Source organism: Hyla sarda, chromosome 5 (assembly GCF_029499605.1).
Source record: "Hyla sarda isolate aHylSar1 chromosome 5, aHylSar1.hap1, whole genome shotgun sequence".
Classification (NCBI taxonomy): domain Eukaryota; kingdom Metazoa; phylum Chordata; class Amphibia; order Anura; family Hylidae; genus Hyla; species Hyla sarda.
The window spans coordinates 27,336,735-27,480,913 of record NC_079193.1 but is presented as its reverse complement, the minus strand read 5'-3'; the positions used below and the strand labels follow the sequence as shown (position 1 = coordinate 27,480,913).

At 43.9% G+C, this 144,179-nt stretch overlaps 2 protein-coding genes and 1 long non-coding RNA gene across 16 annotated transcripts; all 3 read left to right on the top strand.

Moving 5' to 3' along the window:
- Positions 1–49,939: 49,939 nt before the first annotated feature.
- LOC130272985 (metalloreductase STEAP4-like) lies at positions 49,940–64,832 on the top strand. 11 transcript variants are annotated; one of them, XM_056519070.1, is made up of 6 exons: positions 50,047–50,154; positions 51,222–51,330; positions 54,399–54,851; positions 60,632–61,159; positions 62,722–62,886; positions 63,896–64,832. In XM_056519070.1, exons 2-6 carry the CDS (start codon positions 51,289–51,291, stop codon positions 64,139–64,141), a joined length of 1,434 nt encoding a protein of 477 aa, XP_056375045.1. In that variant the 5' UTR covers positions 50,047–50,154; positions 51,222–51,288; the 3' UTR covers positions 64,142–64,832. The 11 variants fall into 11 exon arrangements, with proteins under 11 accessions (XP_056375046.1, XP_056375050.1, XP_056375045.1 ...); XM_056519068.1 differs by lacking the exon at positions 50,047–50,154 and adding an exon at positions 50,178–50,418; XM_056519071.1 differs by lacking the exons at positions 50,047–50,154; positions 51,222–51,330 and adding an exon at positions 49,940–49,980.
- A 12,270-nt stretch (positions 64,833–77,102) lies between these two features.
- Positions 77,103–110,287, top strand: LOC130272986 (metalloreductase STEAP4-like). 4 transcript variants are annotated; one of them, XM_056519082.1, is made up of 5 exons: positions 77,103–77,185; positions 99,590–100,042; positions 101,536–102,060; positions 104,849–105,013; positions 109,769–110,287. In XM_056519082.1, exons 2-5 carry the CDS (start codon positions 99,593–99,595, stop codon positions 110,030–110,032), a joined length of 1,404 nt encoding a protein of 467 aa, XP_056375057.1. In that variant the 5' UTR covers positions 77,103–77,185; positions 99,590–99,592; the 3' UTR covers positions 110,033–110,287. The 4 variants fall into 4 exon arrangements, with proteins under 4 accessions (XP_056375057.1, XP_056375053.1, XP_056375054.1 ...); XM_056519078.1 differs by lacking the exon at positions 77,103–77,185 and adding an exon at positions 85,420–85,543; XM_056519079.1 differs by lacking the exon at positions 77,103–77,185 and adding an exon at positions 85,425–85,543 and having other exon boundaries at positions 99,576–100,042.
- Positions 110,288–122,805: 12,518 nt separating this feature from the next.
- On the top strand, positions 122,806–128,876 carry LOC130272988 (uncharacterized). The gene is made up of 3 exons (XR_008843815.1): positions 122,806–122,996; positions 124,455–124,608; positions 128,392–128,876. It is a non-coding gene; the product is annotated as an uncharacterized LOC130272988 (long non-coding RNA).
- The last annotated feature ends 15,303 nt before the right edge of the window (positions 128,877–144,179 follow it).

Genomic DNA, 144,179 nt, shown 5'->3' with positions numbered 1-144,179 from the left:
ATGAAAAATAAAATGGGGAGAAAAATGGGATAAAAGTTTTAAATACACATTATGTTTCCCCCGACCCCCCCCCCCCCCCCTCCCATAGAAGTCCATGGGAGGAAAAACATTAAAAAAAACTATCTTTTTGTGAACTGGGTATTTCCTACTGGAAAACTACACATCCCATAGTTCCTTGTTTGTAAGTGTGATGTCACTTTCTCCCACCCACACATCAGCCACCCCACCCATTGAAACACAAATGAGCTGCATTCCATTAAAAAAAACAGCGTTTTCTAACCAGGGTGCCTCCAGCTTTTGCTAAATGATCTCTCTCCTACCCAGCAGTTGCTCCACCCATTGAAGCACAGTCAAGCTCCCTTTACACACCTGACTAGTGATGTCATGTCTCGGCCACACTGCAACCTGGGAAAACCTGGACCTGAGTAATTCTGTATGCTGTTAAAAATAAAAATTTGGGAGAAAATCACAGAAAGATTGTGAGACCACCAACAAACACAGGTTCAGACACTATATCATGAACTACAAGTAGAAAACAAAACAGACACGGTCGCACATCCAAAACATGCACCTTGATCTAATGCTTCTCAGCAAAATGTATTAAACTAACAGGTCGTTATTGTACTTTATGATCATGAAGTGCAAGCCCGCTAGCCACGTCATGGCCACCTGTAAGTAGCGGGTCCCTAACATCCCTAGTATAAAATGGCGTAGCACTGAGCGGCGACCACCACGGCTGCAACACCAGTGCTCACAGGGGGAACGACCCACAAGCAGATCAGCCCCAATGCTGCCTGACCAGACCATGGGCCTTGCCTCCCCACAGACACGGTGCCGCAGCAGCAATGGACGCTGCACAGCACCGCACCAGAGTGAACAGGTGTAAAAGCTGACTTACCATGTGCTCCCAGTCAAAGACTGGGAGTCTGCCAGAAAGAATAAGGCACTATGCAGCTTCCTGCCAAATTTATATAGGCCTGGGCTAAGGGGGGAGGGGCAGAGTGCTGACTAAGTAAAAATAATAAAAGAGGAGGATAGAGAACACAATGTGAATTCAAGTAGAGAAAAAAAACAGACATGGTCGCACATCCAAAACATGCACCTTGATCTAAGGCTTCTCAGCAAAATTTGTGGGCACTGGTGTTGCGGCAGTGGTGGTTGCCGCTCATTGTGGCACCATTTTATACTAGGGATGTTAGGGACCCACTATAGAATTTTATACTAACATCCCTAGTATAAAATGGCGCCGCAATGAGCGGCGACCACCACTGCCGCAACACCAGTGCCCACAAATTTTGCTGAGAAGCCTTAGATCAAGGTGCATGTTTTGGATGTGCGACCATGTCTGTTTTTTTCTCTACTTGAATTCACATTGTGTTCTCTATCCCCCTCTTTTATTGTTTTTACTTAGTCAGCACTCTGCCCCTCCCCAGGTGGCCGTGACGTGGCTAGTGGGCTTGCACTTCATGATCATCAAGTATACTAACGACCTGTTAGATTGATAAATTTAGCTGAGAAGCCTTAGATCAAGGTGCATGCTTTGGATGTACAACCATGTCTGTTTTACTCTCTACGTGAATTCATATTATGAACTACATTAACTTTACAGCCCCTGTAGCACAGTCAAATAAAACAAAAATCCTGGAATACCCCTTTATGTATCCCACAGAGACAAAAAGGGTGAAAACGGTTAAAGGGAAAAATGGCATGTGGCTGTGGCATTTCATATTCCCCCATTTGGCTCCTTGCAAAAACAACAAACAAAAAAATCCACGTAGTCAGCATGGTGATTTTTGGAGCGTTTTGTAAGGAGTTTTTTGCTGTTTTTTTTTTTTTTTTTTTTTATTCTTCTTAAAAAATGCCAAATTGAATCTCAGCCTACATAAAGTTAAAAGGGTTACCCATATTAGAAAACAAGAACTGATTTATTTATGGAAAAAAATAAAAATTAAAAAAAACAGCGCCACCCTTGTCCTCAGGTTGTGTGTGATATTGCAGCTCTCTTTCATTAGAGTACTGTAAACAGAGCAAAGTTGTAATACCACACACGACCTGAAGACAGGTGTCGCACTGTTTTGGGGGGGAAAAATTGCTGTTTTTCTATCCCTGGATAAACCTCTCTAACTAATATATACAGTATATTAATTTTTTACTTTCCATTATGTACATATGAGGGTGTAACCCCAAGAGGTACCCCAACTTTATACCCACAAAGCCTTATTGTGATGTTCTGCAGCCCATTTCCTGTGTTCCCTGTACACAATGTGCTGGATTCTGTTACAATTACATCTCATGCTAATATTTAATCTGATGGAAAATAAATTCATTAGTAATGGAAGGGAGAGTGAGGGATCGATGCCTGCTCTATAGCTAGTGCTGACTCACACTAAACTGCAGCTTTCATTAGACGAATACTTACAGCTTCATTGTGGGATGAGTAATAATATCCATCTATGGAGCTAAACTAATTCTGCTCAGATGGATAATGCGAACATCGATCTATTCAATTATTGCAAGAGGAATAAATGGCGGAATTTATTATTATGGAAGGGAGACATCTAGTGGTGGCAAGGAGTATGTGACATTAGCAATGGTATAGCCCAGTGGTCTCAACCTGTGGCCCTCCTGATGTTGCAAAACTACAATTCCCAGCATGTCCGGACAGCCGCTGGCTGTCCGGACATGCTGGGAGTTGTAGTTTTTGCAACCGCAGTAGGTACTCAGGTTAAGAAACTCTTGTCCTAAAGAAGGGATCTCCAAACTGCAGCCCTCCAAATGTTACAAAACTACAATACCGAGCATGCTGAAAGTTGTAGTTTTGCAACAGCTGGAGGCACTCTGGTTGGAAAACTGCTTTATCATGTTCTAGAGAAGTGGTCTCCAAACAAAAACTACAATACCCAGCATTCCCGGATACCCTTTGGCTGTCTGGGCATGCTGGGAGTTGTAGTTTTGCAACAGCTGGTGGCACTATGGTTGGGAAACTCTGCTGTAACATGTCCTAGAGAAGTGCTGCCCTACAGACATTGCAATACTACAGTTTGCAGCATGCCCCTACAGTCTTCGTCTGTGTGGGCATGCTGAAAGATGTAGTTTTGGAACAGCTGGAGGCACTCTGGTTGGAAAACTGCTTTATCATGTTCTAAAGAAGTGGTCTCCAAACAAAAACTACAATACCCAGAATTCCCGGATAGCCTTTGTCTGTCCGGGCATGCTGGGAGTTGTAGTTTTGCAACAGCTGGAGGTACTCAGGTTGAGAAACTCTGCTGTAACATGTCCTAGAGATGTGGTCTCCAAACTGTTGCCCTCCAGATGTTAAAAAAACTACAATTCAGAGCATGCTGGGAGTTGTAGTTTTGCAACAGCTGGAGGCACTCTGGTTGGGAAACTCTGCTTTAACATGTCTTAGAGAAGTGGTTTCCAAACAAAAACTACAATTCCCAGCATTCCCGGATACCCTTTGGCTGTCTGGGCATGCTGGGAGTTGTAGTTTTGCAACAGCTGGTGGCACTATGGTTGGGAAACTCTGCTGTAACATGTCCTAGAGAAGTGCGGCCCTACAGACATTGCAATACTACAATTTCCAGCATGCCCCTACAGTCTTCGTCTGTGTGGGCATGCTGGGAGTTGTAGTTTTGCAACAGCTGGAGAAACTCTGGTTGGGAAACTCTGTTTTAACTTGTCCTAGTGAAGTAGTCTCCAAACAAAAACTACAATTCCCAGCATGCTCGGATAGCCTTTGGCTGTCCGGGCATGCTGGGAGTTGTAGTTTTGCAACAGCTGGAGGCACTACGGTTGGGAAACTCTACTGCAATATGTCCATACTGCGGCCCTCCAGATGTTACAAGACTACAATACCCAGCATGCCCCGACAGCCTTCGGCTATCTGGGCATGCTGGGAGTTGTAGTTTTGCAACAGCTGGAGGCACTCTGGTTAGGAAACTCTGCTTTAACATGTCCTAGAGAAGTGGTCTCCAAACCAAACCTACGATTCCCAGCATGCCCTGACAGCCTTGAGCTGTGTGGGCATGCTGGGAGTTGTAGTTTTGCAACAGCTGGAGGCACTATGGTTGGGAAACTCTGCTTTAATATGTCCTAGAGAAGTGGTTTCCAAACTGCGGCCCTTCAGATGTTGCACAACTACAACTTTCTGCATGCTGGGAGTTTAAGGTTTGAAACAGCTGGGGGCACATATGAGATGCATATACACTAGACCACGCTATGGTATAGCCCAGTGGTCTCCAAACTGCAGCCCTCCAGATCTTGCAAAACTAAAACCTCCAGCATGCCTGGACAGCCAATGGCTGGGAGTTGTAGTTTTGCAAAAGCTAGAGGCACCCTGGCTGGGAAACACTGCTTTAACATGCATTTTTAAGCTCCGTGACAGTTTACACCATGTCACCCCCCCCCCCCCCCCCCCCCACCAAAAAAAAACAAAAAACCACAATGTGTATTTTTGTGTTTTAAATTAGTGTGTTTTATGGCTCCCCCCCCCCCCCCCCCCCCATTTCAGAGGTCGTGGTGGGATTCAATTCTCCTAATGAAACCAACCTAATCACTTGGCTTCACTCCAGCAACCAGAAGACTCATAAGTAACTTGGTGTCAGTTCACACTACAGTATATGAAGTTTTTACGCATTTTCTTTTTCAGTTTAGCTGTGATTTTCCAATGATTCTAAAAAGTGTTGTTTTTAGAGTGATTTTGCACAATTGCTGTAAAATGTCACAATTTTTGCCACAATGTTGGAAAATCATGGCAAAAACAAACTGAAAACTGCATAACTACTAGATATCTTGATCCCATAGAGATAGGAGTAGTATACAGATAGAGCTGGAGGGAAGATGTAGAACTACAATATATAGCCTGATACCATAGAGATAGCAGCAGTATACAGTATAGATAGAGCTGGAGGGGAGGTGTATAACTACTACATATCCTGATCTCATAGATATAGCACCAATATACAGATAGAGCTGAATTGGGGGGGGGGGGGGGGGGTGTAACTACTATATATCCTGATCCCAGAGAGTTAGCAGCAGCAGTATACAGATAGAGCATGGGGTGGGGGGTGAAACTACTATATATCCTGATCCCATAGAGTCATCACCAGCAGTATACAGATAGAGCTAGATGGGAGGTGTATAACTATTACATATCCTGATCCCATAGAAATAGCAGCAGTATATAGATAGAGCTGGAGGGGAGGTGTATAACTGCTAAATATCCTGATCCCATAGAGATTGCTGCAGTATACAGATAGAGCATGAGGAGAGGTGTTTAACTACTATATATCCCGATCTCATAGATATAGCACCAATATACAGATAGAACTGAAGGGGGGTGTATACCTACTATATATCCTGATCCCATAGAGTCAGCAGCAGCAGTATACAGATAGAGCTGGAGAGGAGGTGTATAACTACTATGTAGCCTGATCCCATAGAGGTAGCAGCAGCAGTATACAGATAGAACTGGAGGGAAAGTGTATAACTACTGTATATTCTGATCCCATAGAGATAGCAGCAGTGTACAGATAGAGCTGGGGGGTGATAACTACTGTATATCCCGATCCCATAGAGACTGCAGCAGCAGTATACAGATAGAGCTGGAGGGAAGGTGTATAACTTCATTATATCCTAATCTCATAGAGATAGCACCAGTATTTTTTATTTTTTTTAAACTGTTTATTTATAAGATTTTTTAAGAACAATATTCCAGAAAGGAATCAAAAATACAAGTAATACATTTCCAGGAAATGCATGTATACAAAGATGTACCAACAATATGAAAAAGAAAAAAGAAATAAAATGAAAAAAAGGTTAAAAAAGATAGAGCTGGTGGTAAGGTATATAAATACTTAATACCCTGATTCCATAGAGATAGCAGCAGTATACAGACAGAGCTGGAGGGAGATGTATAACTAATGTACACTGCTCCAAAAAATAAAGGGAACACTTAAAGCACAACTGTCATGAAATCTGGGTGCAATAACCTGTACACAGCCTTTGTACTGTGTGCAGGTGGTGAGTATAGCAAAGTTTTTACCTAATATTTGCAGGCTTTCATGACCCCAAAAAATGCTTTTGATCAAAGTCACTGACGGTCGGATAGGCATGGCGAAAGTTACGCGATGCCACCCCGCCACCACACCCACCTCCTGTATGTCAGCGCTGGAACCGCTGTGTGAATGACACACAGGTCCCAGCGCATGCGCCCTTCAGCTAATCTAACGTGCGCGCCGCTGGGGGAGCGAGCGCTTGCTGGATGGCACACAGCGGCGCACACGTTAGATTAGCTGAAGGGCGCATACGCTTGGACAGTAATGGTTTGGCGGTGGGTCGGTAATGGTGTGGGGTGGCATTTCTTTGGGGGGCCGCACAGCCCTCCGTGTGCTTGCCAGAGGTAGCCTGACTGCCATAAGGTACCGAGATGAGATCCTTTGGCCCTGGATTCTTCATGCAACAATGCTAGACCTCATGTTGCTGGAGTGTGTCAGCAGTTCCTACAAGAGGAAGGCATTGATGCTATGGACTGGCCGCCCGTTCCCCAGACCTGAATCCGATTGAGCACATCTGGGACATCATGTCTCGCTCCATCCACCAACTGCACCACAGACTGTCCAGGAGTTGGCGGATGCTTTAGTGCAGGTCTGGGAGGACATCCCTCAGGAGACCATCCTCCACCTCATCAGGATCATGCCCAGGCATTGTAGGGAGGTCATACGGGCACGTGGAGGCCACACACACTACTGAGCCTCATTGTGACTTGTTTTAAGGACATTACATAAAGTTGGATCAGCCTGTAGTGGGGTTTTCCACTGTGATTTTGAGTGTGACTCCATATCCAGACCTCCATGGGTTGATAAATTTGATCTCCATTGATAATTTTTGTGTGATTTTGTTGTCCGCACATTCAACCATGTAAAGACGAAAGTATTTCCTACGATTAGTTCATTCATTCAGATCTAGGATTTGTTATCTTAGTGTTCCCTTTATTTTTTTTGAGCAGTGTATATCCTGATCTCATAGAGATAGCAGCAGCAGTATACAGATAGAGCTGGAGGGGTGGTGTATGTATAATATATAAATAAATAAATATATATATATATATATATATATATCAGCCATTTTCAATAGTCTCATTAAGTCCCTGTGGGAACAAAGTAAAAGGTTTAAAAACCCAAAACGATTTACGGCCAATTCATTTTTGATATCTACTTGGATATTAATGGTTTCCAAAATATCCAAGTGTGAATGAATAAAAATGAATATTTATTTGGTGTACCATTGTAAAATGTCGGGAAACACTATGTAATATATAGTGTTGAGCGGCATAGGCCATATTCGAATTCGCGAATATTCGCGAATATATGGACGAATATTCGTCATATTCGCGAATATTCGCATATTCGTAATAGTCGTGTTTTATTTTCGCATTTGCGAATATTCGCACATGCGAAGATTTACATATGCGAAAATTTGTATATACAAAAATTAACATATACGAAAATTCGCATATGCGAATATTCACACACCAGTCTCACACAGTAGTATTAGAGCCTTCTTACACCACATAAGCTGGAAGCAGAGAGGGATGATCACTGTGATGTGTACTGTGAAAAAAAAAAATATATAAAAAAAAAAAAAAAAAACGAATATTCGTAATTACGAATGTATAGCGCTATATTCGCGAATATTCGCAAATTCGCGAATATGCGATATTCGCGAATAAAATTCGAATTGCGAATATTCGCGAGCAACACTAGTAATATATAGTCACCCTTAATGTTAGACCGATGTTTATTCGTAGGTGATGACCGCACCGTCTGAACAGTATTGTAATTGGCAGTCACAAGAAGGTAAGTACATTGCATAGTGACGTTCACAATTATTACTTTATTTTATGGGAAATGTTTATGGGTTTCATATGATGAAAAAAGGTGTCTTTGTTATTTAATGAGAAGTAAGGGACGTACTACTATTTTTCATCATATCAAACCCATAAAACATTTCCAATAAAAGAAAGCAATAATTGTGAATGTCACTATGCAATGTACTTTCATAACATTGGTCTAACATTAAGGAAAGTATCCAGCCAAAAATGGTGAAAATAAAAACTTTAACCTCTTAAGGACGCAGGGCGTATGGATACGCCCTGCATCCCGAGTCCTTAAGGACGCAGGGCGTATCCATACGCCCGTGGGAATTCCGGTCCCCACCGCTAGCCGGTTGGGGACCGGAGCCGGATGCCTGCTGAAATCGTTCAGCAGGCATCCCGGCATATCGCCCAGGGGGGTCATTATGCCCCCCCATGTCGGCATTCGCCGCAGATCGCTGGACAATTCAGTCCAGCGATCTGCGGCGATTCCGGGTCAATCGGGTCTCCAGTGACCCGGTGACCCGGAATAACTGGCTGTTCGGGGCCGTCTCTGACGGCCCCGAACAGCCAGAGCCTGCAGGGGTGAGGTGGCACTGGTGCCACCTCACGATCGCCCTGATTCGTCGGCCGGATTACCGGCCGACCAATCAGGGCGCCTGCTGCGGGTGTCACTCCCGCACCCGCTCCGCCCCTCTTCCGGAGGGCGTGAGCGGGTGCGGGAAGACGACCCCGGGTGCTGGGGACCCCGATCCCCGGCGTCCATGTTGGGATCGGGGCCCCAGGAGCGACGGCGGCGGCGAGGGACAGCCTGCGATGGAGCAGCAGCAGGAGGTGAGTGACAGCCTCCTGCTGTTGCTTAGCAACAGCTCCCAGCATGCAAAAAGGGCATGCTGGGAGCTGTAGTTATGCAACAGGAGGAGGCAGACCACCACAACTCCCAGCATTCCCTTATGGGCATGCTGGGACTTATGGTTTTGCAACAGCTGGAGGCACATTTTTTCTATGGAAAAGTGTACCTTCAGCTGTTGTATAACTACAACTCCCAGCTTGCACAAACAGCTAAAGTGCATGCTGGGAGTTGTAGTGGTGCATCTGCTGGTTGCGTAACTACAACTCCCAGCATGCCCGTTGGCTGTCGGTGACTGCTGAGAGTTGTAGTTTTGCAACAACTGAAGGCACACTGGTTGTGAAACTTAGAGTTTTTTTTTTACCTAACTCAGTGTTTCACGACCGGTGTGCCTCCAGCTGTTGCAAACTACAACTCCCAGCAGTCACCTTACACCATGCACCGTACATGCTGGGAGTTGTAGTTTTGCAACAGCTGGAGGCACACTGGTTTTGAAACACTGAGTAAGGTCACAAACTCCGTGATACATAACCAGTGTGCCTACAGCTGTTGCAAAACTAAAACTCTCAGCATGTACAGTCTGTCAGCGCATGCTGGGAGTTGTAGTTTTGCAACAGCTGGATGTCCCCCCCAATGTGAATGTACAGGGTACACTCACATGGGCGGAGGATTACAGTAAGTATCCGGCTGCAAGTTTGAGCTGCAGCAAATTTTCTGCAACAGCTCAAACTGCCAGCGAGAAACTACTGTGAACCCCCGCCCGTGCGACTGTACCCTAAAAACACTACACTACACTAACAAAAAATAAAATAAAAAGTAAAAAACACTACGTATACACATACCCCTACACAGCCCCCCTCCCCAATAAAAATGAAAAACGTCTGCTACGCCACGGTTTCCAAAACGGAGCCTCCAGCTGTTCCAAAACAACAACTCCCAGTATTGTCGGACAGCCGTTGACTGTCCAGGCATGCTGGGAGTTTTGCAACAGCTGGAGGCACCCTGTTTGGGAATCACTGGCGTAGAATACCCCTATGTCCACCCCTATGCAATCCCTAATTTAGGCCTCAAATGCGCATGGCGCTCTCATTTTGGAGCCCTGTCGTATTTCAAGGCAACAGTTAAGGGACACATATGGGGTATCGCCGTACTCGGGAGAAATTGGGCTTCAAATTTTGGGGGGTATTTTCTGCTTTTACCCTTTTTAAAAATGTAAAGTTTTTGGGAAAAGAAGCATTTTAGGTAAATTTTTTTTTATTTTTTTTACATATGCAATAGTTGTGAAACGCCTGTGGGGTATTAAGGTTCACTTAACCCCTTGTTACATTCCCCGAGGGCTCTAGTTTCCAAAATGGTATGCCATGTGGGTTTTTTTTTTTGCGGTCCTGGCACCATAGGGGCTTCCTAAATGCGGCATGCCCCCAGAGCAAAATTTGCTTTCAAAAAGCCAAATGTGACTCCTTATCTTCTGAGACCTGTAGTGCGCCAACAGAGCACTTTTCACCCCCATATGGGGTGTTTTCTGAATCGGGAGAAATTGGGCTTCAAGTTTTGGGGGGTATTTTCTGCTTTAACCCTTTGTATAAATGTACATTTTTTGGGAAACCAAGCATTTTAGGTAAATTTTTTTATTTTCTTTTACATATGCAAAAGTCGTGAAACACCTGTAGGGTATTAAGGTTCACATTACCCCTTGTTACGTTCCCCGAGGGGTCTAGTTTCCAAAATGGTATGCCATGTGTTTTTTTTTGCTGTTCTGGCACCATAGGGGCTTCCTAAAGGTGACATGCCCCCCAAAAACCATTTGACGCTCCTTCCCTTCTGAGCCCTCTACTGCGCCCGCCGAACAATTAACATAGACATATGAGGTATGTGCTTACTCGAGAGAAATTGGGTTTCAAATACAAGTAAAAATTTTCTCCTTTTTACCCCTTGCAAAAATTCAAAAATTGGGTCTACAAGAACATGCGAGTGTAAAAAATGAAGATTGTGAATTTTCTCCTTCACTTTGCTGCTATTCCTGTGAAACCCGTAAAGGGTTAAAACGCTTACTGAATGTCATTTTGAATACTTTCGGGGGTGCAGTTTTTATAATGGGGTCATTTATGGGGTATTTCTAATATGAAGGCCCTTCAAATCCACTTCAAACCTGAACTGGTCCCTGAAAAAAAGCGAGTTTCAAAATTTTGTGAAAAATTGGAAAATTGCTGCAGAACTTTGAAGCCCTCTGGTGTCTTCCAAAAGTAAAAACTCATCAATTTTATGATGCAAATATAAAGTAGACATATTGTATATGTGAATAAAAAAAATAATATTTAGAATATCCATTTTCCTTACAAGCAGAGAGCTTCAAAGTTAGAAAAATGCAAAATTTTCAAATTTTTCATCAAATTTTGGGATTTTTCACCAAGAAGGGATGCAAGTTACCAAAAATTTTTACCACTACGTTAAAGTAGAATATGTCACGAAAAAACAATCTCGGAATCAGAATGATAACTAAAAGCATTCCAGAGTTATTAATGTTTAAAGTGACAGTGGTCAGATTTGCAAAAAATGGCCGAGTCCTTAAGGTGAAAAAGGGCTCAGTCCTTAAGGGGTTAAAAAGTAATATATCTCCTCACCATGACTCCACAAGGCATCCTGGCGGATGTGTTACAAAATCGGACCATGATAGCCCACATAAACAGCTGTAAAAGGCTACACAAACCATGAGCCTGTGCACTTGTTTCCTGTGTGAGCTGCAGGGAGGGGCTGCCTCAATAGAGCTGGGCAGGTCATGGTTAGAGAAGCAGTGAATATAGATGAGAGAGGAGTGTCTGGGTTAGCCAATCAGGGACAATCACACACGGAAGTGGAGGAGAAGGAAGTATGACGTTGAAAAGAGCCCACATTGGCTGCAGAACCCAGCAGAGTGGTGCCTGCCAGTCATCATGTGTGCTTAGTACTACTGGACTTCCTGGAGGAAAAGTAAGAGAGAAAGTCTGCCTAGGATTTACACTATCCTGTGGAAAAAAGGACAAAGCCAAACTCAGTAAGCCCTACATCAATATCTTAAAGGGGGTACTCCGCCCGTAGTCATGTTACAAGCGCCGGAATACCCCTATAAGCCAGAAAATATGAATGTGTGTATATATATATATATATATAGATAGATAGATAAATAGGCCTTGGGGTGACTTTTTTAGGGCTCATCCACAGCATTGGATTAACTGGGACACCATTGTGAGGTGTCCAAGTACGGGATGTGGCCTCTTACTCTCCTTCTGCACTGTCAGGCAGAGTCCCTGCATGTTCCCAGGGTCCCCCTGCAGAGGTATCCCCTCATGTATATAGGTTGAGTATTACGTGTGTAATATGCCTTTAATGTTTGTACCGCATGATTGTTACCCAGAGGGCTTCAGTGACCAGGTAACCCCCTCGCCCAAGTGACCTTTGGGCTCCTTGCACAGCCCTCCTATATAAAAAGGGGAGGGGCTGCAATCTCTCTCTTCTGCTGTATGCTGAGGTCCAGTGCAGTCGTCTCAGTGTCTGTGTCCAGAGCATTGGAGGCCTCAAGCCTAAAGTCTGCAACCACAAGTCGTCATCAGTAAGTCAAGTCATCTTATTGTCAGTCACCATCTCTGTCAAGTCAAGTCCATCTGTAGTCACTGTGGCCTGCACTAAAGTCAGTCTAACTACTGCAAATCTCAGCAAACCTGCGAGGTCCCCCTGTGTCACTGGTCACTTCCCTGGGATATTTGGCTGTACTGCAAAGACTATATCACTTGTCTAACCTCAGTAAAGCTGCCATTATCCTTAATCTGGTCTTGGTGTCTTCATTGCCCCTGCCTAACCCAGGATCAGTGGTATTACCTTTGGGTGGTTAAGGCTAAACCACACCCTGGCATCACAACAAGAAGGGGTTAATACCATCTGCCCCTTGGGCCATAACATCTGCCCTGTATCTACCCTGCACCTCACACCCCGACACCACAATTGCTCATGACATACACTATTACATAAGGTCTTCTGCCTGACTTACAAGATGTCTTCTGCAAAGGTGTAAAGCCTCATTTCACTAGACCGCAGTTCACCGGCATGACCTGATCTTTTCAGAACAAAACAAAACAAAAAAATGCAATAATTCTTACTGGAACCTAAGGCCGAAAATCTGATCCATTATGCGGGACAATTATTTCTACAAGATAAAATGTGGAGTAAATGAAAGCATTTGCACATAATTACTTAACCTAGCGAAATTATCTTAAAGGGCATTCACTCAATCCGCTCAACAATAAATCCATTAGAAATGAAGCACAAATACATAATTGACCTATAATTCATTACAAACATAATTACTCCAATGTTATTCATTCCTCACCAGAAGAAAGAGAATGAATCCCCGAGTCTGAGGACAATTCACTGAACAATGCAAATGAATTTGTTCCCATAGATTCACAGGATTTGGTTATATACATTATTATTGCTAAGCATCATTGTCACAAAGATTGTTATATATATATATATTATTTTATTACAAGCTAAGTACCTGCCATTGCCTGGTCTTCCTACCTAAAACTTGCAGGAGAGAATAAGCAACAATAATAATCAGATAATAATAATATTTATATAGCTCCAACAGATTCCGCAGCACTCAGGTACTCAGCTAGTAACATATATATATATATATATATATATATATATAGTACGAGAGAAATACGTTTAACGTAAAGGGGTATTGTTCCAGCTTTTAAACTTCTTCTATAACCTATGAGACCCCAGTGATCTCCAGAACAAATCCATCTCGAATGGTAGGGGCCAGAGTTGGGCCCCATTCTAGAGACCACAGGGTAGGGGGATATGTTTTTCAAAGCTGAAGCAGCCTTTTAACTGTGTTCTACAGATTACGGTGTTTAAAGGGATACTCCACCCCTAGATAAATTATCCCCTATCCAAAGGATAGGGGATAAGATGTGTGATCGCAGGGGTCCCGTCGCTGGTGACCCCCGCGATCTCCCTGCTGCACCCGGCATTCCTGTAGAGTATAGGGTGCAGTGCCGAAGGCTCGTGACGTCACGGCCGCACTCCGCTCGTGACATCACGGCCATGCCCCCTAAATGCAAGTCACTCCCATTGACTTGCATTGAGGGGGCATGGCCGTGACATCTCGATCGGGCGTGACTCTGATGTCACGAGCCTCCGCCCCGCATCGCCAGTCATCCATGTACCAGATGCCTGGGGGGCCGCAGCCAATATTGCGGGGGTCCTCGCAATCAGACATCTTATTCCCTATTCCTTTGGATAGGGAATAAGATGTCTAGGGGTGGAGTACCCATTTAACTATGCTCGACAGTTCACGGTGCAAACAATGATCCCCCATACAGCCCTGTATATGAAAAAGTACAAGGTCAGAAAAGGACAATTTTAAGCATACACATTTTCGTACAAAAAGTTAAAAAAAAATTAAAGTAGGTAAAAAAAATATATATATTTTTTAATATTACACCATAGAATTTGTGGAAAAATAGGAAAAATCACAGGGTACAGTGTGAGGTAGTATTATATTCAGAGGGTGCAGTGTGTGGTAGTATTATATTCAAAGGACACACTGTGGTAGTATTATATTCAGAGGACACAGTGTGTGGTAGTATTATATTCAGAGGACACTGTGGTAGTATTATATTCAGAGGTCACAGTGTGTGGTAGTTTTATATTCAGAGGACAATGTGGTAGTATTATATTCAGAGGACACAGTGTGTGGTAGTTTTATATTCAGAGGGCACAGTGTGTGGTAGTATTGTATTCAGAGGACACAGTGTGTAGTAGTAATTTATTCAGAGGGCATAGTGTGTGGTAGTAATTTATTCAGAGGGCACAGTGTGTGGTAGTATTATATTCAGAGGGCATAGTGTGGTAGTAATTTATTCAGAGGGCACAAAGTGTGGTAAAATTATATTCAGAGGGCATAGTGTGTGGCAGAATTACATATTTTGAGGGTACAGTTTCTGAACAGTTGTTTTCATGCTTCCAGGGCAGGATTAAATGTAGAGGAGTATAGTGCCAATAATTCTTCTCCCCTCTCAAAGACAGCGCCTTTATATAAAGCTGCTTTGCAGGGGCCTACCTATAGAGGTAGCAGTCGCACCGGGGCCCTGGTGAATAAGGGGACCCCAATGCACATCTTCGCCAAAAGAAACCAATATTATAATTGGCATATGGGGCCCTGTTGCAGATTTTGCATCGGGGCCCAGAAGCTACAAGCTACGCCTCTGGCTGCTTGCAACGTTCACATGGTGTAAGGTAGTGTTGTACTTAAAGGGGTACTCCATCCCCAGACATCTTATCCCCTATCCAAAGGATAGGGGATAAGATGACTGATAACAGGGGTCCCGCCACTGATGACCCCTGCAATCTTCCTGCTGCATTTGTTTTCAGAGTAGGGGGCAGTGCCAGAGGCTCTTGACGTCACGGCCGCACACCACTTGTGACATCATGGCCACGCCCCCTCAATGCAAGTCTATGGGAGGGGGCATCATGCCCCCTCCCATAGACTTGCATTGAGGGAGCATGGCCATGATGTCTCGATCGGGCCGTGACTGTGACGTCACGAGCCTCGACCACGATCGCCAGTTTTCCATGCATCGGATGTCTGAGGTGCCGCAGCTGAGATTGTGGGGGTGCCCAGCGGAGGGACCCCCGCGATCAGATATCTTATCCCCTAAACTATGGATAGGGGATAAGATGTCTAGTGGTGGAGTACCCCTTTAATCCCGCAGCCGTCAGTCATCCGGACCTCCGGCCGGATCTCCCCTCATTCATTTGTATAGAAGTCTTTAAGGCACCGATACAAATGAATAGCTGCGGCCGGGAGCAAGGGAGCACTGTGTTCCCTGCCTGGCCACCCAGCGCTTCTCCTATGATGCAGGCAGCGCGATTAGCACTGCCTGCATCATCTGCTGTGGCCAGGCCTGACTAGAAGAGGCCAGAGCAGCAGAGTAGCGCAGGACCTGGGACAGGAGCCAAGCTCTCAGGTACAAATTTGTGTTCCCCCACCTGTGACTCTCTAGTTGTAGAACTACAGCTCCCATCATGACCTTCTGTCTGTGCATAATGGGAGTTGTAGTTTGCAACAGCTGGAGAGTCACAGTGGCAATGTAGGGGCACAGTGGCATCCTTCATTCTTGGAGCACAGTGGCATAAATAACTCTGGGGCACAGTGGCATCATTAATTCTGGGGACGGCATCATTAATTCTGGGGGCACAGCAGCATCATTAATTCTGGGGGCACAGTGGCATCATTAATTTTGGGGGCACAGCGAAATCATTCATTATGGGGGCACAGTGGCATCATTCATTCTGGGGTCACAGTGGCATCATTCATTTTGGGGGCACAGCGGCATCATTAATTCTGGGGGGCACAGTGGCATCAATAATTCTGGGGGCACAGCGGCATCATTAATTCTGGGGGCACAGTGGCATCACTCATTCTGGGGGCACAGTGGCAACATTAATTCTGAGGGCACAGTGGCATAATTATTTCTGGGGGCACAATGGCATAAATAGCTATGGGGCACAGCCAACGGCTGTCCAGGCATGCTGGGAGTTGTAGTTTTGTAACAGCTGGAGGCACCTTGGTTGGGAAACACTGCCTTAGATTCGCACACTTGCCCCTACTTTCTACTTCCAACACTTCATGACCTGACAAATGTTCATTCCCAGTATAAGACATCTAAATAATATGATTAATACATTACATTCACATCTCATTCGCTTTTCTCTTTAATTTCCCGTTATTATGCCTTCAATCGGTTACTTCTTTTGCCGATCCCATTTTTCAGACGCATTATTTTGTAAATATTTCTCCTCAATCCGACCGCCATTGTATTATTCACCCTCCAGTCTCGTCTGTCGCATCAGTGATTCATATACTTCAGGGATAATGACACAGGACAAAGCAGAACCCATTTGGATCATGACAGTAAAAAAAAAATTTATACATAAAAAAAAAAGAATTTTTTATTTTTTATTTTATTTCATATCCTAATAAAGGATTTAGTTATCTCCAATTTGTTCTAAGACAACCGGCAGAATGAAGTGTTCAGCTCCAATATCCAATTTAGATAATTCCGCGGACGTGCATTGAAAAGTAAACATATTAAAATGTTAACTTTGAAGTGCAACATTAATATTCAGCAGTATGATTTGGAAATTCTTATTTGCACAATGCTCCTTTTATTTCTTTCTGTTAGCCGAGCTGGAAATTAAGAATGCATGACATTATTTTGCAGAATATCAGAGTTATTTGCCTAGCTTCTCTTTTTATTGCGAATAGATGGATGGTGAATCTTAATAGCTACATTACCTCTGATACATCGGCCGCCATGTGAATAATCAGAGTTGTTCGCATCTAACACAGTAATTATTCATTTACAGAATGTTTGCCTCAAGTTCAAGGAAGAATGTGGTGTCATTTTCGACAAATCTAGAGAACATAGGACACATGCATGGGAAATATTGATTTTGCTGCTATCGTGTATGGCTCAGTGAGGTGGAGGAGACCCGGCGCTGGACTACTTTTCTAGCTACTACCTGCCTCTGCTTATAGACTGATACTGCTTCTATTGAGTTTGATGCCGGCTCCTACAGCCAACTGCAGTTAGCTCCCCCTAGTGATAGATTTATATCATATAGTCTACCAGAAGTCTGAAAACAGAAATTCCTTGTATAGATTTTTCCAAGCTTGTAAACATATAGAAAAGTACCTGTCTGAAAGCACCTGCCTTTTTGGACATGCTCTAACCCAATCCTCTAAACCAGTGGTGTTGAAACTGTAGTCTTCAAGATGTTGCAAAGCTACAACTCCCAGCATGCTTGGATAGCCATTGGCTGTCTGTCATTTATAAAGTCAGTAGTTATCTACTATACACAGTGCATTGTCCTCTATTGTGTTATCTACTAACTACAGAGCACTGCCCTCAATTGTGTTAGCTACTATATACAGAGCTCTGCCCTCTATTGTGTTATCTACTATATACAATGCACTGTCCTCTATTGTGTTATCTACTATGTATGGAGTACTGTTCCCTATTGTGTTATCTACTATACACAGTGCACTGTTCTCTATTGTACTATATACTATGCAAAGTGCACTAACCCCTATTGTGTTATCTACTAGATACAATGCACTGCCCTCCATTGTGTTATCTACTATATATGGAGGACTGTCCTCTATTGTGTTATCTACTAGATACAATGCACTGCCCTCCATTGTGTTATCTACTATATACAGTCCACTGTCCTCTATTGTGTTATCTACTATACACAATGTACTGTCCCCTATTGTGTTATCTACTACATACAGTGCCATGTCCTCTATGGTGTTATCTACTATACACAGTGCACTGTCCGTTATTGCCATCTACTATACACAGTGCACTGTCCTCTATTGTGTTATCTGGAAGAGATTTTAATCTGCTCGGCGGCAGAAAATGTAGGTGTACTCAGGCGCTCTCCTTGTGGATGTTAGTAGGGTCCCGGTTCGGGTTAAGATCCAATCCAAGCGGGGATAGTAAAACCAGATGGATTTTATTGTATAAAAGAGATAAAACAAAACAAAATAAAACAAAACAGGCCGTAATGCAGGGGGTGGGACAACGTGTTTCAAAGGGTGTGATCCCCTCTTCGTCAGGTCCAATGGTTGTCCAAGCCGGGGATACTGTCATATATACCGGCAAAAACACCGCGAAAATTACAATCACTCATTTAAAAACATTGTACCTGTTATGATATTCTATCTGCAGGTATGAGAAATTTACAGTAAAATGATGGTATGAAAAAATATACAGAAATAGTGAAATAATTTAAAATAATCGATCAAATACCCATGTGTGTTTTATCAGCATGTATGTAGGTGGGAGGAGGTTACTAGTGTTAGTAACCCTTTCGATGCAAGGCTCCGTTGTTCCTGTCTGCTGGAGCTCGTGTTTTCAAACCAGGAAAACTTCTACTAAGGGGTACCACTATCTTGGAAAGCGAAATAAACATGGAAATGAATTCAAACACATTAATAAAAATATTAAATTTATTGGACCACCCTTTAAACCAAGGAGAATCTTCTTTGCTCCCAAAGGGACTGTCTTACTGCCCGAGACATAATTCTGACAAATTCGACCTATTTTTGGATCTACATAATTTTACAAGATGTCTCACTCTCCAATGCCACTTCGCTAATGCATCAGCAATGGCAGTAAATACAAAGAATACGAAAGGCCCAGACATTCCACCTCAGATGGGAGTACATCCTAATGTCAAACCAAAATCCAGGTTTCATCCTGTGGAGAGCCAGGGTCACCTTCTAAAATCTTTCCACGATCTAGTGGCGAAGGATCTCAAGAGCCTCCCCGACAAATTCAAACTCAGAACAAAAGAAGGTTATTTAACCTCTGCTGAACAAAAAGCACTAAAATCGTTGAAAAATAACGAAGATATAGTTATACAAGGGGGGCGGTATCGTCGTCCAAAACTACAAGGATTATAACGCAGAAGCGTGGAAAATCCTAGGAGATGTTGATTATTACAAACAGATCAAAGGAGATCCGTTCCCCACGTTGCAACGGGAGATTATAGATCTCCTTGATAAAAACTTACTAAGGAACGTTATCAATATAAAAGAGAAATATTTCCTATGGATCTGGAATCCCTCACATCCTTTTTACTATCACTTGCCGAAAGTGCATAAGGACCAGAAATGCCCTCCGGCTAGGCTGATTATTTCCGGCGTAAATAGTGCAACAAGCAACATCTCGCAATACCTAGATCGGATATTGCAGGATTACGTCCAGAATCTACAGAATAATTAACCAAACCCCAAGGCCGCAGCCTGGGGTGCAAACACCTCAAATTTCTCCCCCTTAAAACATAACTTTTAATAGTATATATCTAAAAAGTAACAAATCCAGAAGGTGATGATTAAAAATACAATGTCACATGGGAAAACAATATAGTTATTGGGGCAACATGGCTCCAGTGTACACGGCTCTGCAGAAGCCCAAACTTCCCTATTGTGACACTAATTAAAACACAAAATTGCCGCCTCTACATGTTTCGCCGTCACCACGGTGTTCTCAAGAGGCAATATGTGGCAACATCACTCCAAAATGGCGGCAGGGGGTATTTATAGACCATCCCCCCATCATCATCAGTCAGCGACATCTCTATCTAGCCTATCACAAATGTTCTAATATTGCTCCAATCATGATCCAATACATATGATTCACTTCCCAAATACTCCCATTTGGGAACCAATGGGTGAGCCTATAAAGCTCCTTACCTCATCTTCCCTCATCGTTCCGGTGTATCATGTGATGGTACTGAGTCAGCGGGATCTTCCGCATCATAACAGTGCGCTGCGCACGCGCAATCTGTTTTTCAATGTTACCTTGTCCTCTGACGGCCGCGAATGAGTCGGCGCCGACTCATTCGCGGCCGTCAAAGGACAAGGTAACATTGAAAAACAGATTGCGCGTGCGCAGCGCACTGTTATGATGTTATGACTGTTATGATGCTGACGCAGAACTAGGTCTAAGAAGTACTCTGTCCTTCCTAGAGGCTGACCCCAGAATACCCCCGGAACAAGTGACCTTTCTAATGGATTGCCTAAAATTAATTTTAGAAAATAATTTGGAGCCTCCTGACTAACGATCCCTACTTGAAGGATATCATACCTCTCCAACCGAGACTTACCTTCAGGAGAGCGCTGTCTCTAAAAAATCTCATTGCTCCAAGCAAACTGAAAAGACAAATGAATACCAAACAGACTTCACTGGAATTATCACAAACTAAGGGTTTTAAATGCAAAACGAAAAGATGCCTCTGCTGTCTGAGAATTGAAGATGGAAGTACTGAATTTTTCAGCACACACACCCAAGAAAAATTTTCTATCAAATTTCATATGACTTGCCAGACCAAATTTGTCATCTATCTCATCACTTGCACTTGTGGAAAACAGTACGTAGGCCGAACGTCACAATTACACATAAGATTAAACCAGCACAGATATAATATAAAAAAAAACAACTTTATGTGTCATAGTCTGTCTAGACACCTGTCGCTAAAACATGGAAGAGCAGAAGAAAATATAACCATCTTACCTATCAATTATATTCCTGAAAATTGCAGAAATCGCTTAGAAGCACTGGCTAAGAAAGAGATGTACTGGATATACCATCTCCAAACGTTACAACCCTATGATCTTAATGAAGCGATCAAATTGATCCGCTAAAATTCATTCATCCAGTTAAGTTCCTTTCTTATAGACATCCGACTGCCCCCGGATGTTTTACATTTAAAGAATATTAGAACCTACAAACACAAGGATCCATTTTTTGATAATACCTACTTCCAATACCTTGAAGTCTCCCATACCTCAAATGGACCTAATACATTCTGCTGCACTAAATGAAGTCTGCACGAGCTCCAGCAGACAGTAACAACGGAACCTAACATCGAAAGGGTTACTAACACTAGTAACCTCCTCCCACCTACATACATGCTGATAAAACACACATGGGTATTTGATCGATTATTTTAACCCCTTAAGGACCAAGGACGTATGAGTACGTCCTTGGTCCCGCTCCCGTGATATAACGCGGGGTCCCACGGTGACCCCGCATCATATCACAGCGGGCCCGGCGACCCGCCTCTAATAGCGCCCGGCACTGATCGCGGTGCCGCGCGCTACTAACCCTTTAGCCGCGTGCTCAAAGCTGAGCCACGCGGCTAAAAGTGAAAGTAAAAGTGCCCGGCTAGCTCAGGGAGCTGTTCGGGATCGCCGCGGTATAATCGCGGCATCCCGAACAGCTGTACTACAGGAGGAAGGTCTCTTACCTTCCTTCCTGCAGTCCGATCGCCGATTGAATGCTTCAAGCCTGAGATCCAGCTATAATATTGCAAACGAAAAGTGTAAAAAAATCATTAACCCTTTGAATTATCCCTTCCCCTAATAAAAGTTTGAATCACCCGGCATTTCCAATAATGAAAAAAAACTGTGCAAATAAAAAAGAAAATAAACATATGTGGTATCGCCGCGTGCGGAAATGTCCGAATTAAAAAAATATACTGCTAATTAAACCGCACGGTCAATGGTGTACGCGCAAAAAAATTCCAAAGTCCAAAATAGCGTATTTTTGGTCACTTTTTATATCATGAAAAGAAGAATAAAAAGCGATCAAAAAGTCAGATCAATGCAAAAATGGTACCGACAAAAACTTAAGATCACGGCGCAAAAAATGAACCCTCATACAACCCTGAACACGGAAAAATAAATAAGTTATAGGGGTCAGAAGATGACAATTTGAAACCTATAAATTTTCCTGCATGTAGTTATGATTTTTTTCTGAAGTAATACAAAATCAAACCTATATAAGTAGGGTATCATTTTAACCGTATGGACCTAGAGAATAAAGATAAGGTGTTATTTTACCGAAAAATGTACTACGTAGAAACAGAAGCCCCCAAAAGTTACAAAATGGCTGTATTTTTTCAATTTTGTCACACAATTATTTTTTTTCCCGTTTCGCCGTCGATTTTTGGGTAAAATGACTGATATCATTACAAAGAAGAATTGGTGGTGCAAACAATAAGCCATAATACAGATTTTTAGGTGCAAAATTTAAAGAGTTATGATTTTGTAAAGGTAAGGAGGAAAAAAACGAAAGAGCAAAAACGGAAAAATGCCCGGTCCTTAAGGGGTTAAATAATTTAACTACCTCTGTATATTTTTTCATACCATCATTTTACTATAAATTTCTCATAACTGCAGATAGAATATCATAACAGATACAATGTTTTTAAATGATTGATTGTAATTTTCGCTGTCTTTTTGCCGGTATATATGACAGTATCCTCGGCTTGGACAACCATTGGACCTGACGAAGAGGGGATCACATCCTTCGAAATGCGTTGTCCCACCCCCTGCATTACGGACTGTTTTGTTTTATTTTGTTTTATCTCTTTTATACAATAAAATCCATCTGGTTTTACTATCCCCGCTTGGATTGGATCTTTACCCTAACCGGGACCCTACTAACATCCACAAGGAGAGCGCCCGAGTGCACCTACATTTTCTGCCGCCGAGCAGATTACAATCTCTTCCATTTACTACAACCGCCAAGGATTATTCCAAGACGGGGAAGGTGACGTGGCAGCACCCCTGGACTTTGCATACTACGATATATGGTGTTGTACCCGCAGTACAACACCTAAAGGTGAGCACAACCGCGTTTCTTTTACCCACCCCTAGTTGCTAGGAGTAACGGTACATTGCTGCGCTTGTCTCTGTTTCCCATCTTTTTACAGTCTAACTATTGTGTTATCTACTATACATAGTGCACTGTTCTCTATTGTGTTATCTACTATATAAAGTGTTCTGTCCTCTGTTGTATTTACTACCAGAATTAGAAAACCAGAGCTAAAATTTTCCAAAAATAGTGCCATCACTGTTCTCAGGTTGTATGTGGTATTGCAGCTCAGTTCCATTAAAGTGAATAGAGACAAGTTGTAATACCACACACTTGAGAACAGGTGTGGCACTGTTTTTGGAAGAAATCAGCTCTGGTTTTCTATTCCTGGACAACCCTTTAATATCTATAATTTCAGAAGGTCTATGAGATGAAGGGGTTAATAGGGATATCCACTATCCTTGGTGGTCTAGGATGATTCAATGTCACAGCCCAATCCTGCCATACTGAAAAAAAGAATCTTATCTATGAAAACTGTCTAAGGCTATATTTCACACAGCAGAATTCTACATTCCCGTTCAAATTTAGTTCTGCAAATCTTGCATCTAAATTTTTGCGAAATTGCGGAATTCCTGCAGAATTTGGACAGAATTCCAGCTGAATTAATTCTCAAAACACAGAATTCTGCCGAAATTTAAAGCCCCATTGAGTTTGATGGGATTCCACCTGCAATTCCAGAAAATTTTAAGACAGGTCTTGAGGTCCATGAGGGAAATTCCACTGTGTGAATGGGACAGCGAAATCCCATTGAACATAATTGGCTTGAAATTTTGGCGCAATTTCCAGTGGAATTACTCTATGGAATTCTGTGCGGAAATTCCATCGGGAGAACAGCCTAACAGAGAAAGCCGCCATATTGCTAATAGTATCACCTAACAAAGCCGCTTTCATTCCAGAGCAATTTTGGACATGAGAGCTGATCTCTGATTGGTTACAACAGAGCATCAAGGTTTTCATAAAAACAGCCAATTACATAACACAAATGATGCAATAATAAGCAGAAAGATGAGGATTTTTCTTCTTTCCATATCTTATTTAAAAGATCTAGCTCCGCAGAGCCCTCCCTGGGGCCCCATAAGGCTCCGAGCTGTGAGCCACATTGGCTTGTTGAGCATATTTACTGTAGTGCACTGCATACACAGCTGCTGCTCACATAAATCCTTGTCACAACACCCGTCTCTGGGGCTGAGCCCTATATAACATCCTTAACACTTGCAGTCATGCTCAACAAACAACCCCGACTCCCCGCTGCATAACAAAAAGGAGAATCAGAGACTAAACCCAACAATGTAACAATGTAAATAATCTACCTGATCAAAAGACGTACAATTGGGGACCAATGATCTTAGTATAGCAAATACAAAATGTTACAGTGATAATAAAAAAATATTCTGAATTAATAGAGGGGGAATGATTATGTTACTGTATACAAATATGTTATTATTATTATTACTATTATTATTATTAGATTATTATTATTAGATTATAAATTAGATTATTTTTATTGAAATATTATCACTATTTTTATGTATGTAATATTTTTATTATTTTAAGATGATCAATATATTATTAATAACAATAATAATATTTATAATACATTTTAACTATATTACTATTATGATTGTAATATCATCATTTACTTAGTAATGTTACATAATTGTCATAATATTACTAATTCTTTCTTATGGATTTTGTTCTATTATTGTGATTATTATATTTAGTGTTACATTTTTGAGAAAGCTGAAAGACAAAATATTGTCATTATGTATAAGGTCATTCACCTTTTCTTCTCAATGATGCTTCTTGCTGGGAAAAATATGTTAAATATCTTTCTAAGGTTAATGAAGCCACTGGAAGATAGAAATAAAATCTGCTGCAAAGAGCTGGATGTCAGTAAACAACTGAGTCATAAGTTGGCTACATACATTATATAGCTATGTCAGCTAACAACTACCTCTCCGAGTCCGTACAATCATGCGCATGCTGAGTGCAAGGCTGAATGTACATGCGAAATCAACAGTGGTGATGAATCAGTCACCTCTGGCAGTTGCTTATCTCTCTTTTTTTTACATAAATGTTCAGGGAGTGGGTAACAACACACGCTAACCTTCCATCTCTAGTATCACAGAGCTCTGGTCCCCGCGGTGTGGTGCTTTCGACTTCTGGGACAGGACGTCATTGGCCCACGCAGCCTTATTGGTGACCTGCCTCAGCCTTCTCTAAGCGGGCCTTCAGTGCCACATCCCCCAACCTGGAAGCACCACACTGCTTTGACCAGAGCTCTGTGATACCAATGGTGGCATGGGAGCAAGGAAAATACATGTGTTGTCTTTTTGTTTAATTTCCCGGACCCTGAGCATAGTTATACTTATATACTTATATTAAAAAGTTTGCTGCCTAGAGACAGGGGCCTGCCTAACATATTTAGGACCCAGGACAGGTCCAGTAACCCCCCCCCCCCCTCCCCAACATGTAGGTAGTAATCCCCCCAACAAGTAGGTAGTAATTCCACCACACACACATGCGGTGATCCCACACACACACAAACACACACAAGTAGGCAGTAATTCCCAGTAGTAAATATAATAAAAAATATACATACTTACCTCCTCTCCTCTCCTTCCCTTCTGCTCTTCAGCTCTGGTGCAGGTGGCGATGACGCGTGTCGTCATCCCCTGTGCCAAGGCCGAGGTCACACTCTGCTCCAGTGTCCTGCATTCCCCCTGTAAGCGAGCAGATCATAATGTGGGTGATTTGGACAGGGAGGGGTGCACAAATAGCTTCCTTCCTGCTCTCACTTGCAGACCCCCCCCCCCCCCCCCTTCACAGACAGATCAAGGAAGTAAAACTTTTCATCCTGACTCTCAATTTCAGGCATCTATGATTTTAGATACCTTATATTGCATCTTAGGGGTTAAAATGTACAGCAAAGCCCATATTTGCTACACATTTATAGTTACGGCGCCATTTGCAGTGAAAGAAATAAAATAATTTTACCGTAATACATTGACACATTGAACATTAGACCAATTTAGATGGTGTTTAATACTTCAATTCATACCAGTAGACCTTTATACATGTTCAGTTCACAAAGATGACACTTCTGAACAATAAATTACATACCCTACCCCCCAAAAATATGACAAAATTATATAAGAATTGCGCAAATTCATAAGGATTGCAAATAACTGTAATTTCCTTACTTTGCCATCACTGCAGGTGGTTGTGAAAGAAAGGACAAATAGCTGAGAGACACAAAAGGATAATAATATAGAATATTAATGCACAAAATGTCATCCTCCTAATATAGTTCCCTTCCACAATACCTGGCGAGCACGGAGCGACATTTTGTCATCTAGTTAATTAGACTAAATGCTCGGGATAACTAATGCTCTCCTTAAAGTTGCTGCCACCACCAGCGCCGCCGCCGTCTTGTGATTGTAATTGGGGTTTTTTTTTTTCTGGTTTAAATATATGTGTCAATATATTCTCCGAAAAATATTCTTGATGCTTGACAGGGAGTTTTAATTTAATGCAAAATCTGGATCTTTAGAGAAGGTATTTTTGTTCGATGAGTCTAATTCTTCATGACAGCAATCAGCAAGAACATTCAGACTTAAAGCAAATGCTCCCGAAGGGCCCCGGCAATCCTCCCGCTCTTGATTTAGTGATGTAGCCAGCGTTTAATACACAGCAAGGCGGGCGAGATGTGGCCTATTTCCTGCCGCTCACATAGCCTAATCCATGTAGGTCTAATGTTGTCAACTTTCTTACAGATTAAGACCCGGTGCCGCACATCTTTACGGAAGACGTTTGTTGAATCCTCTTAACATGGAAACAATTTAATACTCCATGTTCTCCGATCTGAAGAAAAAATAAATATTAAAAGATTTAACGTGATTACAAGTGAGGCTTTTGTTTTATAACATCGACTGTGCTGTTAAATTGTGATGGCTATAAATATTCCCTATGCGTTTCAGTACAATTCGTTTTAGCAATACTTGTGACACGAGGCCTACATGGCAGATGTGATTCCCTTGGGTTGCAACAGACTTGACATGGGGCTAAATTGAGGATCAGAGTCTAATGGATCACATGTTTTTATCCCTTAACCTCTATACAGGGATCTAGACCTCACTGCAGGGAACCTCAAAGTTTCTTCCTTTTAGAAGAGTCTTCATTTACAACAGTTAATGAAACCAAACAGTATACCAAAGGAGAAGACAAGTAGTTAAGTCAGACAGATCAAGGTCAGGGCAGGTGCAGTTCTGTCAATATTGTAGACAACACAAGGTCAGGACTGGTTGAGATATGTTGGTAAAACAGACAAGCAAAGGTCAAGGAGAGTTCTGACAGTACAATAAACAAGTGGAGGTCACTCAGGGCTGGTAGAGTTCAGTCAGTACAGTAGACAAGTGGAGGTCAGGACTGGTAGAGTTCTGTCAGTACAGTAGACAAGTGGAGGTCAGGACTGGTAGAGTTCAGTCAGTACAGTAGACAAGTGGAGGTCAGGACTGGTAGAGTTCTGTCAGTACAGTAAACAAGTGGAGGTAGGGTCTGGTAGAGTCTTGTCAGTACAGTAGGCAAGTGGAGGTCAGGACTGGTAGAGTTCTGTCAGTACAGTAGACAAGTGGAGGTCAGGATGGGTAGAGTTCAGTCAGTACAGTAGACAAGTGGAGGTCAGGACTGGTAGAGTTCTATCAGTACAGTAGACAAGTGGAGGTCAGGACTGGTAGAGTTCTGTCAGTACATTAGACAAGTGGCGGTCAGGACTGGTAGAGTTCTGTCAGTAAAGTAGACAAGTGGAGGTCAGGATGGGTAGAGTTCTATCAGTACAGTAGACAAGTGGAGGTCAGGACTGGTAGAGTTCTGTCAGTACATTAGACAAGTGGCGGTCAGGACTGGTAGAGTTCTGTCAGTAAAGTAGACAAGTGGAGGTCAGGACGGGTAGAGTTCTGTCAGTACAGTAGACAAGCCAAGGTTAGGCCTAAGTGTTCTTCGCATCTTGAGGAGGCCTGTTATCTGAAGTATGTATTAGGAAGAGGTGTGGTTAAACTCCAAGTGAATAAAGTAGAAGCCATCCGGAATTGACCCCGGCCTAAAATCATCCTTTTTTGGGAATTGTGGGTTACTATGCAGGTTCATACCAAATTTAACCACCATAGCAGCTGACCGACCTTACTAAGGGAGACAGGTCTGTTATGGTCAAGTGGGCTGCAGAGGCCGGTATTGTTACCCCTGATTTCCCAAAGACGTTTGTACTGTAGTTCTGACTGAAGCATCTGATGTGGTTTAGGTGCAGGGCTTTCACATGAGGTCGGAAGGGAAAAAAACTCTGTCACCTACCTAAGCAGAAAGCTTATGCCCCCTGAGAAACACTATAGCATTGTGGAACAGGAATGCCTAACAATACTATACAATGAGATAATATTTATTGGGCCAACATTTCAGGTTGATCAATCCTCTCTTACTAGGATAAGCAAGGCCAATGAGGCACAATGTGAGATTCATAAGACGCTTGCAGCTTCCAAATTCGTGACATCACGCCACGCCCCCTCCACTCTTGTCTATGGGAAGGGGCATCACGCCTCCTCCCATAGATGTGAATGTCGGGCATGGAGTTCGCTCCGTGCACCGGATGACTAAGGGGCCACAGTGGAGATTGTGGAGGTGGGACCCTCGGGATTAGACATCTTATCCCCTGTCATTTGGATAGGGGATAAGATGTTTTCAGTGGAGTACCCCTTTAAGCAGGTAAAGTGCAAAGGAATGGAGATGCTTGTTCTTGTTTTATGGCTAAAAATGTTCGACCTCACAAATTGGTATTTAAGACAGTGACAGAAATGGTGTTTGGGGACTGCTATATTTCCGCAAGGTACCTGTTGTATTCCAGGTTTCAGGAAGCATATACAGTGGGGAAAAAATAAGTATTTAGTCAGCCACCAATTATTGTGAAAGTTCTCCCACTTAAAAAGATGAGAGAGGCACTTTGTTGGCAATGACAGAGGTCAAAAATTTTCTGTAAGTCTTCACAAGTTTTTCACACACTGTGGCTGGTATTTTGGCCCATTCCTCATGCAGAACTCCTCTAGAGCAGTGATGTTTTGGAGCTGTCGCTTGGCAATACGGACTTTCAACTCCCTCCAAAGGTTTTCTAGGGGGTTGAGATCTGGAGACTGGCTAGGCCACTCCAGGACCTTGAAATGCTTCTTACGAAGCCACTCCTTTGTTGCCAGGGCGGTGTGTTTGGGATCATTTTCATGCTGAAAGACCCAGCCACGTTTTGTCCCTTGCTGATGGAAGGAGGTTTTCACCCAAAACCTTGCAATACATGGCCCCATTCATTCTTTCCTTTACACAGATCAGTCGTCCTGGTCCCTTGGCAGAAAAACAGTCCCAAAGCATGATGTTTCCACCCCCTGCTTCACAGTAGGTATGGTGTTCTTTGCATGCAACTCAACATTTTATTCTCCGTCAAACACAACGAGTTGAGTTTTTACCAAAAAGTTCTACTTTGGTTTCATCTGACCATATGACATTCTCCCAGTCCTCTTCTGGATCATCCAAATGCTCTCTAGCAAACTTCAGACGGGCCCAGACATGTACTGGCTTAAGCAGGGGGACATGTCTGGCACTGCATGATCTGTGTCCCTGGGGGCATAGTGTGTTACTGTTGGCAGCCTTTGTTACTTTGGTCCCAGCTCTCTGCAGGTCATTCCCCTGTGTGGTTCTGGGATTTTTGCTCAGCGTTCTTGTAAACATTTTGACACCGCGGGGTGAGATCTTACATGAAGCCCCAGATCGAGGGAGATTATCAGTGGTCTTGTATGTCTCCCATTTTCTAATAATTGCTCCCACAGTTGATTTCTTCACATCAAGCTGCTTGCCTATTGCAGATTCAGTCTTCCCAGCCTGGTGCAGGTCTACAATTTTGGTTCTGGTGTCCTTCGACAGCTCTTTGGTCTTGGCCATAGTGGAGTTTGGATTGTGACTGTTTGAGGTTGTGGACAGGTGTCTTTTATACTGATAACAAGATCATACAGGAGCCATTAATACAGGTAACGAGTGGAGGACAGAGGAGACTCTTAAAGAAGAAATTACAGGTCTGTGAGAGCCAGAAATCTTGCTTGTTTGTAGGTGACCAAATACTTATTTTCCACCATAATTTGCAAATAAATTCTTAAAAAATCAGACAATGTGATTTTATGGATTTTTTTTCTCATTATGTCTCTCATAGTTGAGGTTATAACCTATGATGAAAATGACAGGCCTCTCTCATCTTTTTAAGTGGGAGAACTTACACAATTATATATAATAAGCCCGAAAGGACACTTTAAGGCACCACCAATAAACTCAAAGGTAAATGCAATGTATGCCGTGGCAGTACGGCTCCCTTAGAAGCTAGTTGTCATCTACTCGGGTGCTGACACCGTGTGAATCCAGTGTAAGACAATGAACAAGCATAAGAAACAAAAAAACGGAGCACTCACTGAGAGTGCCATACTGCCGCACTGCCATACTCCCGATTGTTTGTTTGAACGAATAAAGAAGCCACAGCAAGAACATCTCAGTGAGTGCTCCGTTTTTTTGTTTCTTATGCTTGAACTTACACAATTGGTGGCTGACTAAATATTTTTTTCCCGCTTTCCCCTTTTTTTTCATCCCCTTTCTGGCCTACTTGAGATTATTAGTTTAGCCCCCAGTCAGCACAGGTGCTGAGGCAGATTTAAGGGGTTCTCCAGCACTGAGACATCTTATCCCCTATCCAAAGGACAGGGGATAAGATGTCTGATGGCTGGGGTCCTGCCGCTGGGGACCCCCGCTGTCTCGCATGCAGCACCCACCTCTAGGAGCTGCACGCAGCGCTGCAGCCTCGGTGTCTGCGGGGTCACAACTGCAGGCCCGGAGTATCGTGACATCACAACTCCGCCCCTGTGTGACGTCATGCCCGCCCCCGCAATGCAAGTCTATGGGAGGGGACATGATGTAACACGGGGGCGGAGTCGTGACTTCACGATACTCCGGCCCTGCAGTTGTGACCCGGCAGACACCGAGGCTGCACCACCTAGAGGTGGGTGCCGCATGCAAGATAGCGGGGGTCTCCAGCAGCGGGACACCACGACCAGACATCTTATCTCCTATACTTTGGATAGGGGGTAACATGTCTTAGGGCCGGAGTACCCCTTTAATACTAGGCTTACAAATGGTGTAACCAAGCCTGCACTGAGAGGTGGTGAGGAACTTCTGATGAGAGTTGGAGTCCTGAGGTGGGCAGCTTCAAAAAGGGGACATTTAACTTATGTCAGTAACACATTTTTATTGACTGTTTTGTTCGGTGACTGATAGTGAGCAGAGTTTGTGTAGTTAGCACTGGACAAGATAAAGGCTGGATTTGCTTTATTACTGAGAAATATAGACAGGAGAAGCCATGTTTAAAGGCGACCACTGTGTACCAGTCTGTGACTGCTTTTTCACCACTATTTGGCTAGTTGAATTATCAACCCTAAGATATAATTTCTTCAAAACTTTTGGTTAAGTAATTGTCACAATAAAACTGCAGGGTAATTCCAATCAATCCCTATAGGAGAAAAAGTCCTAGCAACACATTACCCTCCCCATGTAGATATACTGAGGCCACAGTACAGACGCAGGAAAACATCAGGGCAGATTTACTTTCACTATTTTGGCACAATTTGTGCTAGTAAACTGACTTATTTTGTGATGTCTCAGTACGGGATATCATCCTACAGTCCTATCTGCTTGAGTCCCTGTACGTCCTCAGGGCTCACCTGCAGTGTCCCCCATAAATTGTATAGATTGTACATAAAGTCTAAAGGACCTTTGATATGGTCACATGGTTATTAGTCACATGATAATGGTTGTTGTGGTGACCCACGGTGTATGGCAGGACCACGGGGTGTAGCGGTGTAGGTGGTAGGGCCAGATAGTATTAACCCCAGGGGCAAGATGTTGTTAACCTCTAGTGTTCTTGACGCCAGAGTGGTTTTTGGGTACAGGAACCACACGAACGGTATCTCCGCTATTCCAATGGCTAGTTAGTGAAAGGAGAGTCCACAACCAGTTATGGTTTAACGGAAGCTTTACTGAGTTTAGATAGATGGAATTATCTTCACAGCTAGGCCAGAATCCCAGAGAGGTGGCCAGGAACCCAGAAGGACTTCGCAGCTTGCTTGGACCAATTAGACTTGTAATAGACTTTAGAGATTTATCTTGAGGCTTGACTATAGACTAGGCTTGACTAGGTAGTGACAGCAGACAGACTTTTGACTTACTGGAATGACTGTAGCTTTGTAGCCTTCCAGGTGCTGGTCACTAACACTGAGGTATCTGGTGATTGCTGGTCTCAGTAAAGACTGATGGTAGAAGACCTAAGAGAGAGAATTGAGATGGCCGCCTCCTTATATAGAGGAGGGCTGAGTCAAAGCCCATTGGTCAAGCTGGTGCTCTCTGGGTAACATCATGTGACAACATAACATAACATGTAATATCCCACAGGTCCTTCAGACATCTCGCAAGTCCTTTAGACTAGCTATACATTAGGACACTGACTACAATCCTAGGACAATAAATTACACTTATAATAACAGCAGGGGAGACACTGCAGGAGAGCCCCCAGGTCACTGAGGCACTCAATCTGACAGGGCCTAAGTGTAGTGCAGGAACATGTCCTGTACTGAGACATTACATTGTTATATGTTAAAGTCAAATGTTTTGTTACCCAGAGAGCACCAGGTGACCAGATGACCCACAACTAGCCTATGGGCTCCTTGCACAGACCCCCTTTATAAGGAAGTGATCTGCCTCTTTGATCATTCATTGCTCTTAGGTCCTGAGGCCAAATCCAGTCCAGACATCTCAGAGCCAGTGTCCAGCACATCTGGAGGCCTAAGGCCTAAATTACAGCCACAACTCAGTAAGTCAAGTCATGTCTGCTGTCCCGATCTTCTGTCAAGTCAAGCCTATTATAGTCAGCTTGGCTGTGTTAAAGTCTGTCAAGTCACTGCAAGTCCCAACGAGCTGCGAGGTCCCCTGTCTTACTGGTCACCTCTCTTGGATCCTGGCCTAGCTGTAAAGACTATTTCCATCTGTCTACCTCAGTAAAAGCTACCGTTAATCTAACCTGGTCTTGGACTATTATTTGCCCTGCCTAAGTCTTTCCAGTCTGACCACAGGCTCTCTGCTGACACCTCTGCCCGTGTAAGAAACTGTCCAAGCAGAAGAGGTTTGCTACAGATATTTGCTCCTACTCTGGACAGTTCCTGACACAGACAGAGGTGTCAGCAGAGAGCACTGTGGTCAGACATAAAATAACAACTCAGCTTCCTCTGTAGCATACAGCAGCTGATAAGTACTGGAAGTTTTTACAAATCTGTTTAACTTTCTGGAGCCAGTAAATATAAAAATAAAATTGTTTTCCAGTACCCCTTTAACCCTTTAAGGACCCAGCCATTTTACATCTTAGGACCCAGCCATTTTTTGCACATCTGACCACTGTCACTTTAAACATTAATTAATGGAATGCTTTTAGTTATCATTCTGATTCCGAGATTGTTTTTTCGTGACATATTCTAATTTAACATAGTGTTAAAATTTTTGGGTAACTTGCATCCTTTCTTGGTGAAAAATCCCAAAATTTGATGAAAAATTAGAAAACTTTGCATTTTTCTAACTTTGAAGCTCTCTGCTTGTAAGGAAAATGGATATTCAAAATATATTTTTTTATTATCATATACAATATGTCTACTTTATGTTTGCATCAAAAAATTGACAAGTTTTTACTTTTGGAAGACACCAGAGGGCTTCAAAGTTCAGCAGTAATTTTCAAATTTTTCACAAAATTTCCAAACTCACAATTTTTCAGGGACCAGTTCAGGTTTGAAGTGGATTTGAAGGGTCTTCATATTAGAAATACCCCACAAATGACCCCATTATAAAAACTGCACCCCTAAAGTATTCAAAATGACATTCAGTCAGCGTTTTAACCCTTTAGGTGTTTCACAGGAATAGCAGCAAAGTGAAGGAGAAAATTCACAATCTCCATTTTTTACACTCGCTTGAATTTTTACAAGGGGTAAAAGGAGAAAATTTATACTTATTTTTGTAGCCCAATTTCTCTCGAGTAAGCACATACCTCATATGTCTATGTAAAGTGTTCGGCGGGCGCAGTAGAGGGCTCAGAAGCGAAGAAACGACAAAGGGATTTTGGAGAGCACGTTTTTTTTAAATGGTTTTTGGGGGGCATGTTGCAGTTAGGAAGCCCCTATGGTGCCAGAACAGCAAAAAAAAAAAAACACATGGCATACCATTTTGGAAACTAGACCCCTTGAGGTACGTAACAAGGAATAAAGTGAGCCTTAATACCCCACAGGGGTTTCACAACTTTTGCATATGTAAAAAAAAATATTTCACATTTTTGCAAGGGTTAATAGCAGAAAATACCCCCAAAAAATTGTAACCCCATCTCTTCTGAGTATGAAGGTACCCCATAAGTTGACCTGAAGTGTACTAGGGGTGAACTACAATACTCAGAAGAGGAGGAGTCATATTTGGCTTTTTGAGAGCAAATTTTGCTCGGGGGCATGTTGCATTTAGGAAGCCACTATGGTGCCAGGACAGCAAAAAAAAAAAAAACACATAGCATACCATTTTGGAAACTAGACCCCTTGAGGAACGTAACAAGGGGTACAGTGAGCATTTACCCCCCACTGGTGTCTGTCAGATCTTTGGAACAGTGGGCTGTACAAAATTTTTTATTTGCCCATCCCACTGTTCAGACACCAGTGGGGTGTAAATTCTCACTGCACCCCTCATTACATTTCGTGAGGGGTGTAGTTTCCGAAATGGGGTCACATGTGTTTTTTTTTTTTTTTTGCGTTTGTCAAAACCGCTGTAACAATCAGCCACCCCTGTGCAAATCACCTCAAATGTACATAGTGCACTCTCCCTTCTGGGCCTTGTTGTGCACCCCAGAGCACTTTGCGCCCACATATGTGGTATCTCCGTAGTCGGGAGAAATTGCATTACAAATTTTGGGGGGCTTTTTTCCCCTTTACCTCTTGTCAAAATGAAAAGTATAGGGCAACACCAGCATGTTAGTGTAAAAAATTTATTTTTTTACACTAACATGCTGGTGTAGACCCCAACTTCACCTTTTCATAAGGGGTGAAAGGAGAAAAAGACCCCCAAAATTTGTTAGGCAATTTCTCCTGAGTACGATGATACCCCATATGTGACCCTATACTGTTGCCTTGAAATACAACAGGGCTCCGAAGTGAGAGCGCCATGCGCATTTGAGGCCTGAATTAGGGATTTGCATAGGGGTGGACATAGGGGTATTCTACGCCAGTGATTCCCAAACAAGGTGCCTCCAGCTGTTGCAAAACTCCCAGCATGCTTGGACAGTCAACGGCTGTCCGGCAATACTGGGAGTCGTTGTTTTGCAACAGCTGGAGGCTCCATTTTGGAAAGAGTGGCGTACCAGACGTTTTTCATTTTTATTGGGGAGGGGAGGGGAGGGGGGCTATGTAGCGGTATGTGTATATGTAATGTTTTTTACTTATATTATTTTGTGTTAGTGTAGTGTAGTGTAGTGTTTTTAGGGTACAGTCACACGGGCGGGGGATTACAGCGAGTTTCCCGCTGCGAGTTTGAGCTGCCCCGCAAAATTTGTTGCAACGCAAACTTGCAGCCTGATACTCACTGTAAGCCCCCTGCCCATGTGAATGTACCCTGTACATTCACTGGGGGGGGGACCTCCAGCTGTTGCAAAACTACAACTCCCAGCATGCACAGTCTATCAGTGCATGCTGGTAGTTATAGTTTGGCAACAGCTGGAGGCCCACGGGTTGGGAAACACTGAGTTAGGAAACAGACAATGATTCCCAACCAGTGTGCCTCCAGCTGTTGCAAAACCACAACTCCCAAACATTCTCAGGCATGCTGGGAGTAGTAGTTCGGCAACATCTTTAGAGCCAGATGTTGCCGAACTACAACTCCCAGCATGCTTGGAGTTGTAGGTTAGCAACATCTGGAGGACTACAGTTTGCAGACCACTAATACAGTGGTTCCCAATCTGTGCCCTTCCAGATGTTGTAAAACTACAACTCCCAGTATGCCAAAACTGTCCAGGCATGCTGGGAGTTGTAGTTCTGCAACATCTGAAGGGCCAGATGTTACAGAACTACAACTCCCACCATGCCTGGACAGTAAGGGCATGCTGAGGATGTGTAGTTTTGCAACATCTGGAAGGGCACAGTGGTCCCAAAACTGTGGACCTCCAGAAGTTGCAAAACTGCAACTCCCAGCATGTCCAGACGCCAAGGGCTGGCTGGGCATGCTGGGAGTTGTAGTATACAGGGTCCCAATACAGCAATGCATGTCTCTTTACGGCGACGTGCATTGCTGTAAAGGGCCCGACCGCGGCTGAAGATGAACTCACCTGTCGCCGCCGCCGCCGTCTTCATCGCCGGGATTCGGGTCTTCAGGGACGAGGTAAGTACCGGGGCTGGTCCCCAGCACTCCCCTGTCCCCTGCCGCGTCCTCCGGTCTTCCTCCCGTCCTCTCCGGACTTCCAGGGGCCGGGCAGGGCAGGAGGAAGTAACCGCCCCCCCCCCTGCGATTGGTCCGTTAACTAACCGACGGATCGCAGGGGATAGTAGGAGGTGGCAGGCTTGCCGCCTCGCTCCTATACTTTAGCATGGTCCTGGCTGTCTGTGACAGCCGGTATCATGCTAAATTACCGGGCGGCCGGGTCCCAGAGACCCGATCAGCCCGGTATCGCCGCAGATCGCAAGGGCGATTTCCCTCGCGATTTGTGACGATCGCCGACATGGGGGGCCTACATGTCCCCCTCAGCGTTTGCCCTGGATGCCTGCTGAAGCATTTCAGCAGGCATCCGGTTCCGATCTCTGCCGGCACGGGGACGTCCTGGGTCCTTAAAGCCCAGGGTGCGGGGACGTCCCCGTACGTCCTGGGTCCTTAAGAGGTTAAGCAGTAGGATAAATCTGGAAAATTCTTAGACTGTCTTGTCTAAGTTTACACTGTCTAGAAATAAGACAATGGGGGAGATTTATGTGTAGATGAAATGTGGGCCAGTCGCCCATAGTAACCAATCAGATTGCTTCTTTCATTTTTGAAAGGCCTTTTTAAAAATGAAATGATTGGTTGCTATGGGTAACTGCACCACTCTTCCTCTACCAAGGTTTTGATAAATCTCCCCCAATATTAGTAAATCTAGCCCAGTGGGGTCACAGGTAAACAGAGACAGACACTGGAGACGTGGTGGTCTTACAAGAGTTATGGTAACCCACAATATATCAACATCAAAAGTCTTGGTGGATCCGTAGGATAAGGGATCATCGGTGCGGTTGAGCATGTACGACATTGCTTGGAAGACACTTTGGACAGGCTCCATCAGGTGCTGTATGTACAGTTACATGCACATGGAAAATCAGAGACAGAGGTACAATATGGACTCCGTACACTCGTATGGTTGCCATTGCCACACACTAGCCATATTGCTTCTTCATTTACTGACTTCGAGGTGTGAAGCTGTTTTATCATCCACACATCATTTGGAACTCACCATGTCAGAAAATATATTGTAAATAGATGCATCATTGGATTATCAATCATTAGGACACGCCTGTTTCTTGGATGAAAAGCAGTAATATCTGTGAGGTGTGTGAACACGTCTCTTAAAGCGCCAGAGATGAAAGTATTTACTCCCAGAAACTCTTATGGAATGTGTTCTACTTGGGAAATCAAATATAAATTTAGTTAGAACAACCTTGAACATTTGCCTACAATTGCATTGTTCGAAGTTAAAAATAGAACTAAATACCCTAAGTACAGAGGGTGAACACGTTTATTTAAAGTGGATTAACTGTGTCAATTTAATCTCCATAGTATTAGTTCAATTAATTTAGTCTTTCTCAATTAAAAGTGATTAAACAAAACAGACAAACAAGGATGAGAAAATAGCAAAGGCAAAAGGGAAAGATGTTCATCATTCACTCGTCATTCATCTTCATCATTAAAGGGGTTATCCAGGAATAATCTTTTTTTTATATATATATATCAACTGGCTCCAGAAAGTTAAACAGATTTGTAAATTACTTCTATTAAAAAATCTTAATCCTTCCAGTACTTATGAGCTGCTGAAAATGAGTTGTTCTCTTCTGTCTAACTGCTCTCTGATGACACCTGTCTGGGGAACCGCCCAGTTTAGAAGCAAATCCCCATAGCAAACCTCTTCTACTCTGTGCAGTTCCCGAGACAAGCAGAGATGTCAGCAGAGAGCACTGTTGCCAGACAGAAAACAACAACTCAACTTCAGCAGCTGATAATTATTGAAAGGATCAAGATTTTTTAATAGAAGTAATTTACAAATCTGTTTAACTTTCTGGATCCAGTTGACATAAAAAAAAAAGTTTGTTCCTGGAATACCCCTTTAAAGGAGAAGTATCATGGAAGAAAAGTTATCCCCTATCCGAAGGATTAGGGATCAGTTTTAGATCGTGCATGGGTCCAAACACTGGGACCCCGTGATCTCCTGTTTGGAGCCCCGGGTCTCCATCACAACGGCAAGTCACGAACCCCTGCCCAAAGCGCAGGCTGCCGCGCCTCCTCCATATAGCTATATGGGAGAGCCATTCGGCAATCTTCAGCTCTCCTATACAGCTATATAAAGGGGACGTGGCAGCCCCCCCCCCCCCCTTTCAGGCGGAGGTTGTGACACACCACTGTCAAGGAGATCCGGGGCTCCAAACAGGAGATCGAAGGGGGCCCCTGCGCTCTGACCCCCCACGATTTAAAACATCTCTTTTTTTTAGCTCTTTTCATGCCGTCAACCATACCAAAACTTTCTAGATTAGCGGCATTCCGCATTCAATATTTGAGGGACTTAGCGCAAACTCCCCCTCTCTTCCTCCTCTCATGGGAGAAGGAGTTGGGACTTTCGCTCACTACGGAAGAAAGAGAAAAGGTCCTAGCGAACTCACACGGATTTTCCAAGTGTGTTAGTCTACAAGAAGGTCATTATAAACTGCTCGCCCGCTGGTATCGTACGCCCGAACTGCTGCATTCATGGGGACTGACCCCAGATGCATTTTGCTGGAGATGCCGGGAGGGAAAAGGCTCTATTTCTCACATCTGGTGGGACTGCAAAGTCATAACCTCCTTTTGGAAAGAGATTAATAAAACAATAGATGAGATAGTGGGGTCCCATGTACTTCTGACCCCATCTCAGGTCTTTCTTGGCCTGTCCAACCCGACATACCAGTTCTCTAAAAAAATGCTGGTAACGCACCTTGTCACAGCGGCGAAAGCCCTGATTCCACTACATTGGATGCAGACCACACCCCCCTCAAAACAAGAGTGGATGAATAAAGTTTCCCACATATGTAGAATGGAGGAACTATCCAGCTGGAGTACACACACACATGCCCAATACCCAGTGGCGCAGGGGGTGGCCCGCCCCGGGTGCTGCTCATAAGGGGGGTGCCAGGGGCGGACTGACCCGCTGCCACCACTACTGAGGATCCGGGACACTTGTCCCAGATCCCCAGCAGACAACGCTACCTTCTCCTGTATGCGCGATACACGCACGTACTGGAGAAGGCGTCCCCTCTGTGTGAGCCGCATCTGCAGCTACACAGAGGAGACGTGACCTCCGCCCCCACGCAGCACGCAGCACAGGCGCCGGTGACGTCACTCATCGGCGCCTGTACTGTTGAGGGGAGAAGACAAGGGCCCTGCAGCTGAGGAGATCGCTGCGTGGGATATCAGGTGAGCATCCTTTTTTTATTTTTTATCTCAACTCTACATATACCTATGGGGGAGGGGAAGGGGGGGCTTACTCTACATATACCTATGGGGAAGGGGAGGGGGGGTTACTCTACATATACCTATGGGAAAGGGGGGGTGTAACTGCATATACCTATGGGAAAGAGGGGGGGATGTAACTGCATATACCTATGGGAAAGGGGGGGGGTGTAACTGCATATACCTATGGGAAAGAGGGGGGGATGTAACTGCATATACCTATGGGAAAGAGGGGGGTGTAACTGCATGTACCTATGGAAAAGGGGGGGTGTAACTGCATATACCTATGGGAAAGGGGGGGATGTAACTGCATATACCTATGGGAAAGAGGGGGGGGGTGTAACTGCATATACCTATGGGAAAGAGGGGGTGTGTAACTGCATATACCTATGGGAAAGAGAGGGGGGTGTAACTGCATATACCTATGGGAATGAGGGGGGTGTAACTGCATATACCTAAGGGAAAGAGGGGGGTGTAGCTCTGCTTATACCTATGGGAAAGAGGGGAGGGGAAGGTAACTCTGCCTATACCAATGGGGAAGAGGGGGGGGGGGGAATCTGCCTATACCTATGGGAAAAAAGGGGTTTAACTCTGCCTATACCTATGGGAAACGGGGGGAGTTTTTTTTTTAACTCTACCTATACCTACGGGGAAAGCACTAGATGCTGCTCACGGGGCTCTCGTACTATGGACACCTACCGGTGTCTGCTAGACAGGTCCCCTATCATCCCCCCCTCCTGTCCTTCCCTATCTCCGGATTTTATTCAGTCCAGACTCATAGGTTGTTTGTTTTAATAGCTTATGCTATCACGAATGTTATTTAACCTTGAGATACATGCATTGTGATAGTACTGTTATCTCTCATTTTCTTGTTATACGTTTTTACTGAAAAACTAAATAAAGAATTGATAAAAAAAAAAAAAACATACCAAAACTTTGACCTTTCTAATATATTTTATTAAAGAAAGTGTTATCTCCTTTTAATAGAAATCATGGCTTATAAAAAAAAAAAAAAAAAAAAGACCACTAGGTGTCCCCATACCATCCAGAACATAATCCTGTCCGGCTGCAGCATCATCTTTGTCCCAGCTAAAGCATAGGCTGAGACAAAGTCCAGGAAGTGAGGGCGGGACTAGCACTCCTCTGTGCTCACACCTGTCCTGTCAGACTCCTGTCTGAAAACAGAGAAGCCTGCAGTGATTGCATGAAGAAACCCAGCACATCAGACTCAGGGAGGAAGTGAAAGCATGTGATTGAGGGCGGGCTCAGTGCTTGCCTCGGGAACACCCCTTCCTGAACTGTGGATATCAGAGCAGCAAAACAGAGGGATTTGTTAGCCAAATACAGAATCTAGACACATAATAAAGGACATCTAAAGCATCTGCATGACCTAGTGAGTAACATATATAAGCATTAAGAGTGGGGTAAAGCTGAGGCCCTTATGGTGCAGCAGCTGCCCGGTCTATGTTGGTTTTTCCCAACTAAGGTGCCTCCAACTAAGGTGCAAAACCACCACTCCCAGCATGCCCGGACAGCCAAAAGCTGGAGGCATCCTGGTTGGGAAACACTGCTCTAATATAGGGTGTAAACACCCGCACATGTGATGGCACCAGCTATGCTATTGCAGATTATCTTGTCAGATTCTTCATAAGCATTTCCTTGTTTTATTATATCACCTGGCACCAACTCAGTTTTGTGTTTCCGTCTATTACAGAATGCCAATGCCAATTTTTGCACCTGCCAGGACTTGTGTTAATCCAACAAGTAATACATGTCAAATAACTAGTCCAGAGACATTGAATGTTACTATTGTATCAAACAGGTTTTCCAGGACTAGAAGAAAGGGTCTAATTATTTTTATAAACAGCACCACTCTTACCCATGGGTTGTGTTTGGTATTGCAGGTCTGTTGCATGAATGTAAAAAAATAAAAATTAATAAAAGTAAATTGGTACATAGTTAAGTGGTTGAAAACTAAACCCATAATCCAAAGTTCTGTGCATCAAATCTTTACGGTTGGTTATCAAGACTTCTGCTTGCTGTCAGGGAATTACTGCTCAGACTGAGCTTGTATACACTTAGAATTCTGTGTTATCAGATAGCAGAGATATTGAAAACTGATTCTGAAAAAAATTCATTTTACACATATATGTATAAATACATATATATATACATATATATATATATATATATATATACACACACACACACACACACACATATATATATACATGCTGACAAAGAGACATAAAAAAAAGCAAGATTACATTTTGCCAAAATGAACTTGAGCAAGCCAAAATCCTTCTGGGAAAATGTCTTGTGGACAGATGAGACCAAGATAGAGCTTTTTGGGAAAGCACATCATTCTACTGTTTACCGAAAACAGAATGAGGCCTACAAAGAAAAGAACACAGTACCTACAGTGAAATATGGGGGAGGGTCAATGATGTTTTGGGGTTGTTTTGCTGCCTCTGGCACTGGGGGCCTTGAATGTGTACAAGACATCATGAAATTACCAACGGATTTTGGGTCGCACTGTACAGCCTAGTGTCAGAAAGCTGGGTTTGTGTCCGAAATCTTGGGTCTTCCTGCAGGACAATGACCCCAAACACATGTCAAAAAGCCCCAGAAATGGATGGCAACAAAGCGCTGGAGAGTTCTGAAGTGGCAGCAATGAGTCCAGATCTAAATCCCATTAATCCCCTGTGGAGAGATCTTAAAATTACTGTTGGGAAAAGGCGCCTTCCAATAAGAGACCTGGAGCAGTTTGTAAAGGAAGAGTGGTCCAACATTCCGGCTGAGAGGTGTAAGAAGCTTATTGATGGTTATAGGAAGCGACTGATTTCAGTTATTTTTTCCAAAGGGTGTGCAACCAAATATTAAGTTAAGGGTGCCAATAATTTTGTCCAGCCCATTTTTGGAGTTTGGTGACATTGTGTCCAATTTGCTTTTTTTCCTCCTTTTTTGGTTTAGTTCCAATACACACAAAGGGAATAAACATGTGTATAGCAAAACTTGTGTTACTGCAATCCTTTTCTGTGAGAAATACTTCATTTTCTTGAAAAATTTCAGGGGTGCCAACATTTACGGCCATGACTGTAAATATATAGACTGCTCAAAAAAATAAAGGAAACACTAAGATAACACATCCTAGATCTGAATGAATGAACTAATCGTATGAAATACTTTCGTCTTTACATAGTTGAATGTGCTGACAACAAAATCACACAAAAATTATCAATGGAAATCAAATTTATCCACCCATGGAGGTCTGGATATGGAGTCACACTCAAAATCACAGTGGAAAACCGCACTACAGGCTGATCCAACTTTATGTAATGTCCTTAAAACAAGTCACAATGAGGCTCAGTAGTGTGTGTGGCCTCGACCTCCCTACAACGCCTGTGCATGCTCCTGATGAGGTTTCCTGAGGGATGTCCTCCCAGACCTGGACTAAAGCATCCGCCAACTCCTGGACAGTCTGTGGTGCAACGTGGCATTGGTGGATGGAGTGAGACATGATGTCCCAGATGTGCTCAATTGGATTCAAGTCTGGTAAACGGGCGGGCCAGTCCATAGCATCAATGCCTTCCTCTTGTAGGAATTGCTGACACATTCCAGCCACATGAGGTCTAGCATTGTCTTGCATTAGGTGGAACCCAGGGCCAACCGCACCAGCATATGGTCTCACAAGGGGTCTGAGGATCTTATCTCGGTACCTAATGGCAGACAGGCTACCTCTGGCAAGCACATGGAGAGCTTTGTGGCCTTCCAAAGAAATGTCACCCCACACCATTACTGACCCACTGCCAAACCAGTCATGCTGGAGGATGTTGCCGGCAGCAGAACGCTCTTCATGGCATCTCCAGACTCTGTCACGTCTGTCACATGTGCTCAGTGTGAACCTGCTTTCATCTGTGAAGAGCACAGGGTGCCAGTGGCGAATTTGCCAATTTTATTTGTTATTATATTTTATGTACTATTTTTAATAAATTAGCCAATTTATAGTACAGTATATAGTATATATTATTCTCTGTCCATTTACCCTGGAGCCCCACTTATTTGGTATCAGCTAGTGCATGATGTATATTATTGCATACTGCATACATTCATCTTAATCGTAAGTGGGCCTGGAGCCTCAGACCCTTACATCCCCCCCAATGCCCTGCCCATTTTGCAGTAGCTGAGCTGCAATGTACTTTACGGGGTCCTGGTCTGTAGTTAAATCTGTGACATGAGAGCGACAAAATCACTAGGCCCAGCCTGAAGCCATTGAAGGTCCAAGATGTGCTAAGAGGCTCTTGCACAACTTTCCTATCCCCACTCTGATAATACCTGAGGTTGGACAGGGTGTGAAACTCCAAAATATTTAGTCCTATCTTCTCAGGTGAGATAACTACATTAGCAGCACAAATCTCTCTTTTGTCTTAAAGGGAATGTGTCACCAAATGTGGTAATTTTTTTTAGAAATTAAATCATTGTTCAAATTTTTTAAATATTTTTGAAAATATAAAGAAAAAAATTACTTGTCACAAACTGCTAAAAATAAATTAATAACAAGCTTTGACCACTGTAAAGTTGTATTTAAAGGGAATATGTGAGCTCTATACAGTGGGGCAAAAAAGTATTTAGTCAGCCACTAATTGTGCAAGTTCTCCCACTTAAAAAGATGAGAGAGGCCTGTAATTTTCATCATACATAAAATCACATTGTCTGATTTTTAAAGAATTTATTTGCAAATTGTGGTGGAAAATAAGTATTTGGTCACCTACAAACAAGCAAGATTTATGGCTCTCACAGACCTGTAACCAGATCTGTCCTCCACTCGTTACCTGTATTAATGGCACCTGTTTGAACTTGTTATCAGTATAAAAGACACCTGACCACAACCTCAAACAGTCACACTCCAAACTCAACTACGGCCAAGACCAAAGAGCTGTCGAAGGACACCAGAAACAAATTTGTAGACCTGCACCAGGCTGGGAAGACTGAATCTGCAATAGGCAAGCAGCTTGGTGTGAATAAATCAACTGTGGGAACAATTATTAGAAAATGGAAGACATACAAGGCCACTGATAATCTCCCTCGATCTGTTTGGAAGAGAAAGAACACTGAGTTGCATCCAAAGAACACCATACCTACTATGAAGCATGGGGGTGGAAACTTCATGCTTTGAGGCTGTAAGACGACTGATCCGTGTAAAGGAAAGAATGAATTGGGCCATGTATCGTGAGATTTTGAGTGAAAACCTCCTTCCATCAGCAAGGGCATTGAAGATGAATCGTGGTTGGTTCTTTCCGCATGACAATGATCCTTAAACACACCACCCAGCAATGAAGGAGTGGCTTCGTAAGAAGCATTTCAAGGTCCTGGAGTGGCCTAACCAGTCTCCAGATCTCAACCCCATAAAAAACCTTTTGAGGGAATTGAAAGTCCGTGTTGCCCAGTGACAGCCCCAAAACATCACTGCTCTAGAGGAGATCTGCATGGAGGAATGGGCCAAAATACCAGCAACAGTGTGTGAAAACCTTGTGGAGACTTACAGAAACATTTGACCTCTGTCATTACCAACAAAGGGTATATAACAAAGTATTCAGATGAACATTTGTTATTGACCAATAGTTATTTTCCACCATAATTTGCAAATAAATTCTTAAAAAATCAGACAATGTGATTTTATGGATTTTTTTTCTCATTATTTCTCTCATAGTTGAGGTATACCTATGATGAAAATTACAGGCCTCTCTTATCTTTTTAAGTGGGAGAACCTGCACAATTGGTGGCTGACTAAATACTTTTTTGCCCCACTGTATCATGCTCAGAGGTCAAGTGTCAAGGTGGTCTGGAATATACCACAGCAAGCATGCCTCCTCCCTACTCCACACTTCCTTGCATGATTAATGTACAGGGCTTGGCTTCAAGCACTGAGACCTGTGGGACAATCAGTCAAGGCAGGAAGAGTTGACTGATTGACCCATTGAACTCTGACCATGATCTAGAACTGTCAGATTCTCTTACCAAAAAATAGATAAATAAAACAAAGTGTAAACGGAAGTTTCTGACTATAACTTTTATGTTCCTTTTACAGGAACTGTTCAATCTACAAAAATAATCAGGAATAATGTAGCTTTCCAAGCAATGACTCTTTAAAGACACTACCCTAAAAATGTCAACAACGATCAGGACCTTGTGTTCTCCGTCCCGGAAAATCATAGCAAAAAAACTGTAAATTCCATAATGATGCAATATGTTGGAAACACATGTTTTTCCTCAGGCCTCTAACAGAACAGCTACTGTGAGCGCCCCTGCTAAAAATCCAGACTGGCACAGCGAGCAGAGGTTTAGTGCTGGCATAAGTTTACATAAATGTTAAACCAATAAGAGAGGCCAAGCCGGGTCCACGTTACACAATCCGTCCTCATTGAAAAGGAAAATGTAAGTGAAATGAAGATTGCAAAATCTTATGCAAGAGCCGTGCTCGGGGTGACCCATCCACTGTTGTCATTTATACTTTATCACACAATGTGAACCTCGGAGCGTCACCAGGCGATACAGCGCAACCTGATTGCGGTTGATATATTCATGTATTATGCTGAACTATTGAACTTCAGTTTTTCCAATCAAGCTCCCCGGGCCGCCGAGACTGCAGGGGCAAAAGGACCGATAAAGCTCCTGATGGCATTCATAAATTCAAGATGGCTTTATCACACACACCGCACAATTCTACTTATTTTTATTTTTTTTACTTTACATTTCACCTTTTATCATGTTGTGAAATTTTTACCGAGGACGAATTTCTCCAAACGTTCAACCGCAGTGTTCTCAAAATGTGCTTGAAATCGCCAAGGAGGACAGATCATTTTTGCAAGACAGAAAATTGTCCCAAAGTATGAAAGTGATTGCAAGGATAAATGCAGGCAATACCACCAATGACCACCAGGTGTTGCTATAGAGCGATCCTTCTCCTTCACTTACTGCTGCAGTAAAAATTCTGATAGTTTCTGGTTTTATGGGGCCAGAAAAGTGTAGAATTAATTTTTTATTTTAATATTAGACTTATTTTACATTACGTTAGATTTTGTTTACTTTACCTACGTATGTTAAAGAATAAATCCACAACCTTCTGGGACTTCCTGTTCTCTACAGATCGTTCCAAATCTTTATGAATTTTATTTAAAAAAAATCTTTGGTGATGTTTCTTCTAATTTTCCATTTTACTATCTATATTTTAAAATAATCCTGAAATCTTGCAGTTTATATTCTGACCACTAGAACTAAAACTAAGCTGAGCCTTCCTGTACTGTACAGCACTGACTTCCCAGCAGTGTGCTCCTTATCATCACACACAGGAGTAGGTGACACAAGTCTATAGGTTACAGAGGTACACACAATAGCTGTTGCTTACAGATCAGCCTCCAACTCCCTGTAGAATGACCTCCAAAAAAGTCACAGAGAATGCCCAGTAATGTCTCCAATTCATGTGAATGGGACAGCTCCTGTCTATTGTTACCTACAGTAGCTCTTCTGGGACCAGACCAGACAGGCGCCCATGACTATTTCGCTGGCTCACCAGTTGTCCTTCCTAGCACCACTTTTGGTAGGTACTAACCACTTCATATTGGAAACACCCCACAAGACCAGCCATTTTGGAAGATGTTCACCCAGCCGTCCCTGGTTAAAGTCCCTCAGATCCTTATTTTTCCTGATTCCAAAACATCCATTGTAAGAACCCAATCAGCAGTGTTTCACAACCAGTGTGCCCCAGCTGTTGCACAACTACAACTCCCAGCATGTGATGGTGGGAGTAGCACTCCTCTGTGGTCAGAGACTGCGGCATGAAAACAGAGAAGAGGAGGTTACAGAGCAGCCTGCAGTGATTGGATGAAGCAAAGCACAGCAGACTCCGGGAGGAAGTGAATGCATGGTGAGTGAGGGCTGGCTCACTGCTTGCCTTGGACACGCCCATTCCTGAGTGGATGTCAGAATGAGTGAGCAGCAGAATGGAGGGATTTGTGAGCCAAATACAGAAACTAGACACATAAAAAAAAGACATGTAAAGCATCAGCATGACTTAGCGAGTAATATATAGAAGAATTATCCTTTTTGTGATATGACATGTACACTTTAAGAGTGGGGTAAAGCTAAGGTCCTAATGGTGGTGCAGTCGCATGGTCTGCCTCTATGGCGGTTTTTCCCAACCAAGGTGCCTCCAGCTGTTGCAAAACTTCAACTCTCAGCATGCCCGGACAGCCTTCGGCTGTCCGGGCATGCTGAGAGTTGAAGTTTTGCAACAGCTGGAGGCACCTTGGTTGGAAAACATCGCTTTATAGCATGTAAAACAGAGCAGGTAACCTGTTTTTCATTCTTTTAGGAGACGTTCAGATAAGAACTGCTTTTGCTGATAAGGAGAAATGTCTTTCCTCCGGGTACAGTAAATTCTGCTTTATCAAGGACAAAATAACAAATTTGACAACATCTTGGTTGTTTTGCAAACTTTTTACAAACTTGTAATGACAACAATCCATCAAGTCGTGGATGAGATTTCCTCCAAAGAACTTTGGCTTCCAACGTGAACCAGACTTGTGCCCGTCAGAAAATTATCGTTTCTTTTCGTTACGTTTTGTTAACTGCATCTTTTTGGTTCAGCAGTTCTTTCAGGTTTGATACTTCGTACGATTCGTTATTTGGTAATATAACGACTTTTCGGATAGATTCGGTATTTGGACTATTGTTTTTTTTTTGTGTGTATTATTTACACAAAATGTTTTGTTGTTTTTTGTTTTCGGGCCAAATCTGCTATTTGGATTGATTCGCTATTATGAAGTGGAAATTTTTCGGCTGATTTCGACCTCAGACGTCGTCGCGTGAATGAGGCATTGGTTTTTGTTCGCAAAAGATGCAGCTAGGCCCTGCTTCTCAATTGTTTCTCTGCCGGTAATTTTGTAGAAAAAATATGCTAAAAAGCTGGTATTTTTTAGGAAAGAGCCCCCGGCCACTGTGGACAGAATCAAATGATGCGCCCTTAGTCCCGCTGCCCTGGTCTGCAAATGAGTATGGCACATAGAGGGGAATCAATTGAAATGGTTAAATGGTTATGGCACAGGGGGATCGGTGGGAGGGGGGGATAAATCAATTGGAATGGTTTTGATACTGGGTTCAGAGGGGGGATCAGAGTATGGCATGGGGGAAATCAACTGGAATGATTATGGCATAATGGGAACAGAGGGGGGATTAATGTGATGTCAAGTATATATAATTAATTATGCAAATGAGCATGGCAGGTATTTTTCGGCAAGAAAGGTGGCAACCCTAGCAGCCCCCCATGATCCCCTCTTACCCGGGGTCCCCATCAGTTGTTAATCCACCCCTGCCCCCTGCTGTGGACCTCACTACCAGACTCTGGAGGCTGAGGGGTTAATTTGCCGACACTGGGCTGTTACTTGACACAATATGGGACATTTATCAAAATATGTGCAAAGGAAAAGTTGCCCAGTTGCCCATAGCAACCAATCAGATTGCTTCTTTCATTTTGCAGAGGCCTTGTTAGAAATGAAAGAAGCGATCTGATTGGTTGCTATGGGCAACTGGGCAACTTTTCCTCTAGAAGGTTTTTTATAAATCTCCCCCAATTATTGTGTCTTGACATGGGCGGAACTTCCTGTGATGTCACGCATATAAAATTAATTATGCAAATTAGCATGGCCTGTATTTTTTTCCACGAAAGGTGGCATCCCTACCCTCAACTTACTTTATTGACACAACAAAAAGTTTCAATTTCATTCTGGGATCTTCCCCCTTGTGTGTAGGACACTGGTGTTTTTTGGTGTTTGCAGTGATTTTTGTGGTTTTTGATTGCAGAAAATGTCTGGTATAAGAGAGACTCTCAGGGAGAGATTGATCAAAACCTGTGCAGAGAAAATTTGCCCAGTTGCCCATAGCAACCAATCAGATCGCTTCTTTCATTTTTGAAGAGACCTCTGAAAAATGAAAGAAGCAATCCGATTGGTTGCTATGGGCAACTGGGCAATTTTTCCGCTACACAGGTTTTGATAAATCTCCCTCTGTGTCTGTGGTGGTAGGGAGAGAGGATGGTGAGCGTGCGCATGAACGCTTGCGTGTCGGGGACAATGTTGGTGAGTGCGTTAGTGAGAAAAGAGGAGGGGAGAGCGGTAGAGAGGTGGAGGCAACAACTAATTAAACAGCCTCCCTGTCTGGAATACAGTAAGGATCGAAAGGAATAAGTTGAATGGCTAAGAAGTAACATGTGGAAACTAACTCTGCCCATCCGAAGGACCAATCAGATAAATGTGAATTCATTTGTTGGTTTCTGGAAGTTCGTATAAATTTTACGAAAAAAATACGTTAATATTTTATTCGGGCTATCGTTGTTTTCGGAATAGATTGACACAAATCTTCTGAGGCTTACCCCACCTCTAAAGCCTCCCTCCGGGTCTTGTCCACTCACCAACATGCAGCAGTATACAGCTAGAGCTGGAGGGGAGATATATCTTCAATATATCCTGATCCCATAGAGATAGCAGCAGCAGTATACAGATAGAGCTGAAGCGGAGGTGTGTAACTACTATATACCCTGATCCCATAGAGACAGTAGCAGCAGTAAACAGATGGAGCTAGAAGGGAGGTGTATAATTACTATGTATCCTGATCCCATAGAGATAACAGCAGTATACAGATAGAGCAAGAGGGGAGGTGTATAACTACTATATATCCTGAACCCATAGCTAAAGCAGCAGCAGTATACAGATAGAGCTGGAAGGGATGTGTATAACTACTATGTATCCTGATCCCATAGAGATAACAGCAGTGTGCAGATAGAGCAAGAGGGGAGGTGTATAACTACTATATACCCTGATCACATAGAGATAGCAGCAGCAGTATACAGATAGAGCTGGAGGGGAGGTGTATAATTAGTATGTATCCTGATCCCATAGAGATAACAGCAGTATACAGATAGAGCAAGAGGGGAGGTGTATAACTACTATATATCCTGAACCCATAGCTAAAGCAGCAGCAGTATACAGATAGAACTGGAAGGGATGTGTATAACTACTATGTGTCCTGATCCCATAGAGATAACAGCAGTATACAGATAGAGCAAGAGGGGAGGTGTATAACTACTATATACCCTGATCACATAGAGATAGCAGCAGCAGTAAACAGATGGAGCTGGAAGGGATGTGTATAACTACTATGTATCCTGATCCCATAGAGATAACAGCAGTATACAGATAGAGCAAGAGGGGAGGTGTATAACTACTATATATCCTGAACCCATAGCTAAAGCAGCAGCAGTATACAGATAGAGCTGGAGGGGTCGAAGAGTGATGTAATAAGTGATGATGTCATCCTGTAGTTTACAGGTAGACCCAGGACTGACCACTTCATCTGACACATAAAGCTCTGTGGTTTACTGCAACACTATGGAATATGTGCCTGATATTCGTCCTATTGCAGTTATTCTTGTAAGTGTGCCAATATCATAATGTTTTTGAAGGAATTGGTGTATTAAGAAATCTCGGGACTTTCCCTCAGTAGTCTTGCTCAAACCTTTTCTTGATATGGGAGGGAATTAAATCTGGCTAAGCTCAATAATAAACAGGACACTTCAAGTCCCTGGTGAAGGCTGCAGACAACGTCTTGGACGCTATAGCACGGCTGCTGCTGCTGGAAGAATATCAGCCACTACTCCGAGCATGAAAAGAGACGCTGAGGTGAGTGCTGGCTCACTTTATGGCAGAGGGGATCCCTGGTATGTAAGACCAAATCTCATAGAGACCACGGTATTAACTGTGTACAGTACAGTGGTCCCTCAACATACGATGGAAATCCGTTCCAAGCGGACCATCGTTTGTTGGAACCATCGCATGTTGAGGGATCCGTGCAATGTAAAATATAGGACAGTGGTCTACAACCTGCGGACCTCCAGATGTTGCAAAACTACAACACCAAGCATGCCCGGACAGCCGTTGGCTGTCCGGGCATGCTGGGAGTTGTAGTTTTGCAACATCTGGAGGTCCGCAGGTTGTAGACCACCGTTAGAGGAAGTTGTACTCACCTGTCCCCGCCGCTCCAGACCGTCACCACTCGTCACCACTGCCCGGGATGTCGCCGTCCATCGCTGTCGCCACGTCCCCGAGGTGTCCCCGACGCTCCAGCAAGGCCTCTGCTTCCCCGGCATCCGCGCTCTCCGTCGCCGCCATCACGTCGCTACGCACGCCGCTCCTATTGGATGACGGGACGGCGTGCGCAGCGACGTGATGACGTCGATGGAGAGCGCCGACGATGCAGAGGATGCCGAAGAGGATGCGCCGGAGCCCCGAGGACAGGTAAGTGATCGTCAGCACAGGGCACGGGGCACCGGAAACGGCTATCCGGTGGTAGCTGAAGCAGTCTGCGCTCCCGGATAGCCGTTTATGCGATGGCCCCGACATGCAAAAGCATCGTATGTTGATGCTGCCTTCAACATGTGATGGCCTCTGAGAGGCCATCGTATGCTGAAATGATCATATGTCGGGGCCATCATAGGTCGAGGGGTCACTGTATCTGTTACAGAAACTGTAGCGTTTTGGGGATTGCAGGTGTTTCTTTTGTCCTTATTCAACTTTTAATATTTCTGCAATACTTGAAATTCTTGAGTGAGTTCAGCCAAGTTTTCGATATCAATATACAGTGATCCCTCAACTTACAATGGCCTCAACATACAATAGTTTCAACATACAATGGTCTTTTCTGGACCATTGTAACTTGAAACCAGACTCAACATACAATGCTATGGACAGTCCAGATCTGTGACACTTGTCAATGGCTGGAAGAACTGACAATCAAAATGGAAATTTACACCTGTACTACTGAAGTGCATGCACTGACTGTCTGGTAGCGCCTCCCTACAATACAGGGAGGTACTACATGTTCTGTGTTACTCTTTGCCTGGGCCAGCGTTAGCTGCTCCTTTGGACACAGGTGAGGGTGGCTCCATTTTGCGTGTACTGTACAGGACCCTGAAGAAGCTCCTGCCCTCTATATAGACCAGTCTTTCCTAACCAGGGTGCCTCCAGCTGTTGCAAAACTACAACTCCCAGCATGCCTGGACAGCCTTTGGCTGTCCAGGCATGCTGGGAGTTGAAGTTTTGCAACAACTGGAGGCACCCTGGATGGGAAACACTGACATAGACAGTGATTTACAGCTCCCAGCAGCTCTTTCTTACTTTTATATGTTTTATCTGTATTAGTTATTTACTTATTAGTTATCTATATTAGTTATCTACCTATTTTTATTTCTATTTTCCTATTTTTGGATGACATTTTGGTGGCTTCAGAACCAATTACCAGGTTTCCATAGAGTTCTGGTCTCAACATACAATGGTTTCAACACACAATGGTTGTCCTGGAACCGATTAATATCATAACTTGAGGGACCACTGTACAGTGTACTTTTGTACTTTTTTGTTTGCATTTTATGTCACTATCTGTAATAAATTAGGTTATTTAAATTCTCGGAATATATTGCTGTTTTCCCACCGATCCACAATAAGATGGCACTCCCTGTTTTCTGCAGCTAACTTGCCAAACTTTGCTGTGTAGACTGGGACATGATTAGCAGAGGATTTAATGACAGCTCTATTGTACTACCAAAGGCTTAAAGGGGTACTCCGCCACTAGATATTTCATCTCCTATCCAAAGGATAGGGGATAAGATGTCTGATTGTGGTGGTCCCGCCAATGGGAACCCCTGTGATCTCCTGCACGCCATCTCGACATTCTGAATGTTAGAAATGTTATTTATTATATTTATTCCATATATGAAATTCCCTGTATAAAAACACTTTCAACCCCTAGTCTACCGTTCTATTAAGTAAAGCAGATATGTGCACTGTAAGCATTTTTTTCAATTGTGGGTTTTGGTGGTATGGATTTGCGCCTTAATATGCAGTTTTGTGCTAAAATATGCATCTTTTTACAACATAAATCACCAATCACTGCAAGAACATTACCAAGAAAAGTTCCACTGCAGTAAAGGTGCAGAAGTTTTTTGGCAGAAAAGGCACAACCATAAGGCACAAACCAATCATTTGCCAAACACCTCAATTGTGATTATAGGACACACTTGGAATTATAAAATGCATTAAAACGGCACATAATGTGAACTGACACTTATCCACTTATAATTCTCAGCTGGATGAAATCCAGCACCAAAAGTCTAGTTAGCTGACCTGCAGTGATGAGACTGCACGCCCTCTCTCTGCAAAGCCAAATAGTTAATGGGAAATGTAGGCAGCATAAGGAAATAATGTTAGTGGAGAAATACAAATCAGTATGTCTGCTAACCCATACCTGCCACATCAGTTAAAACAGGTAAGCACAAGGCATACAAAAAAAAAAAAAAACAGGTAAGCACAAGGCATACAAAAGAACCTCTACATTATTCTCTAATTATAGCCTAGGCTGCACTATATAAGACAAGATAATTTAATATGTCAGCCGTACATGCCATCATGTCTACTTACTAATAATCAACATCTATATTTTGCAGATGTGCGATTCATCAAATAGTTTTCCACTTAAAGCCATGGAGTCTACAAAACTGGAGACCGTTTGCATTTTTGGCACAGGAGATTTTGGACGATCTCTCGGGTTCAAGTTGCTCCAGTGCGGCTATTCTGTTGTCTTTGGCAGCAGAAATCAAAATTCTTCCAATCTCGTTCCTAAAGGAGCAGAAACTCTAAGCCACGCGGAGGCAGCAAAGAAATCCTCCATTATTATCATGGCCATTCATAGAGAAAGCTATGATTTCCTCACAGGCCTCGTTGATGTTCTGAAGGGTAAAATCTTGGTAGATGTCAGTAACAATCTGAAAATAAACCAGTACCCAGAATCTAATGCAGAATACCTGGCGGGATTGTTACCAGAATGTAAAGTAGTTAAGGCTTTCAATACAGTCTCTGCCTGGGCCCTGCAATCCGGAACATTGGATGCAAGTAGACAGGTAAGAATAACAGCAATACCCTCCGGACATGTGTTGGCCAAATCCATCTATTTTCGAGGGATCAGCCAACCATCTAATGTGTATGGAGGTCTTCTGACTCTCCCCCAAAAGATGATGGGAAATCATACCCAATCCTTTGTTCTTGGGGAGATAAACCACTATCAGAGGTGAATGTTCCAGAACATTTAGAATAAATACATATGGAGGATGAGAAGAGATTGTTTCCGACCAAATGAGCATTGGCATACAGTGATGTATCTGAGGGGGCCCTAAGGTCCCTCTGACAAGTCAGAATAGACTAATATAATCAATGGCAAATGGAAGGTGGGGCAGTTGTTATGGATTTAGCTTTAGAGCAAGCATGTCAAACTCAAAGGCTAACATGGGCCAAAAAAACAAGGTTTAAGTTTATGTGGGCTGCATAAAAAAATAAAATAAATAAAATGCCCTCCCTGCACATCACCCCATGTCCCCTTTTGCACAACAAACAAAAAACGTGGTCTCAAATGGCTGGAGGTGCTTAACCCCAAATGCGGTTGTGCATTTATACTGGGGGAGCAGATCCTGCCCTTGTAGTCCGTTGCTAGGGGCGATCCCCAGCATAAATATGCATACAATGGAGGATGCCTGCAGCGGACTACAAGTGCCACAATAGAATCCTACACCAGATAGACGGTGTGGATGTGTAACAATTAGAATACAATACAGGAATATGGGTGCACTACTGTGGTAGATGTATACAATGACATTGGCTATCCCTCAACACTGATGTTAAAATTGAGACATTCGCCAGTGTATCCTTATATGAAGGACACACCAGAGCCCGCACACCAACGCCAAGGTTTCTCAAGATGGTGCGGGACCTACGCTAATCCTACCTGTGCTTGATAAGCAAAACAGGGGCCAGTGGGCAATTACGGCAGCATTCGGTCGACTCACAACTTCCTCCCAGATACCCTCCAGCGTGACTGAGCACACATGCACCCATATTCCTGTATTGTATTATTCTAATTGTTACACATCCACACCGTCTATCTGGTGTAGGATTCTATTGTGGCACTTGTAGTCCGCTGCAGGCATCCTCCATTGTATGCATTTTTATGCTGGGGATCGCCCTTAGCAACGGACTACAAGGGCAGGATCTGCTCCCCCAGTATAAATGCACAACCGCATTTGGGGTTGAGCACCTCCAGCCATTTGAGACCACGTTTTTTGTTTGTTTAAATTTTATACTTGGAGGTGTGTAAACTCCAAAATTAATGCGCCTTGAATATCTTCAAGGCAGCATTAGGGTAGCACCTGTGAGGCCAGGCACCCATATTAGCCAACTCAGGTGGGGCTTGCAGCTTGCCTCCCTCCTCCCATTGCATGTGTGCTCAGTCACACTGGAGGGTATCTGGGAGGAAGTTGTGAGTCGACCGAATGCTGCCGTAATTGCCCACTGGCCCCTGTTTTGCTTATCAAGCACAGGTAGGATTAGCGTTAGGTCCCGCACCATCTTGAGAAACCTTGGCGTTGGTGTGCGGGCTCTGGTGTGTCCTTCATATAAGGATACACTGGCGAATGTCTCAATTTTAACATCAGTGTTGAGGGATAGCCAATGTATTGTTTACATCTACCACAGTAGTGCACCCATATTCCTGTATTGTATCCCTTTTGCACAACAACCCATGCCCCCTGCACAACATCTCATGACCCCCTTCACAAGACCCCATGCCCCCCTTTGCACAAGACCCTGCTCCCTGCACAAGACTGTGCAGTACAGTTCCTCCACATTAGGTGCAGTACAGTTACCCCACATTAGGTTCAGTAAAGTTCCCCACATTAGGTGCAGTACAGTTCCCCCACATTAGGTGCAGTACAGTTCCCCCACATTAGGTGCAGTACAATTCCCCCGCATTAGGTGCAGTACAGTTCCCCCCCATTAGGTTGGCAGTATAGTTCCCCCCATTAGGTGCAGTACAATTCCCCCACATTAGGTTGGCAGTATAGTCCCCCACATTAGGTTGGCAGTATAGTTCCCCACATTAGGTGCAGTATAGTTCCCCACATTAGGTGCAGTATAGTTCCCCACATTAGGTGCGGTATAGTTCCCCACATTAGCTGCAGTACAGTTCCCCCACATTAGGTGCAGTATAGTTTCCTACATTAGGTGCAGTACAGTTCCCCCACATTAGGTGCAGTACAGTTCCCCCTCATTAGGTGTAGTACAGTTCCTCACATTAGCTGCAGTACAGTTCCCCCACATAAGGTGCAGTACAGTTTCCCCACATTAGGTGCAGTATAGTTTCCCCACATTAGGTGCAGTACAGTTCCCCCACATTAGGTTGACAGTATAGTTCCCCACATTAGGTGCAGTATAGTTCCCCACATTAGGTGCAGTATAGTTCCCCACATTAGGTGCAGTATAGTTTCCCACATTAGGTGCAGTATAGTTCCCCACATTAGGTGCAGTACAGTTCCCCCACATTAGGTGCAGTACAGTTCCCCCACATTATGTGCAGTATAGTTCCCCCACATTAGGTGCAGTATAGGTCCCCCACATTACGTGCAGTATAGTTCCCCCACATTACGTGCAGTATAGTTCTCCACATTACATGCAGCATAGTTCCCCACATTAGGTGCAGTATAGTTCCCCACATTAGGTGCAGTATAGTTCCCCACATTAGGTGCAGTACAGTTCCCCCACAGACATACAGCCTTCAGCTATATACAGTGTTCTGACCACCACTCCTCCGATCCAGGGTCACGATCTACTGCTATGGCCTATGGGCCATAGCAGTAGGTCCCGGGACCAGAGGAGTGGTGGTCGGAACACCGAAGATGACGTGCTGGTGAGTGGTGACTTACCATACCCACACGTCCTCTTCACTGCTCCGCTCTTCTCCTATAGGCCCGAGCACGGGAAGTCAGTGACGACCCTGCGTGCGCTACCTCCCGGCAGCCCCTGCGTTTATAAAGTTAAAGCGGGGCCGCAGAGAGGTAACTGGGGCATCCTTGTGTCCTGAAAAGATTTTTCGGGCAGATGTTGTTACCCTAGGGGCAGATGGTATTAACTCCTTATGTTCATGACGCCAGGGCGTGGTTTAGCCTTAACCACCAGAAGGTATACCACTGGATCCTGGGCTAGGCATGGGGGAAATAAAGACACCGATGTCAAGTTAGGGACAACGGTAGCTTTACTGAGGGTAGAGAGATGTTACAGTCAATGCAGTACAGCCAGGGCCCAAGGAGGTGACCAGTGGCACAGAGACTTCGCAGGTTTGCTGGGACTTGTAGTAGACAGGAGAATTTGGTGCAGGTCACGCTGGATAGATAGAAGACTTGACTTCACTGACAGGACTGTGATTTTAGCTTACTTTGCACTTGACTTGTGGCTGCAAGACTTGCTATCACGCCCCCTCCCGTAGGCTTGCATTGAGGGGCAGAGCGTGACGTCACACGGGGGTGGGGGCGTGACGTCACATGCCGCCGGCCCTGTGGTCGACCGTAATCAGACCCGGAGCGAACACGCTCCGGGGACTGATTGCAAACGGGGTGCGGCGTGCATGATCCCGGGCGTCCCCAGCTGCAGGACCCCCGCGATCAGGCATCTTATCCCCTATCCTTTGGATAGGGGAAAAGATGTGTAAGCACCGGAGTACCCCTTTAAGGCCTCCAATGTTCTGGACACACACACACTAAGATGACTTGACTGCACTGGACATCAGGAACAAGAGAGAGAAGCTAGCTCCACCCAGGGTTTACATGGGGGAGACTAGCAGGGAGCCCATAGGTCATTATTTTATTATTATTATTATTATTTATTAAAGTTACATCACACAATAAAATGCATAACAAATTTACATGGGGGAAAATGAATGCAGGGGGCCATGAGGACACTGAGGGACACTGCCTGACAGGGCAGGAGAGTACGGGGAAACACATATATGGACACTGCTCAAAAAACAATTAAGGGAACACTAAGACAACACATCTTAGATCTGAATGAATGAACTAGTCGTAGGAAATACTATCGTCTTTACATAGTTGAATGCGCTGACAACAAAATCACACAAAAATTATCAATGGAAATCAAATTTATCAACCCATGGAGGTCTGGATATGGAGTCACACTCAAAATCACAGTGGACAACCCCACTACAGGCTGATCCAACTTTATGTAATGTCCTTAAAACAAGTCACAATGAGGCTCAATAGTGTGTGTGGCCTCCACTTTCCCGTATGACCTCCCTACAACGCCTGGGCATGCTCCTGATGAGATGGAGGATGGTCTCCTGAGGGATGTCCTCCCAGACCTGGATTGAAGCATCCGCCAACTCCTGGACAGTCTGTGGTCAATGCCTTCCTCTTGCAGGAACTGCTGACACACTCCAGCCACATGAGGTCTAGCATTATCTTGCATTAGGAGGAACCCAGAGCCAACCGCACCAGCATATGGTCTTACAAGTGATCTGAGGATCTCATCTCGGTACCCAATGGCAGTCAGGCTACCTCTGGCAAATACATGGAGGGCTGTGCGGCCCGCCCAAAGAAATGCCACCCCACACCATTACTGACCCACTCCAAACCGGTCATGCTGGAGGATGTTGCAGGCAGCAGAACGTTCTCCACAGCGTCTCCAGACTCTGTCACATGTGCTCAGTGTGAACCTGCTTTCATCTGTGAAGAGTACAGGGTGCCAGAGGCAAATTTGCCAATATTGTTCTCTGGCAAATGCTGCACGGTGTTGGGCTGTAAGCGCAACCCCCACCTGTGGATGTCGGGCCCTCATACCACCCTCAAGGAGTCTGTTTTTGACCGTTCGAGTGGACACATGCACATTTGTGGCCTGCTGCAGGTAATTTTGCAGGGCTCTGGCAGTGCTCCTCCTGCTCCTCCTTGCACAAAGGCGGAGGTAGCGGTCCTGCTGCTGGGTTGTTGCCCTCCTATGGCCTCCTCCACATCTCTTGATGTACTGGCCTGTCTCCTGGTAGCGCCTACATGCTCTGGACACTACGCTGACAGACACAGTAAACCTCTCCACAGCTTGCATTGATGTGCCATCCTGGATGAGCTGCACTACCTGAGCCACTTGTGTGGGTTGTTGACTCCGTCTCATGCTACCACTAGAGTGAAAACACCGCCAGCATTCAAAAGTGACCAAAACATCAGCCAGGAAGCATAGGAACTGAGAAGTGGTCTGTGGTCACCACCTGCAGAACCACTCCTTTATTGGGGGGGTGTCTTGCTAATTGCCTATAATTCCCACCTGTTGTCTGTTCCATTTGCACAACAGCATGTGAAATTGATTGTCAATCAGTGTTCTTTCAGAGTGGACAGTGGGATCTCACAGAAGTGTCATTGACTTGGAGTTACATTGTGTTGTTTAAGTGTTCCCTATATTTTTTTTGATCAGTGTGTGTATATATATATATATATATATATATATATATATATATATATATGGTATTTGTACCATACGCCCCCTCCCATAGACATGAATGGAGGGGGTGTGGCATGATGTCACGTCCCCAGTCCCGGAGGTTTCCGAAAATAGAGACGCAGTCCCCGCATAGAATGCGGGTGCTGCAGGGAGATCGCGGTGGGTCCCAGCAGCGGGCCCCCCGGGATCAGACATCTTAGGGGATAAAAAGTTTTTGCCGGAATACCCCTTTAAGATGAGTTGTTGTTTCTTTAGTTATTAATCTTCATCAGTATCATCATGTATCTAAATACTAATCTCCCGAAGAGGACTAACTTATAATATGTGATCATTATTGAACTTTTTTTCACAACAGGTCTTCCTGTGCGGAGACGATGCCAAGGCAAAAGAGGCAGTGATGGAGATTGCCCGTTCTCTTGGACTTATGCCCCTAGACCAAGGATCTCTACTGGCAGCCAATGAGATAGAGAACTACCCACTACAACTATTTCCAATGTGGAGACTACCTTGTTATATCTGTGCGGGCTTTACAGTGTTAATCTTCCTCTACTGCTTGGTGATTCATGTGTTTCATCCCTTGGCTACCAAAAAAGAAGACACCTCCTACCTTATTGTTATTTCCATTCCCAACAGAGTGTTCCCTATTGTGTCCCTTATACTACTCGCCTTAGTTTATCTACCGGGAATCCTCGCCGCCATCATCCAGCTCTACAGAGGCACAAAATACAGCCGCTTCCCAGACTGGCTGGACCAGTGGATGCTCTGCCGAAAACAGCTGGGACTTATAGCCTTGGCATATGCTTTTCTACACGCTATCTACACTCTGGTTATACCTATCCGCTACTTTGTACGATGGCGATGGAACAATTATTTAATCACACAGGTAATCAATGCTATACTATAGTGTGACACACATTCTACGCTGATTTTATACTTGGATGTTCATTGAATTTGTTGTTGGTCTATCAGTTTTCTGGGTAATTTCACATGATAACCTCCTTAAAGGGGCACTCCAGTGGAACACAACTGGTGCCAGAAAGTTAAACAGATTTGTAAATTACTTCTATTTAAAAATCTTAATCCTTCCAGTACTTATCAGCTGCTGTATACTACAGAGGAAGTTGTGTAGTTCTTTCCAGTCCGACCACAGTGCTCTCTGCTGACACTTCTGTCCGTATCAGGAACTGACCTGAGCAGGAGAGGTTTGCTATGGGGATTTGCTTGTACTCTGGACAGTTCCTGACCTGGGCAGAGGTGTCAGCAGAGAGCACTGGGGTCAAACTGAAAAGAATTCCAGAAAGAACTACACAACTTCCACTGGAACATACAGCAGCCGATAAGTACTGGAAGGATTATGATTTTTTAAATTGAAGTCATTTACAAATCTGTTTAACTTTCTGGCACCAGTTGGTTAAAAAAAATGTGTTTTCCACCGGAGTACCCCTATAAGGGAGTTATCATGTGGGATTTCTCAGAAAACTGATATACCAACAAGTGATCTCCTCCAAAGTCATCTTCAAGGGAACTTGTTGGACCTTATGAGCCTTGTTGTGAAAGGGCCACTTATCAAGTTAGAGTCTGGCTCACAAGAAGATCCCCCAGTCAGAGCTGAGCACTCACCCAAATTCTTCTCTCTTCATGTTGTATTACTTGAGCCGGACCCACTTGGATTGGACCTGGAAACAGGCCAGTGCTCTCCATTACCTCTCGTTGGATGATCGGATAGGATTGTCAATGTAATATACTACACCCTTCTGGAATATAGGTGTTGTGGTTGGACAGTGATAGATACCCGCTGCCCTCAAAATACTCCGTGTGAGTCTACATTTAAAGGGGTACTTCGCTGCTCAACGTTTGGAACAAACTGTCCTGAACGCTGGAGCTGGCGCTGGGAGCTCGTGATGCCATAGCCCCGCCCCTCATGACATCACACCCCACCCCCTCAATGCAAGTCTATGGGAGGGGGCGTGACAGCTCCCATAGACTTGCATTGAGGGGGCGGGGGTGTGACATCATGAGGGGATGGGGAGTGACGTCATGAGGAGGTGGGGCTATGACATCACGAGCTCCCAGCATGACTCCAGCATTCAGAACAGTTTGTTCCAAATGCTGAGCAGCGGAGTACCACATTATATATATAGAGTACTGGTGATTGGTTTAGGCTTGGAGTGCTACCTGTAATGGTTGGGTTTATTTTTGTTCTCCTGTTTACAATTGATCTGACCATCCAAAAATTCCAATAAATCTAATTTGCCTGTGTGCCAGAACTATGTTATAGACCAGAAGCCAAACACTGGATATAGGTAACAGAATAGAACGTCTCTACTTCATTATCAATAATATCTAATTCACAGCTCAGGAGTCATAGGAGAAGGGGATCCTGGAAGGGTTCTTGTGTGACAAATTTTCTACAAGAAAATGATTGCCCATACTGTTTCTTTTCAGATAAAGGGCAATTCTACATACCCATTCAGCAACTACTATGCTTGGCTTTCTGACTCCTATGTGGCATTGGGCATACTGGGATTTTTCTTTTATGTTTTATTGGGCATCACATCTCTGCCATCAGTAAGCAATGCGGTCAACTGGAGAGAATTTCGCTTTGTACAGGTGAGTGTATTGTATGTTGTATTGTGCAAACCCATGGGCCCTATTGCACCAAGCAATTTGTCTAAATTTGTCTAAAGTGATCAGCTAAAGAACAAGCACCTGATCACGTTGTTTTTACATGTCAAAAAAAAACATTCATCATCGCCAACACATTTATCTATATTTCTCTATTAGTCCCTTCAGTAGCGCAATTCCCAACTGTGGAGTGCTGATCCTAAAAAACATTGTGACGTAATTACCATGAGTGCACTAGCCAGAAGCCTGATGGTCCTAGTTTTTCTTCTGTAAATTCACTCCTCTTCCTCATACACTTGAACAGCCACACAGCCACCTTCTTTAATTTAAAGGGCCAGCACACACACCTTTTCCCTTTCAGCAATAGCTATTGTTGTTCCGCCCATCATCCTGTGCCTGAGCATTGTTGGTTCCTTGTGTTCCTAGCAAAGGTGTGCTGTCCTGATCTTGATATTCCATATATTCTGACCCATGTATGTTTAATAGTTTCCTATTTTCTGCCTGACCCCCCCCCCCCCCCCCTGTACTGTTCTGACTCTCCTGTTGCCCGCTGGGATTGCTGTCTTGAACCTGTTCCACCTGCCATAATTACTCACCTGTGTTTGACTGTCTCTGCCTCTCCCCTTGGTAACTTATTGACTCTCCTGTGTACGACCTGGACCATAGACTATGTTTACCTGTCTGACCCACTGGTGCTATGCACCAGTACCATCTGGTCTGCTGGACCAGCCATTACCCATACTGGGACCCCAGGGGTATTGAGCTACCTGGTACCTTCTAGCAACACAAGTCCAGCTTCTGCATCATGGAGTAAGATAAAGGGTGAAAGCCTAAAGGGTACTTAGACATGGCTGTAGCATAGCGCTTACACACCCATTGTCTGTTACAGCTTGGTTTATTTTTTGTGTGAGATATGAGTTTTTAGAATTTAGAATTTGTAATGTTTTTGACATTTCCATTTTTTTTTTTACTGTTCTATTATTTTTGTTTACAGTCAAAACTAGGCTACCTGACCTTGGTGCTGTGTACAGCACACACACTTGTCTACGGGGGAGACAGATTCATCTATGGACCCTCCTACCGATGGTATCTACCTCCAGCTTTTGTGGTTTCATTAATAATCCCGTGTGCCGTACTGGTCATGAAATTCATCCTGATCGTGCCGTGCCTGGACCAGAGGATCACAAGAATCCGACAAGGCTGGGAAAGGAAATTGAAAACAGCCAATAGTGACAGCTAAAACATGCGGCCATCCATCTTAATGCTCCAATGCAAAAGGAAAAAAAATGGGCCAGTTAAAAGACAACCACAAAAAACATCACCAGGAATGGGACCATCTAAAATCCCCAATGGGCTGGGGACTGAGACTCCAGTCTGTCTCTTATATAGTGGAACATTTTGTTAGGATGAAGATTGGGTTGTATCTGGCTACAAGAGGGCTTGGGCCCATAAAAATAGGGGTTTGCCAACGTCAACTTTGGCCATGGGCTACATGAACCTTCTCCTACGTCTCAGCAGAGAACCAGTGTTGTCAGACTATATAGGTACATACTTCATGCACAAGGGAAATGATAACACCCAGATGCCAATCTATTAATATATTTCCAGGAGGAATAACAAAGGGACAACAACAACCAAGAATGCCATCATAAGATGCAATAGAATTGCATATACAAGCATGTACTAAAACAGACAGGTCAGGAAAGCCGATAGGTCATCTTTATGTGTTTTATGTAGACCAATTTTATTGGTGTTTTTATCATATAACCAACATGCACCATAAAGAGAGCTGCAATATACTGTATATCAATGACTTAACCATGTATTACATTCCATATCTGCATACTGTATTATAGCTATGGGTGGTATAACCTTACAACCTAAAGGGAAAGTCTACTTACATGAAAATAAATCATATATTTTACTACTTATTTTACCATCTTGGCTGTAAACTTTGCCATTCTTGTGTTACTGGAGCACATAATGACATGCTAACAGTTAAATACAGCGCTCAGCTGGGGGACAGTAGTGGGGGTGCCATTGGTTCCTCTCTCCCCATCACTAGAGGCCGAGAGCTTCCTCTTTGCTCTGATGTCATCATCGACAGAAAAGGAGCCATAAGCCTAGAGGGGAGTATGTGTTGTTTTTTAAGTTTTGTCTTTCTAATGTTGGAAGAGGGGGGAAACTACCGATTGGGGGCACACTTCCTATACGGGGCAAACTTAGTAGAAACACTGACTACCTGTAGGTGGGTCCAACCTACAGGGGGACATCACCTACAGTACAGTAGCGGTCCTACCTAGAGGAGAAAACTACCTACAGGGAGGTCCTACATCGGAGGGACAAACTACCTACAGGGTCCCGACCTTGTTGGGCTAACCAAACAAGGAAGCATGCTACCTACAGGGAGCTCCTACCTATTGGACACAAACTACCTATAGGGGGATACAACATCCAAGGGGAAAACTACCTACAGAGGTCCTGCCTATGAGGAGCAAACTACCTACAGGGGGGGGGGGGGGGGGGTGTCTTACCTTGTTTTGCTAACCATAAAGGAGGCACACTACCTACAGGGGGGTCCTACCTACAGGGGTCAAAGTACCTACAGGTCAGAATCTAAAGCAGGGACCTAAATATAGAGGTAAACTACCTACGGTACAAGGTGTCCTATATACAGAGATACACTACCTACAGGGGGAAACATCCTACAGGGGAGACTGACCTACAGAGGTTCACTACCTACAGAGGGAAACTTCCTATAGGGGATCTACCTAAAAGGGGGGCTTCTCTTAATTTGGGTTCTTTCAGAATTACTGCATTACCAAATAGCACATTAAAGGGGTTGTCTAGTTTGGAGAATCTGTTTGCATATATCCAGTTTGAAATTAATAGGGGACGTTTTCTGTTATTCAGAACATAGAGCAGTTACAAAGAGTGTCTCTCGCTCTGGAGGACCTCTCCTGTCCTGCAATATATTAAAAAAAATAATTAATGATGTGAATGGGTAGTGTGTAATTCCTAGTTTCCCCTCTGGGGGCACTGCAAGGAATTTGAATACTTACTGATAACTTTCCAAAGAGAATACAACTGATCGCTGGGGGTCCAAGCTGAAGGACACTTTGTGATTTGCTTATAGTCTTTAAAAAGAGGAGAACCCTTTTATTAAACACCTCACTAACAATAAAAAAAAGTATTTCAATCACATAATCCCAACAATGATCTACGATCGGTCAATGTATAATGATGGGACGTTGAGGTGTCTAGCTTCCTATAGAATTGTATGCAGAGAGTAGAGATATATCAGCTCAGCATGAGAGTCATTGTAAGTCGCCGGCAGCCATGAATATCACAGCCATGAATATTACAGCCACTTACATTTCCCTTCATTACTTCAGAGATGGTCGCTGGGCACCTGGCAATTTTTATTTTCGGAAATGAAAATCCAAATTAACGGGCAATGATGGATGTGATAATTCAGATAGAAAAATCTGACCTATTGTAAGTGATGGATTCTGTAATCCACGAAGAAGATGCAGAGATGAAAGAGGCGGCATTCCGCTGTGCCCAGTGATGGCTCTTTGTACTTGGCTGCCAGGCAGATAAAGCTGGTGAAAGGTGCGTCAGGGCAGGGATCAAGATATCATGAATTGTATTATGCGCAATGCAGTGGATATTGCCTTACATGTTGACAGTCATCAGAATGTGTACACCAGTGTTTCCCGACCAGTGCGCCTCCAGTTGTGGCAAGACTACAACTCCAAGCATGCCGGGAGTGCCCAGCATTGCCCAGTCTTCCTACCTAAACCATTTGGGAGAGGAAAAGCAATAATAAAGCTCTTGTCCTTTTATCCCGTCTTCATATCCCGTCTTTATATCCCCACTGCATATGCCGACCACACATCCCAACCTCATATCCCGCCCTCATGTCCTGTCATATTTTGTCCTAATATTTGATTCTCATATCCTGTCCTCATATCCTGTCCTCTTATCCTGTCCTCATATCCCGCCCTCATGTCCTGTCATATTTTGTCCTAATATTTGATTCTCATATCCTGTCCTCATATCCTGTCCTCATATCCTGTCCTCATATCCCCCCTCAGGTGGAGCTGAGCTGTGATAAAGAGATGGCTTGTGGGAAGGATGTGGCTTGCAAGCCGAACTGACAGATAAAAGCCCCAACCCTCGCAACTGGGGATGGGTTAGGGTTAATTTAAATATCCTATATTTTTAGTTGACCTATAAGTAGCATGTGACCAAGTTTTAGCTAAATACCGTATCTCCAGCAGTTTGTAAGTGATGAAGAAAGATACACACATACATAAATACACACATACATACAGATATACACATAGTTTAAAAAAAAAAAAATTAATGAAAGAAGGAATCTGATTGGTTGCTATGGGCAACTGGTCACATTTTGTGCATATTTCGATAATTCTCCTACATTGCCCAAATGAATGAAACTGTGTAGAAGAAAAACGGAAGTGATTTTCCCACAACAGCAAATAGATTTCCTCTGGTAAAGTGAAAGCTGAACTGTGATTGGCCGTTGTGGGAAAATCTGGGCCATTGAGTTTATATAAATATATATATATATATATATATATATATATATATATATATACATATCCAGACATTTGTAATCATCACCTATCAACGCTAATTTTATTACATGTGCTTATGTAACAGGGTATAATAGGTGGATAATATCAAGTAGATCTTAGCAATATCATCAATAATCTTAAGTACAATATCAGGTATGGTATTTGAACAATACATGTACTACACTCACTATTCTGCTGGTGAGGTCACTGTGTACATACATTACATTACTTATCCTGTACTGATCTGAGTTATATCCTGTATTATACTGCAGAGCTGTACTCACTATTCTGCTGGTGAGGTCACTGTGTACATACATTACATTACTTATCCTGTACTGATCCTGAGTTATATCCTGTATTATACTCCAGAGCTGTACTCACTAATCTGCTGGTGAGGTCACTGTGTACATAAATTACATTACTTATCCTGTACTGATCCTGAGTTATATCCTGTAGATCTTTTATTAAAATTTCAAACATAACAATAAAAAATTACAAAACATAAACATACCATATCCGACAGAACATATCAATATAGCGAATCATAAAACCAAACACCATAGCATAAAATACAACACCGGTCCACCCCACACTCATTCCTGCACACAAACAAATATATACAATATTTACAAAAAACAGATTCCTATAATACCCATTATACCCATACCATACTAATAAACTATATACACTAATATACACTAATACTAAATGTGAATCTCCTGGCCCAGTTGCAATACCAAAAACCCAATACCAGTAATATACCAAAAAGAATAACAACAACAACAATAATATATACAAAATAATAAAAACCAACACAAACAAAATAACACCACTTTTTTTTTTTTTTTTGGCCCTGAGCTGGTCCCGCATCCCATGCCCCCAGTACATGTTACCAGACGTCCATGAACCAGTCCAGGATTTTCTGTATATATAAAAGTCCCATACAAACTCCCTCCCCCCTTTTTAACCCACCACCCAACCTAAACTAAACCCAAACCCCAGGTGGCATCACACAATATATACAATATATACATTACATAAAATATACACAGACTAACAATATATACAATACATAAGTATACAAATAGACTACAACAATAAATACAATAACAAATACATATAACACTATAAGCCAAACAACAAACCCCTAAAGCTCAAGTTCAGCGCCTGCAAGCCCTATATTACCATAAACCAACTGCTCAAAACAAAAAGACTAATGTGCTAGCATCAGCCCACCACCAGGGGGAGACAACAGGCTAAGGCACTTTAAAGGCAGAGCCCCTCCATAGACGAGAGGCCCTGCCAGCACCCAGCCTCTCGTACTCCAGAGAACGCACCTTCACCAGGTCACCGAGAATGTTCCTAACCACCACATCCACAGGGAGGATTTTACGCTGCGTCGACACTAAACACCGTGCGTTCCACGTGTAGTACCTAACCACTGAGCTGACTAGGAATAAAGTGCACCGGTCCCAGCCTCCAAGGTTTCTGAATGCCCCATAGGCCCATTCCGCATAGGAGAGACTGGCCAGCCGAGGCCAACCAATGGAAGCGCCCACCCTGGTGTAAACCTCTGTGTTAAAGGGACAATGAAGCAGAAAATGCTCCATGCTTTCCAGCATGCCTCCACACTCTTCGCGGGGACATCCCCGGTCATCAGAGCTCCTGCACTTCAGATTGTCCCTCACACACAGTTTCCCGTGGAAGCAGCGCCAAGTCAAGTCCCAAAACTTCAAGGGGATCCTGATAGAATTCAAAAGCTCTAAACCCACCTCCAGATCCCGACTTGGGCAGTCCTTGAGCGCCAATGGCCTCTGGAAATGAGAAGACAGGACCCTCTTGTCAAGGAATTTCCTCGACAGAGTCCTAATCTCCCCCATCCCCAGACCCCACCGACGAATAACCTTCAGAACCGGGGTAGCGTAAGCCGGGAAATGCCCGTGTGGTGTGCGAAGATCCTTCACTTGCCCTCCTGTCTCCCATTCCTGGAAGAAAGGCCAAAACCATCCCCTACAGGAGGATGCCCACGGAGGAGCCCTCTCTGACCAGAGGTTTGCTATATTGGTCTTAAGAAAGGTATTCACTAGGAATACCACAGGGTTGACCATACACAACCCCCCTAGTCTCCTCGTACGGTAAGTAACCTCCCTCTTCACTAGGTTCAGTCTGTTCCCCCATAACATCTGGAAGAACACACTGTAGACCCGGGTCCAAAGAGGTTCTGGCAACATGCATACACTGCCCAGGTATATCAGTAAAGGGAGCAGGAATGTTTTGATCAGGTTAACCCTTTCCCGGAGGGTCAAAGACCAACCCTTCCACTGATCCACCTTCTGAGCGGCGATCTTAAGCCTGCTGTCCCAGTTTTGTTTGGGGTAATCCCCTTGGCCAAATTCGATGCCGAGAACTTTTGCAGATTCCTGGGGCTCTGGAAGGGCGTCCGGGAGATCAAAACCAGGATCTCCCCCTCCCAGCCAGAGACTCTCGCACTTATCCCGGTTGATCTTGGACCCGGATGCCTCCGAGTAGCGGTCCACCTCTTACATCACCCATTGGCCTTCCTCTTGTGAGGAGACAAACACGGTGACATCATCAGCATACGCTACCGCCCTCAGAGCCAAATCCAGCACCGCCAGGTCCATTCTCACCCCCGCCAACGGTCCACAATCAATCCTCCTAAGGAAAGGATCAATTGCAAACACGTACAGCAACGGGCTCAAAGGACAACCCTGATGGACGCCAGACCCAACCTCAAAAGAGCGGCCAATCCAACCATTCACAAGCGGGAAACTCTCTGCCCCTGCGTACAAGGTCTTAAGCCAATCAACAAACCCCCCCGGCAGGCCATATCTCAGAAGAACAGACCAGAGGTATTCATGGTTAACCCGATCAAATGCTTTTGCCTGATCCAAGGACAGCAAGTACCCCTTCCAGTGGCCAGCCCTACCGTGCTCCACAGCCTCTCGGACACTGAGCACAGCACTAAATGTACTGCGGCCCGGAACAGAGCAATGCTGAGCCCCCGAAAGGAGCCGGGGTGCAAACTCCACCAGCCGGTTAAACAGCACTTTTGCCAGAATCTTTCGGTCCACATTGAGAAGTGCTATGGGACGCCAATTCTCAATGTGGGACGGGTCTTTACCCTTTGACAGGATGATCAGCGCTGACCTCCTCATTGACTTTGGCAGAGTGCCCGAGGATAGACTCTCATTAAAAACCCCAGTCAAGAGGGGAACCAAAGTGTCCTTAAAGGTATTATAGAACTCAGATGTTAAGCCATCCGGACCGGGTGACTTCTTGAGGGCAAACCCATCAATAGCCATCCTGACTTCCTCTTCCCGGATCATCTCTGTCAAAACGTCAAGAGAGGAGTCTACTCCTGGTTCAGGGACGGTTTCAGCCAAGAAAGCTGATACCTTATCTCGATCTAGATCCTTCCTTCCCAAGAGGTGCGAGTAGAAGGATCTGACGACCTCCAGGATCCCTGATCTGGACCTTTTCAAGGATCCCGTACTATCAATCAGTCCTGAGACTATTTTACTATTCACTGACATCTTGCAGTTTCTGTAAGGGTCGGGCGAGCGGTACTTCCCGTAATCCCTCTCAAAAACCAAAGATGCGTGTCTGTCATACTGGCACTTCATCAACAAGGACTTCACTCTGGAGATATCGTCACGACTACCTCCAGTCGAGACAAGGTTCTCAAGTTTCTTCCTCAGGCCCTGGTACAAACGGTACCTGTTTAGGCTTCTGAGGCCCGAGAGCTGGCGGAAGAATCTCGCAACCCTTTCCTTGAAGATCTCCCACCACTCTGACTTACTGCTACAAAGGCCCAGCAATGGTACCTGGCTCTGAAGAAAATCCTCAAAGGACTGTCTTATCTCCGCTTCTTCCAAGAGAGACGAATTCAGCTTCCAATAGCCTCTGCCCATCCGGGGGGGTCTCTGTGACATTCAGAGAAAACAAAATTAAACAGTGATCGGAGAACTCCACCTCAACAACAGACACTGCTGAAGAGACGGCCTCCTCCTTTAAAAAAAACCTATCTATCCTAGACCTACAACTACCCCTATGATAGGTGAATCCCGCGTGGCCTGGGGTGTGCCGGATGTGGACATCCACCAGGCGAGCCTCACTCGCTATGCTATTAAGAGCGACGCTATCATAAGTCAGCTTGTCTCTGGTACCTCCCCTGTCTTGGGGCCTCGTGACAGCAATCCCCTCCAAAGACCACCTGCCGACTTGTAAAAAGATAGGGCTTGATCCTCATAAAGAGACACTTCCGGTCCCACTTAGACTGTGGGCCGTAGATGTTAATAAGGCGAAGTTCTTGTCCCTTCATGAGGACATCTAAAATCAGGCACCTCCCCATTTCTAACTCGATAACCCGTCGGCATTCTACCGCTGCGGTAAAAAGGACTGCCACTCCGCTATACGGCTCGGCCCCAAGAGACCAGTAGGAGGGCCCATTCCTCCACTCTCTTTTAGCCTTGTAGATAGATGACATATCTGTTAGCCTGGTCTCTTGCAAAAATAAAATATCAGCATTAATATGGGCAAAAAAATCATAGGCCGCAAATCGAGCCGTATCTGACTTTATGCTGGCAACATTAATAGATGCCAGAGTCAACGGAGAGGGTGCCGCCATCAAGGGTGATTGAGTTAGACAGCTTTCTTTTTCCCACCATCCTTCCCATCCACCCCACCACCCTCCTCATCAGATGATGGTTTACCCCTTTTTAGTGAGATGGATGTGTCCATTTTCCCATTATATACATTTTCCTCGTCCCCTGACTCTGAGCCAGTCTCCCCCCCTGAAGACATAGATTCCCCAGGGAGAGAGGACTCAGCGTCTCCTGTGAGCCCCACCGCAACATCCGGAACCTCACCCCCAGCCCCCCCCCTCCTCCGAAGAGGAAATGTCGCGGAGGGCTCGGAACCGGTTGGAGAGACCAATCAGAGGGGGGTCAGTTGTACCTTCCTTTGGCATCTGGCGGGTGGGAGAAGATCTTACATCTCTCCTTTTCTTATTCTTCCGAGTACCCCGCTTTGTTTCTGCCCATCCCCCACTGTCCTCATCCGCGCTCCCACCATGGGAGGACAGTGAGGAGACGGCATCCCCCTCTTTGTGGATCTTCCCAATCTCCTCATCCAGTTCACTATCCCCCAGGGCCTCAGCAGTAAGACTGGCCGCAGGGACAGGATCAGGAGTCACCCCAGTTGGTTGATGCTCCTGTGAGTCCTGAATCTCCCTGTCCCTTTGACGCTTCTCGAGACGCCTCAGTTGGGCAGGCGTCTTCTGCTTACTTTTCTTCCCTGGCCCCTGCACCCCTTCATCCCCGACAGCCATCCCCCCAGCAGAATCCACCTCACGGCTTACTCCCACCGGGGCAACAACCGCGTTGACAAAGGAACGAGGGCAGCGACTGAATGGGTGACCTAAGTCACCACACAGGTGACACCTAATCTCTGCACAAGATGTAGCGAGATGGCCTATTTCCCCACACAGAGTGCACTTCTGCACAGTGCAATTGGCACTAAAATGTGTGGGGTCACCACATCTGTGACAGAGCTTCGGCTGACCCTGGTAGAAGATCTGGATATGATCCCTTCCGAGGAAGGTCGCAGATGGTATATGGGTAACGGTGTTTCCTGAACGCCTAAGCTTGACCATAAACGTCCAGGCCCCTGACCAGATGCCATATTCATCCCTGTTCTTTTTTGGGACCTCCACCACCTCACCATACCGACCTAGCCACGTCATGATGTCAATACAAGAAAGCGATTCGTTACGGGTTAAAACGGTCACCTTCTTGACATTATTTTGGCGAGACACTGCCTGAATGGCAAAGTCTCGCCAGCCGGGCTCATTCTTTACCAACTCATAATTCGACCAGAAGAGCTCAAGCCCCTCTGGCCGAACAAAGCTGATATCGAACTCAGGGGTACCATAAGGATGTATTAAGGCATAGATGTCAGCTGCCTTAAAGCCCAACTTCAGCAGAAGCTCAACAACTTTAGCTCTTGGAGGACATGTATCACTGCCTCTCCACCTCAGCCGGACCACATTCCTTCGGAGACCACCTGGCCCGGCTGTTGGGAGAGACCACACAGTATCCCCCCCTCTTTCCTCTCGGAAGGCTGAAAGACCATGTCTTTCTATCCAAAAGGATAGATCAACCTCCCTACCCTCTACATTGATTGATCTCTCCCCTCTCCTTAAGGCCCCCAGGAGACGCTGCTGCAAACTGCTCTCCCCAGAGCCAGAGGACGAGGAAGCTGCCCCCCTTCCCCCAGCGGTGACATTCGCGTAGCTGCGGACGGGTGCTGCCACCGCTGAGGGTGCAACTGGACCAGGCCCTACATTCCCACCACTAATCTGTGCCCCTTCACCACCCTCCTCCACATAATCCATACCCAAACCATTGACCCCTATTTTAGCTGATGTGCCCCCCATACCTCCACCCGTGCTACAGCCCAAACCACCATTCAAAGCCCCAGAAAGATTTTTAGTAACAGATGAATTATTCCCCTCATTCACACCCTCAGTCACTCCAACATTAACCTCCACATTCATACTGGCTGGACCGGTGCGTTCTGGTGCAGATTTTGTACTGTCAGCATCACTGGGTACCAGGGCTGGAGCCATCACCACAGGACAGGTCACCGGTCCCTTATACAAGGACCGGGAAGCCTGCCTAGCCGTACTAGAATGTCCAGCTCCTGGGCGCCGCTGATCTGGATCAGCGGCGCCAATGCAAAACAAAAGTTTTTTTCTACTTTTGGGAGAATCTATTTTTCCCTTAGCCACCACGACTACCTCCGGCACTGAGTCACCCCCCTCTCCCACAGGGGAGCGAACTACAGCACCGGAGTCTGCCTCTATGCCCACCGCTGGGCCGCCCTCACTGTACGGCCTTGCGGCCGATGCCTTCTCTGCTCCATCCCTGCTACTGCAAACAGGCATGGAGCTCTGCGCCCTTTCAGTATCTGTACTCTCCCCGCACCTTTGCACCGAGTCCACCACAGAACACGGGCTGGGCTGGGTAACGGGGCTTGCACAATGAGCTGACCCTGAGGCCGACTCAGGGTTTACAGGGAAGGGGGTGTAGATGTAACTCACCACTTCTTGCTGCTTTGGCTTGGTCTTCTTCTTCTTACCCCCAGGTGCCTCATTTGGGAGCTCATCTCCAAACACCAGGTTCTGAGGACACACTGGGGATTCCAGCATGCGGATCTGGGCCATTAGCGCCCCTCCCTGGTAGCTGCTGTCACTGTCCTCCCCTGAGTCGGCAGGTGATACTGCTGGTTGCTGTGCAGGGGGCCCACTGTACGGGGCCTGCTGCTGTTGCCGCAGGCCACCAGGTGGATCTGCCTGTTGTTCTTCCTCCATCTCCTCCGCATCATCCACCTGGCTCTCAGGTTGCAGCCCCATCAACCTTTTATTTTCCTTTTCCTCCATTACCTTGAATCGTTCTCCATTTTCCAATTTTTCTTTAAATGGCCCACTCTTCGCCAGTAATTCTCCTCTCCTCTCCTCCAAAGCTTGTATTTCAGCCATAAGTCTCTTTTTCTGCCCCTGGATCTCTGTCTTTTTCCTTTTTGGAGTAATCTTGGCCTTGGCACGGTCACAGCGCAGTTCCTCTCGGAGCCTCCTGATGGCCTTACAGGCGTCTTCATACTCACGGAGGTGACTGGTGGAATAGGTGGAAATAGACTCCCGGGTCCTCAGCACTCCCCAGCCTTCCTCACTGAGGTCGGCTTCACCTCCGTGAGCACTCTGCCTTCTTTCTGATGAACCCAGCTTTCCGCTGGTAGCACCCAGCTTTCCTGAGGTGGATCCAGCCTTGGAGCTTCTCACCTCTGTGGGGGGAGTTGGAGCAGCATTGCTGCGACTCCTGGTGGAACGCCTCACCCTCAAATCCTCCGATGTTCCGGCCGCTTGCTGGCTTCTACTGCTCCCCTACGGCCTATTCCGAGGAGCAGAAGCCTGGGCCTCGCCTCCCTCACTCATGCCTGGAAACCCACTCCCTCCCTGGGGAGGAGGAAGCAGGCCCCAGGTGGAACAGATGGAAATCCCTGGAGCTCAGGAGACACAGCAGACCCACAGCACAGCTGAAGCACGACCACACCCGCAACTAATTGGTCAGCACTCCAGAGCTGTACTCACTATTCTGCTGGTGGAGTCACTGTGTACATACACTACATTATTTATCCTGTACTGATCCTGAGTTATATATATCCTGTATTATAGTCCAGAGCTGTACTCACTATTCTGCTGGTGAGGTCACTGTGTACATACATAACATTACTTATCCTGTACTGATCCTGAGTTATATCCTGTATTATACTCCAGAGCTGTACTCACTATTCTGCTGGTGGGGTCACTGTATACATACATTACATTACTTATCCTGTACTGATCCTGAGTTATATCCTGTATTATACTCCAGAGCTGTACTCACTATTCTGCTGGTGAGGTCACTGTGTACATACATTACATTACTTATCCTGTACTGATCCTGAGTTATATCCTGTATTATACTCCAGAGCTGTACTCACTATTCTGCTGGTGAGGTCACTGTGTACATACATTCCATTACTTATCCTGTACTGATCCTGAGTTATATCCTGTATTATACTCCAGAGCTGTACTCACTATTCTGCTGGTGAGGTCACTGTGTACATACATTCCATTACTTATCCTGTACTGATCCTGAGTTATATCCTGTATTATACCCCAGAGGTTTACTCACTATCCTGCTGGTGGGGTCACTGTGTACATACATTACATTACTTATCCTGTACTGATCCTGAGTTATATCCTGTATTATACTCCAGAGCTGTACTCACTATTCTGCTGGTGGGGTCACTGTGTATATACATTACATTACTTATCCTGTACTGATCCTGAGTTATATCCTGTATTATACTCCAGAGCTGTACTCACTATTCTGCTGGTGGGGTCACTGTGTACATACATTACATTGCTTATCCTGTACTGATCCTGAGTTATATCCTGTATTATACTCCAGAGCTGTACTCACTATTCTGCTGGTGGGGTCACTGTGTACATACATTACATTACTTATCCTGTACTGATCCTGAGTTATATCCTGTATTATACTCCAGAGCTGTACTCACTATTCTGCTGGTGAGGTCACTTTGTACATACATTACATTACTTATCCTGTACTGATCCTGAGTTATATCCTGTATTATACTCCAGAGCTGTACTCACTATTCTGCTGGTGGTGTCACTGTGTACATACATTACATTGCTTATCCTGTACTGATCCTGAGTTATATCCTGTATTATACTCCAGAGCTGGACTCACTATTCTGCTGGTGGGGTCACTGTGTACATACATTACGTTACCTGACACACTTGAAAGGATCACACATTGAGGATTCTAAGGGGTTACCTTGTGGAAATATTTGGAGTTTCCATGTAATGTTCTGAGAAACAGATTACACAATATTACTGTTATTATTACTAGTTCGGCCTTGTTTTTGGCAAATATTTCAAAAGAGGTTGGGAACCGGGAAGCCGGGTTGTGAAACCATGAAGAATAAATAAATGACATTAATGCTGATCCGACATGTACACAAAGCAGGATCACCGCCGATGAGGCTCCCGGAGGCGCACGTCTCTTATTAAGAACATCTCTCAAGTGCAAGTAAGTGCCATGGTTCTGTTTTGTGCTATAGTCAGTGACCACCTGAATTCTGGAGCCATTGCTTGCATAAGGTTCCAAAATAAAAAAGAAGCTAATGGGTTAAACCTGCACCCACTGGGGTGTCTAGGAGAATGCATGCACTAGATAAGTTATCTCCAAACTGCTAACGGCTGTCCGGGCATGCTGGGAGTTGTAGTTTTACAACCTCTGGAGGTCCACAGTTTGGAGGCCTAGGCACTAGATGCTAAATATTGTCCCTTAGCCAATCAGAAGCTCAGAGACCAATCATATGTTGGTTCATTAACCCCTTCAGAATGAAGCCCATTTGGGCCTTAAGGACGCAGACAATTTTATTTTTACGTTTTCCTTTTTTCCTCCTCGCCTTCAAAAAATCATAACTCTTTTATATTTTCATCCACAGACTAGTATGAGGGCTTGTTTTTTGCGTGACCAGTTGTCCGTTGTAATGCCATCACTAACACATCATTTTACCATAAAATGGTGCAAACCCAAAAAATACTGTTTGTGTGGGGAAATTAAAAAGAAAACCGCAGTTTTGCAAATTTTGGAAGGTTTCGTTTTCACACCGTACAATTTACGGTAAAAATGACATTCTTTGAGTCAATACGATTAAAATGATACCCATGATAACATTCTTTTCTATTACTGTTGCGCTTAAAAAAAATCGCAAACTGTTTAACCAAATTAGTACGTTTAAAATCCCCCTATTTTGAAGACCTATAACTTTTTCATTTTTCCGGATAAGCGGCGGTATGGGGGCTCATACCATATTTGCTTATATAAAACTTGTAATACTTTTTTTATAAAAAAAAAAATTTTGGAATAAAATGTTATAAAAAAAACAGCTATTTTTTTTTTTTTTTACATTCACGCCGTTCACCGTACGGTAAAAAATAGAGAAAAGGGCTTCACTGAAACAATAGCAGCACACCAAAAGATACAGAAAAGTTTCACTTTATTGCACATAGAACACACAATAGAATATCAAAAAATGACACACAATTGTATAAAAAAACACTTAAAATTGGCCATAAAGGCCCAAAGCACAACAAGGAAGAGAGGCCATGAACCCCCTCTTCCAAGGCACCTGTCCTGAAGATATGGTACAATAAACAGATAAGGATGTACCCCAGTCCATAAAGCTACCCAACCTCCCTAAATGATAACCATCAGATACATACAACCAAATAAACAATCACATATAGCATGGTACTAGACCTGTAAAGTGCAAGTGATATACAACCATGAAGAGGCAGGTGAGCCAGACTGGAGGACATCCATGAATAGAGAAAATGCAATCAGGACAGAGCCACCAATGACCCCACGCGTTCCGTCACAACTAGCGACTTCCTCAGGGGTGTTGTGCTGGTACAATGTATGTGCGCCTTTATGTACCCACAGTGATTACCCGAATACCCTGCAGATGAGTACCTTGCGTGTAAACCGCCATAGAACGCCAGGATAATTTCCGGTCCCGGGTGAGCGTCACTTCCGCTCTGGCGTATTCGCAAATAATAATGAAATGCGCATGTGCCGAAAACCATGCGCAAGCGCATAGTATCGTATATGCTAGATTACTCTTCTTAAAAAATGAAACATACAAGAGCGCATGCGTGTGCTGAGGCGCCTAGTGGAACGCAAGTCGCATATACAAGCGCATGCGCAAGATGATACGCATGGTGAGCCGCATCATTAAACACTGACACCTGCCACTATACAAGATAGAACAAAGTATATGTATATAGCTATAATGTACAGAGTAGCATATGTTGTTCGAATAGATAGTACCGGGTAAAAAAAACTCTCTAGCACCTATTGTTATTACCACCAAAAGTAAATATGAGATTAATAAAAAGATATGATAAAAAGATATGATATAACAATGCGCTGCCTGCAAATTAGTATAGGATAATAATACAATACCTAAGAAGAATATATAGCTCATATATCGTATGCACAAAACGAACCTAGATATACGAATCGAAGTGCGAGCTCCACATCATGCACTTTGAGAAAGCGAATCTCAAAGATACTGTGAAATATCAAATAACAATATATATATATATATATATATATATATATATATATATATATAATCTAAGGCCCATAAACCAGATAAAACACTGGTTATGGCATCTGCAAGGTATTCGAGTCCTAACAAAAATAAATGTGTGTAAACAGGCTAATAGAGACTATATAAAGAGAAAATATACATGTATACAGGTGTCAAAAGTATAATATACCAAAAAATGAGAAAATACGGTATACTATGGAATTACGGTCAATGAGAGAGATTTATCAAAACCTCTGCAGAGGAAGAGTGGTGCAGTTGCCCATAGCAACCAATCAGATTGCTTCTTTCATTTTCCACAGGCCTCTTTAGAGGCCTGTGGAAAATGAAAGAAGCAATCTGATTGGTTGCTATGGGCAACTGCACCACTCTTCCTCTGCACAGGTTTTGATAAATCTCCCCCAATAAGTATAAATATCCTCATGTGATGTTGAGGTTAATGCAGACAGAAAAACCTATCCCCGTGTCTAGATGTCCATCAATAATCTCCTTATGACTCCCAAATTTTTTTTTTAGGAGCCAATTCATAATTTAATTGTCCAAGAGGGGCCCAAAAAGAGGGGGATATGATGTCCAAAGAAACCCCACATGGGCTAAAGTAAGTCAGGGAGAAGCAACACATCACTCAGGGAGAGGCAGATGTAGATGTAGAAAGTGAGTAGGGGCTCCACTCATGGAGTCCATTTTTCCCTTCCTGAGGGCCATATAGCCATTTTGTAATTCTCCCCAAAAGAGATGTCTTAATTTTCTTTCACAAACGCCCGAGGTCCACAAGTCCCAGTAAAGAGGGGCACAGCCTTTTTAGAAGATCCGTTATACCAAAACAGGACAGCAATGGAAAATCCATCCCGAAATTTGCAGCTAAATATCCGGCCATCCACCAGTCAGGCCCATCCATAAGTCACGATCAGCAAACTCACATAGAAGAATAGATATATCTATATATGAGACAAGTAAAAATAGACATAAGCAGTTTGTAAGGTAAAAGTAGAAATGGAAGAGACCCCCTTTGGTGAAAAAACTCTCGTCCGCGCACTACAAAATACCCACCCACAACCCACACGTGAATACACAAGAAGTGAAATGGGTGAATGTGCTATATATGTTCTAGAATTACTAGTGCAGATGACAGGCCACCAATGGTGAACATATTAATAATAAGTGATAGGTAATAACTATTGCGTACTATGTGGCCAAAAACAAATATATTTGTGAAGACCATGTAATGACTAAGTGTGAAGACGAAAGCTATATGTGATAGAAAGTGATGGTGAATGTCTAACAAAAATGTGTGAAGACTAAAAATGACATGTATGTGTATGGATGGGAACTCGCATAGACACGTGACCTAGCCCATGGTGTAGGGAACCCTATAAAATATATGTGTGGAATAAGGTGTATAAATATATAAATTGTGTATGAAATATGTGAAAAGTGGTGTATAAAATAGAAAAAAGTGACTCACCTGGTGAATACTATCCAGTCTTGACAACTCAGGGATCCCAACCTCCTAGTATGGTGTCTCCAATAGAGATCATGCGATCAGACAAAAAAAATCCTCCTATATACTAGTCAAGAAAAAGAAGGCATATAAGGATACAGAGACACATAATATCAAAACCTGCGGTATTAAGAATGATGCTGTACTAGACAGCCCATTCCCACCAAACTACTCACCCAAAAATCCTGTGAATGACAATTCCTCATTGAGGCCAATAGGTGACACACTTCCCAGATCAAAGATCCATCTGGATTCGGTTTGCAATAATCGATTAATAATGGGTCCCCCCCTGATGTTGTTATTTATTTGCTCCAATCCTGTGATCACCAATCCATTAGAGTGTCCATTGTGGGGATCCAGGAAATGTTCCGCAACAGAGGTAAGTTTTCTACCATTTGTCCGGTCCCTCCTGGCCAGTGCTATGTCGGAAATGTGTTTTTGGATACGCTTTCGTAGCTGCTGTCCTGTCTGGCCGACATATACTTTTTTGCACGGGCATCACATAGATAACATGTACTGTCTTGCAGTTAATATACCTTCGTATCCTATATTCCTTCAGATCCATCGGATTCACAAACCTGCGAGTGGGCAGCATAAACTGGCAGATCGTGCAATTTCCACATGGAAAGGACCCTGCATGATCAGAGCCTGTTCCCACAGATCTAGTTGGCCTCTTGAAATGACTATTAGTGAGCAAATCCCCCAAATTTGCAGCACGTCGTGTGACCATAGCTGGTCTTTCTGGAATAATAGCTCGTATTCGCGGGTCCGAGAGCAAAATGCTCCAGTGTTTATCCATTATGCCTCTCACACCGTTCCATTGGTTATTGTATGTGGAAATGAATCTGATCGTGTTATCACATTTCTTAGGAGAGGGCTCCAACAGCTCACTCCTATCTGCAGCTAGTGCCCTCTGAAATGCCTTGGAGATGGTGCCTTTGGGATATCCTCTATTCCGAAATCTTGTGGTTAACTCCTTTGACTGTTGTCTGAAATCCATATTGTCACTACAGCTTCTTCTGACCCGAAGAAACTGTCCGGTCGGTACACCACGTAACGTATGCGGGGGGTGGAAATATGAGAAGTGTAAAAGACTATTGGTAGCCGTCGTTTTTCGGAATAGCTTAGACTGGAGACGCCCATCCTTAATATTCAGTTGCAAATCCAGGAATTCCACAGTAGTTGAAATGTTGTAGGTCAAATGGATATTTAAGTCATTATTATTGAGACCCGAAATGAACTTCTCACAGTCCTCCTTGGAACCCTGCCACAAAAAGAAAATGTTGTCTATAAAACTAAACCAATGTAAAACATGATGGAAGTCCGGCGACGGGTACACGTGCCCCCCCTAACACCAACCCACCGTACGCTATCATTAACATTTTATTTTAATATTTGGGATATTTACGCACGCTGCAATACCAAATATGTATATAAAATATTTTTTTTACACTTTTTGGGGATGAAATAGGGAAAATGGGACAATTTACGTTTTTATTGGGGGAGGAGGTTTTCACATTTTTTTTTACTTTTATTTTTAACTTTTATTTTTACGCTTTAATAGTCCCCATAGGGGAATATTTATTGCAATCATCCAATTGCTAATACTGTTCAGTGCTATGTACAGGACACAGCACTGATCAGCGTTATCGGTGATCTTCTGCTCTGGTCTGCTCTATCTCAGACCAGAGCAGAAGACCCCGGGAGACAGCCGGAGCCAGATGAGGGGACCTCCGGCCGCCATGCTGGATGATCGGATCGCCGCGGCAGCACTGCGGGCGATCCGATCATCCATTTAAAGTACCGCGATGCTGCAGATGCCGTGATCTGTATTGATAATGGCATCTGAGGGGTTAATGGCGGACATCCACGGATGTCCGCCATTACGGGCAGGTCCCTGGCTGCTATCAGCAGCCGGGACCTGCCGCGCATGATGCAAGCATCGCTCTGATGCTAGCGGTTATGTATAGGATGTAAATGTACGTCCTGGTGCGTTAAGTACCACCTCACCAGGACGTACATTTACGTCCTTCATCATTAAGGGGTTAAAGGGGTACTCCAGTGGAAAACATTTTTGTTTTAATGAACTGGTGACAGAAAGGTAAACAGATTTGTAAATGACTTCTATTTAAAAAATCGTTATCCTTCCAGTGCTTATTAGCGGCTGTATATTACAGAGAAAGTTCTTTTGTTTTTGGATTTCTTTTTTTTTTTTTCTGTATGACCACAGTGCTCTCTGCTGACACCTCTGTCTGTATCAGGAACTGCCCAGAGCAGCATAGGTTTGCTATGGGGATTTTCTCCTGCTCTGGACAGGTGTCAGCAGAGAGCACTGTGGTCAGAAAAAACAAAGACATTTAAAAAGAAAATAACTTTCTCTGTAGTATATAGCAGCTAATAAATACTGTAAGGAGAAAGTTTTTTTTAATAGAAATAATTTACAAATCTGTGTAACTTTCTGGCACCAGTTGATAAAAAAAAAAAAATGTTCTCCACCGGAGTACCCCTTTAAGTGAGAGCCACCTGCTATGTCTGGCTGCATTCACACTGCAGTTGGAGCGTACGGCTGCCGGATTCGGCTGGCAGAGGGGAAAACCGTGTCTTCCCGTTCTCCAGTCTGACCAGTGTCGAACTCCATTGACTTTCACGAGCCGACCGGAGTCAAACAGTGACTCCGGTCGGCTCATTTAAGTCAATGGAGTTCGACGCCGGTTCAGCTGGGGTATGGGAGCACACGGTTTTCCCCTTTCCCAGCCGGATCCGGCAGCCGTACGCTCCAACTGCAGTGTGAATGCAGCCTTATATAGATGGCCTACATTTTCAAAAAAAAATTCAAAACTATACACCTGCTACATATTGCAACAAAAGGCATAACACAAAATGTGGTTATTATTTTTATTCCCCCCCCCCCCCCCCCCTTTTAGTACATTGTACAATACAGGTAATTTTTATTCTCCTGCCCTCTCCCTAACATTTTTGTTGGTTGGATAGTGGATTGGGGGGAGGGTTATACATTATGTTGCTGTTGCATGGGATTTGGTTTCTTAATGACATTTTGTTTTTTTGCAGATGAATAGTAGTAGTAGAAGTAAAATTTTATAATAAAAAAAAAAATTATAATTTAATACACGGCAACATGATCATCACCTTGTGGTTACAAAGTGTCACTGTATTTATTTATTTTTGCAGTCAGTTAAAGGGGTTATCTAGGAAAAAAATACATTTTTTATATATCAACTGGCTCCAGAAAGTTAAACAGATTTGTAAATTACTTCTATAAAAAAAATCTTAATTCTTTCAGTACTTATGAGCTGCTGAAGTTGAGTTGTTCTTTTCTGTCTAAGTGCTCTCTGATGACACCTGTCTCGTGAACTGTCCAGAGTAGAAGCGGATCCCCATAGCAAACCTCATCTATTTTGGGCAGTTCCCGAGACAAGCAGAGATGTCAGCAGAGAGTGCTGTTGTCAGACAGAAAAGAACAACTCAACTTCAGCAGCTGATAATTATTGGAATAGAAGTAAATAGAAGTAATTTACAAATATGTTTAACTTTCTGGAGCCAGTTGATATATAAAAAAACAAAGTTTTTTTTCTGGAATACCCCTTTAATTAAGTTAACAGAGCCAGAATGAAAAAACACAAAATTTATTTTGGGAAGAATGTGGGAAGAAAAATTAACTTCTGCAGAAATGCTAAAGATTTTGTGTAAATACATTTTTTTTTTTATGATGTTGACATAACGTTATTCCGTGGCTCAGAACTATTAAAGGAGTAGTCCAGTGGTGACCCAGTGGTGAACAACTTATCCCCTATCCTAAGGATAGGGGATAAGTTTGAGATCGCGGGGGGTCCGACCGCTGGGAAGGAGGCGTGTCGACCTCCGCACGAAGCGGCGGCCGACACGCCCCCTCAATACAACTCTATGGCAGAGCCGAAGTGCTGCCTTCGGCAATCTCCGGCTCTGCCATAGCGATGTATTGAGGGGGCGTGTCGGCCGCCGCTTCGTGCGGAGGTCGACACCCGCTATCTGGCCGGAGAGCCTGGCCCCCGTACAGAGAGATCGCAGGGGGCCCCAGCGGTCGGACCCCCCGCGATCTCAAACTTATCCCCTATCCTTAGGATAGGGGATACGTTTTTCACCACTGGACTACCCCTTTAAAGGAATTGTGTAGTAAAAAAATTACTTATCCGCTATCCTTTGATGGAGACAATATGGCCTCCACAGAGACCTTCAGAAGGTCTTTGTCAACCAGATAAACTGATCAGCACCCCACAATCAGGGTGCAGGGTTGCCAGTCACAACCCTGTCATTTTGCAATTAAAATGCATCAATCGTTATTGATTAAGAGGGTTAAGAGGATCAAAACTACAACTGTTGTAGTTTTACAACAGCTGGAGGCACCCTGGTTGGGAAATACTGGTCTACAGCATAATGCATGTTGCTTAAAATTCCTCCAAAAAATAGCCGAGAGCTTCTTCCTTTTTGGATCATGGCATTGGCTTGGGAATTTAGTAATGCCGGGAAATCAATTTTTTTCCCCTAGAATTACTGTTTTGCATTATTCAATAGGAAAAAAAAAAAAATAATAACTATTTGGGGCTGGCTTTATATCTGCTCGGCAGCTGCCAGACACTAGTGGCGAGCATATGTAGTGTCCAGATACCGAGAGAAAGGAACATACCATTCTGCATATTCTCAGCTGGGTTTGAGTATTTCGCTCGTAACTAGTTCTGAAAGTGCCTTTTGGATTAAGACGTAGCAAAGCGTAAGTCATTTTACATGGGACTGCTGGTAAATCTCAATTCAGTTTACTGTTACCATATTTCAGCTCTGATACACCTGTTTATACTTTTTGCGATGTTGTTGACTCTAGAACAGTGTTTTACAAACAGTGAGTCTCCAGCTGTTGCAAAACTACAAATCCCAGCATGCCCGGACAGCCTTTGGCTGTCCAGACATGCTGGGAGTTGTAGTTTTGCAACAGCATTTGGCACCCTGGTTGGGAAACACTGCTCTAGAAAGAATTTCCGAAAGCCGCATTTAGCTATTTTGCTTGTTTATTTATTTGTATTGTTTACAGTACTTTTGTTTGAATTATGTAAATAATCAATGTTTATATTGTCTAGTCTATGTGCAATCTGTTCTCCCTGTTATCAGCCATTTTAGACTCTGGAGCATATTTTATTCTCACTTTCCTATGTTCCCACTCATATGGGGGAGATTTATCAAAATCTGTGTAAAGGAAGAGTGGTGCAGTTGCCCGTAGCAACCAATCAGATCACTTTCACTTTCATTTTTTAAAAGTCCGCTGAGAAATGAAAGAAGCAATCTGATTGGTTGCTATGGGCAACGGCATCATTCTTCCTCTGCACAGGTTTTTACATATAGTTTTATATTGTTATTTTGTTGTTGTTTTCAGTTTCAATGTAAAGTAGGCTTTAGTCCCTGAATCAGTGGCATTGCTAGGGGGTTGCGTGGGTTGCGGACCGCACCGGGTGACACTCACAAATGGGGTGACACCACCGAGTGGGAAGTAATCCCACAATGGTGTCACCCCATCCACCCTTCACTACCTCTATACAGCATACAGATATAAAGAATTATTTGCTACAATATGTTACAATATTGTATTCCGAGGGTGCCCTGTATGGCAATGTTATATTCAGAGGGTGCAGTATGAGGTAGTATTATATTCAGAGGGTACAGTATGTGGCAGTATTAAATTCAGAGGGTACAGTGTGTGTCAGTATTTTATTCAGAGGGTACAGTGTGTGGTAGTATTATATTCAGAGGGTACAGTGTGTGGTAGTATTATATTCAGAGGGTACAGTGTGTAGCAATATTTTATATAGAGGGTACAGTGTGTGGCAGTATTATATGCAGAGGGTACAGTGTCTGGCAGGTTTATATTTAGAGGCTACAGTGTCTGGCAGGTTTATATTTAGAGGGTACAGTGTATGGCAGTATTATATTCAGAGGGTACAGTGTGTGGTAGTATTATATTCAGAGGGTACAGTGTGTGTCAGTATTATATTCAGAGGGTACAGTGTGTGATAGTATTATATTCAGAGGGTACAGTGTGTAGCAATATTTTATATAGAGGGTACAGTGTGTGGCAGTATTATATGCAGACGGTACAGTGTGTGGTAGTATTATCTTCAGAGGGTACAGTGTGTAGCAGTATTTTATATAGAGGGTACAGCGTGCGGCAGTATTTTATATAGAGGGTACAGTGTGTGGCAGTATTATATTCAGAGGGTACAGTGTGTGGTAGTATTATATTCAGAGGGTACAGTGTGTTGTAGTATTATATTCAGAGGGTACAGTGTGTGGTAGTATTATATTCAGATGGTACAGTGTCTGGCAGGTTTATATTTAGAGGCTACAGTGTCTGGCAGGTTTAAATTTAGAGGGTACAGTGTGTGGTAGTATTATATTCAGAGGGTACAGTGCGTGGCAGTATTTTATTCATAGGGTACAGTGTGTGGCAGTATTATATTCAGAAGGTACAGTATCTGGCAGGTTTATATTTAGAGGCTACAGTGTCTGGCAGGTTTATATTTTGAGGGTACAGTGTATGGCAGTATTATATTCAAAGGGTACAGTGTGTGGTAGTATTATATTCAGAGGGTACAGTGTGTGGCAGTATTATATTCAGAAGGGTACAGTGTGTGGCAGTATTATATTCAGTGGGTACAGTGTGTTGTAGTATTATATTCAGAGGTACAGTGTGTGGTAGAATTATATTCAGAAGGTACAGTGTCTGGCAGGTTTGTATTTAGAGGCTACAGTGTGTGGCAGGTTTAAAATTAGAGGGTACAGTGTCTGGGAGTATTATATTCAGAGGGTACAGTGTGTGGTCGTATTATATTCACAGGGTACAGTGTGTGGTAGTATTATATTCAGAGGGTACAGTGTGTGGTAGTATTATGTTCAGAGGGTACAGTGTCTGGCAGTATTATATTCAGAGGGTACAGTGTGTGGTAGTATTATATTAAGAGGGTACAGTGTGTGGTAGTATTATATCCAGAGGGTACAGTGTGTGGTAGTATTATATTCAGAGGGTACAGTGTCTGGCAGTATTATATTCAGAGTGTACAGTGTGTGGTAGTATTATATTCAGAGGGCACAGTGTGTAGCAGTATTTTATATAGAGGGTACAGTGTGTGACAGTATTATATTCAGAGGGTACAGTGTGTGGTAGTATTATATTCAGAGGGTACAGTGTGTAGCAATATTTTATATAGAGGGTACAGTGTGTGGCAGCGTTATATTCAGACGGTACAGTGTGTGGTAGTATTATATTCAGAGGGTACAGTGTGTAGCAGTATTTTATATAGAGGGTACAGCGTGTGGCAGTATTTTATATAGAGGGTACAGTGTGTGGCAGTATTATATTCCGAGGATACAGTGTCTGGCAGTATTCTACTAATTATCATTTTCATATAGAGGATCAGAGTGCGCTCCCAGCATACCCTTACCACTGCTTAGGTCATACTGGGAGCTGCAGTTTAACATGGTAGAAATTTCTTTAGTGCTTTCCCCCTACTTGGCAATTTGATTATTATACTGGAAATAATTTTCCCCAACGTGCTACACCGCAGGCATCACAACAGGCTGACACCATTTTCTACCGCACTTGGAGACACCAACCCTAGCAACGCTGCTGCCCTGAATATCGGCTTTTAAATAGACTTTTTTAAGTTATTAATTATGTTAAGATATCTGCTTGATGTTAGTGAATAGTGTTGAGCGCGAATATTCAAATAGCGAATTGTTTTCGTGAATATCGGCACTTCACGATTTTACGAATATTTAGAATATCACGAATTCTAATATGGCCTATGCTGCTCATCACTATTGGTGAATTGGTACTTCCTGTTAGGTTCAGAGTAATGTTGGAATTTCGCTACAATTTTATTCAGTCTAAACCATCCTCTGTAAGCAAACTACGTCTATAGCGCATTAGTAAGCTACTATCCTGAGGCTATGTTCACGCGGCAGAATTTCCGTGCAGAGATCCGCGGAAGAATTCTGCTGGAAATTCTACCGAAATTTACTATCCATAGACTTTAACAGGATTGCGCTTTTGCATTCACAGAGAGGAATTTTTGCGCCCGCAGTTCTGCCACGAAAATTCTGCATTAATGATTAGTCTCTAAATTTGCAGAATTCCACAGTGGAATCCCATTAAAGTCAAAAGGGCTTTGAATTTCAGCCCTAATTTAGCATTTTCAGCCCGTTGCAGAAAAATAAATTGGCCCTTATTTACTAAGAGTGTTGTGTAGGTTTCTTTGTGGGTTTTTATTCCCTACAATTTATTTTCCACAGTATTTACTAAGGTTTCGCTACATTTTCCACTTTCCCCACATTTAGCTTTTTTTTACACATTCTCTGATCTGTCTGGTTTTCCTCAGCTCAAATCCACCACATTTTATGTGGAAAGCTTAGTAAATATGTTGGGTTTTTGTGAAAATGTCGGGAACACGCCCCTTTTGGGAGACCATGGCCCCTTTTCACAGCGGCCACGACACTTTTTGGGGCTTTTCTTAGCAAAATGGAGAGTTAGTCAGGGTTTTTTCCACTTCTGGCACAAATACTGGCGCAAAATCTGGCGCAGACAGAATTTCTGGCACAATGCGACAGAATCTGGCGCACAACAGAACAAAACATGTCAGGTTTGCAATAGTAAATGAGGGCCATTGTGTGGAATTGCAGAAATCGTGCAGAAACATAGCTATATATATATATATTTATTAAAGGGGTACTCAGGTGTTTTTTTTTTTTTTTTTTTTAAATCAACTGGTGCCACAAAGTTAAACAGATTTGTAAATGACTTCTATTAAAAAAAAATCGTAATCCTTCCAGTACTTATCAGCTGCTGTATGCCCCACAGGAAGTTGTGTAGTTCTTTCCAGTCTGACACCAGTGCTCTCTGCTGACACCTCTGTCCATGTCAGGAACTGTCCAGAGCAGGAGCATATCCCCATAGCAAACCTATCCTGACATGGACAGAGGTGTCAGCAAAGAGCACTGTGGTCAGACAGAAAGGAAATTCAAAAAGAAAAGAACTTCCTCCAGAGCATACAGCAGCTGATAAGTGCTGGAAGGGTTAAGATTTTTAAATAGAAGGAATTTACAAATCTGTTTAACTTTCTGGCACCAGTTGATTTAAAAAAATAAATGTTTTCCACTGGAGTACCCCTTTAAGATCTACAACAATTTTAAGGCCCATTAGAACAGCAGAATATCCGCTCGTAAAAATTGTGGGCGAGCACTCTAAGTGCGGTAGGTGCAAACAAAAGTGCGGTAGGTGCGGACAAATCAGACGGCACTAGAACCACTCGGAAATGCGCTGTCTTCATAGACTGCAAAATGCAATGCATTTCCCGAAGTATTCAGCAAAAATGTTGCCGGGGGTGTCAAAATGCGTACAGCCTGTTTATTAGACACTATACCACTCATCAAGACCACCAAAGTAGCCCCTAGTACACACACAAGGCGCAATTCAAGCTTCCGCCCTTCAACACCACACTGACAAGCAGAGGACTACACAATTTCCTGCCCTTAAAGGGGTATTCCAGGAAAAAACTTTTTTCATATATATCAACTGGCTCCAGAAAGTTAAACAGATTTGTAAATTACTTCTATTAAAAAATCTTAATTCTTTCAGTACTTATGAGCTTCTGAAGTTAGGGTTGTTCTTTTCCGTCAAAGTGCTCTCTGATTACACGTGTCTCGGGAACCGCCCAGTTTAGAAAAGGTTTGCTATGGGGATTTGCTTCTAAACTGGGCGTTTCCCGAGACAGGTGTCATCAGAGAGGATTTAGACAGAAAAGAACAACCTTAACTTCAGAAGCTCATAAGTACTGAAATGATTAAGATTTTTTAATAGAAGTGTCACGATGCCGGCTGGCAGGTAGTGGACCCTCTGTGCCAGAGAGGGATTGGCGTGGACCGTGCTAGTGGACCGGTTCTAAGCCACTACTGGTTTTCACCAGAGCCCGCCGCAAAGCGGGATGGTCTTGCTGCGGCGGTAGTGACCAGGTCGTATCCACTAGCAACGGCTCACCTCTCTGGCTGCTGAAGATAGGCGCGGTACAAGGGAGTAGGCAGAAGCAAGGTCGGACGTAGCAGAAGGTCGGGGCAGGCAGCAAGGATCGTAGTCAGGGGCAACGGCAGAAGGTCTGGAAACACTGGCAAGGGACACACAAGGAACGCTTTCACTGGCACTAAGGCAACAAGATCCGGCAAGGGAGTGCAAGGGAAGTGAGGTAATATAGGGAGTGCACAGGTGATAACTCTAATTGGAACCACTGCGCCAATCAGCGGCGCAGTGGCCCTTTAAATCGCAGAGACCCGGCGCGCGCGCGCCCTAGGGAGCGGGGCCGCGCGCGCCGGGACAGAACAGACGGGGAGCGAGTCAGGTAGGAGAGCCGGGGTGCGCATCGCGAGCGGGCGCTACCCGCATCGCGAATCGCATCCCGGCTAGCAGCAGGATCGCAGCGCCCCGGGTCAGAGGACGTGACCGGGGCGCTGCAGCGGAGGAGGTGAAGCGAGCGCTCCGGGGAGGAGCGGGAACCCGGAGCGCTCGGCGTAACAGTACCCCCCCCCTTGGGTCTCCCCCTCTTCTTGGAGCCTGAGAACCTGAGGAGCAGACTTTTGTCAAGGATGTTGTCCTCAGGTTCCCAGGATCTCTCTTCAGGACCACAACCCTCCCAGTCTACTAAAAAAAAATTTTTTCCTCTGACCTTTTTGGCAGCCAAAATCTCCTTGACCGAGAAGACGTCCGAGGAGCCGGAAACAGGAGTGGGAGGAACAGATTTGGGAGAAAAACGGTTGAGGATGAGTGGTTTGAGAAGAGAGACGTGAAAGGCATTAGGGATACGAAGAGAAGGAGGAAGAAGAAGTTTATAAGAGACAGGATTAATTTGACACAGAATTTTGAAAGGACCAAGATAGCGTGGTCCCAACTTGTAGCTAGGGACACGGAAGCGGACATATTTAGCGGAGAGCCATACCTTGTCTCCAGGGGAAAAAACGGGGGGAGCTCTTCTTTTCTTATCCGCGAACCTCTTCATGCGTGAAGAAGCCTGTAAGAGAGAATTTTGGGTCTCTCTCCATATAATGGAAAGGTCACGAGAAATTTCATCCACAGCGGGCAGACCAGAGGGCAAGGGGGTAGGGAGGGGGGGAAGAGGGTGACGGCCGTACACCACGAAAAATGGGGATTTGGAGGAAGATTCAGAGACCCTGAAGTTATACGAGAATTCGGCCCATGGAAGGAGATCTGCCCAGTCATCCTGGCGGGAGGAAACAAAATGTCGCAAATAATCACCCAGGATCTGGTTAATTCTTTCTACTTGTCCATTGGACTGGGGATGATATGCAGAGGAAAAATTTAATTTAATCTTGAGTTGTTTACAGAGAGCTCTCCAGAATTTAGACACGAATTGGGCCCCTCTATCCGAGACAATCTGCGTAGGCAACCCGTGAAGACGAAAAATGTGTACAAAAAATTGTTTAGCCAACTGAGGCGCAGAAGGAAGACCAGGAAGAGGAATGAAATGTGCCATTTTGGAGAATCGATCAACGACCACCCAAATAACGGTGTTGCCACGGGAAGGGGGTAAATCAGTAATAAAATCCATACCAATCAGAGACCAAGGCTGTTCGGGGACAGGCAGAGGAAGAAGAAAACCAGCGGGCTTCTGGCGAGGAGTCTTATCCCGGGCACAGATAGTGCAGGCTCGCACAAAGTCCCCAACATCCGTCTCCAGAGTTGGCCACCAATAGAAGCGGGAGATGAGTTGCACAGATTTCTTGATGCCCGCATGACCTGCGAGATGGGAGGAGTGACCCCATTTGAGGATTCCGAGGCGTTGGCGTGGAGAAACAAAGGTCTTTCCTGGAGGAGTCTGTCTGATGGAGGCAGGAGAAGTGGAGATCAGGCAGTCAGGTGGAATGATGTGTTGCGGAGGGAGATCAACTTCTGAGGCATCCGAGGAACGAGAGAGAGCATCGGCTCTAATGTTCTTATCGGCAGGACGAAAGTGAATCTCAAAATTAAATCGGGCAAAGAACAGAGACCACCGGGCCTGGCGAGGATTCAGCCGTTGGGCCGACTGGAGGTAGGAGAGGTTCTTGTGGTCGGTGTAGATAATAACAGGAAATCTTGATCCCTCCAGCAGATGCCTCCATTCCTCAAGTGCTAATTTAATGGCTAGAAGTTCTCGATCCCCGATGGAGTAGTTCCTCTCCGCTGGAGAGAAGGTCCTAGAGAAAAAACCACAAGTGACAGCATGCCCGGAAGGATTTTTTTGTAGAAGAACAGCTCCAGCTCCTACTGAGGAGGCATCAACCTCCAATAGGAAGGGTTTGGAAGGGTCAGGTCTGGAGAGCACGGGAGCCGAAGAAAAGGCAGACTTGAGTTGTTTAAAGGAGTCTTCTGCTTGAGGAGGCCAGGACTTGGGATCAGCATTTTTCTTGGTTAAAGCCACGATAGGAGCCACAATGGTAGAAAAATGTGGAATAAATTGCCTGTAATAATTGGCGAACCCCAAAAAGCGTTGGATAGCACGGAGTCCGGAGGGGCGTGGCCAATTTAAGACGGCAGAGAGTTTGTCTGGATCCATCTGTAGTCCCTGGCCAGAGACCAAATATCCTAGAAAAGGAAGAGATTGGCATTCAAACAGACATTTCTCAATTTTGGCATAGAGTTGGTTGTCACGAAGTCTCTGAAGAACCATACGGACATGCCGGCGGTGTTCCTCTAGATTGGCAGAAAAAATTAGGATATCGTCCAGATATACCACAACACAGGAGTATAATAGATCACGAAAAATTTCATTGACAAAGTCTTGGAAGACGGCAGGGGCATTGCACAGTCCAAAGGGCATGACCAGATACTCAAAGTGTCCATCTCTGGTGTTAAATGCCGTTTTCCACTCGTCCCCCTCTCTGATGCGGATGAGGTTATAGGCGCCTCTTAAGTCCAATTTAGTGAAGATGTGGGCACCTTGGAGGCGATCAAAGAGTTCAGAGATGAGGGGTAAGGGGTAGCGGTTCTTAACCGTGATTTTATTAAGACCGCGGTAGTCAATGCAAGGACGTAGGGAGCCATCTTTTTTGGAGACAAAGAAAAATCCGGCTCCGGCAGGAGAGGAGGATTTACGGATAAAGCCCCTTTTTAGATTCTCCTGGACGTATTCGGACATGGCAAGAGTCTCTGGGGCAGAGAGAGGATAAATTCTGCCCCGGGGTGGAGTAGTACCCGGGAGGAGGTCGATAGGGCAATCATAAGGCCTGTGAGGAGGTAGAGTCTCAGCTTGTTTTTTGCAGAAAACATCCGCGAAGTCCATATAGGCCTTGGGGAGACCGGTTACTGGAGGAACCACAGAGTTACGGCAAGGGTTACTGGGAACCGGTTTTAGACAGTTCTTGGAACAAGAGGACCCCCAACTCTTGATCTCCCCAGTGGACCAATCCAGGATTGGGGAATGAAGTTGAAGCCAGGGAAGTCCAAGGAGAATCTCCGAGGTGCAATTGGGGAGGACCAAAAGTTCAATCCTCTCATGATGAGATCCGATGCTCATAAGAAGGGGCTCCGTGCGGAAACGTATGGTACAGTCCAATCTTTCATTATTTACACAATTGATGTAGAGGGGTCTGGCGAGACTGGTCACTGGGATGTTGAACCTGTTGACGAGAGAGGCCAAAATAAAATTTCCTGCAGAACCAGAGTCCAAGAAGGCCACTGTAGAGAAGGAGAAGGCAGAAGCAGACATCCGCACAGGCACAGTAAGACGTGGAGAAGCAGAGTAGACATCAAGGACTGTCTCACCTATGTGCGGAGTCAGCGTACGTCTTTCCAGGCGGGGAGGACGGATAGGACAATCCCTCAGGAAGTGTTCGGTACTAGCACAGTACAGGCAGAGGTTCTCCATACGGCGTCGTGTCCTCTCTTGAGGTGTCAGGCGAGACCGGTCGACCTGCATAGCCTCCACGGCGGGAGGCACAGGAACAGATTGCAGGGGACCAGAGGAGAGAGGAGCCGAGGAGACGAAACGCCTCGTGCGAACAGAGTCCATATCTTGGCGGAGTTCCTGACGCCTTTCAGAAAAACGCATGTCAATGCGAGTGGCTAGGTGAATAAGTTCATGTAGATTAGCAGGAATTTCTCGTGCGGCCAGAACATCTTTAATGTTGCTGGATAGGCCTTTTTTGAAGGTCGCGCAGAGGGCCTCATTATTCCAGGACAATTCTGAAGCAAGTGTACGGAATTGTACGGCATACTCGCCAACGGAAGAATTACCCTGGACCAGGTTCAACAGGGCAGTCTCAGCAGAAGAGGCTCGGGCAGGTTCCTCAAAGACACTTCGGATTTCCGAGAAGAAGGAGTGTACTGAGGCAGTGACGGGGTCATTGCGGTCCCAGAGCGGTGTGGCCCATGACAGGGCTTTTCCGGACAGAAGACTGACTACGAAAGCCACCTTAGACCTTTCAGTGGGAAACAGGTCCGACATCATCTCCAGATGCAGGGAACATTGGGAAAGGAAGCCACGGCAAAACTTAGAGTCCCCATCAAACTTATCCGGCAAGGATAAGCGTATCCCAGGAGCGGCCACTCGCTGCGGAGGAGGTGCAGGAGCTGGCGGAGGAGATGACTGCTGAAGCTGTGGTAGCAACTGTTGTAGCATAACGGTCAGTTGAGACAGCTGTTGGCCTTGTTGCGCAATCTGTTGTGACTGCTGGGCGACCACCGTGGTGAGGTCAGCGACAACTGGCAGAGGAACTTCAGCGGGATCCATGGCCGGATCTACTGTCACGATGCCGGCTGGCAGGTAGTGGACCCTCTGTGCCAGAGAGGGATTGGCGTGGACCGTGCTAGTGGACCGGTTCTAAGCCACTACTGGTTTTCACCAGAGCCCGCCGCAAAGCGGGATGGTCTTGCTGCGGCGGTAGTGACCAGGTCGTATCCACTAGCAACGGCTCACCTCTCTGGCTGCTGAAGATAGGCGCGGTACAAGGGAGTAGGCAGAAGCAAGGTCGGACGTAGCAGAAGGTCGGGGCAGGCAGCAAGGATCGTAGTCAGGGGCAACGGCAGAAGGTCTGGAAACACTGGCAAGGGACACACAAGGAACGCTTTCACTGGCACTAAGGCAACAAGATCCGGCAAGGGAGTGCAAGGGAAGTGAGGTAATATAGGGAGTGCACAGGTGATAACTCTAATTGGAACCACTGCGCCAATCAGCGGCGCAGTGGCCCTTTAAATCGCAGAGACCCGGCGCGCGCGCGCCCTAGGGAGCGGGGCCGCGCGCGCCGGGACAGAACAGACGGGGAGCGAGTCAGGTAGGAGAGCCGGGGTGCGCATCGCGAGCGGGCGCTACCCGCATCGCGAATCGCATCCCGGCTAGCAGCAGGATCGCAGCGCCCCGGGTCAGAGGACGTGACCGGGGCGCTGCAGCGGAGGAGGTGAAGCGAGCGCTCCGGGGAGGAGCGGGAACCCGGAGCGCTCGGCGTAACAAGAAGTAATTTACAAATCTGTTTAACTTTCTGGAGCCAGTTGATATATATATATATATATATATATATATATATATATATATATATAAAGTTTTTTCCTGGATAACCCCTTTAAATAGGGAGGAGTTGAGGGAGCTGCAGAGACAACACCACACTGACAATGAGAGGACTACACAACTTCCTTTCCAGTTAGATCATGCAAACACATTCTGAAGCCAGAGGAATTTATCATAACGCTATATTAGTAAATTAAATGTCTTGGGGGTGAAAGTTTTATGTAAATACAATCTTCTGAAACCGGAATACCCCTTTAGATTCATATCTTGAAGAAAACACAGTACAGTACGGTACATTATGTTTATAGTTCTCAGTACGCTGTGTGTTGTACATATTTCCGCTTCTCTTTTATCCATATGCTGGATTAGACTATTCACCCTACAATAAAGCACCAGATATAGAAGAGACGAGAGATGGAACAATTAGGGCTTTACATCTAGTAAATGTATTCAGTAATGTATAAAAGGAAAGCGCTGATACTAATAACTTGTTTTTCCTCCGCATCCTCTCCTAATTCAGGCTTGAGTATATTTCCCAAGGCTAAACCATTTTTATCATGTTAAACAATACTGTATATTCTTTATTATCTTAGTGGTGCCTTTATATGATGTATTAAGAGATAGTAGAGCTGTTATTCACAGAACGCTGAAAGGTTATTCCATTCGTCTTTCTTTACCTTTTCTGTGTGGTTTTTAAGATCACGGTGTTCAGGGAAGCTTTGTTTTTACTTTTAATGCAGTGTTTTCCAACCAGTGTGCCTCCAGCTGTTGCAAAACTACAACACGCAGCATGCCCGGACAGCCGTTGGCTGTCCGGGCATGCTGCGTGTTGTAGTTTTGCAACTGCTGGGGGCACCCTGGTTGGGAAACTCGGTTCTGATCATGTGATGGGCACATAGGTATATGATATCTGTGCCAATGTGCCCATCACATGACCATCATTTTTTTTTTATATAACTGTTTATTTTCATTTTCAAAAATTATTAATTAATTGTTATCATTATTAATTGTCATCACTTGAAGTGAGGGCAAACAGCAATGAAAAGTATTCAAAATGCATATGGTAAACTTATATAATGTTTCACATGCTCCTAAACCCAAGATTAATAGTTTTTATTTGTCTGTGTCATCTAAACACACACATATATATATATATATATATATTTTTATTTTTATTTTTATTATTATTATTTTTTCTTTCCACCGGAGTACCTGCCTTTCACCGCTCACTACATGATGGCACAGTCAGATATATAACTCATATCTCTGACTGTGCCATCATATAGTGAGCAGTGAAAGGTAGGTAGAAAATATCAACTAGTCCATTCATAAGCCACATACCTTTTTTGCCCCCTGCTTGGGTGAGGCCTCTTAGATTTATTACAGGAATAGAATAGCAGCACAGAGTATTTATGGAGGGAACTGTGGTGAGGATGACTGTCTACCTCACTACAGTTCCTGCGGGCTCTGTGCACTGAGGACAAGCAGGGCTCTGTACCCTGAGGACAAGCAGGGCTCTGTACACCGAGGACAAGCGGGGCTCTGTACACTGAGGACAAGCAGGGCTCTGTACACTGAAGACAAGCAGGGCTCTGTACACTGAGGACAAGCAGGGCTCTGTATACTGGGGACAAGCAGGGCTCTGTACACTGAGGACAAGTGGGGCTCTGTACACTGAGAACAAGCAGGGCTCTGTACACTGAGGACAAGCAGGGCTCTGTATACTGGGGACAAGCAGGGCTCTGTACACTTAAGACAAGCAGGGCTCTGTATACTGGGGACAAGCAGGGCTCTGTACACTGAGGACAAGCGGGGCTCTGTACACTGAGAGCAAGCAGGGCTCTGTACACTGAGGACAAGCAGGGCTCTGTACACTGAGAACAAGCAGGGCTCTGTACACTGAGAACAAGCAGGGCTCTGTACACTGAGGACAAGCAGGGCTCTGTACACTAAGGACAAGCAGGGCTCTGTACACTGAGGACAAGCAGGGCTCTGTACACTAAGGACAAGCAGGGCTCTGTACACTAAGAACAAGCAGGGCAGGCACACTGGTCTTCGGTGGCAGCAGTGAACTCCGGCACTGCCACGCTTAGACGTGAAGTTCATGTAACCTAAGCGCCTCTCCCAGGCAGCAACTGCAGTTTTCTTAAAGAGCCGCTGCTACAGTGGCTGTCTGGGAGTGGAATAACTGTAACAGCTCTGGGCCCGGCTCTGACATCGGAGCGGCATAGACCTAACGGCCGCAGTAGGCCCTTTCCCCATGTCGGGCCCAGCTATTTAAAAAAATAAATACATTTTTTTAGATTTTATATGAGATGCGGCAGACAGCGGGCCTTTTGGACGACATCCGAATGGACCGGCCGGTCAGTCCGCCCCTGCTGCCAGGTGTTCATCTCCTTCATTCTTCAGTTTTATTGGCATGGTTTACACATTGGCCCTGATTTACTAAGAGTGTTGTGTAGGTTTCTTTGTGGGTTTTAATTCCCTACAATTTATTTTCCACAATATTTCCTAAGGTTTCCCTACATTTTCCACTTTCCCTACACTTTGCTTTTTTTTTTTTTACACATGCTCTGGTCTGTTGGGTTTTCCTCAGCTCAAATCCACCACATTTTCTGTAGAAACCTCAGTAAATATGTTAGGTTTTGTGAAAATGTCGGGGGCACGCCCCTTTTCTGTGACCACACCCCCTTTCCACGACAGGCACACCCCTTTTTCTGTTTTTCTCAGAAAAATTGAGAGTTGGTCGGGTTTTTTATTTTTGCCGCAGACAGAATTTCTGGCGCAATACGCCAGAGTGCGGCACACAGCCCGACAAAACGTGAAAGTTTACAATGGTAAATCAGGGCCATTATATTTAGAACATAAAAGCAGAACCCCTCATTTATATATATATATATATATATATATATATATATATATATATATATATATATTGTAAGGAGTAGCCGTATTAGTCCAGTGATGCATACGCAAAATCATAGGATCTTGTAGTATCTTGTAGTACGTTTTTATAACACTGTTATGATTTTTCATATATATATATATATATATATATATATATATTCCGTAAACAAGCGCTATTCATTTACTTGAGCCACATAATTCGCCCCCTAGAGGCAGCAATGATTTAGTGGAAAGTGGGCATGGGTTGTGCACCTCTCATTGGCAGATGTATGTTATTTCATACCTACCACTTTACTAACTGAATGTCAGTGTCTCTCTTTCAGACAATGGGAACCAAGGTCATGATACCACTGTGCTCGGATTTCGGGGAGAAGCACGGCAGCATATGTATTTTCGGAACAGGGGATTTTGGACGATCGCTTGGATCCAAATTGATGCAAAATGGATATTCAGTGGTATTTGGAAGTCGTCATCCGGGTGAAACCAGCTTGTTGCCCAGAGGGGCTGAGGTGCTGAGTCACGCAGAAGCGGTACAGAATTGCTCCATTATCATTGTGGCGGTGCAAAGGGACCATTACGATTTTCTGAAGAACCTCAAAGAAGCCCTGGAGGGTAAAATACTGGTGGACGTCAGCAATAACCTTACAATAAACCAATACCCTGACTCCAATGCCGAGTACCTCGCCCAGATCGTACCCAGAGCCACAGTTGTCAAAGCATTTAATACAGTCTCTGCATGGGCTCTGCAGTCGGGGAGTCTGGATGCCAGCAGACAGGTAATGCTTAGATGAATAGTAATAAATTGGTTAAACAAACGTGGCTGCATTCATCAAGATGTGGCGCCACTCCTGTCCTGTGGTTAAGCCTGGAGCTGATGCCAAATGGGGCCGAACTGCAATATTATACAAGACCTGTGAACAAGTGGGGCGCTGTATGTGGACGAAAGCAGCCATGTATTTTTAGTCATTGACAACCCTTAAATCAAAAGTCTTTTAATAGAAAGGGCATGTAGGGGCATTTACAATTTAGTCCCTTGGCAATATTTGCCATATATTTATGTAGTTATAAAGCCAAACTGTAAAAGACCTAAGCAGTCCTAGTGCCGGCATGTTAAGCTGGCGCCCACTGTCTGCGGAATGGGGAATTTTTCAGGTGGACATTTCACAAAATATCTGCTGTGTGAACATAGCCTTACAGTTTTCAAAGTGTTTCCAAACTGTACTACTTTCTCAAATTTGAATTTACAGTATCCTAAAAAAAAAAAAAAAAATTTTAAAAATAAACTATTGCCAGAGGAAAAATCCATTAAAACTTTAACACAAAAGTCAAAAGTGAGCACAAATTAACAGCAGAACAGCAAAATGTAAATCCGTCATTTCCTCTGCAATTCTTTCTTTCTCACGTGTCAGACGTGTTACTCGCAATAGTTTTCACATGATTCAAACAAAAACATCAACTTTACAATTAATTTCCAGAAGTGAAAAGATAAAAAAAAAATTAAAAAATATATATAAACAGTAAATATTCTTCCTAGTTCTTAAGTTGTCACCTTTTGCTGAGTTGTTACCAGTTGTATGACTGTCAGGCTGAATTCACATGTATAGGGCAGTTTGTATTGGGCATAAGATGCCCCGTACAGATCTCTAACCCACACGATCTCCATGCAGCACCCAGCGGCATTCTGAACATTCCAGCAGCTGTGGCCGTGACGTTATGCCACGCCCCCTTGTGCTGTGACACCACGCCCCCTCCATTCATGTCTATGGGAGGGGGCGTGGCAGTGTGGCATGACATCATGACAACAGCTGCCAGAACCATATTTCTGAACATAATGTTAAGAGCATTGCTAGGTGCTGCATGGAGATCGTGGGTTCCAGTCACTAGGGGTACTCTGCGCCTAGGGGATAAGATGTCTAGGGGCAAAGTTCTCCTGGAGTAATCCAGTGTAGAACAGGGGATACGTTCCAGATCACGAGGGGTCTAACTGCTGCGGCCCCCCTCGATCTTCTGTACGGGGCAGCAGTCAACGCACGCTTTATGGCAATGGAGCTGGGCCCCATACAGGAGATTGCGGGGGGGCCAGCGATTGGACCCCTGTGATCTGAACTTATCCCCAATCTTTAGGAAATGGGAAAAGTTGTTCTACACTGGATTACTCCTTTAAGCTTTATACTCCAAGTCCTAAAAAAAATGGTGCATGAAGCTTTGCAGCACATAAATTTCTTTATAGGGTTGAAGGACACTTATATTTGTATCATTTACATTCCAGGTCTTTGTATGTTCGAATGACAGTCAAGCCAAACAACAGATAATGGACATCATCCGGGCCATTGGGTTGACGCCACAAGACAAGGGATCTTTAGGAATGGCCAAGGAGATAGAGGACTATCCGCTGCAGCTCTTCCCAATGTGGAGACTTCCCATGTGCACCTGTGCAGGACTGACCGTGCTGGTGTTCCTGTATTGTGTAATCCAAGACATCATCTACAACGCAGAAAAAAACATTGATGTCTCCTATCTTCTGATGATCACCATTCCCAACAGGATCTTCCCTGTCGTCTCCTTGATGTTGTTGGCTTTGTGTTATCTTCCCGGTGCCTTTGCCGCCATCATTCAACTCTATAGAGGCACCAAGTACAGCCGATTCCCCAACTGGTTGGATCGGTGGATGTTATGTAGAAAGCAGTTGGGGCTGGTGGCGTTGTCCTATGCTTTCCTCCATGCCATTTATACTCTTGTTATTCCGATTCGATACAGTGCACGGCACAGGACAGAGACATTTATTATCAATCAAGTAATGTATTCCTATGTATGGTTAGAGTTATTATTTACATACTGGGGTACTGGGGAGAGATCATGCCCAGATAAGAGGGAAGGTTTTCCGATGGAGCTAACTTTACATAGAAGAATGGTTTTCTGCCAGAAGAGTTTCCCACCAAGAACTTCCTTGGACTTTGGAAACAGCCACTTTCCTCCTGGGGGGGACACATTCACTGGGCTGGGCGTTCTGTTATTAAAGGGGTACTCCGCCCCTAGACATTTTACCCCCTATCCAAAGGATAGGGGATGAGATGTTTGATAGCGAGGGTTCCGCCGCTGGGAACCCCTGCGATCTCGGCTGCAGAACCCCAGACATCTGCTGCACGAAGAGAACTTCGCTCCATGCCGGATGACTGGTGATGCGGGGCGGAGGCTTGTGATGTCATAGCCACACCCCCTCAATGCAAGTCTATGGGAGGGGGCATGGCCTTAACATAACGAGCAGGCGTGGCTGTGACATAACGAGCCTCTGGCGCTGCACCTGGTGCTCTAACCGAAAGGCGGGTGCAGCAGGAAGATCGCATGGGGTCCCCAGTGGCGGGATCCCCGCAATCAGACATCTGATACCTTATCCTTTGGATATGGGATAAGATGTCTAGGGGCGGAGTGCTCCTTTAATGCCATGAGGTGAAATGAATAACTCGCCTCAGGTGGCAGATTGCAGAATCCCCAAGAGCAGCATGTTCCATAGAGAAGATGTCAATCCCACTAAGTCTAAATTTTTTGCTGCTATACACCACAGATTCTGCTATACACCACAGATTCTATTGAACCAATGATCTGTAAATGGCAGCTGGTCATTTGGTAACTATGAATATTATATATAGAGCTATACAGCACACTTTTCCTGTATTTTTATATTTTGCCGATTTTTTTTTTTTTAATCACGATTTTTATGATGAGAGGCAACAATTCATTTTTCACCTCAGGTGTTAGAAAAGCTGATATTGGCCCTAATGGCAGGAAAAGACACATCATAACATGGATAGAAGGCCCTATAATGTGTGGATGCAATGGCTTAGCCAGAAAAACTTTCTACTCTTTTACAGAGAAGGGGTCCCAAGAAGAGGACCCTCCCCTGTGAAGTGCACATGTCCTTATAGTTCATATGGACAGGGGCTTCCAGTCTTGAGACAACACTTTATCAAACCCTCTCCTCTTGGCTCAGCACATCCCAATGTGACTGCATGTAGTAAACGTCTCTGAATAATACATTTTACAATACATGGCTGCTCGTGTCTATATGTGGTCGCCCAGTGGCTGCCATGGGAATTGCGGCACGTTGAGGGTTTTATAGCAAATTAATTATATTTGGATCATAAGAAACTGTGAGTTAGCGAGCATAGTAAATATACAGTCCACATAGAAGTTAGAACTACAATAATATAGTTCTACAGTACTATATCCTTACCACCTGCATAACTTGAGTGTGACTAACATTTCCGAAAAACATCTGAAATACCATAGTAATGATATATCAACAGACAGATAGATAGATAGATAGATAGATATGATATAGATAGATATGAGATAGATAGATAGATATTAGATAGATGGATATGAGATAGATAAATAGAAATGAGATAGATAGATAGATATGAGATAGATAGATAGATAGATAGATAGATAGATAGATATGAGATAGATATGATATAGATAGATATGAGATAGATAGATAGATAGATATGAGTTAGATAGATAGATAGATATGAGTTAGATAGATAGATAGATAGATAGATAGATATCAATGTAGAGGGTAGGCAGCACAACCACGTATTCTGACGGAATCTTGGGGTGCAAGCAAGGATAGCAGTCCCAATCGCAGACGGCTCAGATAATCCAAGATGCAGAAAGTACAGCAGCACACCCAGTAGTAAAGTGCAAAAATTGGGATTTATTGACCCATATCAAATGCGACGTTTCGACGGCATCCCGCCATCGTTTTCAAGCATGATACACAGGTTACAACATCCACATTATATCAGGTGTGTAATTAACGAACAATCAAGTGTAAACAGTATTATAAAAGTGATCAAACACACAATCATAAGATTAAGGTGTATACAAAATATAAAATACATGAGTGACAAACCAATACAGTCATGGCATAAACATACATTAAACACGATCTATATAAAATAGGTGTATATCGGTTTCCCTAGACCAAAGTCCACAGGTGCGCCATATCGGCAGTGAATTAAAAACAATTAAAAACATGTTTAATTGTTTTTAATTCACTGCCGATATGGCGCACCTGTGGACTTTGGTCTAGGGAAACCGATATACACCTATTTTATATAGATCGTGTTTAATGTATGTTTATGCCATGACTGTATTGGTTTGTCACTCATGTATTTTATATTTTGTATACACCTTAATCTTATGATTGTGTGTTTGATCACTTTTATAATACTGTTTACACTTGATTGTTCGTTAATTACACACCTGATATAATGTGGATGTTGTAACCTGTGTATCATGCTTGAAAACGATGGCGGGATGCCGTCGAAACGTCGCATTTGATATGGGTCAATAAATCCCAATTTTTGAACTTTACTACTGGGTGTGCTGCTGTACTTTCTGCATCTTAGATAGATAGATAGATAGATAGATAGATAGATAGATATGAGATAGATAGATAGATAGATAGATAGATATGAGATAGATACATATGAGATAGATAGATAGATATGAGATAGATGCAGTAGATATGAGAAAGATAGATAGAAAGTTAGAAATAATTCTTGTTCTATTCTTAATAGGTAATGTTGAATAAAACCAGAGCTTTCGAGAAACCCCTGACCTGGAGAAGTGACACCTATTTAGCACTAGGAATCCTGGGATTTTTCTTCTACATTGTCCTGGGAATAACCTCTCTACCCTCTGTCAGCAATGCCGTCAACTGGAGAGAGTTCAGGTTTGTCCAGGTATGTTCTGCACTTTGCTATATCCAGTGCTTTTTCTAAAGCAGTGGTCTCAAACTGCGGCCCTCCAGATGTTGCAAAACTTCAACTCCCAGCGTGCCCGGACAGCCAACGACTGTCCGAGCATGCTGGGAGTTGAAGTTTTACAACATCTGATGGGCCACAGTTCGAGACCACTGGTTCGAATGTGAAGACCATGTGGTCTAAAGAAATAGAACCATTAACCCTTTAGACGCCATGATCAAAGTAAAAATTGTATCGATAAAAACTACAGATCACGGCACAAAAAATGAGCCCTCATAAAAGTTAATGAACCCCTTCCGAATAAAAGTTTGAACCCCCCTTCCCATTTTTTAAATAAAAAAAATAAAAATAAGCATACGTGGTACCGCCACATGCGTAAATGTCCGAACTATTAAAATATAAGGGTAGTTTAACCGCACAATCGATGTCGTACACGTAAAAAAATACCAAAGTCCAAAATTGGGCTTTTTTTTATCGGGGTCAGAAGATACCAATTTTAACCCCTTAAGGACTCAGGGTTTTTCCGTTTTTGCACTTTCGTTTTTTCCTCCTTACCTTTTAAAAATCATAACCCTTTCAATTTTCCACCTAAAAATCCATATTATGGCTTATTTTTTGTGTCGCCAATTCTACTTTGCAGTGACATTAGTCATTTTACCCAAAAATGCACGGCGAAACGGAAAAAAAAATCATTGTGCGACAAAATCGAAAAAAAACCCGCCATTTTGTAACTTTTGGGGGCTTCCGTTTCTACGCAGTGCATATTTCGGTAAAAATTACACCTTATCATTATTCTGTAGGTCCATACGGTTAAAATGATACCCTACTTATATAGGTTTGATTTTGTCGCGATTCTGGAAAAAATCATAACTACATGCAGGAAAATTTATACGTTTAAAAATTTCATCTTCTGACCCCTATAACTTTTTTATTTTTCCACGTACAGGGCGGTATGAGGACTCATTTTTTGCGCCGTGATCTGAAGTTTTTATCGGTATGATTTTAGTTTTGATCAGATTTTTTGACCACTTTTTATTCATTTTTTAATGGTATAAAAAGTGACCAAAATACGCTTTTTTGGACTTTGGAATTTTTTTGCGCGTACGCCATTGACTGTACGGTTTAATTAATGATATATTTTTATAGTTCGGACATTTACGCACGCGGCGATACCACATATGTTTATTTATTTATTTTTTTTATACTGTTTTATTTTTTTATGGGAAAAGGGGGGTGATTCAAACTTTTATTAGGGAAGGGGTTAAATGACCTTTATTAATACTTTTTTTTAACATTTTTTTTGCAGTGTTATAGGTCCCATAGGGACCTATAACACTGCACACACTGATCTCTCCCATAGGGACCTATAACACTGCACACACTGATCTTTTACACAGATCACAGGCATGTATTAACACGCCTGTGATCAGTGTTATCGGCGCTTGACTGCTCCTGCCTGGATCTCAGGCACGGAGCAGTCATTCGCCGATCGGACACCGAGAAGGCAGGTAAGGGCCCGATTTCACCGCGGCGGTCCCGAACAGCCCGACTGAGCAGCCGGGTCCCTTTCACTTTCACTTTAGAAGCGGCGGTCAGCTTTGACCGCCGCTTCTAAAGGGTTAATACCGCACATCGCCGCGATCGGCGATGTGTGGTATTAGCCGCGGGTCCCGGCCATTGATGAGCGCCGGGACCGACGCGATATGATGCGGGATCGCGGCGCGATCCCGCTTCATATCGTGGGAGCCGGCGCAGGACGTAAATATACGTCCTGCGTCGTTAAGGGGTTAAACATACTAATTTTGCTGCATGTAGTTATAATTTTTTAAATGAAATAAAACCTATATAAATTGGGTATCCTTGTAACCGTATAGACCTGCAGAATAAAGATAAGGTGTAATTTTTACCGAAAACTTCACTGTGTAGAAACGGAAGCCCCCAATATTTACAAAATGTGTATTTTTTTTTTCAATTTCACCCCACATATATATATATTTTTTTTTAGTTTTCCCGTAGATTTTGTTATTAAATGATTGAAGCCATTACAAAGTACAATTGGTGACGCAAACAACAAGCCCTTATATGGGTCTGTAGGTGCAAAATTGAAAGTGTTATGATTTTTAGAAGGGGAGGAGGAAAAAATGAAAGTACATAAACGAAAATTGTCCTGGTCCTTAATCCCTTAACGACGCAGGACGTATATTTACGTCCTGCGCCGGCTCCCGCGATATGAAGCGGGATCGCGCTGCAATCCCGTATCATATCGCGGCGGTCCCGGCGCTCATCTACGGCCGGGACCCGCGGCTAATACCACACATCGCCGATCGCGGCGATGTGCGGTATTAACTCTTTAGAAGCGGCGGTCAAAGCTGACCGCCGCTTCTAAAGCGAAAGTGAAAGTGACCAGGCTGCTCAGTCGGGCTGTTTGGGACCGCCGCGGTGAAATCGCGGCGTCCCGAACAGCTTACAGGACACCGGGAGGGCCCTTACCTGCCTCCTCGGTGTCCGATCGGCGAATGACTGCTCTGTGCCTGAGATCCAGGCAGGAGCAGTCAAGCGCCGATAACACTGATCACAGGCGTGTTAATACACGCCAGTGATCTGTGCAAGAGATCAGTGTGTGCAGTGTTATAGGTCCCTATGGGAGCTATAACACTGCAAAAAAAAAGTAAAAAAAAAAGTGTTAATAAAGGTAATTAACCCCTTCCCTAATAAAAGTTGGAATCACCCCCCTTTTCCCATAAAAAAAATAAAACAGTGTAAAAAAATAAATAAATAAACATATGTGGTATCGCCGCGTGCGTAAATGTCCGAACTATAAAAATATATAATTAATTAAACTGCACGGTCAATGGCGTACGCGTAAAAAAATTCCAAAGTAAAAAAAAAGCGCATTTTTGGTCACTTTTTATACCATTAAAAAATGAATAAAAAGTGATCAAAAAGTCCGATCAAAATAAAAATCATACCGATAAAAACTTTAGATCATGGCGCAAAAAATGAGTCCTCATACCGCCCTGTACGTGGAAAAATAAAAAAGATATAGGGGTCAGAATATGAAATTTTTAAACGTATAAATTTTCCTGCGTGTAGTTATGATTTTTTCCAGAAGTACGACAAAATCAAACCTATATAAGTAGGGGATCATTTTAACCGTATGGACCTACAGAATAATGATAAGGTGTAATTTTTACCAAAATATGCACTGCGTAGAAACGGAAGCCCCCAAAAGTTACATAACGGAATTTTTTCTTCGATCTTGTCGCACATTGTTTTTTTTTTCCATTTCGCCGTGCATTTTTGGGTAAAATGACTAATGTCACTGCAAAGTAGAATTGGCGACGCAAAAAATAAGCCATAATATGGATTTTTAGGTGGAAAATTGAAAGGGTTATGATTTTTAAAAGGTAAGGAGGAAAAAACGAAAGTGCAAAAACTGAAAAACCCTGAGTCCTTAAAGGGTTAAAGAGGTACTCCGGGGAACTAAATCCATAGCCCATTCTTTCCCTCTCACCAACCTATGCATTTGTCTAAATATCATTCATTAGCTATATACAACAGTTTTCCTCTTTCAGCTGTCACCTACATGCAGAAAGTGAGAGAAAAATTTATTTTTTAGATCCACGTTGTCTCCTCAGTGAGAGCAGCTCCTCCCATCAAGACAACACCACATGATTTCTGTCTGATTTCTGATTGGGCTAGAGCTCTGGCTGTACAGCCACACCTCCCCTCCCTGTGTGAGGAGCTTGTGAGAGAAAAAGCAGTGAAGATTCTTAGTCACTACTGAGCACATACCGTAGCTGCTGTTTTTCTTTTGAATATGCTGCCATTCAGAACACAGAAAAATTCATAGCACTGTGTGAGAGAAAAAGTGGAGAGATTTCCCCATATGCAGCCAATCACAGCTCGGCTTTCACTTTACCTCAGCTTGTTAGCTGGTTGATGTGGGAAAATCCCTCCACTTTTTCTCTTCTCTCACACAGTTTGATAAATCTCCCCCAGTGTGCGTGTGCGTGTGTGTGTGAGTGTGTGTGTGTGTGTGTGTGTGTGTGTGTGAGAGAGCTGCAGTGTAAGCCTGCACACAGATAGTGAAAGCAGTTGGCTGGCAGCCATTACACAGAGCTGAATTCTGGGAGTTGTAGTCTATGCTGCAGATAAGGAAAAAAAGTATTTAGGAGACATCAGGGGCCAAAGGAACTGCCAAAATCACATGAATAACTACAGGAGACACATAACAGGTATTGTGATGGCTTAGGGCATTTTTATTTTTCTTAACTTCCCCGGAGTACCCCTTTAAGGTCAAATGGGCCCTTAAAGGACAAGTGCAGTGTTATTACACTTATCCCCTAACCACAGGATAAGTGTTTCATCGCGGGGGGTCCAATCGCTGGGACCCCCCACGATCACCTGAACGGGGCCCCCGTATTAGCGCTCAGTAAGAACTAGAGAGGTCAACGGTTACACCTCCTCCCCGCCCCCTCCCCATACAGTTCTATGGGAGAGGAGGGAGACACGAACGCTGCCTCCCCGCCTCTCCCATAGAACTACATGGAGGAGGCGTGTCAGCCGCGACGTGGCAGAGCCGTGGACCCGTGCAGGAGATAGCTCGGACCCCCCACGAACAGACACTTATCCCCTATCCTGTGGATAGGGGATAAGTTGTATTTTGCTACAGATGTCCTTTAAGGGGTTAAAGCAATGTAATGTAATAACTTATTGTATTTTGTTTTGCAGTCAAAACTGGGATATCTGACTCTGCTGCTGTGCACAGGACATGCGATGGTCTTTGGCTGGAATAGATTCCTCCTACTTGATAGATACAGATGGTATATGCCCCCCGTGTACACACTTTCCCTGGTCATTCCATGCGTGGTTCTCATCCTGAAGCTCGTCCTAATAATCCCATGCATCGACACCAGGATTACCAAAATACGTCAAGGGTGGGAAAGATCTCCAAGCAAGAAAGCAGAAACAAAGTTAAAAACCTGCAGTCTATAGTGTTATAGTCACACACGGACTGAATGAGCCATATAAAAACCATTCTATATCCACACCACTAGGGGGAGCTCAGCGCAGACAGATGTATACACAGCCTATTGAACTCAATGGTATATGCACCTGGTAGCAGCAGAAGGCAGATATGCATGTATCTTATGATTCTATGGCTGTGTGAAGGGAAGCAGGGGATTTGAGCTCTGATCATTATACAGATATATTATAGCATTAACTGTCACAGACGTTTGGCTGCATTCAGATGCCTTTCTTTTTTTTAATAAAAGAAATCTCTTTATAAAATATTCTGTGTTATTCTTAAGCGCCACAAGTCCAGCTTCTCACCCCTCAAGCAAACAGCATAGTTTGGCCTAGGAAAGTTGTCTGTACAGTGCCCACTACAGGAGAAGTGCAGAATTACATGCTGATCATTCTGTGAAATCTTCATCTATAATAGACAGTGCATGCACACCAGAGAGAAGGCCACGGTCAATAAATTCCTTGTGTGTGAAAATACATTTTGATATTCCCATGAGTTGTGTCAAATCTATGGCCACCGACAGTATACAATTTAGTTGTGCCTTTGGATGAGGCAGAAATATTGGTAGATAGATAGGAAATGCCGTGCAGTTGCTCACTTCTCTATTTAAAGGGTACCTCTCATCAAAAAAACTTTTGATATATTATAGATTAATGTATGAAGAATAACTTTACAATTGCATGTTATTAAAAAAATATGCTTCTTTCTATTTAATTTTCCCCTTTGAAGAAATGACCACTAGGGGTCTCCCTACCAGTCCTGGCAGCAAGCATTTCAGACTCATGCTGGAGTCCTAAACACTACGAGCTGCCAGTCTGCTTTGTTCACAAAGGAGAACACTCAGAGCTGCCAGCCTGCTTTGTTCACAGCCTGTTTGGCTGTGAACAAAGCAGGCTGGCAGCTCTGAGTGTTTAGGACTCCAGCATGAGTCAGAAATGCTTGCTGACAGGACTGATCGGGAAAAATACAATAGAAAGAAGCCTATTTTTCCTTAACATGCTATTGGAAAGTTATTCAACATTCATTAATCTAATGAAAATATCAAAAGTTTATTTGATGAGAGGTACCCTTTAAGGGTCTATTCACACAACAGTTTTCTGCACAGATTTGATGCGCAGGATTTTCTACTGCAGATTTCAGCTTCAAATCCTGAGCATCAAATCTGCACCCAAATCTGCGCATAATACTGTATGTGTGAATAGACCCTAAAGGGGCACTCGGGTGGGAGAAAAAAATTCCCATGAACTGGCTCCAGAAAGTTATACAGATTTGTAAATTTCTTCTGTTTAAAAATCTTAATTGCTCCAGTACTTATCAGCTGCTGTATACTAAAGAGGAAGTTGAGTAGTTCTTTTTTTTTATAACCACAGTGCTCTCTGCTGACACCTCGGTCTATGTCAGGAACTGTACAGAGTAGGAGCAAATCCCCATAGCAAACCTCCCCTGCTCTGGACAATTCCTGACATGGACAGAGGTGGCAGCAGAGAGCACTGTGGTCAGACTGGAAAGAACTATACAACTTCATACAGCAGCTGATTTTTCAATAGAAGTAATTTACAAATCTGTTTAATTTTCTTGAGCCAGTTGATTTGAAAAAAATATGTTGTTCACTGGAGTACCCCTTTTAATCCCAAATGCATTTCACTCAGGGGACATAATCCAGCACCCCTCCCACTTGTAGCACCTGAAGCTTTTCCTATGCAGCCCTTCCCTAATGGATCTGATTTGGCTTCCTGAGAATGTCCAGTGCCTGGTCACACAGCAGCCTTTCTGACAACTTCTCTCTAGCAGAGAAGGAGACTCCACCTCCTCCAACACACAACTTCACCGTCACCTATCTTGGTTTTTACACAGGACTCTATTGCAGAAAGTGAGACTCTTCCCACATGCCCGCTGGTCCTTGGTGCAACCATCACATCTGCAGTTGTCTTCCTCACCAGTAGAAGGCAGATTCCATCACCTTTCTCACTGTTAGGGTACGTTCACACAGGTGGATCCACAGAGTGTGCCTTTAGATGTGCCTGCTTAGAACGGCAATATGCCGTTACGAGCAGACACACTGCGATGTGCGAGTCGCAGCACGCATGTGAAGTATACTCGCACATCGTGGCTGCTCTGGGCCTAGCTCCGGTATGATGTTTTTTTGTGGTGAATTTCAAAGTTTCTGCACTTAAAAAAAAAAATCTATTTATTTCAAATCAAATTACAAATCACTTTCTTTCATTGTCACAATCACTAATTTCTAATTTAATTAAAGAAAAACTTTTGAACATCCCTTGAATATGAGTTAGAAATTGCATTAAAAGAGCATAGTTTTTTGCCTCAATTTTGGAAAAATCACTGCAAGAAAAGAAAAAAAAACAGAAAAAAAAGCTCTGATTTCATAGAGATAGCAGCAGTACACAGATAGAACTGGAGGAGAGGTAAATAACATGATATATTTTCATCCCATAGAGATAGCAGCAGCAGTATACAGATAGAACTGGAGGGGATGTATATAATACTATGTGGTACCAGGGATGTGGAAATTCTATCGCCCGACGCCCGGGACAAGTAGTTCTGGGCGCCAGGCAGGTCAATTTGTCATAGATTTAGCCCTGTATCGGGCTGGCAGGGACAGACAGACTTCCCCCTTATTTTTCTTTAATGCCGGTGTGAGGCGCAGAAGCGGATGCAAGTCTGCACCGCACACCGGCACTCAGGGTGTATGGAGGGGCGGCGGCCCCCAGCTGACCGCAGAGCCTGAGGTCGCACGTTTGCGTTACATATTTAAGCAATGCCCCCTTATCTCCCCTTCCGGAGGATGGAGGACACAGCTCAGAAGACACAGCAGGGGGAGAGAAAGGACGTAGACAGCTCGGTACACAGCTCCATCCCCCACACAGCTCTATCCCTCCCCCTGCTCTGTCTCCACAGGACCTAATCCACCACGGGGAGGTTGTTAGTTTGCACGGGGAAAACACAGAGCAGGGGGGGTGAGGACGGAAATCTCACCTCACACCGGCCGGGACTGCAGCTCTGATGTCCACTCATGGCCAGCTCAGGTGAGGAGGACGAGAATACAGGCGGCGACAGGAAGGGTGGTTGTATGTGTATGCTGTGATTGTATGTGTGATGTGTGTATAATGTCTGTCTATGTGTGATGTGTGTATGTAATGTATGATTGGGGGGGCAGCAGCGGGTGTATGTATGATGTGTGCATATGTATGGTGTATATGTATGGTGTGATGTGTGTATGATGTCTGTCTATGTGTGATGTGTATGTAATGTATAATGTGTGTATGATGTCTGTCTAAGTGTGATGTGTGTATGTAATGTATGATGGGGGGGGCAGCGGCAGGTGTATGTACGATGTCTGCATATGTATGGTGTATATGTATAGTAAGAGTGTATGTGTGATGTGTGAATGATGTCTGTCTATTTGTGATGTGTGTATGATGTCTCTATGTGTGATGTGTGTATGTAATGTATGATGGGGGGCAGCAGCGGGTGTATGTATGATTTATTTATTTATTTATTTATATAGCGCCTACAGATTCCGCAGCGCTTACAATTATGGGGTACAAACAAAGACAAGTATCAGACATAATATTACACAATAACTATTCAAACAAGAGGTGTGGGGATATGTTGAGGATATGTTGAGGATATGTTGGGGATATGTTGGGGATATGTTGAGGATATGTTGGGGATATGTTGGGGATATGTTGGGGATATGTTGGGGTTATGTTGGGGATATGTTGGGGATATGTTGAGGATATGTTGGGGATATGTTGGGTATATGCTGGGGATATATTGAGGATATGTTGGGGATATGTTGGGCATATGTTGAGGATATGTTGAGGATATGTTGAGGATATGTTGGGGATATGTTGAGGATATGTTGGGGATATGTTGGGGATACGTTGAGGATATGTTGAGGATATGTTGGGGGTATGTTGGGGATACGTTGAGGATATGTTGAGGATATGTTGGGGATATGTTGGGGATATGTTGAGGATATGTTGGGGATATATTGGGGATATGTTGGGGATATGTTGAGGATATGTTGGGGATATGTTGAGGATATGTTGGGGATATGTTGAGGATATGTTGGGGATATGTTGGGGATATGTTGAGGATATGTTGGGGGTATGTTGGGGATATGTTGAGGATATGTTGAGGATATGTTGGGGATATGTTGGGGATATGTTGGGGATATGTTGGGTATATGTTGGGGATATATTGGGGATATGTTGGGGATATGTTGGGGATATGTTGGGGATATGTTGAGGATATGTTGAGGATATGTTGGGGATATGTTGGGGGATATGTTGGGGATATGTTGAGGATATGTTGGGGATATGTTGGGGATATGTTGAGGATATGTTGAGGCCATTTAGAGACTGTTATAGGCCTGTCTGAAGAGATGTGTTTTTAGGCCACGTTTGAAACTATGGATGTTGTTGTTGAGCCTGAGGGATTGAGGGATAGCATTCCAGAGAACCGGTGCAGCACGAGTGAAGTCTTGGAGACGGGAGTGAGAAGTTCGGATTATAGAAGATGTTAGTGTGAGATCATTAGCAGATCGGAGAGAACGTGTAGGATGGTAGACGGAGATGAGAGAGGAGATGTAGGGAGGTGCAGCATTGTGGAGAGCTTTGTGTGTGAGACTGAGGATTTTGTACTGTATTCTGGACTGAATTGGTAACCAGTGTAGTAACCAGTGTATGATGTGTGCATATGTATGGTGTATATGTATGGTGTGAGTGTATGTAATGTATGATGTATCTGTGATGTGTGTATGTAATGTATGATGTGGGGGGGGGGCAGTGGCGGGGGGGTGTGTATGTATGATATGGGGGCAGTGGCTGGTGCATGTATGATATGTGTATGCATGAATGTTTTGAATAGGAGCGGACTGTCATGTCGGGCATTAGGGCAGTGCCCAAGGGCCCGTGTCTCGGGGGTGGAGGGGAGGGGTTATGCCATCTCATTTTATTTATTTATTGTTAGTGGTTTCTGGCCACCCGCACTAAATTGCACCCCCAGAATCCCGCCCCCTTTATACTCGCCCGCCAACCAAGAGCCCCACGGATGCACACAAACACGCCCGAACCAAAACTACAACTCCCAGCATGTTGCACCATAACCTAAACTGTAGAACTATAAAGCGCAACATGCTGGGAGTTGTAGTTTTGGTTCGGGTCAGCTGCAGAGCTATATGCTGCATCAGGGCATGCTGGGTGTTGTAGTTACTAACTGCAAATCCCAGTATTCCTTGACACATCCTATGGCTCTGCAGCTGACACAAACCAAAACTACAACTCCCAGCATGTTACACAATAACCTTAACTGTACTACTATACAGTGCAACATGCTGCAACACCCACACAACCATAGGCTGCATCATGGCATGCTGGGAGTTGCAGTTATCTAGTAACTAAATGCAACTTCCAGCATTTTCTGACACAAAATGCACCACACAAACAGGAGAAGCAGAACCCCCCCCCCCCCCCAGTAACACATAAGTCCATATTGAGACTGAAAAATAGTGATTAAAATATTTTAAAAAGTGCGTATATATGTGAATAAGCCCCTTTCCTAATAAACGTTCCCAATTTTCTTTAAATAAAAATAATGTACAAAAATAAACATAAGTGGTATCGCTGCATGTGGAAATGTCCAGACTATTAAAATACAATGTTAATTAAATCGTACGGTGAACGGTGTAAATGTAAAAAAATAGTCCAGAATTGCTCATTTTTGGTAATTTCATATGAGAAATGTTTTATAAGGTGATCAAAAAGTTACATCTAGACTTTTCTGGGCTTGTCTCGGGTGTAAGAGGAGCTACAGCTCTCCCGCCTGGCATACTGCGATCACCATTGCCGCTATTAAACCATTAGATCACCGCTGTCTAAGCTATCAGCAGTGTCTAAAGGGATCTTACATCCATCCCTGGTGGTCTAGTGGGGGGGATCGTACTATTTTGGTTGAAATTATTTCATCTACCAGGACAAGTGGATTTTCTTGAGGGATAAGTAGATTGTGTTCCGCTTTAGCCCCTTGGAGAAGTATTTTTTTTTTTTTTTTATTTCCAGACCCCTGGGTACCCAGATGGTATAGTGCAGGTAGTAGTAGGGCAGGTGGTAATAGCCCAGGGACAGATGGTAGTATAATCCCTTGTGGTGTTTGTGACGCCAGGATGTGGTTGCATGGTGTAGCGCACACAAACCCAGAAACAGCATATATTAAATGAGAGTTCAAAGCAGGTTTTGATGCAACTGGAACTTTACTGAAGAAGGCAGAAAACAGTCTTTACCGGGACACAGGGAACCTCTCAGGCTTGGACTAGTAGTGATTATAATGATGATGCAGCCATTGTGCTACTGTTATGACTTTGGTAGGGACAGTAGAGACTTGACTTGCAGACATAAATGAGACTTATAGATTAGATGTGGCTGCAGACTTGTAGGCTTTGGCCTATCTGGACTGGACTGAACTTGTACATGACTGGTGCTTTACTGTCCAGAAAGAGAAGGAAGAAGAAGAGTAGAGACCTAGTGCGGAGACTACAGCCCCTTATATATCAGGGGGCTGGACTAAAGCCCATTGGTAGCTGGTTGCCTGTGGTTACCTGTGCCTCTGGAACTCTGGGTATCAGGTGACCACATCTCACATGACCATGTCACATGACCTTAGGAAGGTCCTATACAGTTTAAACATCCTAATAACCTTTGCACATATCTTATATTTACTGTACAGTACCTAAAATAAACATACAGAATTAATGTACAATAGAAACCATATTAATGACCTAGGGGGAAACCCTGCAGGAGAGCCCTGTGGACTTGAGGGACTCTACCTGAGGAGACTTTAGGAACTGTACAGAACCACGTCCTGTACCGGGACACAAGTATATATCCTGATCCCATAGATAGAAGCAGTATACAGATAGAGCTGGAAGAGAAGTTGTATAACTACTATATATATCATGATCCCATAGAGATAGCAGCAGCAGTATACAGATAGAGCTGGAGGAGAGGTGTATAACTATTATATATTCTGATCCCATAGAGATAGCAGCAGCAGTATACAGATAGAGCTGGAGGGGAGGTGTAAAACTACTATATATCCTGATCTCATAGCGATAGCATTATACAGGCAGAGATAGAAAGGATCTGATAGGTAATGATGTCATCCTGTAATTTTTCTGTGGGCCATGATTGGGTCGGACTGGTTATCACATGACCTAGTTACAGAAAGGAAAAGCATTAACACAGCTGAGGTGGAATAAAACAGATGACACCGAAGGACTGGTGATAGTGAGTACTTCTTTAAATGTGTTGAGCAGTCTTCGAGCTTTCATCAGAGGACGCGAAAAAAAACTTTTTCAGTACCTCTCTGCACTTTTATGCTTCGCAACTTTTAAATTACTTTGTATTGGTAATTCACAGCCGCTGGCCCTAATCCAGACTTGTAGATCATCTATAACATAAACACTCGGCGCTCGACGTTGGAGAGAGAGCGCTGTGAATTATTTGCATCCATGTAGGACAGCCAATAAAACTTCTGTTGCTGTTTTTTATTTATTTTTATTTTTTTGCCAATTGTATATTACAATCCGAATCAGTATGTTCCATCCATATCCCCCCTTTATATGTCGGCAGCTCCTGTTGCTTTCACTGCTCCTGATAAATGTTTTCCGAGGTAATTTATGGGGCGGTAAATGTGAAATGTGCGATGGAAATGACCCATAATGTCGCCACAAAGTAATTTGTATATTGTTTAAAGAGTTCTCGGATCAAAGCCGGAGCTGGAGTTTATGTATCATAGACTAATCCCAGATGTTTTGTGCCTAGCCCCGGGGAAGGGGAACGCGAAGTGCAATACATGTTTATAAGCCATAAAAAGTAATCATGCGAAAATTAAGTCATTTTAATCACAAAAAAATAGCAATTAAAGCCGAATGAAGTGAACGGCGCCGTCTTCTCTAAACCATAATAGAATGCGAGTGTATGGGGTATAGGGAATACAGAGTTTACAGGTGTAATTGCTACATCTTAGGCCAGTGCTTCACAACCAGGGTGCCTCCAGATGTTGCAAAATTACAACTCCCAGCCTTTGGCTGTCCGCGGCATGCTGGGAGTTGTCGCTTTGCAACAGCAGGGGGCACCCTGGTTATCTGCAATGGTGCACGCACACGAAGCAGCTTTAAAGTAACTCGTACTTTAAAGCTGCTGAGGAAAAGTCCTAAGGAGGACTTGAAACGCGTCCAGCTCCACAGTATCCAGCTTCTATCTAGGAATCACAGACATTGCTCACCCACGGTATTAGCAAAGCACCATTAGTTTGTGCGCACTGCCACGGCCACGAGGACTCCACATACCCTCTGACCGTATCGGGGAACACCTTCACAGCCTTCAGAGACTGGACCAACCACCACTGCTGTAATCCTTGAGACGGCCGGGTCTCTAATAGCATTTCCTATACATACAGGACCGGAATCCTTATCCTCATTCTTATACATAGTACGATATATGCGAATTTTACTTTCAACTGAAGCGCTGCAGTCCCCTTCACTGGAGCCCACTATCACCGCTTTAAAGTTGCTTCAGGAAACCCTGGATTTTTAGGCCATGTTCACATGACAAAATTCTTCGTGCGGAATTCCCCATTGGAATTCTGGATGTAGATTCCGCAGCAGCAGAGTCCTATTGTATTCAATATAATTTTGCTGTGCACATGCTGGAATTTCCGTACCAGAAATGTTTCTGGCACGGAAATTCCGATTTCTGTTTCCGCAGAAAGAAAGAACCTGTTCGTTCTTTCTGTGGACTCCACACGGAATGCATTGCCATCTATAAGACGACACATTCCTGTGTGATCCTAGTGCTGGCATGTTATGCCGGCGCCCGCATTCTGCGGAATGTCCTCGCCAAGATTTTCCATGCAGACATTCCGAGGTGTGAAGATAGCCTAAGAAGTCCCATACCTGGGCTTTATGTAAGGGATCAGCTACGTTCGAAACAATGTTGTGGTACACCAAGGAACTTTTGGTTACGCCACTCAGCAACATGGCATTACAATACAGGGACTACTACCATCATCATTACCCAGTAACCACCATACTGACACCTATAAGGTATCCTCATCACTCCCACCACCGCATAATCCAGGAACCAAAAAGTGTCTGGACATTGGGGGACATGTATCAAAGATTTTACCCCTGTTTTGCGTTTAAATTTTTGCGCAAAATTTTGCGCAAGCTGTTTTTTTGTGTCTTTTTTGCGTACATTCTGGTGGAGCATTTCCTCCAGATGTGTAGGTTTTGGGGTAACTTGGAGTGACATATTTAGTACGCACAAATTTATTAACTGCGTACATTTCATTTACCTGCAGAAATCTTGCGCAATGACCATATTTTTTATGCAAATATAAGCCATCTCCATCTTGGACTGCACTTAGCAAGATGCTCTAAATCATCAATTTCATTTTTCAAAGAGTGGCGGTATGAGATCACTATATTTGCACGCAATTTATGAAACTCATTGCGCTTGATTGATAAATCTAGCACTTCTGCACATAACTTAGAATTCGGCAAAAGGGGTAAACTGCTTCTACCATACACAAATAATGATACATGTCCCCCCATTGTGTGTATCATGCTCACAACAGCATGGTCCAGGCTAGACACAGGATGTAGTGCAATAGCAGCAGCACCGGGAGTGGAAAGAACTCGGGAGCACTAAATAAATGGAGGTGTCCCGGTACAGGACCTGGTCCTGTCCCTGTCTAAGTCCCCTCAGCCAGAGTCCCTCCATTTCCATAGGGCTCTCCTGCAAGGCTTACCCCTGGTCGCCTCATATAAATTAGGTTGATACATTATTTAATGTATAGGAAATATAAATGTATAGGACCTTTCCTGGGTCATGTGATGTACAGTTGTGATGTATAGTTGTTTAAGGACCTTACTGAGTCATGTGATGTACCCAGAGTTCACTGGGTTCATGACTTACAGGTTTGCTGACCAATGAGCTTAGTCCAGCCCCTTATTATATAAAGGGCTGTAGTCTGTAAATTCTCTCTCTTAGTTCCTGCACTATCTTATCTCCTGCATATCAAGCAAGCACAATCAGCATAACTTCATTCAATTCATCTAGGCCAAAGCCTGAAAGAACCAGCAGCCACTAAAACCGTGAGTTATCAAACTCAACCTATCAAATCCTGTGTGACTACTACCAGCTAAAATCTTATAATTAGTAGCACAGTGGTCTGCATAAAAAAGCTCATTATTTCAAGTCCCAGGAAAACCTGTGAGTAACCTGCATCCCGGTTCTCTCCGAAAGACTGCATAATTGTAAAGACTGTTGCACATCAGTTAAAGTAAAGTTTTCCGGTTCATAAAATCTTCATAAAATCTGCTGCGGACATTCCGTTTATTATCCCTGCCGTTTGTGGGCCAGTTGGCCGCAGGAACATTACTATTGAGCAAACCTCACCCTGGCATCACGACAACCAAGGGTTAATACCACCAGACCCTTCATTCACCATTGTAACACCCCAGACACCACAAAATGATACCGTTAACCCAGACACCACCTCCCCCAAGTATGATTTGCTCCTGTCTGTAGGCTTTCTGTAAATGTTCAGGAACCTCTTCAGTAACCATATAGCTTTTATTTACTCAGTAACCGAAGAGAAGGGGGGAGGAAGGGGATGGTGCTGCAGTCTCTCTGCTTCATTCAGCCTGTGTGAGAGGGGAGAGGAACCAAAGGGGTAATTTTTCTCCATGAGGAGATCATATAGATGTGTAGAGATTTGGGCTCCACTGGGAATTTATGGTAAGAAAGGATATATAAAGCAGCTCTCTCATGCCGCCTTTTCCTGGCAGCTTTCCCATAAAGTCAGTGTTTCACTCTAAATAGTAATCTTAAAGGTGTACTCCACTGGCCAGCATTCGTAACTAAATGTTCCAAACGTTGTTTTCAGGGCTGCGGTGGATGGCCACGCCCTCATGATGTTACGACCACACCCCCTCAATGCAGGTCTATGGGAGGTGGTATCACGCCCCCTCCCATAGACTTGCATTGAGGGGGCATGGCCATGACATCACGAGGGGCGTGGCCGACCACAGCAGCGCGAAAACAGTGTTTGGAACATTTAGTTCCGAATGCTGGCCAGTGGAGTACCCCTTTAAGACTGGATGGATCATCTTTCAACAGAATTCCTACCCTATGCAATGCAATGAATTACATCAAAGCCTGTTATGTCCCAAAATGACCCCGTCACAGCCCAGACCTAAATCCAACTGTGAATCGATGACAAGACTCGAATTTTACTGTTCACAGACATCTCCATCCAATCTGACCGAGCTTATGCTTTTTTTTCAGAGAATAGACAAACATTTCCATCTCTAGGGAAGGATATATCAAAACCTGCCAAGAGGAAAAGTTGCTGAGTTGTCCATAGCAACCAATCAGATCGCTTCTTTCATTTTTTAGAGACCTTTTTAAAAATGAAAGAAGCCATCTGATTGGTTGCTATAGGCAACTGCAACACTTTTTCTCTACACAGGTTTTGAGAAATCTCCTCCTTGACCTGCCAAGTTAGTAGAGAACTAACTCCATAACCCCAGTGGTAGGGGGATAGGGGATAAGTTGTCTAGCAGCGGAGTACCCCTTTAAGGACAGAGGGAGTTGGTGGTAGGGAATTCTACATGTTCGGAGTATGAGGCCCAAGCGGTATAGGACATGACCAACAACTCCGGGGTGAACGTCCACACAGGATCTCAGTAGAACTTGGATTGACCCATCCTTGTAGACAGATACAAAAACCATACAGAGATATAATAGTGGGGACCGGCTGCATCTTATCATGTAATATAAACAGTTTACGAGTTTTAATGTTCAGAGTTTATAGTTGTTTTGAGTGTAAAACTATTTTATGTCTGTAATTGAAAAAAATCTGAAAATATCTTTGACCTCCCGGAAAAAGGAGAAAGTAGTCATGTAGTCACGTATCCGGTAACGTGGTCATGATCAGAGTGTTCTCCTTAAAAAGAAAGACCGATGCAGCAAATAGTAACAGTACATTCTTAAAACCGTACAGTAAGTTTACAGGTTTCAGGTAAGCACATGGACTCAAATGGTCTGAGCTCATTAAAACAACCTCCCTCCATCTTGTAGCCTATGTGATTTGTAAATTACATTATTTGCCAAAAAATTGCTCTTTAACCCAGAAAAAGTCTTGGCCACTAGGTGTCTCACTTCTCTGCAATCAGCTGTTCGCTGCCTGTTGTTAGGCTCAGTCCATCTATGACAACAGAGATACCATGACAGAACAGAGTAACTAAGGCGGGGCTTAGCTTGTGCTATGTGCAGAAGAGAGGAAGAGCGAGCCTGGGTTGGGTACCTGCCAGCTCATAGGATTCATACTTTGCCTGAGTATATTAAAGGTGGTTTGTATTGCGTTCTTCCGTGCCGGCTTAAATCCAGGTAGTGCATATAAATGGCGCTCTGTTCAGACAAGGTAACAGCTTAGACGCGTTTCAGGGTACTAAAAACGACCCCTCCCTCAGTAGGCACTTGGCTACTGAGGAAGGGGTCGTTTTTAGTACCCTAAAACGCGTCTAGGCCGTTGTCTGAACAGAGCGCCATTTATATGCACTACCTGGATTTAAGCCGGCACGGAAGAACGCAATACAAACCACCTGCTGCATTAACCAACCAATCTCTCTCACCAAGTGCACCGCAAGCCTGCTGCCTTTACCATCAGAACCAATTGAGAGTCCGATACCTGCATTGGTGTTTGCCGACACCACGGACCGCACACGAGGGAACCCCTTGCTGGAGCCCTCCATCCGCCCAGGCATCCACGCCGGAACCATCGCGGAGATCACTGCGCTTGCTACCATCAACCCGTCGCAGTGCGGGACCAGCAGCCACGGTGAGACCGAGCCATCTATTTGTCTAAAGACTGTGGGCAATACATGATAAGTTAACATAAAAGTGAGTTTGCTATTTCCATCATGAGTACTTGATTACCAGTTTTTTTCCCACTATAAGTGCCGGACTAACGGTCCATTCCGGACCATTGACAATCAGGATTTGCAGATATTTTTTCAAATTAGATAGTTGCTCTCCATATATCTTATTCATCCTGTCATTAGGGCCCAATGACAGTTTAATAATGATAATGCTCTGATAATGTTATCATCAAGTCTTTTACCTATGTAATTGTTGTTTTTATTAAAATTTGCATTTTTTCAAAGCCATCTGTCTGCAAACGTATTCATTGTGTACCCAGTAGGGTGATATCCTTGAGGTGTGGTCAATCTTTGTTTTTGATCTTTTTCCCATTGGAATGGTGGGGATCGATCTTTTAACCACATTAACCTCGAATATCTGGTTGTGAGCTGCACACACATTTTCTCTGAGGTGTTGAAAAGAGCCTGTCTGCTTCAATGGGTGGAGCAACCGCTGGGTGGGAGGGAAATCATTATTCAGTAAATTGTAGGTTTGCAATAGCTGGAGGCACCCTGCTTACAAAACACTGGTGTTTTGTTCATAGCAAAGCATGGTAGGCAGCACAGCTATGCTTCAATGGGTGGGGTGGCTGATGTGTTGAGAAAAGGGGAGGGAGAAAAGTGACCTTACACTCACAAACAAGGAATTTTGGGGCATGTAGTTAGAGGGAGAGAACTCCAACAGGAAATAGCCATTTGACAAAAAGAAATCTGCAGTGTTATCATAAACACAGCCATTTCCATCCAGTACAAGCACGTATCAATCCTAAGCATGTCCGTTACTGTCTGACAGGTAAGTACTACAATCATCTTATGGTGGATAACCCCTTTAAGACTTCCCTTCCATCTCAGCGGGAGTAGTAGCAGCAGTTCAATGCATCAAGCAATCCCTTCTTTGCGGTGCTGTTTTTGTTCCTTTCATTTCTGCTCATTTAATTTCAACCCCAATGCCATCTATAGTAGTTCACTGTAAATCATCGCCAAGCAGAGTACCAACCTGTTCATTTCATTGCAATTTTACCAGCACAACATCATAGTAATAAGGAGTAGGTGATCTGATTGGATAGATAAGTAAGGGAAAGGAAGTCCTGTGTGTGTACTACTGGAGAACCATTCAGCTCTGGTCCAGCCTCTAAAATTTAAAGAATGAGAAATTGCTGTGCACCACTGAGGGGGGGGGGGGGGTCTCAGGGTACCAATAGCAGTAGTGAAAGAGGTAAAATCACCATGTCACCAAGGGTTAGTATTACAAAACCATACAGATAGTGACTGTTACAATACATGGCACTCTCATTTAAAAGTTACTAGTACATTTTGATTGCAACTTTAAAAAAGAACTTCTGCGTTTCATTATTTTTTTTATTTTTTATCTTGCCTAGATTGTCAGTATAGGAAAGAAAAACCTGGCTTAACCTCCCGCCAGTCCCCCTGTGGTCACCATGCTGATATGACGCACGAGGTCCGCAAGTGTAGTTGAAGGAGTATAAGGGAACCAATGTAACCGTGCCACTGGATAACTTTAAAGACTCTAAGGTAGCTACATATAGATTTATAACCACCACACACGCTCTCTCAGACACACCGCGCCGTGCACCGTTTTAGTGAGCAATGCGCGGAGAACCTATGTGTCAATCACACAGCTGGCCAAGCGCCAACATAGAGCAAAGTGGCTTGACAGCCCGAGGGCATTGCCACCCCTGACCCCGCCTCTCCGACTGTTGCTTACTGTCTGAAAAAGTGAATTTTTGCCTTAAAAAATCTAGCAAGTAAAATGGAAAATTTGAAAAAACATCACCAAAAATTATTTAAAAAAAATGTGCAACATAAAAACTTTAAGGGGTACTCTGGTGAAATATTTTTATTTTATTTTTTTTTATTAAATCAACTGGTGCCAGAAAGTTAAACAGATTTGTAAATGACTTCTATTAAAAAAAAATCTTAATCATTCCAGTACTTATTAGCTACTGAATACTACAGAAGAAATTATTTTCTTTTTGGAACACAGTGCTCTCTGCTGACATCACGAGCACAGTGCTCTCTGCTAACATATCTGTCCATTTTAAGAACTGTCCAGAGTAGGAGAAAATCCCCATAGAAAATATATGCTGCTCTGGACAATTCCTAAAATGGACAGAGATGTCAGCAGAGAGCACTGTGCTTGTGATGTCAGCAGAGAGCTCTGTGTTCAAAAAAGAAAAGAATTTCCTCTGTAATATTCAGCAGCTAATAAGTACTGAAAGGATTAAGATTTTTTTTTAATAGAAGTATTTTACAAACCTGTTTAACTTTCTGGCACCAGTTGATTTAAAAAAAAAAAAAAAGTTTTCCACATTTCAACAATAGTCAATTTTCTAATGACATAGAAGACCCTATGGGTGTCCATATGACAATGCTTCTTGTCACTGAGCTGCTTAATGTGATTGCAGGGACAGACAATGTGCCATATGGCAGCCATTTAAAGTATAGGATTTATTTTCTAGCATCACAAAGAAAATATTATTTTTTCTTTTTTTTTCTTTTTTTTCTCCCCCTTTTTTTGCATTTATTTCCTGTCCTGTCCCACGATCCTTCCCTATTTTGTCACTCCCCGGATTGCTTGTGCACGTTGTTAGTTGTTCTGTCTTCCATTTTGAGCCCTTTTCAACTTTGGAGATGAATAAGTAATGCAGCATTTTGGCACCAGGTAACATCCGAGCTCTCTGTATCTGTCACAGATGTTTGCCGGACTGGGTTTCATTCGCCATCTGTTCGAATTTTCCAGTAATGTATATTTAATGTCCGAAGGTCAAAAATTCACGAAGCATATTTAAATACACAATGCGCCATTCTCTTATTTATCGACTGGCTGTTCACCTGCTATACAATGCACCGGCCAAATCCGAAACGTTTCTTCTCCAATATATTTCTACTAGAATAAAAAAAAAAAATGTATTTGAATTACAAAGGTAAATGTTTGTTTGTTTTCTTAGTTAAAGGGAACCTGTCACCATCGTAATGCAGTCAAATGTGTTACATAGCAGAAGGAGCTGAGCAGATATATACAGTGACCCCCGACCTACGATGGCCCCGACATACGATCATTGCAACATATGATGGCCTCTCAGAGGTCATCGCATGTCGAAGGCAGCATCAACATAACATGCTTTTGTATGTCGGGGCCATCGCATAAACGGCTATCCGGCAGCGCAGACTGCTTCAGCTGCCACCGGATATCCGTTTACGGTGCCCCGTGTGGTCCTCTGACGATCACTTACCTGTCCTCGGGGCTCTGGCGCGTCCTTTTCAGGATCCCCTGCATCGTCGGCACTCTCCATCGTCGTCATCACGTCGCTGCGCACGCCATCTCGTCATCCAATAGGAGCGGCGTGCGTAGCGACGTGATGGCGGCGACGGAGAGCGCGGATGCCGGGGAAGCAGAGGCCTTGCTGGAGCGTTGGGGACACCTCAGGGACGCGGCGACGGGTCCGGAGCGGCGGGAACATGTGAGTATAACCTCCAATACCAGTGGTCTTCAACCTGCGGACCTCCAGATGTTGCAAAGCCACAACTCCCAGCATGCCCGGACAGCCGTTGGCTGTCCGGGCATGCTGGGTGTTGTAGTTTTGCAACATCTGTAGGTCCGCAGGTTGTAGACCACTGTCCTATTCTTTACATTGCACGGATCCCTCAACATACGATGGTTTCAACAAACGATGGTCCGATTACCATCATATGTTGAGGGACCACTGTATATATATAGTTTTGTGGGACATTTAAATCTCTGCTCATTTTGGGCTTAGGAGTCTAGTGGGCGGTCCTAGTTGATGATAGTGGTTAGTCACTGGTTAGGACCACCCACTGCACTCCTAAGTCCAGAATAAGCAAAGATTTAATTTGAAAAAAAAAAAAAAAATATTCAAAGTTATTCTTAATCGTTTCCCACAAAAATTACACTCAAGGTAAGTCAGGCATCGATGAACTTCCCAATGTCCGGCATTAACCCTTCAGATCCCAGGATCAAAGTTGAGTGCGGCATTTAAAATGGGTAAAAATATGCCTTCTTTTCTTCGGGGATGCTGATGGGGACCTCAGTGGCGCATTTGTGAGGTGCTGTTCATCCTACATGATGGCTGTAGGATCCCTACCTGCCTCCGTGTCATCTGATCTTCTTTCTGCTTCTCCAGCCTACATCTGCAGGCTAGAAAAGCAGAGCGCCGATAACACTGATCAATGCTGTGCCATGGCACAACATTGTTCAGTGTCTGCAAACGAAAGATTGTATGTAATAGTCTCCTATAGATACTGAAAAGTAATGAATAAAATTTAAGGGAAAAAAGTTAATAAATGTGAATACCCCCCCCCCCCCCCCATTAATAAAAGTATAAATCACCTCACTTTTCCCATTTAAAAAAAAAAGTAATGTAAACAAAAATAAACATAAACAAATGCGGTGTTGCCACTTGCGTAAATGTCCGAACTATTAAACTATAATGCTATTGAAATCACACGGTCAGTGGCGTCAACAAAATACCAAAGACCAGAATTGCTGATTTTTTTGGTCACTTCATCTACCAGCAAAAAAATAAACAAAAAGCGATAAAAAAGTCCCAGAGAGCAAGAGAAGGACAGATTTAAAGGGGTACTCCGGTGGAAAACAATTTATTTTAGATCAAATGGAGCCAGAAAGTTAAACAGATTTGTAAATTACTTCTATTTAAAAATCTTAATCCTTCCAGTACTTATCAGCTGCTGTGTGCTCCACAGGAAGTTCTTTTCTTTTTTAATTACTTTTCTGTCTGACCACAGTGCTCTCTGTTGACACTTCAGTCCATATCAGAAACTGTACAGAGCAGGAGAGGTTTGCTATGGGGATTTGTTCCTGCTCTGGACAGTTCCTGACATGGACAGAGGTGTCAGCAGAGAGCAATGTGGTCAGACAGAAAAAAAAAAGAAGAAATTTCTCTGAAGCATACAGCAGCTGATAAGTACTGGAAAGACTAAGATTTTTAAATAGAAATAATTTACAAATCTGTATAACTTTCTGGTACTAGTTGATTTAAAAAAAAAAATTCAACTGTAGTACCCCTTTAAGCATTCTCATTTTTTTTACAAAAAAGTTTTTTTTAAAGTAGTAACTTAAAACAAAACCTTAATAAATTGGGTATGTTTTTAATGTTATGGATAAATACAGAATACATCTAACATGTCATTTTAACTGTGAAGCTCATTGCGTAGAAACGCAAACCCCCAAAAAGTTGCTAAATTGTATTTTCCTTTTCAATTTCTCCCCCCAAAAATATATTTTTTATACGGTATATATTTTTTGTTCCGCCATAGATTTTGTGATAAAATGAGTAATGTCATTACAAAGTACAGTTGATGGTGCAAGAAAAAAGAACAAGCCTTATATCGGTCTGCGGGTGGAAAAATCAAAGAGTAAATTCTCCTAAAAGGCGAGGAGGAAAAAACGGAAAAAGCAAAAATGAAAATTGGAAGTGTCCTCAAGGCCGAAATGGGCTGCGTCCGCTAAGGGGTTAAACAATTTGTCATTTTCTGGGGTAAATAGGCTGTAAAGTTCCGACTGAATAAAGGCGTGAGGCGAGCACCAGGTACGGCAATGAAGAAAGCACGGAGGAGTGTGATCGGAGAGCAGTGTCATGTCGCAATGTGACAAAACTTTTAATAGAAAAACCATTTGAGAGAGTCTCATCGGCCCCTGATGTATGTGCTCCGGAACGTATGAAGGAGATGTGTCGATGGAAATGGAACTATAATAGCAAATGGTTTTCATTACGTGGAGCGATGTAGAAACACAAAATATATTAAAGTATTTATTGCTGCCGTACATCAGCCGCACTTCAGAGCTCGCTCCTGGAAACTATTCCATCATATAAAATAATACACAAACATTCAATTCAACAAGGTGCAGGATAGAAAGTTCTATTGCTTAAAGGGGTACTCCGGTGGAAAACTTTTTATTTTTTTTAAATCAACTGGTGCCAGAAAGTTAAACAGATTTGTAAATTACTTCTATTTAAAAAAAAATATATCTTTATCCTTCCAGTACTTATTAGCTGCTGAATCCTACAGAGGAAATTCTTTTCTTTTTGGAACACAGAGCTCTCTGCTGACATCAGGACCACAGTGCTCTCTGCTGACAGCTCTGCCCATTTTAGGAACTGTCCAGAGCAGCATATGTTTTCTATGGGGATTCTCTCCTACTCTGGACAGGACTCTTAAAATGGACAGAGATGTCAGCAGAGAGCACTGTGCTCGTGATGTCAGCAGAGCGCTCTGTGTTCCAAAGAGAAGAAGAATTTCTTCTGTAGTATTCAGCAGCCAATAAGTACTGGAAGGATTAAGATTTTTTTTAACATAAGTCATTTACAAATCTGCTTAACTTTCTGGCATTAGTTGATTTAAAAGAAAAAAAAAAAGTTTTCTACCGGAGTACCCCTTTAAAGTTGCTTCAGGAAACCCTGGATTTTTAGACCATGTTCACATGTCAAATTTAATCCTTCCAATAATTATCAGCTACTGAAGTTGAGTTGTTCTTATCTGTCTGGAAACAGTGCTCTCCGCTGACATCTCTGCTTGTCTCAGGAACTGCACAGAGTAGAATAGGTTTGCTATGGGGATTTGCTTCTACTCTGGGCGGTTCCCGTGACAGGTGTCATCAGAGAGCACTTAGACAGAAAAGAACAACTCAACCTCAGTAGCTCATAAGTACTGAAAGGATTAAGATTTTTTAATAGAAGTAATTTACAAATCTGTTTAACTTTCTGTCACCAGTTGATTTTAAAGGGCAGGTTCCAATTTATGTGCCCCGATATTGGAAAAAAAAAATAATTTATATTTATTTTCCTTTTTTTCCAAAAACATCAACACTCTAAGGGGGAGATTTATCAAAACCTGTGCAAAGGAAAAGTTGACCAGTTTCCCATAGCAACCAATCAGATCGCTTCTTTCATTTTTAACAAGGCCTCTGCAAAATGAAAGAAGTGATCTGATTGGTTGCTATGGGCAACTCAGCAACTTTTCCTTTGCACAGGTTTTGATAAATCTCCACCTTAGGCTAGGTTCAGACTACAGAATTTCTGCCTGAAATTCCGCTTTGAAATTGCAGGCAGAAATTCCGCTTACTAAAATGTATTATGTTAGTGAGTGGATTTTCCGTTCACAAATTCACACTTCGTAATGTTTGAAGCGGAATTTGTGAACGGAAAATTTGCTTTAAATTTCTGCCTAAAGAATGGCGTTGCTCTTTCTTCAGGTGGAAATACTCGCAGAGGACATTGCAGTCTTTTAAGGGCTGCAATGTCCACGTAGTCCACTGATTCAGTTGGCGCTGGTTGCACTTGGAATCTCTAGGTGGAAAGTTTCCGTCTGGAGATTCCATAGTCTGAACCTAGCCTTAGGCTAGGTTCAGACTACGGAATTTCCGCCTGCAATTTTGCTTTGAAATTGCAGGTGGAAATTCCGCTTTCTAAAATGTGTAGTGAATGATTTTCCGTTCACAAATTCACACTTCGGAATTTGTGAAGCGGAAAATCCGCTTAGAAAATCCGCTTAGAAATTTCCGCCTGAAGAAAGGCGTTGCTCTTTCTTCAGGTGGAAATCCGCGCGGAACACATTGCAGTCTATTGGAGACTGCAGTGTCCGCGCGGTCCTAGCGCTGACTGATTCAGCCGGCGCTGGCCGCACTCGGAATCTCCGGGTGGAAATTTTCTATGGGATTCTATGGGATTCCGCACTCCCATTCACACTTCTGAATTTCCGCTTACGGAATTTCACACTTCTGAATTTCCCATTTCCGTAAGTGTGAATGGGAGTGCGGATTCCCATAAAAGTCTATGGGCTTTAATTTGAGGCAGAATTCCACAAGCGGAATTCTGCAAGCGGGAATTCTGCCGCGTGAATAGACTCTAAGATTAGGTTTACACTGCTGAATTTCTGAGCAGAATTTCTGCCAGAGATCGAGCCGGCGGTGCTAGGACCGAGCACACTGCATTGCTGCTCCCATAGACTTCTATGCATTTCTCGGTGGATCTTTTGGGAGATCTGCTCAGAAATGCATTATCATCTATGGGGACTGCAATGTAGTCCGAGCGGTCCTAGTGCTGCCGATTTGATCTCCGGCAGAAATTCCACAGTGTGAACCTAGCCTAAGGCTATTTTCACACAGCAGAATTTCAGCAATTTTGCACAAATTCCATAAAGCAAAGTTTGAACACAGAATTCCAACGAAATTCAAGCCCCATTGACTTCAATGGGATTCCCAAAATATAATACTGGTCTTTAATTTTTGGTGAACTGTGGAAAGTGGAATTTCCTCGGTGGAATACCCATTGCAGAAATTCCGCTGTCTGAATGTGACTGCAAAATCCCGTTAAAGTCTATGGGCAGTAAATTTCAGGGGGGGGGGGGGGGGGGGGAATTCCAGGCGGTATTCTTACGCTGAATTCTGCACAGAAATTCTGCCATGTGAACGAGACCTTAGGCTATGTTCAGACAGCAGTATTTCTATGCGAAATTCAGCTGAAGAGTTTTGCCGAAATTCCGCTGAAGAGTTTCGCTGGAAATTCTGCCATAATGTACTGACCATAGCCTTCGGCTGTCCGGGCATGCTGGGAGCTGTAGTTTTGCAACAGCTGGAGGCACCATGGTTGGGAAACACTGGTATAAAACATTTAATTCAACTAAACATCATAATAACCCATATCGGACATGTACTCATACCAGACAATTATGGGTTTTATAGAGACATTTACCAGTTTTATATGAAATTTTCTTCCCACGGAGGAGTTTTACAATTCACATCTGATAAATCATCTTTTCCCTATACTATCTATTTGCTTCCTGGCAACTCGGAGTGAAAACATCTGCTCATTTCGCTTGGATCAACATCAATAGATTAAAAATGCAATGTTTTATTATAGCTGCAAAATCACCTTATCTCCATGGAAGTCAGTGCAAGTGAAGATACAGATGAGTCCAAAGATACAGATGAGTCCATGTTTTTTTTTTTTTTTTTGGGGGGGGTATGCCCATGGCATCTGGGGCACAATGGGGTGGGGGTATTCAGGGTCATTCACGGCAACAAGAAGAGACGTTTTGCATGCAATTTCTTCCTATCAGTACTTTATATCCTATCAGGGCCGGTTCTGCCTATAGGCAAAATAGGCAGCTGCCTAGAGTGCTCTCTTGATGGGGGTGCCACACTGCCCGTTGCAAAAAAAAGTAGCCAACCAGCATCTAAAGCACCCGCAGCGAAGAAGATGTTTTACAATATGTTATAATATTATAATATAATAATAAAGGAGAAGTCTCATACTCAAAAACTTATCCACAGAATAAAAAAAACTAAAAAAAACGTACCCGCAGGGTAGGGGATACATTTTAGATTGCGAGGGGTCCAACCGCTGGGGGTGGAGTATAATCACAGCAATTTACCAAATGAGGCCGACCTAATCACCTGGCGAGACTCCAGCAACCAGGAGCCTAAACTGCTGAGACTCATAAGTGTGTTGAGGTCAGTTCACATTATGTGCAGTTTTGATGCTTTTTCTTAAAAATTATGTTTTATTAGAGAAATAATGACATTAGAAGAAAGTATTTTGACCCATAAATACAATTGAGATGTTTTATAAAGATTTTAGGTCTATATTTTTGGACTTGGACCCGTTTTGCTGTATTGTGGCCATGATTTTGCTTTGATTTTTCAAAATTTTGGTGAAAATGACACATGATTCACACAATTGCAGTGAACAAAGGAACATCTGCCACAATTTTGGGAAAATGTAAAAAATGACAAACGTGTGAACACAGTCTCAGGAGAGGTGTATAACTATTATATATTGTGATCCCACAGAGATAGTAGCAGCAGTATACAGATAGAGCTGGAGGGGGGTGTATAACTACTACATATCCTGATTCCATAGAGACAGCAGCAGTATACAGATAAAGCTGGAGGGTAGGTGTATAAATACTATTTATCCTGATCCCATAGAGACAGCAGCAGTATACAGATAAAGCTGGGGGGGGGGGTGTATAAATACTATTTATCCTGATCCCATAGAGACAGCAGCAGTAGACAGATAGAGTTGAAGGGGAGGTGTATAACTACTATATATCCTGATACTATAGAGATAGCAGCAGCAGTAAACATAGAGCTGGAGGGGAGGTATATACATACTATATATCCTGATCCCATAAAGATAGCAGTAGCAGTATACAGATAGACCTGGAATGGAGGTGTATAACTACTATATATCCTGATTCCATAGATATAGCAGCAGTATACAGAGAAAGCTGGAAGGGTTTACCTACTACTATTCATACTGATCCTATAGACATAGTAGCTGCAATATACAGATAGAGCTGGGAGGGGTCTGAGAGCTGCTAGGAAGCATTTAGTAGGTGATTATGGAATTCAGTAGTTCACAGGAAGTTAGTTGACCCAGGACTGACCACTCCCTCTGACACATTACACTGTAAATTTCTGTGGATCAGACTTGTGATCACATGGCCCAGATAAAGTAAGGAAAGACATGGATGCAGCTGTGTCGGAATGAACTGAATTCCCTGTAGGACCAATGATGGTGCGGACACATTGCTTCTATAAGAATTCTTGTTAACACTGGCAAACAAATACAAGCAGGTTTCCATTACTCCATAAAGATCTCACCACAAACTGACCCCATATCTTTGCTGCAGTGGAGCCAACTAGTGACCACACCAAGACATTGCAAGTGCAACACAATACAGTACAGTGGTCCCTCAACATACAATATTATTTGGTTTCGGGACGACCATTGTATGTTGAGTGTGTGTAGGTCCATAAGATTAAAATAATACCCAACTTATATAGGTTTGATTTTGTTTTACTTCTGTTAACCCCTTAAGGACCAAGCCCATTTTGGCCTTAAAGGGGTACTCCGGTGCTTAGACATCTTATCCCCTATCCAAAGAATAGGGGATAAAATGCCTGATCGCGGGGGTCCCGCCGCTGGGGACCCTCGTGATCTTGCACACCGGCACCGCACCCCGGTTATAATCAGTCCCCGGAGCGTGTTCTCTCCGGGTCTGATTACTGTCGATCACGCAAGCTTATGGGATCAATGCAAGCCTATGGGAGGGGGCATGACAGCTCCCATTTTCATTCGATTAAATTCGGACGATTCGCCGAATTTTCCGAAAAAATCTGGTTCGATCCGAATTTACTGGAGGAAGCGGTGATAAGACAGTCCTTTGAGGATTTTCTTCAGAGTCAGGTACGTCACAAGATGTCAGTAAGTAGTAAGTTTATTCCGGGACTGGTTGATAGTACGGGATCCCTGAATCGGTCCAGATCGTCGTCAGATCCTTCTACTCGCACCTCTTGGGAAGGAAGGATCTAGATCTAGAGACAATAGATGGAGGAGTAATACGGCAGGTGCCCCCCTAGAGACCCCACGCGTTCCGTTGCCCGTCGGCAAGTTCCTCAGGGGTGTTGACACCCCTGAGGAAGTTGCCGACGGGCAACGGAACGCGTGGGGTCTCTAGGGGGGGGCACCTGCCGTATTACTCCTCCATCTATTGTCCTCTACTACCAGTCCCCTGTGCTATATACTGAGGATGTTCAGGTTGTATACGTATTATTGGTGTTGTGGGGACAGGACTGTATTGATTTAACATTCTTGTTGTATGATAGGTTGATAACCTGAGTATTTGCGGAGGCAGGTGCCCTGGGTGGGGTTTCTCCCCTTCTCCCCTTGTTTGTGCAGTGGCCAATTGGGCCTTTTTTAATTGGTTTTAACTGTATTGTCTGCTTTTTGTACTATTTATATGTAATAAAGATATACTTTTTGGATTACAGTTATTGTGGGTGTGCATTATATTGCGTATCTCTCTTTCTTTTTGTCTAGTTATTGTTATTTGGTACGCTTAATAGCACCCCTTTGTGTATGATGCTGAGCCCGCCTGCTTTCTATATACATAGTTTTTTTATGTGACGCCATTGACCATGCGGTTTAATTAACGATATATTGTTATAGTTCGGACATTTATGCACGCGGCGATACCACATATGTTTATTTTTATTTGCACAGTTTATTTTTTTTTATTAGGGAAGGGGTTAAATGATCTTTATTAACACTTTTTTTTTACATTATTTTTGCAATGTTATAGCCCCCATAGGGACCTATAACACTGCACACACTGATCTCTCTTGCTGATCACTGGCGTGTATTAACACGCCTGTGATCAGTGTTATCGGCGCTTGACTGCTCCTGCCTGGATCTCAGGCACGGAGCAGTCATTCGCCGATCGGACACCGAGGAGGCAGGTAAGGTCCCTCCCGGTGTCCTGTAAGCTGTTCGGGACGCCGCGATTTCACCGCGGCTGTCCCGAACAGCCCGACTGAGCAGCCGGGATACTTTCACTTTCGCTTCAGACGCGGCTGTCATGTCCTGTATTAGCCGCGGGTCCCGGCCGTTGATGGCCTCCGGGACTGACACGGTATGACACATATCGCGGGAGCCGGCGGAAGACGTAAATATACATCCTTCGTCGTTAAGGGGTTAAGGAGTCTTTAGCTCCCCTATTGACCGAGTTCTTTAATGAGTATCTTTCCTCGCGCACTCTGCCAAAGTCAATGAGGAGGTCGGCCCTGATTCTTCTGTCAAAGGGTAAAGATCCAAGACAGATTGAGAACTGGAGGCCCGTAGCTCTTCTCAATACAGACAGGAAGCTTCTGGCCAAGATACTGTTTAATTGGTTGGTCAAGGTTGCACCCCAGCTCCTTTCGGGGGATCAGCACTGCTCCGTTCCAGGCCGTAGCACCTTAAGTGCTGTTCTTGGTGTCCGGGAGGTAGTGGAGTGGGGGTAGGGTGGGCCTTTGGTAGTGGTACATGCTGTCCTTGGCTTATGGGGCATTTTAAAACCTGGCTGGCCGAGATCAGGGCACTTTGTTTTTAGTCAGCTTAGCGTTAGGCACTAAGTCTAGTGTCTACTCAGCAGAAAGTCCTCTCCGAGGTGGAGGTGTGTAGGAACATCACTGGTGACCTTGGGAAGATCAGGTCTTTGGAGTATGGCAGTCTTGGTACCAGTAGGGCATCTCTCCTATAGAGAGGATTTTCTTTTTATGTGCCATAAGTATTAGACCTTTTGGGTAGAGTACCTTTATTTTGGTTAGGGACAGTGTTATAGCGAATGAGATAGGGTGAGAGTAGGGTCAGTTTTAATGGAGGGATAGAATTAGGGAGTATTGTAGGGGGAAGAGTTAGGAGAAGAGTTTAAATTTGATTTATCAAGTCTCCCATCCTTCTTCCTGGCTAATGCATGCACACACCAGCTTTTGGTTTTGTTTTAGGTTGATATGGTATGATGGGCTTACAGGCGACCAAAATTGTTTGTGTTTTTGTGTGTATAAGTTTGTTTATAAGTTGGTTGGGAGGAGTGCTAAGTGGGGAGGGTGTATTCGTGGGTGGTGGTGTTTTGCTTCTTTGGGGGACCTGACATAGGCCAGTTAAGTCCTTATTTTGTGAACTGTATAGACCAAGCATGTCAAACTCAAAGGCTAACATAGGCCAAAAAAACAAGGTTTAAGTTTATGTGGGCCGCAAAAAAAAAAAAAAAACATGCCCTCCCTGCACATCACCCCATGCCCCCCTGCACAACATCTCATGACCCCCTTCACAATACCCCATGACCCTGCTTTGCACAAGACCCCATGCCCCCCTTTGCACAAGACCCCATGCACCCCTGCACAAGACCCTGCTCCCTGCACAAGACTGTGCAGTGCAGTCCCCCCACATTAGGTGCAGTACAGTTCCTCCACATTAGGTTGGCAGTATAGTTCCCCACATTAGGTGCAGTGCAGTTCCCCCACATTAGGTTGGCAGTAGAGTTCCCCCACATTAGGTTGGCAGTATAGTTCCCCACATTAGGTGCAGTATAGTTCCCCCACATTGGGTGCAGTACAGTTCCCCACATTAGGTGCAGTACAGTTCCCCCACATTAGGTGCAGTATAGTTCCCCCACAATACGTGCAGTATAGTTCCCCACATTAGGTGCAGTGTAGTTCCCCACATTAGGTGCAGTATAGTTCCCCACATTAGGTGCAGTATAGTTCCCCACATTAGGTGCAGTATAGTTCCCCCACATTAGGTGCAGTATAGTTCCCCACATTAGGTGCAGTATAGTTCCCCACATTAGGTGCAGTATAGTTCCCCACATTAGGTGCAGTATAGTTCCCCCACATTGGGTGCAGTACAGTTCCCCACATTAGGTGCAGTACAGTTCCCCCTCATTAGGTACAGTATAGTCCCCCCACATTACGTGCAGTATAGTTCCCCACATTAGGTGCAGTGTAGTTCCCCACATTAGGTGCAGTATAGTTCCCCACATTAGGTGCAGTATCGTTCCCCACATTAGGTGCAGTACATTTCCCTCACAGACATACAGCCTTCAGCCATATACAGTGTATGGCTAGAGGCTGTATGCCTGTTTACTGCCCCACTTCAGTGCTCCGACCACCACTCCTTCGGTCCACGGTCACGATCTACTGCTATGGCCTATGGGCCATAGCAGTAGGTCCCGGGACCGGAGGAGCGGTGGTCGGAACACCGAAGATGACATGCTGGTGAGTGGTGACTTACCATACCCGTGCGTCCTCCTCACTGATCCGCTCTGCTCTTCTCCTATGGGCACACGCACGGGACGTCAGTGACGACCCTGTGTGCGCTACCTCCCGGCGGCCCCTAAGTTTTTAAAGTTAACGCGGGGCTGCAGAGAGGTAACTGGGGCATCCTTGTGTCCTGAAAAGTTTTTTCGGGACACAGGAATGCCCTGAATGGGACGGGGGCCCCCTGCGGGCATGGGGCCCGGAGCAGGCGCTCCAGGAGCGCCAATGATTATCCGGCCCTGACCAGAGCAATAAATATCTTTGTCGGCCACAAAGATATTCATTGTGGGCCGCATGTTTGACACCCATGGTATAGACGGTATGGTCTCTGACTCATGTACAGAAGGGGAGGTGTGGGTCAAGGTACAGTTTTAGTGTAGGGTTTTTCTATGGTTTTCTATTGTTTTTGTAGGGGTTTTCTGCAGTACATATTATATTATATTTATATTTACATTTATAGTATATTTATGTTATTTAGTACCGGTATAAATATTGTGTTTTATATGTATATTATGTTTCCTATGTCATACATTATTATAGTAGATAAGGCAGTCGGGCCAGATGTTATGTTGATATGTGTGGGTGTGCGGTGTCACAATTATTTTTATTCTCGGATGAGGTTTTAGTTTATTTGGTCTAGTTTGTAGGTTAGTGCGTGTATGATGTGAGTGTGTTTATATTACAACATTTTTTTGTAACAGGCAGAGGAGTATCTGTTATTTTTTCGTTGGTACTTTTCATATGTGTGTGTGTGGTGTTGTATGTTATTATTATGATTCTGTTACTATTATGATTATTTTAAAATACAGAAAATGTGTGTGTATAAATGTATATATCAGTGGTGTGCTTGTTATGTTTCTGTTTTGTTTTCTGTTGTGCTTTCTCCAAGTATGGATGGTTTGAGTTATAGCTGGGCAGTGCAAAATTTAATGTTTATATTTTGATGTGTGTGTGTGTTGTTTTAATAGCTTGGTTAGGAAACATATGCATAGTAGGAATATTTTAGTTACATAAATAAATATTTATGTAACTCCTGATGAAGATGAAGCCAATTCTGCACCCGGCTCCCAAGTGCGATCGGCTTCATCATCGAGTTGTGTTTGCACGTCACTGATGTCCTCCTCAGGTTCGCCAACAGTGTCTGTTTCAGTAGTCTGAACACTCGCAACACCATCTCCCACATCACTCTCCTCATCACTACTTGCCCGCCTAGCGGAGGAAGCGGCGCATGTCTCCTCCCCTTCTTGGCTGGGCAGTAGCTGCTGACTGTCCTCTATTAGATCGTCCTCAGTAAATAGTGGAGCTGAACCCACAGTATAAGATACTTCTTTTAGCAGAGGGAACAGCATAGGACAAAGGCAATGGGAGGACAGGGACTGCTCCCGGGCCATGCCAACTGAGGGTTGTGTCTGAGGAACCCACCGACTATTGACTGGATGTATCAGATGTCACTTGGGATGGATGAAACATTGTACACCACCTATGTACGTACAGGTTACACTTGTGAGAGGACAACCTGTATTAGGCACTGAAAGCGTTGACTATGGCTTTTAGTGCTCACCCTAACTGGCCCCTATTAGCTTTAGAGTCGCTGTGTAGTACACCCAAAAGTGTACTTCTCCCTCTCCCCTGTCACTGCTTGTCTGCAGTGGTTTTGGATTGTGGTGAATCGCTGCTGTAAAAACACACACTGTCTGCTCTCTCTCTGCAATGAAACACTGAAATGCGTCTGCAGCAATGTTGCCGATTATATAAGGGTATGTTCACACTGAAGGTTTGGAGGGGAATTTCCTCGAGTAATTCTGCTCGCTTATTCCTCTCCAAATCATTCAGCAGTGAAAAACCCCATAGTATGTAATGACATTTCTGCTCCTCAGTTCAAACTGAGGAATTTCCGCTAGCGGAATTCTGTCACTGAATTCCGTTCCGCATGAAGAATGAACATGTTCTTTCTTCATGCGGAATACACGTCCTAACCCCATAGAAGTCAATCTAAAAAAAAATTTCAGACCGCCACACTTCCACGGAATTCGCACGGAAAGTGATTGGATTTTGCGCAGAATTCCTGCAAAAAAATATATTTTTTTAACAATGTCTCCTATGCCGCGCTGAATTCCGCACTGATTTCTGTCATTTCTGGGCAGATTTGTTCAGCGCAAATTCCTCGCACATATTTGTCAGTGTGAATGTACCCTAAGGCTGTGACATCACAGGGGCTGGCTGGCTGCTGATATGCTGCATGCAACCATGTGATTCAGGGTCATTCCTCTGTCCCACCTTCCCAGAATTCCTTGCTCCATGTACTCACACGTGGATCAGCCAGTTTAGCCCCCCAGCCTGCAGAGAATGAAGTCCATGAAGCAATTCGTTAAAACGAATTGCGGCGATATTCGGATTCGTTACGAATCAAATTGTTTATGAAATTAGTAACAAATTCAGTTTTGTCATATTCAATTCGCTCATCTCTAGCAGCAATTGCCACTTGTCAGCTATTAACCCCGACCCCCAGCTACAGGAATCAGCTGGGGGCTGGCCGGTTAACCCCTTAATGACAATGGACGTAAATGTACGTCATGGTGCCATGATACTTAACGCACCATGATCTGTGTTGATCATGGCATCTGAGGGGTTAATTGCGGGCATCCGCGCGATCGCGGATGTTCGCCATTACCGGTGCTCGCGGTCATGGCGAACATCCGCAATCGTGCGGATGCCCGCCATTAACCCCTCAGATGCCGTGATCAACACAGATCACGGCATCTACGGCAGTGCGGTACTTTAAATGGATCATCGGATCGCCCGCAGTGCTGCCGCGGGGATCCGATCATCCAGCATGGCAGCCGGAGGTCCCGTCACCTGTCTCCGGCTGTCTCCCCGAGTCTTCTGCTCTGGTCTGAGATCGAGCAGACCAGAGCAGAAGATAACAGATAACACTGATCAGTGCTATGTCCTATGCATAGCACTGAACAGTATTAGCAATCAAATGGGAACTATTAAAGTGTGAAAAACAAAAAGTTAAAAAATGAAAAATAAAAAAGTAAAAACATTTGAAAAATCTCCTCCCCAATAAAAAGGTCAAACGTCCGTTTTTCCCATTTTACCCCCCAAAAAAGCGTAAAAAAATTAATACACATATTTGGTATCGCCGCGTGCGTAAAAGTCTAAAATTAATGGTGAAAGGCGGAATCGTATTTTTTTTTTTTAAAGGCCAAAATTGCTGCTTTTGTGTTGCATTTTTTCCCCCAAAAAAATGCATAAAAAATTTATGAAAAGGAAAACATAGGCAAAAGTGGTACTGATAAAAACAACAGATCATGGCGCCAAAAATTAGCCCTCATACTGCCCCATATAAGAAAAATTAGAAAGTTATAGGTGGTCAAAATAGGGCAATTTCAAACATACTAATTTTGTTTAAATGGTTTTAGATTTTTTTTAAGCGGTACAATTATAAAAAAGCATATAACCATGGATATCATTTTAATCGTATTGACCCATAGAATAAAGAAAACATGTCATTTTTACCGTGAAGTGTACAGCGTAAAACAAAACCTTCTAAAATTTGCTAAATTGTGGTTTTCTTTTCAGTTTTCCCACATAAATAATATTTGTTTGGTTGCGCCGTACATTTTATGGTAAAATAAGTGATGTCATTACAAAGTACAATTGGTGACGCAAAAAACAAGCCTTATATGGGTCTGTGGATGGAAATATAAAAATTATGATTTTTAGAAGGCGGAGGAGGAAAAAACTAAATTGCAAAAATTAAATTGGTCTGGTCCTTAACCCCTTTACGCTTTCAATTTTGCACCTAAAAATCCATATGATGGCTTATTTTTTGCGCCTCCAATTCTACTTTGCAGTCACATTAGTAATTTTACCAAAACATCCACGGCGAAACGAAAAAAAAAATTCATTGTGCGACAAAATTTTGTAACTTTTGGGGGCTTCCGTTTCTACGCAGTGCATTTTTCAGTAAAAATAACACCTTATCTTTATTCTGTAGGTCCATACGGTTAAAATGATACCCTACTTATATAGGTTGGATATTGTCGGACTTCGGAAAAAAATCATAACCACATGCAGGAAAATGTATATGTTAAAAATTCTCATCTTCTAACCCCTGTAACTTTTTTACTTTCTGCGTAAGGGCCGGTATGAGGACTCATTTTTTGCGCCGTGTTCTGAAGTTTTTATCGGTATCATTTTTGTATTGATCGGACTTTTTGATCGCTTTTTATTCATTTTTTCATGATATAAAAAGTGACCAAAAATGCACTATTTTGGACTTTGGAATTTTTTTGCGCGTACGCCATTGACCGTGCAGTTTAATTAACGATATATTTTTATAGTTCGGACATTTTCGCATGCAGCGATGCCACATGTTTATTTTTATTTACACAGTTTTTTTTATGGGAAAAGGGGGGTGATTCAAACTTTAATAGGGAAGGGGTTAAATGACCTTTGTTAACTTTTTTTTCACTTTTTTTTTGCAGTGCTATAGCTCCCATAGGGACGTATAACACTGCACACACTGATCTCCGATGCTGATCCCTGCAAAACCATAGCTTTGCAGGGATCAGTCAGATAGGGGCTCAATTGCTCAAGCCTGTAGCTCAGGCTCGGAGCAATCAATCCCCGATCGGACGCCGCAGAGACAGGTAAGGAGACCTCCGCCTGCGTCCCAGCTGATCGGAACATCGCGATTTTATCGCGATGTCCCGATCAGCCCGACTGAGCTGCCAGGAACCGTTTACTTTCATTTTCAGACGCAGCGGTCAACTTTGATCGCCGCGTCTGAAGGGTTAACAGCGTGTGGCACAAGATCGATGCCGCGCGCTGTTAGCCCTGGGTCCCGGCTATGATTAGCAGCCAGGACCGACCCGGTGTGATTTTCACACCGGGACCGGGCTTAGGGCGTACAGGTACGCCCGAAGTCCTTAAGAGGTTAAAGGGGTACTCCAGCGCTTAGACATCTTATCCCCTATCCAAAGGATAGGGGATAAGATGCCTGATCACGGGGATCACGCCGCTGGGGACCCCCGTGATCTTGCACGCCGCACCCCGTTAAAATCAGTCCCCGGAGCGTGTTCGCTCAGGGTCTGATTACTGTCAATCACGCCCCCTCCCATAGACTTGCATTGAAGGGGCGGGGCGTGACATCACACGGGGGCAGAGTTGTGACATCACGATCTTCCGTTCCAGTGGTCGGGAGCCAGAACCTCCAGCGCTGCCGGAAGCTGATACAGGTGGGTGCTGCATGCTATATTGCGGGGGTCCCCAGCGGTGGGACCCCCGCGATCAGACATATTATACCTTATCCTTTGGATAGGGGATGAGATGTCTAGGGGTGGAGTACCCCTTTAAGGCCAAAATGTGCCTGGTCCTTAAGGGGTTAAAGGGCTATCCGGTGGCTGCTGAAGCATATGTTGATGCTGCCTTCAACATACGATGGCCACTGAGAGGCCATCCTATGTTTAAACTATCGAATGTCGGGGGGACCACTGTATAAAATATTCTACATGGACTAAAGTGGCCGTGTCTGCAAAACCCTCAGCTTTCAGCTCATGAAAATGCTGCATTGAAAAAGAATGAACAGTAAAAAAGAACTGTAAGTGATTTCAATTAACAAACGCACTTACCTGAATGATGCCTATGATTCACTGAATGTCTGATAGACTTAATTTGCCCTCTTGATGTATTCAATGCCTGATACCCAGGGAAGATAGAACCCTGTACACGAGGACTATACAATGGAAAGTTGTTTGAGCACATGTCTATGAACTTTAAAATAAATGCTAACAGTCCGGCAAATAAAATGTCATCATCATCATTATTTTTAAAGATACAGTGAACATCTCAAAATAGATACACAACAGATCTCTGCCTAAATTAGGTCTAAATGTTAAAAAAAAAACACAAACAAAAGGGGTACTCCGGTGGAAAACATTTTTTTTTTTCAAATCAACTGGTGCCAGAAAGTTAAACAGATTTGTAAATTACTTCTATTTAAAAATCTTAACCCTTCCAGTACTCATCAGTTGCTGTATGCTCCACAGGAAGTTATTTTCTTTTTGAATTTCCTTTCTAGTCTGACAACAGTGCTCTCTGCTGACACCTCTGTCCATGTCAGGAACTGTCCAGAGCAGGAAAGGTTTTGCTATGGACATTCGCTCCTACTCTAGACAGTTCCTGACATGGACAGAGGTGGCAGCAGAGAGCACAGTGGTCAGACTGGAAAGAACTACACAACTTCCTGTGGAACATACAGCAGCTGATAAGTACTGGAAGGTACTAAAAAAAGATTTTTTTTATATAGTATTTTATAAAATAATCTACAAATCTGCATAGCTTTCTGGCCCCAGTTGATTTGAAAAAAATAGTTTTTACACCAGAGTATTCCTTTAAGGCAATAGTGTATCTATGCACCCATTGTCATGAAATAACAACATAAAGCTGTTCT

Excerpts from the sequence above, each read along its gene's own strand:
- LOC130272985 (XM_056519066.1), top strand. The coding sequence starts at position 52,126 with ATGACGTCGATGGAGAGCGCCGACGATGCAGAGGATGCCGAAGAGGAT. Across the intron at positions 61,160-62,721 it reads ACAATTATTTAATCACACAG|ATAAAGGGCAATTCTACATA; the intron begins GTAATCAATGCT and ends GTTTCTTTTCAG. Across the intron at positions 62,887-63,895 it reads GAGAATTTCGCTTTGTACAG|TCAAAACTAGGCTACCTGAC; the intron begins GTGAGTGTATTG and ends TTTTGTTTACAG.
- LOC130272986 (XM_056519082.1), top strand. The coding sequence starts at position 99,593 with ATGGGAACCAAGGTCATGATACCACTGTGCTCGGATTTCGGGGAGAAG. Across the intron at positions 100,043-101,535 it reads GTCTGGATGCCAGCAGACAG|GTCTTTGTATGTTCGAATGA; the intron begins GTAATGCTTAGA and ends TTTACATTCCAG. Across the intron at positions 105,014-109,768 it reads GAGAGTTCAGGTTTGTCCAG|TCAAAACTGGGATATCTGAC; the intron begins GTATGTTCTGCA and ends TTTGTTTTGCAG.